Source organism: Culicoides brevitarsis, chromosome 2 (assembly GCF_036172545.1).
Source record: "Culicoides brevitarsis isolate CSIRO-B50_1 chromosome 2, AGI_CSIRO_Cbre_v1, whole genome shotgun sequence".
Taxonomy (NCBI): Eukaryota; Metazoa; Arthropoda; class Insecta; order Diptera; family Ceratopogonidae; genus Culicoides; species Culicoides brevitarsis.
Genome location: NC_087086.1, coordinates 16,216,919 through 16,361,097, shown reverse-complemented (window position 1 = coordinate 16,361,097; position 144,179 = coordinate 16,216,919). Strand labels below are relative to the sequence as shown.

General features: G+C 27.9%; 3 protein-coding genes across 3 annotated transcripts; 2 read left to right on the top strand and 1 right to left on the bottom strand.

The window, feature by feature from the left end:
• Positions 1-4,713: 4,713 nt before the first annotated feature.
• LOC134828592 (uncharacterized) lies at positions 4,714-17,023 on the bottom strand. The gene is made up of 6 exons (XM_063841571.1): positions 16,945-17,023; positions 13,500-13,636; positions 10,413-10,623; positions 9,695-9,806; positions 6,143-6,501; positions 4,714-4,883 (listed from the first exon to the last, which is right to left on the bottom strand). Exons 1-6 carry the CDS (start codon positions 17,021-17,023, stop codon positions 4,714-4,716), a joined length of 1,068 nt encoding a protein of 355 aa, XP_063697641.1.
• A 60,408-nt stretch (positions 17,024-77,431) lies between these two features.
• On the top strand, positions 77,432-78,630 carry LOC134828591 (uncharacterized). The gene is made up of 3 exons (XM_063841570.1): positions 77,432-77,741; positions 78,210-78,457; positions 78,514-78,630. The coding sequence occupies exons 1-3, from the start codon at positions 77,432-77,434 to the stop codon at positions 78,628-78,630; spliced, it is 675 nt and encodes a 224-aa protein (XP_063697640.1).
• Positions 78,631-88,675: 10,045 nt separating this feature from the next.
• LOC134828590 (protein sax-3) lies at positions 88,676-143,532 on the top strand. Its single transcript, XM_063841569.1, has 13 exons — positions 88,676-88,811; positions 127,928-128,121; positions 130,276-130,378; positions 136,663-136,816; positions 136,880-137,010; positions 137,430-137,528; positions 137,714-137,755; positions 138,045-138,176; positions 138,273-139,796; positions 140,595-140,685; positions 140,758-140,918; positions 141,086-141,263; positions 142,881-143,532. The coding sequence occupies exons 1-13, from the start codon at positions 88,754-88,756 to the stop codon at positions 143,530-143,532; spliced, it is 3,519 nt and encodes a 1,172-aa protein (XP_063697639.1). The 5' UTR covers positions 88,676-88,753.
• The last annotated feature ends 647 nt before the right edge of the window (positions 143,533-144,179 follow it).

Genomic DNA, 144,179 nt, shown 5'->3' with positions numbered 1-144,179 from the left:
GTAGCTACGGAAAGAGTGTGAGCGACAGAGGAAAAGAAGATAGAGTTGCCTGACAATGTTGGGCGTCATCACATCATTTAAATACGGGATGAAGTTAATTTGTTGGAAAATTATTGTGAACAGAGGGAAAATTTTTCACCCGCCGAGTGGGAATTTATCGTGGACAATTTAAATATCACTCGCAATTCTCACGACACTCTTCGAGAGTTGTTCTTTAATTTTTAACGCAAAAAAAGTCAAGCAAACGACATGCAAAGTAGCTGGCTTAGTTGAAAGTAAAAAAGCCAAAGAAGATTATAATTTAAAGAGATCAACAACTTTTCAAGGTTCAGCTTCGTCGTTGTCTTGCTACGAAAGGAGATCAGAAGGATTAAATAATAAATTATTCAAATGCAAGGAAGATATTCAACTTTCGCCCGTCAATCAGATTAAAGCTTTAGTTTGGTGTATAGTTGACTGTCGTGCAATTAAACACAATATTTATTCGTGGAATTTGATTTAATTTGTGTCAATTCGTGGAATCGTTGATGAAGTTTAATCTAGAATTAAACCATCATCTATCAGAGATCAAAAGCAAGTCTCGACAAACTCAATTACTATTTTATTTTTATTTTTATTATGATGATGATGATGGTAATGATGATATTTTAGGTATTTGTAGCAAATTGAAACAAAATTAAATACAACAAGATGGTTTTGATGAAAATTTATACGAAGAAGGACTTCAGTAGTTGGTAAGGAGTTCAATTATCGGGAGCTATTCAAAGTCCGGGATATCGTGTCAATTAATAATTTTAATTGAAATTTTTTTGCCGCTCAGAAAATTTCTTTTTCTTTAATTAAGTCAAAATTAAAAACTTAAATTTTCCAAAAATATTAATTTTTCATTAAAAATTTCATTTTTCATCGAAAATTAGTCTCGAGGACAATTCAAATTCTTTAACAATTTTCAAAAAAATTATTTATGATATTTTTCTTTAAATAAAGGTTTTAATTTAAGGCCACTCCAAATAAAAAATCAAATAAATTTCGATGTCCCATTTTAAAAGTCGAAAATAAAAAAATAAAATTAACGTTCATTAAAAATTAAAGTTTTTTGTCTATTTGCATAATTTTACAATAAATTTTTTAAAGAAATTTCAATTTTTAGTAATTGTTGCATTGAAAAACGCATTTTTACATGAATTTATTCTAAAAAAATGCATAAAATTACTGAACTTACTTCTCAAAATTTTTTGACAATTATTTTTTTTATGAAATTTTCAATTTTTAACTTGAAATGATTTGTAATCACTTTTAAATTTGCAAATTTCAAAGTAAATAATAAAAAAAACAACAAAATTGTTGAAATTTTGTCATTTTGTATGAAAAAAAGTATTTCAAAAACTTGTTAAAATTTAATGTTTTTCAACCCCAATATAATACTAACAGTTTAACTTTATTCTAAGCTTGTTCCTGTTAGCTTTATCCAGAATTGAGAAATTTGAGTCTTTTGAAACAGAAATGATCATCTGAAATGAATAAAATGTTGTCGTATTAGACAAAACATTCCCAATCAGATTTATCAGTATGAATACAAATTTTGAATTAAACAGTCTCAAACCTAGATATAATTAAAATGGCAGAAGTGAATAGAATATTTGACATATGAAAGGCACAAAATATTTTAAATTGATATTCGAAGGATCATATTTAATTACATGAAAATATTACATTTCTATCAGACCATTTCAATATTATTTTAACTTATTATTCACAAAAACTTTAAATCTTTAATCAAGATTCAAGACAAGTTTTAACAAGCTTTAACTTCGATACTTACCTCAAACTCCGACTACTCGAACTTTTAATATCCGTTTTTAAACTCTCTCGTAGTCACTGATTAGTCTATAATAAAATTAATTCTGACAAAGGAAAAATAACTTACCACCAGCCTTTGATCTTTTTTGCTCAACACTTTTCTCATTCAACTTTATCCTTTTACTGTTATTATTATTGTTGTCTATTTCGTTTCAAGGAATTTCTCTACCAATTAAAGACAACGAGTTCATCGAGAAATAAATTCTCTCTCATTAAATAATTTTGAATAAATTTATCATTTATCGCAAAGTTATTCGACCACAAAATCAGACAAAGAAGGGACCAAAATGATATTTCATTGACAATTTTAATACAAGAATTGTTTTATTTTATTATTATATTCTTATTATATTTCAGTTTTTTTTCTTACGTTTTCAGGTTTTTTTTATAATCATCGTAAAATAATAATATAATACAGAATATAACATTTAATCTATTTTCTTTTCTTCTTTTTTTATTATATACCTCTCTATGTTATAATAGATCTTTTTTACATTATTATTAACATTTTATTAGATTTTTTCTGTATTGTATGTTTTTAATATTTTTTTTATTATTATTATATGAATTTCTTTAAAATTTTCTTATTCTTTAACCATGATGATAATAATAATCATTATATGTATTAAGTATTATTACTTTTCGATTTTCTCCTGTTTTCTGGCTTCTCATTTTTGTAACAAAATTTATTTACTTCTTGTACTCTTTCTTTTCAATATTGTTTTGTTTTTTTTTGTTGTTTTTATTATTCACCGAATAAAAAGTCGTCAAAATTTGAAGAACGACCTTCATTTTTTTTATTTAAAAAACATTTATTTATATTTTTTTGTTTGGTTTCATTATTTATTTACTTATGATTTTTTTTAATGTTATTATTTTTATTATCAAATAAATTCTCCTATAATTTCTCAGGAAATCTCCTAGAGGTCGTTTAAAAAGAAGTTAAAATTAATTGAAAAAGAAAATCGTTTTGTGCAGATGTTGTTGACTTTCTTTTTATTATTATTTTTCTCTTTAATGCAAGATTTTGACTAATATTTATTTACAATTTCTGTACAAAAAATATAATTTTCTTTCGCTAAATCTTATTATATGTACAAAGAGTTTCTTACGTAAATTTTTTGAACAATTTAACGATATAAATGCAGATTCTGCAGATATACTTGAGAATGAAGATGAAGAAAAAAAAAGTAATAAAAATTGATGCGACAAATTTAATAACTAAGGAAGCACATTTTCTTTAATTTTTTCATGAATTTTATAAAAAAATATTTTTTTTTACCTTTTTGTATGTGAGACAAATTTTTGTCATTTAATGGAGACGCCTGGTACTTTTTTTCAACATTTGATGCAAATTCGAAGGAAATATTTGTTCAAGCAAGAAAAACATGATAATTGACCAGAATTCGTTGTAACCACAAAATTTTTGTTTCATTTCTTTTGTTCGAGAAATGTGGCTGTCATTAAAATGTTCAATATAAAAATTGGAAACTTAATTAAGAAAGTGTAACAAGAAGTTTAAAACAAAAAAAGGCATTGCCAAAAAAAAAAATCGCTTCCTATATATTAATGAAATTGGAACTTGTATGGCTTTAATTACTTTGCTCTTTTTGTTTTCTTTTGAATAAAACTTCTGTTTGTCATTTTTCTTTAAAATTGTAAAAAAATAAGTTTCGTTTCGATAGTTTTAAAATTTTTATTTAACAAATCGAAAATAATTAATTTTCCATAAAAAAATATTTTTCAAGTATTTTTAATGAATTTTAATTTTTTTATGAATATTTTTAAAAAAAATCTCAAATATTTTATAATTGCGAAACATTAATTTTTCACATTTTCCCAAATGAGTAAAAATCTAACGCGCGCGATGTTAACTTTTTCTCATATAAAGTTCGTCGAAGTAAAAACAATGAACGGAAAATGGAAGCAGATGCGTTGCTGTTTATTTCCTTTCTCGGTCCTATGTCTTGTTTTTTTGCTCCGCTAACAACATCTTTTGTTTTGTGCTAAATGAAAAAGTTTTTCGAGAAGACTTTTCGCACACATAAGACGAGCAAAAAAAAAAACTTTCGATACGCTAAGAATATTAAATTGAAACAAACAAAGCTTCGTTTTTATTTGTTTGTTTCGCAAATTTAATTTTTTTGACGCTTTTACGAGGAAAAAAAATCGCGGCGGGTCTGAAATATTCAAATGACACAGACAAAAAATCAAATAAAATTTTGCTCATCATCATTGTCAGCTAGCAGTCAAAAGCAGCGTGAATTTTGCTATAAACAAAAACATCGTCAGACATGCGTGTGATTCGCTGCATTTTACGCTGTGTGACAGAGAGCGAGTATATAAAGTAATTTAATGGCAAAAGTTTTTATTTGATTTGAAAACATTTTTTTAAAAAAATTTATTCTATTTTACCACAGCGATGAAATGATTTTTTTTTGTGCCTATTTGGAATTTGTGTGAATCAAACATATGTAGGAATGAAAACAATAAAATTTTTGTAACATCAACACTTAAATCGAGAGAGAGAGTGAATAATCTATTTTAAAATAAAGTATTTTGTGCAAAATAAACACTTTTTCCATTGAATTCATCGCCCTCGAGGACTTATTAACCCAGTTTATTTTTTAGTTTTATTTTTTTTAGCTAGCGACATTTTATTTTTTTTTTTGAACAAATATTTCCCGCTGTTTTCACGATTGTCAACCATGTTCGCACACAAAATAAAATAAAATTTAATTTAAATCCATGTGACATTTCTATTGTTTTTAGTTTAAAATCAGAGGTTTTAGCAAACACAAAATATTTTATCACTTACAATTACATTGTACAAATTATTTGTCAAAATTAATTTCATCTGCTCACATGACCTGCTATCGTTGTGTGGTGTACAAGTAGTACCGCTAACATTATTATCAAATTATAATTAATGATGTTTTTACAATTAATTGAGTTGGTATTTGATTTACTATCGTCATTGATTGAACTACGATTCGCATGTTGCATCGCTGCGGGCTTTTCACCTGTGAAATAGAAAATTAAGGGGATGGTATTACAAAATGTTAAACCAACAAATAATTTGTGTTGAGAGGGAAATTTTAGCTAAGAGCTTAATTTAATAGTTTGTTGATTTTAAATTAAATAATGAGAAATTTTGCACATTTAGACGAAAATTGAATTGAATTTATTTTTGCGTAACGTTATAACGTTTTCGATTTGAATATACATTTTAGGAAAATTTTTGATGATAGTTATCTACAAATTATTTTTGTGAAATAAAATATTTTAATGGATATGTTGAAAATTTTTTTTCTGCTTTAGTTTTTTTTTTCGTCTAATAAACACTAATTAAATTATAAAAGCAATTTAAATCTAAAAAGTCGAAAAATATTAAAATAATTAATTACTTTTCATTTATTTATTATTTAAAAATTTAAAAAAAAAATTAAATTAAAATAATATTTTTTTATTAATTATTAATGTAATTTAATTTTTTGAAATTAAAAATAATAAATTAATTTTATTTTTTTATAATTTTAAAAATTTTTCGGCCTTATTATTTTAATTTAATTTTTTGAAATTAAAAATAATAAATTAATTTTATTTTTTTATAATTTTAAAAATTTTTCTTAATTTTCCTAAAATGTTCCGTGCAGAAAAATTTCCATCAAATTAACTTTTTACATTAAACTTTGCGTAAACATTTTCTTCAACCAAAATTCGCGTTAAATGAAGAATGAGAATTTTCACCCTGAATTTAAAATAAAATTAATTTTATAACTTTTGTCTCGTACGTTTCCTCATCAAACAGAAAAAAAAATTAAGAGGAAAAATAAAATTAAGCCACGAAATTGCAAAATACAAAACACCTTGCATGCATACAGAACCCGTCTTCGACAAATATTTTGTGAATAAAATTCAATTAATTATGCTAATTAACCATAATTTAATATTCCTTCAACTTTCTATTAACTCTTCTTGGCGCGAAGCTTCCAAGCGTCGCCCTTAAAATACTTTGCGAGTATTTTTTATTTTAATATTTACTCGAAAAGTTGTGCAGACAGCACGAGAATGAGAAGAGATAAGATAATGTACTCATGGGCATTAAATGAAGCGAGTCTGCAATGGTAAGGTAAACTTTTTTTTTCTACTTGTAAATATTGCTAGTTTTCTTCGGTAAGAAGTTTCGATGCATTATCGTCGTTTGTCAAGTCGAAGCTTGGTTAAGAATGGGAGGAAGAAAAAAAAATATGAAGAAGGTAAATGAGCAAGTTAATATTACCTCTTAGCACATGAATTGTGATTGTCCCATTTCTTGCATTGGATGGTGAACAAGTGTAATTGCCGGCATGCTTAAAGTGAACTTCTCTAATTGACAGAATGCTCGTTGATGGCATAAGTAGACCGTTATTGTGATGTTGTTGCTGAACATTATTATGCTGTATCACAAAGTCTGCCGTTGGATGGTAGGACGATGGCAACAACTCAAGTGATGATGTTTCCTCAAGTGTTTCTAACGCATTTAACCTACTACTACTGCTAATTGAAGACTTGATTAACTCTTCGGGTAGCGGTGATTGAAATGACGTAACGGAATATCCGTCTTGCGTATCGTAGTTTACCATGCGGTCCTCGTGGTACCTGAAAAGAGTGCGGAAAAGAAGAAATTTATAGTAAAGTGGTTGAATGTAGAACGTGGAGTTTCATAATCAGTGATTTTTTCCACTTTACTACGGATTTTACGGTGCCTTATAGGTAAAAAAGAGGTCAGATTAACTCCTTAAGAGTGTTGATTCATTAATCACTCAAGAGGGTCAAATAGACCTCTTGGTCTGCGGATGACAAATTTTGTATGGAGTCAGATTTACCACTTTAAACTTTTACATGACCTCTATATGACCTTGAGAGATTATTTTAATCCCTTGAGAGGTTATTTCAATCTCTTTTGATATATCTCTTTAAGCAAAGGTATTAAAATAACCTCTCAATGAATAATAATAATCTCTCAAGGTCATATAGAGGTCGTGTTAAAACTTTGAAGCGGTTAATTTGAGTTAATTTTGAAGGGATAGGTTTAACTTCTCAAAGGACAAAACTAAACTCTTTAAGATGATAATTATCATCTCAAACCTCTTGAAGGATTACTTTTTAAGTCTGTAGATGAGAGTAGATGATCAAATCCAAAATTGATCCTTACAAGGTACTACATTAACGACTTAAGTGGTTAATATCACTCCTTTTTAATCCATTGGGCTGTTTTCTTCGTTTGCTCACACAATAAAAATCAACGAACGAGTGGTAATAAGAGTTAATCTAATTATCTTGTTAGAGAAATTGTTGAAACAAAGCCGACGACGATGAAGACAAAAAAAAAAGAAAAGGTAAATTGACATAATTTTTCATGTCCTTTTTGACTCCATTGTTCCGATGTCGTGCTCATTATCATTAAAATTTGATTAAGAAATTTCCTTCGTTTTTTTTTTGTTTTGTTATTTTTTTTTGCCATATGACAACTAACTAGAATTCCATGACTCACATCGATTTCCCGTCAATTTCTTTGTAAATATCCGACCCCTCAATTAGCTCCAGTGTCCTGTTGTGAACCCTTTTTATTGTCATGTGATTCCTTTGCTTGGTCATGGTTCCTGCAGAAAGGAACGGAAATTGTCCAGACCATAACAAAGGAACAAAAGGTTTCAATAACTCTAGTAATGTCACCATGGGGGATTGAATTTTTAAGAATTTCAATTCATTCATTGATATCCTTTTCATTCATCCATTCGATAATCAATCAAATCATATTTTCTCGAAAGAAACATATTTTATTTATTATTATTATTTTTTTACTCAAGTTTTTCCTTTGTGTTCTTTGAGCAGCCACATTAAAGTGAATGGACGGAGAAAAACACTCGTAATAGGCTCAGAAATGGTCACACAATGGACGAACAATAACAATATAAACTTGTAATGATAGGTTAAAGATTTTTTCTTTTCCTTTTTTTCTTCATCTCTCACTCTGTTTATATTGCAAGATGGCAAGGCACGAGTCGTAGTTCAGAAGAAAAACGTTCCTTTTCATTATTATTATTATTGCTTCTTTCATCTGTTATTCTAGGTCATATCAGGAGAAAATCATGAAATATGGATGTGTAAGCCTTTTTCGTCGTTCATTACGGGACAAATTTTTATACACGAGCACATGCGATATTAAGATCCAGCTGTGAACCAGCAGAGGTTGTGTCGGTAACTTTTTGTCGTCTGTGAAGATTGTTCTACGTTGATGGAAAATGACTTGTCTTTGGAAGATTTGGACAAAGAGATAAAAAGAAGTAAGAAGAAATGACATCTGTCATGAACAAGTGAATAGCCCGCATTTTGATTTTTTTTGTAAGAGTCTTTGAACTTTTAAACATCTTTACTTGAATTTAAAAATAATTGGAAAGTATTTGTTAAATTTTAATACATTTTTTTTACTTTTTAGAGCAAGTTTATTTTTTTTTATAATTAATAAATTTATGTAGCTTCAAAGAATTTTTTTTATATTTTTTAAAAAATTTTTTGATGAATTTCTTTATTTAATTTTGTCTTAATTTTTAACAATTTTTTTATAGTTTATATTTAATTTTTTTTTTTTTGAATTTTCAAATAGTTTTATAAAGCAAATAATTTTAAATTTAAAAAAATAAATAAAAATTTAAATTAAAAATAATTAATTTTAACCTATTTTTTTTTTTAATTTATTTTAATTCAATAATTTTTTTGAAATTAATATTTTTTAAACAATTTTTATATTTTTTTCTAAATATTGAACAAAAACTCTTACTGTAGCTCTTTTTCTATTTTTTTTTTATACTTACAGAGAGCATCAGATGAAAACTACTAAAACAAAATGTGAAACGTATCAAAAACTTTTTTTGTCTCGAGACTTTACCTAATAGTTATCTATCGTGATACATCAGAAAATGTTGTAAAGTCATCGACCATTCCCTTATCTTTTTTTTTTTGAACATTCCGTCTCCTCTTCTCAAACTTACAAAAAAAAACACAAAATTCTACAGAAAAAAAAAACAAATTACGTGACATTTCAAGAGTGAGAGCACACATACACCTATTTTATCAATTACACGAATCAATGAGACTGGATAAGCATTTCGACATATACGATGTTTGAAGAGCCCTTCAAGCAGTTCAAGAAATCGATATTTTTCATTCGAGTGTAAAGTGGACTTTTTTCCTCGGTTGTGCAAGCATGCTCGTGATTGACATGTGAGAGGTACATTGTAACATATTGTAGGACAACGTGATGGTTGGAAGGCTGTGTGAGTGAAAAAAGACGCAGAGGGAACCGAGATACATGACCAATGACACGGCACATTATTTAAAGGTAAATTTTTTTTTTCGTCTTTTCATGCGGGATTTTTTGGTGTGTTAGGTAACTTTTTTTTTGTCGAAAGTTGTTAGGTTGAAAAAAAAATTGAATGACGTTATAAAAAATTAAATTAAATTAATCTTCTTAGAAAATTTGGCAAATTATACTTTTTTCAATCAATTCAAAGGATTCGCTCTATTAGACGTTCAATGATGATTTTCAATTTTTTTTCATTTTTAACATGAAAAAGGAAAAATCAATGATTATCTAATTGCATGACATTGCTTGGTTTGGTTTTTATCACGAATTGTAAAGAATTTTCAATCAGTGTGAAAAATGTATATATTTTCGAGCCCATAAAAAATTTAAAGAAAAATAATTTTTTACAGTGAAAATTTTTTTTATTTGTTTAAAAAATTTTGAATGCAGAGAAAAAAAAATAAAAAATCAAATAAATTCACTTACCAGAAGACATACGTTGGATTTTCCGTTGCATGTTTCAGCTTGCACTCCAATCTTAATTGGGAACCTTCATCAATATGTAAATCGGGAGCACCCACAATTTCCGATATGGCCTCTGCATGGCGCAAATTCAAATAAATAAATAACAAATGTTAATAAAATTCAATAAAAAATTCAATTTATTTTTGTTGTTGTTGTTGTTGTGTTGAACAAACACACATAACGAAGCAAAAAAAAAGTTGTTCAGTTTTATTTTAATTGCACGACAAAAACATTGCAGAATTTATATTTTTAAAATGAAATTATTTTTGTTTTAAACGACAATCAATAAAAGCTGCATGGCGAAGAAATGTTTATTATTACCGAAGGGACACCTTTAAATGCGAGTCAAAAATAATTTTAATTTGATTTATTAATTTTAATTTCATGCAGCGGCTTTATGAATATGAATTTCTGGAATTTCAATAAATAAAAAAACATGATGAAAGCAGCGTTAAAACAAAGCACTCATTCTGCCTTTTGAAGTATTTAAAAAGCGTTAAAATTAAAATGCTCTTCTTGGGGTTTTATTGTAAGTAAAATTACATGAGATAACGCGTTTTTCCAAGAACACTCGAAAAAAAATTCAATTTTCATTCGTTGTTTTTTTTCTTTCTTTTTTTTGCCGTCGCGTAAAAAAAATGCAAAATACACCAAAAAAAAAATCCTGTCAATAACTCACCTACAACACTAAGCTGGACGAAAATTGATTGTACGGGATGCACGGATAACTGACACTCGTACCAACCTTCGTCATCCTGTCGGACATTCTTGATACGTAAAGCCCAGTGACCCATGTGTCGCGTATGCTCAACTAAAAATCGCTCATCGCTGCTGTACGTCGATAATCCAACTGTCAACAACTGATAATCCGTACGGCGAATCCATGACACCTGAAGATATATTAGCGAATGTGTGAGTGTGTGTTAAAAAAAAATTCTGTAGTTGGGATGTCGAACAACATGCAGATCAATAAATTTAAAACTCAACAACGGTACAAATTTATTTAAAATTAAAACTTTTTTTTTGTGTGTGTGACTTTCGTTTTGTTGCGGATTCGCTTTTTTTTGTTCGCGTGGTGCTGGTGGCATTTCCGATAAAAGTAAATGAAAAATTTTATTTTAATGATGAAATTGTCGTTCATCTTTCGAGTAGATAGCGAGGTAGAATATTTTTGGTAAAAATAGCTAACTTTGATATTTTAATTCTTTGGAATTTTATTTAAAAATTATTTAAAAAAATATTTATTAAAATTTTATTTATTTAAATATTTTATTTATGTTTTAAGACATTTAATTGTCATTTAAAAATTATTTTAAAATTAATTGAAAAATATTTTTAATTAAAATATTATTATTTAAATATTTTGTGAACAAAAGTTAGGTTTGAGAAATTTTTTTTTATTTTTATTAAAAATTATTTTTCTTAATTTTAATAAAGAATTTTTAATTTAATTTTTTATAAATATTATTTTAATTTAAAAATATTTTTTTTATCATTTTTTTTTATTTTATTAGGTAAAAGTTTTTAATTTACAATTTAAAAAAAAATAAATTAGTTAAATTAAATTTATAATTTAATAAATTAAATTTTATTTCAAGCAAATTTCACTATTTTTTTGTTTTAAATGAGTAAAAAAATATTTTTTAAAATATCTATAGTTTTTTTAAATAAAGCTCAATTAATTAAAAATAGTTCTTTCAAAAATTTCTTTTATTTTCTGTTTTCTTTGTTCAACAAAAATCCAGAAATTATAAATATTTTCATCGTTTCTTTTAAAAGAAAAATTTAAATTACGTGCAAAATTTTTTTGTCTCTTCACAATATATGAAAAATGAATTATTCATTTGCAATCTAAATTACATCTGAAAAATTTTTGCTGATAAAGTACGACACTTTTCTGTCATGTTTTTGGGAAATTAATGTCAGTTTGTCTTCTCCTGTCTTTGTTTTTTTTTGTCGTTATGCATGTGGCATACATTTGTAAGTCTAATGTAATTTTTCTGTCAGCCAACCTGGTGTGTGTTTGCGTATCCTGGGTCTGTCTCACCGTTAAAAAAAATCTCCGAAAAGAAGAGTTGAGACGAAGAAACATAAAATGTCAATCTAAAGTTTTAATAATGCGTCGTCAAATGCGAAAACTGATCCCGGGCAACTTTTAAATCTCCATCACTGACGAAAAAATAATAAAACGAGAATTTTATTATAAGAAATAAGTTTCTTTTTGTTTTACTTTTTTTTCTCTCTCTCTCTCCGGAAACATCGGCAAAAACTCTGTGACGTTACAGAATAAAGCTCATGTGGTAAAAATGTGATTTGTTAGAAAAAAAGTTTTTAGAATTTTATTTCCATTGCTTCACACGAGTTGTTATGCAATTTTACTAAAACCTAAAAATTTTTGCTGTTTATTCTCTGTGGACACCCGATGACAAGTAGACTGTGATTTTTTTTCCAAACGTAATCCTTTTTTTGTAGGTAAGTTTTATTAAAGAGAGTGCTGGAAAAACAGAGACAAAAGACTTTCTTTCCGGTTCCGTTCATAATTTTGAATAATTTTCTCCTCTCTAGGTCTTATTTTTATTATTTTAAAATAAATGTGTCTGGTGAGTTTTTTAAGTTTGAAGAAAAAAACAGCAATCTCTTACAAAACCTGAATAAAACAAAAGCACTGAAGGATGTCATGTTAAAGTAGAACAAAGTGTGTGATATAAAATAAAACCGGAAAAAGTTTGACTACCATACTTTTTTTTGCAGTTGAATGAAAAACGAGAAAAAAATGTAACAAATCAAATGGGAACAAATCTTTATCAACATCAACATGGTATCTGGTCTCGTTTTTTCTGCTGTAGTTTGGAAAAAAAAAGTTGATATAAAAAACTTGTTGAAAAATTGAACGTGGTTGGAAAAAGAAGTATTGAATTTGTAACGAAGATTTGTGGAAATTTTATTATCAAAATTTGCTTTTTTTTTGCTTTTTAATGGTATTTGGTTGTTGCTATGTAGCAATTTTGTTAAAATTTAACAAATCTTTCGACAATCAAAGTTGATGCAGAGATGTAACTGAATAAGTTTAAAATTTAAAAAAAATATTTTTTAATTACTAAATAAAAATAAAAAATTAAACAATTTAAAATAAAAAAGAATAGGCAAATGAATTAATTTTTTAAAGTTTTTTTTTTTAATTTTATTTTTAACTAATTTTATTAAATTTTTAAAATAAATAAAATTAAATTTAATTATTTTTAAATTTAAATTGTTTAATTTTTTATTTATAAATATTTAAAAAAAATCAAACTTTCTTAATTAAAAATTTCTCTTTAATATAAAAAAAAGAAAATATTTTTTTCTAAGAATTTTTTGTGACCTTGATAATTTTTTTGATTAACTTCTCCTACACCTCTGGTGAGAACTAAATCATTTAAATTTCTTTGACTTTTATCATCAACATCATCTTTTGATATCCAAATTTCTTTTTTTCTCTCCATATTTTATTTTTCTAAATTGAATTTCTTTGAAAACTAAATCCTTCGTTCTCTTACGTAACGACACAATTTTTTCCTTTTTCACCATTAATCTAATATTTTATTTATTTGTTTACCTTTAATTCGTTTTAGAGGAACGCCGTAATTATTTACCGGAGAAAAAAGCAAAATAATATTGACTTTTGTCAGACTTGCCACACCACACCACCATTCAAAACGATGATGGACAAAAATTTCCTCAAAAGAACGTAATTCAAAGTAAATATTATTAACGAGGCTTCTCTTACCGTCGCTGGCGATGTCAATCGAACGGTACACGGCAGAATTGCCATTCCTCCCATCTGGGCAGTGATTCGTGTGTTGTTACGCGTTATAAAAGTCTCATGATGTCCGCCAAAGTGATTTTCGTGGCTGTTGGATTTGTCTGAAAGGAAAAATAAAAGGTTAAAAGTTAAAAATTAATTGCATTTGCAGCAGGAAAAATTAAAAGTCTTGGAAGAAGTAAAAAACAAAGGAAAGTAATTATTTTTGTTCGCCTTGTTTTCCGTTACAGATACACGCATATTTATTATTAACCTACATTTTTCGTTATTTTTTACATTATCATCATTCATTTTCATTCATTTTTGTTGTAAAAACATCAGCTTGTGTGTGGGGGTCGAAGAGCACAAGACACATTACCACGATGAATTATTGCGATCTAGATTCCTGTGATTACTTATGAACATTTAATCACATGATTAATTACCTTAATTATGAGTTGCCCTATCGGCACGCTTATACGTTGAGAAAAATAACGAGAATTTTTCTTCATTGTCTGAAGTTTCTTTGTCATTCGAGCTGCTTTAGACAAAACGCTTCATTTTCCGATAAATTCCTGCTTTGTGTGATAATCTAGTTAATTCATTTTGTCCTATTATGAGGTAAACACAAGCAGGACATGTACACTTTGTCATCAATGAACTGAAGGTTTAATTTTATTATTTTATAAATAATAACAGACAAATTGGATTCATTATGTTTTTGTATACAGGGCAAGATAATGTCGTGCAGTGATACTGACGCGACATTTGTCTTGACACAATAATGGACCGCTTGACGTTTATAATTGATTTTTTGTGTAGGTCTTCGAATCCTAGGTCAACAAATTTTTACTTGAAAGGTCACAAATCAATCAATGTTAACTTTTTACGACATCATGACGTAGTTGAAGAAAGATTCTGAGAATTAAATTTCTTTAAATTATAGAAAATTGCAATGATTGGATTTCAACATAAATATGATCTTTTGAATCAGCTACAAGCTACAAAAAATCCAGCTTGAAAGGAAATTTCCGTGTTTCTCGCTTTGCTGACTCAGTAGCAAATAATCACATTTTACGATGATCGATCGATTAGATAAATATAAATTGGTAATTAAATGAGGATAAGGCTCTCTTCGTACAAAGCACAAACGATTTAGTACTAATATGCGGTTGATGAACAAAGTAGCCATGTCCGGGTAATTTAAGCATTTGAATAAAATCGGTAATTTTGTCATTACCTAACTTTTGTAATCATCTGTCGTAATGCGTGATTGATACAGTTAACTGCAGGAGTGAATGAAAAGAAGAACTAATCGTTATTCAATTGGAACATTTTTCTGCTCTAATTGCTGATATAGTACTAAACTGGAATGAAGATAGAAGGTAAAATTTTAATGATAGGGTTTTTTTTTGTAATGAAAAAAGTGATAAAAGTTTTATTTCCTTTTCCAAACTAGAAGCGGGCGGGAGGAGTTCCAACCATCAATGTGAAAAAAGAGAGTTCAATTAAATGAGGGTTTTAAAATTCCGGGTTTTCGGAATATTAATTAAAATTTACAGGTAAGATTTTTTTTTTAAATATTTTTCTTGTTGATCTTTATTAATTTCAGGTCAATGAAAAGCAATCTAATTTTTTTTCTGCAAGAAGCTTCAAGAAGAAAATCCGTCAAAAATTTGACATGAATAAAATTAGTAATAGTATACGAGCAAAGTCACAAAGCCGCCTATTTTTCTCAATTTTGTTAGGAACAAGCTAAGTCTATTTTTTACATGGCGAGTTTTCAGATGAGTTTTTAAATGAAACTCAAGGTGCACCACCGTCTTGTTCACTGTTTAGCTTATATGTTAACGAAATCGTGAAATTTGTGACTAAATGCAAGATAAATCTCTTTGCGGATGATACGCTTCTATGAACTAATTTTATGAAAGTGAAAAAATTCCTGGATATGTTTAAGTTAAAATTGAATGTCAGTAAAACAAAGTTTATGATTTTTGAAGATGAAAAAAACGAACCTACTGAATTGATTTTACACGATGAAGTAATTGAACGGATAAAGACCATCCAAAGACTCCTTGGGAATCATTATAGACGAAGAATTGAATATGAAAGAGAAATACTGGGATAAAAAAGACAACAAAGGTACTTTCTCGATAAAACTGTGACTCTTGTGTTCGTTAAATTCATTTCTACCGGAACAGATACTCTAACCATTTTGTTAAAAACATCAGCCATAATTGATTCCTCTAATCATTTGGATATCTGTTCGAAAACTATCTAAAACTGCTTAATAGAAAAATTTAAACTCACAATAATAAATAGGTTTTGTTGAAAAAAATAAATCAAATCAGTTCACCCGATATTTCGTTATCCGACACTAAACTCTCCATTTCATAGTAAAAGAGGAAAGGAAAGTTCGCCTTTCATTTTAAAGTTTTTAACATTTAAGAATTAATTGAAGGTGATTTTTATGCCAAACAGGGCGTCAGTACAACTTTCTTAAAAAATACAAAACTTTTACACACAGAAAAAGTTTGCGTCACGGCCTTGAGCCGCAACTCAAAAGTCCTTGAACCGTATACCTTTAAGTATTTAAAACATTCCTGATATTATATTATACATAATTAACACAGCGAAAAAAAAATGATGACCCATCATCATCAACGTAATCGCGCGCGGTATTACCAGTTGACTTGACACGGTTTGTTACGCGATGTGTCGACATCATGTTAAAATAATTATAATGATTATGAAAAATCTGCTAAACTATTCTCTCTTTTTCCCTAATTTTCTCCTCGTTGCATAACGAAGAAGGAGGCTCACGCGAAAAAAAAAATTGTAGTTAAAAAAAATTAGGTTGAGCACTGAAGATAAATTAATTATAAAACATGTCTGGCAGCCCGGCGGACCAGCGTGAGAAAGAAAGAGTCGTACATATTGTTGCGTGTTCAGCTATTTAAACATTTTGGTTGAAAGGGTTTTTTTGTTATATTTTTCGCGCGACGACGACGAGGATACGTGTAGAGTGGCTGGCACGCCAACGATGCGCTCTTTATGGTATTTTATATAAAATAAATGATTATGCCACGACTGCCGTCACCGCTACACTTGAATAATTATAATGAGTATTGCTTCAGCTCTGGTTTGGCATTCGCTCGCTTGCATGCCCGCTGCTTGCTTGGCACGACAAAAATTGAAAATGTTCATTTTTTTTCTGTGTGTGAAGAAACGCTGCGTTGTTAGAACAATTCACATAATTATTATTTATGTGTGACTCGGTGCTTTTAAAAAAACACAAAAACAGCGGAAAATGAAATAAGTTTTATGTAAATTATAGGTTTGGAGGTGATGGAATGTTTAGAAAAATTATTTTTCATAAAATTAATTGTAGCTTCGGGCGAAATAAGGTTTTTTTTTTATTTCAACTCACCTGAATAAGGATCTCCATCCGCACAAGTAATAACAATTAATATAACTGTCCAGATATTTATGTTATGATAGTACGCCATAATTTTACGCTATCTATGTTTTTTTTTTAAATTTCTATATTTTATGCAATAAAATTTTAGTCGCCTACACTTTTCCACTAAACCCGTAAAATTGTGAAAATTTCATCTTTCCTTTTGAACTTTATCGCTACGATAATTATTTCATTTTATTGGTTTCGTTTTCATCGTATCACATATCGGACTACCATCTGCTCTGATTTTAATTGTCTTTGCTGCTGTTGCCGCTGCTGCTGACAAAACACAATTCTACGAACGGTTTCGTATCAATTTTGAACTGTAATAAAAACCCAAAGCGAATTGCGAAACAAAAGGATATTCTTTTCAAAATGTTATTCCTTTTGTTTTCGGCTTCTGGTTTTTCTGTATAAACGCTCGTTTTCTGTTTTTGTCGTTGCGCTGATCCAATTTCACTCGTTTTTATGTATTTTGTGTAAATATTTTCCACTTTGACTGGTTTTCGGTTTTATAAAATTTTCCTTTGTCACAGAATTTTGTTTTGTTGTTAATTCCGAAAATTTCTAGCTTTTTGCCTTTTCATTCACGGTTTTCCTTGCGGATCAAAATTACAAATCCAAAGTGTGTATCAAATATTAAAATAACAATAATTTTGATTGCGAGATGCTACAGAGGAATTATGTTACGCGTTGTTCAACGGCACAGATAGGTAATTAAGGTAATGGAAGTGAGTCATTTTAATTTTTAAATTTTATGAATTAATGATAATCCTTTGAGTTTTTTTCCTTTTTTTTCTTTTGTTGCTTGTTTTAAATGTAATTCTTCATGACACGTTGGCACTTTTCACGGATTTGGCACAAATGTTACAACTTCCTGAAATGAAAAAAAAGAGAAAATAAAAGAATTATTACAAAAGTTTTAAATTCTTTTAGGAAGATGGTCCAGTTGAAGTATTATAAATAATGTAATGACCCAAATAATAATCTTGCAATCCATAAAAAAAGTCGTTAAAACGTTCTTTTTTAACTTTAGCTCTCGTCGTAATGCTCTCATCATCATCATGCTGGGTGTTAAATTTATTACAACATGAAATGGCTTGAGCACTCAGTGAAAGTACATTGCAATGAGAATTAAGCATAATTAAGAAATCACGGAAGAAAACACTTTTCCTTAAATATACTCACAAACAAACGAAATTACAAAAATAAAAACAATGGGTGAAAGTTGTCGTGTAAAAAAATTATTTGAGCGCATTTTTAATATTTTTATAAATTTTAAATAATTAAATTTATTCAACTTTAATTTAAAAATTTAATATTTAAAAATATATAAATATTTAATAAATACTTATTTTTTAATTAATGAAAATATATTAAATAATTATAATTTATGTTAAAATTGAAACCTTATTTAATATTATTTTTCTTAATTTTTTAAAATCTAAATAAATTAATTAATTTAAGTTAAAGTTTGAATAAAATTTAAATTTTTTTTTTAAATGTATTTAATTTAATTTTTTATTTAATTCAATATTTATTCAAAAATTAATTTATAATCATTTTCTTTTAAGTTTAAAAATATAATTATTTTATTAATATTTTTTTTCTAATTTTAATAAACAAATAATTTTTTTTATTTTATATGATTAAAATATTTATGATATTTTTTAAATCCAAAAAACAACTAAGTTAAGATATTTTGTATTTTTTAAATTATATAATTAATTTAAAAACGTAAAAAATTGTTTAATTAATTTTTTTGAAAATTTTTAAAGGCAGACAAAAACGTAAAATTTTTCTCAAAAACCCTTCAAAAAATATGTTGAAAAAAAATAAAAGCTGTTCGTGCTACTGCTGTTGCTGCTGTTTTTCCTTGCCACTCTTCATGCACCTTGTTACAAAAATATGTTATTCCAAAAAGTTTTATGATATATTTTTATTATTATTATGTTACATCTCCGTTTTTTCCGTCGACGTCGTCTTGTGTTGTTGCTGTTTTTATGAAAAAGGAACTTCACTACAAGCATCCTTTTTTTCTCATCCGCAAGGAAAAAAGCAGTGCGTGTTTTGCGAATCTCTATTTTTCTCTTCATGTTAGAATTCACGCAGTGGAAAGAATGTTGCTGGGAAATCATGTTGTTGTTGATATTAAAAAATAACCAACACGAAAAAGGGAAATCTTATAATTTAGACAGACAGTTGGCCGAGTTTTTATCTTTTTTTATATTCGTTTATTTTGCAAAATAAAGCAGTAGATTATCACTTTTTTATAGTGGCTTAGAAATTTAAGACACGTGCCACTAAATTTTGGTTGTTTTTAAACTTTTTGTAATTTTGCGAGAAATTCACTCTGATTGGTCTCAAGTGTTCATTTCTCTATTTTCGAAAAAATGCGTCGCATTAATGTTTCTGTCTAGTTTTTTCGATTTGTGTAATCTAGTGAATCATGTGCGTGTAAAACAACCTAATTTTATGTTATTTCGCCTAATTATTTGTGTTGTACATAAATGGACATAAAAGAATCCCCCAAGCACAAATAAACATTTTATTGCAGGTATTTGATACTCGCCTACTAACTAGTCCGGGAGCAGAAAAAAAAGTTTATTACTCTCGTTAACTAACTTGGCTTAGGTGCACAGTCACACACACACACCTTTGACACACGCAACCTTCGGCTAACAGACTGCGGCAATAAAATCATCAAAACAAATTCCTTTACTTCATTTTATTTTAACAATAAATGTTGTACATGCACACAGAAGAAAGCAGGTGCCTTCATCGTGATAAAATATAACAAAAGCGAATTTTTTTTTGAATCACACTCAATCTTTTGCGTTTATTTATGCCCTTTGCTCAGCAAACTGAGGAGAAAGCGGTGTGTATGAGATAGAGAATGGAACATTTTTCTTCACGACAATAAATTTTATTGCGCGCTAGCCCGAGTTTTGTAACATGACACGCCACTAATTTTTGTATTTTTTTTTTTTTGTTAAATCTTGATTGTCACCTTGCCGGAAAATCCGTGAAATTGCGTTTGTGTTTGTGATTTTGTTCAGTGGCGGATTTATGTTGAAATTTTTTTTTATGAAATTTTTTTTTTCTCAAAAAGTTTGAATTTTTAATTTAACAAAGTTTTTTGTTTAATTTGAATTTTCTTAAATTTTTATTATTTTTTATACATCTCATATTTTATGTGTTTCAAATTTTATTCATCCTTCAAAAAATTATTAAAATTTCCATTTAAATGTTAAAATGAATAAAATTAATGTAAATAAGAATAAATAAATTAAGAATGAATTGGAATTTTAAAATTAATAAAAACTTTGATTAATTTTTTTTATTTTTTTATTTTATTTTAAAGGAATTTAAAAAATTTATAGAATGAAATATTTTATAACATCAGAAAATATTTTTCAAATTTCTTAAAATATTTTTATTATTTAATTTTTTTTAAATTAAAAGTTTTTTCTATTTTTGCCATATATAATAAATTTTAACGAGGGCGCCCAAAAATTAATCAAAAAGTTTTTGCAACAAATATAAACGAAATGGCTTCCCGATAATCCAAATTTTTTTAAAATTTTTGTTAATCGCCTATGCATTTCAAAAGATGCAAAAATCCAATGACGCCGAGCAAAAAAAAAAGTTAATTTTTAATAAAAAATTAAAACCATTTTTTTGGTTTTTTAATAATTTTCAAAATATTGAAAATTTTTTATCTAAAAAAATTAATTTTTTAAAAAAATTTTTTAAAATTAAAAAAAAATATTTTTTGAAATTTAGGCCAAATGAAAATCAAAAATGAATTCTGCCCCATCATAAAAAAAATTTGGGGCAAAAAAAAAAAATTAAAAATTTTTGATACCGTTATTTTTAAGAAATTTTTTAAGAAGTTAAAATTTTCAATTTTACTGATTTTTGATAACAATGAAAAATATTTGAACTTGAAGATACAAATATTTTTTTTTTGAAATTATTTTTTTATTTTAAAACAGTTTTTTTATGAAATTTTTTTCTTTAAACTTTAATATCTATTTTCTATCTATTTTAAATCAGAAAATCCTTATGTATTTGACCTCAAAAAAAATAAAATAATATTAAACAATTTTTTTTTATAATTTCATTAATTCTTTTTCATAAGTTAAAGAAAAAAAAATTAAATTCCGCCTCTGTCTCTACCAAAAAATTTGACAACTTCATAAACCGCTTAGAAGCTCGTGTTTAGCGAGAAATAAGTAGGTTAAACCTCAAGTTTGCACTTGTTGATTCGCACTGTTTTTAATTTCATTCGCAGCAGAAAGTAATGAGAATTAAATGAGACATCGACGGGCGGTCTACCATTGTCTCGTCATTTCTATTCGCATAATAAAAAAACCACAGAAAAAATTATCAGAATTCCCGATGCTTAATGATTATTGTATTTATTTTTTTCACCGCATGAATTTCAAAATAATTCACCGGATCTCATTACGCGTCGCCCACAAAACTGAAAAAAAAAATTCAAACCGACATCATTAAAAACTTTGATGCGCATAAAATTTATTTGCAACGATAAAAGTTTGACACAATGAAATTATAGGAAACCAATAATGACAAACCTTTTTTCATTATTTTCATATCTGTGAAATGTAACCAACGACGTGCCACAAACTAGAATTGAATTACACACGAATGAGTGTCAAGCCGACTCTCCGCACTTTAGTTTCATAATGGTGTTATTTTATAATTAGGATGTGTCGCGTCGTTGCTTTGCATTTTACACCGAACGTAAATAAAAATGAAACGCGTTCAAGTATCGTTGTCGTGTGATGGAAAATGTGTAAACAGTAATTAGTTGGGTGAAAAGTGATGTGTTAGTAAATTTATTTATTTTTTTTGTTACTTTTTCATTAATTGTAAACCAACAAATGCCGCACATTTGTTGTTTGTGGTTTCGAAATAATTTAATAAAATTTTCGAACGAGTTAATTTACGCAGTGAATGAAGTGACGTCGTCGTTGTTGGAGGGTTCTCTGCAACACTTTAATTGATACTGTCATGGAGAAAACGTGTTTTTGAGTTATTTTAAGAAAACGTGTTTAGTCCCTTTCACATCGTCATCTTTGCCACCCAAAAGGTTGACAAGTCTCCTCCGAGACAAGTGTGCTTGCGTGTGTTCATGCCTTCAGTTCGTGTCAACATGGATATTATCTCGAAACATATCCCGTCACCTAATAAAGTTCTTACAGTGTGTGACAGTTATTTGCACAAGAAGTACGCACGAGAGCAGCAAACAGGAGGCAAAATATGATAAATTATTATCATGACATAACCTTTGGATGTTAGCATGTACGTCGATGACAAAATGTTCCGTTCTTGCTTCAATAAATATGTATTGAGGAAATTTGACAGCGAATGGGGGTTGGAGGTGATAGGGGTAAGAAATCTGTCAATATGGGAGAGTATTTACGGGAATTATTGGGGGAATTACAAGTTAAATTTTTGGTACTGAGTTACTTTAAGAAACTGTTTGTATTGGAACAACTTGTTGAACAAACTATTTAAATGTTTAAAATGTTATGTTACCGTAATTTAGATAATTCTAATAAAAAAAATCCGTTACAAATTCAAAAAATGCTAATAATTAATGGAACATCAATTTTGAAGTTAATAGAACAACAATTTTCCATTAATTTTTTGATTTTTTTAGCATTTTAGCAATAAATTAATAAAATAATTTTTTCTTAAAGTTTTTGTTAAAAATATTGAAAAATTTCGAAATTTCGTTAAAAATTCAAAAGTTTTTCGTAAAAATGTTAATAGAACGAATTTTAAAACCTATTTTCGTTAATAGAACGGATTATTTTTTTCCATAAGAATTATCTTATGAATAATTTAGAAGCAACCTCTAAAAATCACATTTTTGTTTTATTTTTTTTTTTAAACGATATTTTATAAATTTTAAAAATTTAAGTCGCTATTTGACTTTTTATAAAACATGAAATCAAAATTATTATACTCAAGCTTCATTTAAAGTCAAATTTTTCTCAAAAAAAATTTTTTATAACAATTTTTAAAAATAATAAAAAAAATATAATTAAAAAAAAAATAAATATTTCATTTTATTAAAAAAAATACTTAAAATGTTAAAAACTTATTCAGAAAAAAAAAAATATAAAAAATGATTTTAAAAAAGAAAAAAATAAATGAGTTCAAACCAAATTTTAAAATCTTAAAAATGATTTAAATTATTTTAGATTTTTATTTTCAAATTTAAGCATTATTAAAAAATTTTAGTCTTTAGCTTTTAGACAAATTTTTCATAATGAAAATTAATATACCAAATAAAATATAAGAAGCAAAAAATTCGATTGATATTATGGATTTAATGGATTTATGGATAAAATAAAATAAAAACAAATATTTAATTTAAAAAAAAAAATCAAACGAAAAATTAATATAAAAAAATGATAAAAAATGAATAAAAATTTCCGTGGCTAAAGAAGATAGTAAGTAAATATATTTTTCAAAAAAAAAAAAAAAAAAAAAAAAAAAAACAGTGAGAAAAATAAGAAATTTTAATAAAATTGAAGCTTTTTACATATTTTATTCTATTAAATTACCTCAATAATATTTTATGTAACATTTTTCTCATTTTTACGTCAAAAAATCGTAAAAATTCATATTCAAAATTGTATGACATTTATAAATGTAATTTCGTATTGACACCACCATCAACCTTACTTATTTCTATTTTTACACGAAAAAAAGTAAAATAAATCTCCACAGGACGTCAAAACTAAATATGTATAAAAATATATTGATCGTTCGTCTTTCATCGTCTAGCCATTTCCGCACTGCATGTCCATCGCACATTGCATGAATTTTTGCCGTGAAAAGAGGCCAATCACTTCCGTTCTCACACCGACACGTTGTTACAACTAAAAACGGAACCAAATTTGATTACAATCATCAATGAATGGCAAAATTCCGTTGTTTTGGTATCCGTATCGCGCGCGCGAGGTGCTGTGGCATGGCGCAAATAAAACACAGCAGGATCGCATATGTCTCGAAGTTTATAGTAGTTTCGGTGGTAGGCGATGCGGCGGTGGCTTCGATCCAAGTTACAACGTTAGTTAACTACATATGTTGTTGTATGTAATAATCATAACGTATGATAAATAAATAAAGGGAGGAAAACCTTCCTTCCGCAATTTTTCGGTAATCGTCTTACTACAACTATATACTCTTGGCATGGCACAACAAAATCTAACAGTATACGAATATTTTTCCGGCAAATATTTGTCTTGGTTAATATTTTCAGAATATTTGTATAGCTACATGAAATTTGCGTTTCGTACCAAAATAAAATAAAATAACTAGGTTTCTCTCTCTCTCGCTCTTTCTACTAAATATTATATTGCGAAATGTTTGCGAAACAAATTTTTTATCCATATATGCATATCAAATATTTACAACTAGCAACAACCACAAGTCTCATTTCTCTTTGGCAAATAATACATGTTTCTTTTGAGATGTAAACTTATTATAGGTTTTTTTTTCATCTCGGGATTAACATTTTTTTTCTTCGTCTTTGCCTGGTTTTCTAACCCAATTACCATGAAATCGTCAATATCGTTACGTAACAAGTTGCGAAAGTCGCCCACTGTAACACATATATTTTTTCTCGTACCTGTTTACACACGTGGAATGGTTTTTTTTTAGGTGAAAGTTCATAAAAATCGATCGTTTCAATGTGAATTGTTCCTTTTTTTCGCTCCAGCGCTACAACACATTTGTATGCGCAAAACAGACTTCAAGCGGGAAATACTTTAACATGAATTGTGCGAGGACTCCTAAGGTTATTTAGTTCATTTCATTGATGTTCTTCGTCGTTGTTGTTGTTGTTATTATGTTTCCGTAATAGATGCTCATGTTTCTCTTTTCCTTGCTTTTGTTTCAATGTCGATGATATTGCCATTAAAGGGTGAGGTAGGTCTACAAAAAATGTTGAAACGACTTTTTAAACTAAGTTTCGAAAGGAGATTTGAGTCTTTAAACTTCAATACCGCTGACACTCTTAACTTTCTTTGTGAAAAAGTGGAAAAAAAGAAATTTAGATCTTTTGTCGTACTTTTGCTGCGTCGATAAAAGGGAAACTTTTTGCTTAAACGAGTCTGTATGGGCACATTGATCTCTCAATCAAAGCGGTCTTATTTTTTAACCAACTAAAAAAGGAAAAAAAACTTCTATTTCGTCATAAATTTTCATTTTGCTCTCTCTGATACTTCAGAATTTTTATTTTATGTGTGGAGAATTTACGTTTTGCAGCATAAAAAATTTGTTGAGACACATTAGAATTTCATAGTTTAAAATTTTTAACAAATTTTGGAAAATATTCTAAAAATTTGATATTTCACCCGATATCAAAATTTCATCGAAAAATAAATGGCATGAGATTTGAACAAGAAATATCCGCTTAAAAATTTAAATTTTCCCTAGTAGCATTTAAAGAATTTTAATAATGTTAAAAAGTCACAATTTGAGCGAGAGTTCCTCACTTTGAGAGAAACTACAGACAAATCAAGACGTATTTTTTTCTATTTTTAATAATAGGTACATAAAAAGACAAGAAAATCTGTGACTTCAACATTAAATTCTAAAATTTCATCTACGTTTAATTCAGGTTTCATTTTGTTTTTTGGAATCATCACCCATTTTGTCATCCCCCATCTTATTCAAGATTTTTTGATGGTTTTGTATTAGTTAGGCCTAAAGTAGTCAAAAAAACCTAAATTAAAAATTCTAGAACGAACCTTTGAGATTTTAGATATTTTTTAGTGCATTTGGGTATATTCAAGTACCTCTTTGACATACCAGATCTCACTAAAAATGCATAGAAACACTTTGGTTCGTTCTAGAATGATGAAAATGCTATAATAAAAAATGTCCTTGAATTGACCTTGAGCAACAATTTCACTCAGCTACTCAACAATTGTGACTATGGGGCTAAAACATCAAGGTTAACTACTATGCAAGTCCTCCTACATCAGTAATCAACAAACGGCAATTTGGCGTTTGAATAAAACTTCATCAAAAGATGTTCAAATAATAATTGATAATGGAATTTTATGCTGAAAGAAAATAACAATTAAAGACATTTTTGACAAAAATCTTCGTTGCGAGACACTAACTTTTCACAATACTTACCAACAACTTTCCTTCATGCGGTAAGAATATTTCCTTTATCAAATTTCGCAAAAATATGTCTTACATCTTCGCAAAAGGAAAAGTTCAGGTACGTTTAGCAACACAATGTGTATTATGTCTTGTTTCTAAACTAACTTTAAGGAAAATAATAAAAAAAAGAAAGTTTATAACACATATACCATCACACACATTCTCACACAACATGTGGTTTATTTGATTTTGTAACTCACATATAGTTATTGCGGAAAGTGCACACAGTTTGCCAGGCAGTTAACTAAAACAAGATTCTTTGTATGCGATATCATAACGAGGCATGACGACGACGACGACGACGACGAAGATGCGAACAAGACGCTCATAAAAGTTGCTACAAGACATTTTGATGTTGTTTCAAACAAAAAACATCAGTTTCCTGCTTGCCTGCGAAAATATTTTTAATGAACATCTTTGTTGTTGCTTTCACATTTCTCGGTAAAATGACGACGACGATGTACTTTCAATCAAATATGGATTTAAAAAGATTTTTCTTTTAATTTCTCTTTGGTGTATAAAAATTAATTTCGAAGCAGTAGAGAATGAGAGAGATTGGACTACTTAGTTTTTCATCAGGGATGTTGACTGAAAAATTTCAAAACCAAAGTCCCAAACTCATCTGTTGCTAAAAGATTTCAACGTCCTTGTCCGTTATTATGTTACTTTAAACAAATCGAGATTCTCAGTATTTCTAAGCTCTCGTCATTTTTTGTTATGTCGGTGACTTCGACGATGCGGCAAATGAAAATCAATAGAGAGCATCCGGAAAGAAATTGAAGATTTTTGTTGGTCACGTACTGTCTTCGACGATTTCATTCTCATCCACTCCGAGGATCGGCTTATTGGTGACATTAATTTGGATTAATTTTGGGGACCGTAGTTTATTTATTTTCTTTATCCACTTTTTTGATTAGAATAAAATCGGATCGGCAACAAATGAAATTGGCGAGGATGGTAACACCTACGCAGAAAAAAATCAAAAATATTGTGGAAGTGTCTGGTTTTTTCTTTAAACTTATTGCAGCAATAAAAACAGCAACTTTCAAGGGGTTTCATTAACTCTTTATTATAAAATATATCGTTGCCTTTTTTGCAAGATTTTTTTTCTTTTTTTTTCAATGATGATTATAAATTCAATGAAGGTTTTCTCCTTTTTTTATATTTTTTAATAAAATAAAAAATTCTTTTTATTTTTTATTTAAAGGAAGGAAGAAGAAAGACATTTTTTAATTATTTTTCCATCTTAATAGGGACAAAGTACTTTTTACTTTGGCGGATAAAAAATGACGCGTCTATCAATGAGTGCGCACTGTCATTTACAATGATTCGCATCATAAACTCGCCGAGGAAATGCCAGAAAAAAACGAAGTATTTCCATCAACGATGCTGATGGAATATAAATGAGATGACTCAATGGGGAAATACTACAAAGACAAGGCAAATCTTTCTTTTTATTTTTGCTTTTTGCATAAAAAAGAATCTCTTAACGTGGGATAGAGTTGTCATTCACAAAAAAAGAGCTGTAAAATAATTAAATTTCATCCATCGTCGAGCCATCATGCCGTTGCGCAAGCAATATTGATGAGATGGTTGTAAAAAAAAAGTTTGCTGCAGGAAGCAATGAAGACGGTCGCGATTGAAAGGTGTGACGATAGATAAAGCATCATTTGGTGCGATGCGGAGTGGCAAGGAAGGAAGGGATTATTGCGAATGGACTGTATCGTATAATTGAGTCATTAACTTTATTAAAATCTACAAAAAAGGTTTACTTTTACTTCATTTTCTATAGCTTTTATTTTTGTGCGGAGGACCGTTTTTAATATTAATTGGCTATAAATCTAGCATTTGCATAGGGAGATGGATTTTGTCGCGAGTTTTTCTTAATTTATTGCATTAATTTAGGAGGGAAAAATCTCCGGGAGGTATCCGGGATGCTACGTTTGTGGAAATTTTTAATGATCAAATTAAAATTCCTCTTCGGATTTTAAAATTTTCATCTTGAGGTCTTAAGATTTTTTCTTGAAGTTCAAAAATTTCCTATGAGGTCTCAAAATTTCCTCTTGAGGTCTAAAAATTTCCTCTTGAGGTCTAAAAATTTCCTCTTGAGGTCTTAAAATTTCCTCTTGAGGTCTAAAAATTTCCTCTTGAGGTCTAAAAATTTCCTCTTGAGGTCTAAAAATTTCCTCTTGAGGTCTAAAAATTTCCTCTTGAGGTCTAAAAATTTCCTCTTGAGGTCTAAAAATTTTCTCTTGATTTTTCTCTTGAGGTCTAAAAATTTCCTCTTGAGGTCTAAAAATTTCCTCTTGAGGTCTAAAAATTTCCTCTTGAGGTCTAAAAATTTCCTCTTGAAGTCTAAAAATTTCCTCTTAAGGTCTAAAAATTTCCTCTTGAGGTCTTAAAATTTCCTCTTGAGGTCTAAAAATTTCCTCTTGAGGTCTAAAAATTTCCTCTTGAAGTCTAAAAATTTCCTCTTGAGGTCTAAAAATTTCCTCTTGAGTTCTAAATATTTCCTCTTGAAGCTTTAAAAATTTTTTCTTGAGGTCTTCAAATTTTCTCTTGAGGTCTTTTAATTTCCTTTTATAATTTAAAATTTCCTCTGATACTGAGAATAATTGCGAAATACAAATTTTTCGTAGTTAAAAGATCGCCAGAGGACAATATCCCACATAAAATTCAAATTAAAATCGTTGATGCTTGATACTATTACGTAGATAGTCATTCAGAGAATCCGGCAGTTAATACACATAAAACGATTGAGGCGTTAAAAACATTCGTTCCACCTGCCACAACAACGTCTCATAATTTTATTCCGTTCAGTGAATGTCCCAAAAATTCAGCATGTGCTGTCAAAACTGTGTCCAATTTTAACTTTTACTTGAGGCTAGTCGGTTGATTGCTACAAGTCGAAAAACTTTTACAAAATACATCGCATCATCACAAAAGTGGGTGCATATAAGCTGGGTTTGTTACAGATTAAAATTGTTTGCTGCAGCACGTCCAACATCCAGCTAAATTGATATAATTCTTGGGACCTTAATGAAAAGCCTCTTTTCCAATTAGAATTGCGTGTGTCTCGTTAGTCATCGTTGATGTTGTTGTTGTTGGATTTTGGGGAAAAACATATTTGTTATGCGGTGTACTTGTGGATGCATTATTATTAGTGGAATGGAAAACAAGCATACCGAACTAGAGAGAGAGAACAAATTATAAAATATTGATCCAAATGCTGCAAATTTGCGAAAGGAGTGTGCGAATGAAACATATTCGAGTAATAATATTGTGCAAGACAAGTTCTGTATATGGGCTACATATGTTTTCACTAATAGATATTATGCCTCGTGGGTATGGCTCGAATATTGTATGCGCCTCTTTTCTGACGTTGTTGTACTTTAATATGCATAACAGCATGCCTTAGCTTTTGTGGATCGATCCTCGACCCAATTTATGTTGTTTTTTTTTCACTCTACTTTCATAAAAGACGCTTCCTTGTCGGAGCTTTGTACTCGATTCGTGTCCATGCAAAAGTTTCCTTTTATGTGAGGGGCAACACACTGATATTTAAATTAAAGTTAATTTTATGAAAATCCCAGTTTCATTTTTAGATTAAATATAATTTTCGTGTCTTTTGTATGCCTTTTTTTGTTGAAAAAATTTTCCTTTTATATCCTTCCATTTTTAATATATAAACATGTGATGCGGAGGTTTGTTTGGAAAAAAGATCTACCGGTTTTTATCGAGGATTATTTTTAAGTATAGAAACGTGAGATTCAATTTTTATCGCACTTGGATTGAAAAAAAATCAATTTTTTCAAAGACAAAAGTTAAAGTTCAATTTTTTTTATTTTTAGAAAAAAAAACCGTTAAAACCGAACTGAATCTCATTTTGAAACCATCTTTTTTTTACTATAATTTTATATTTTTTGTGCTCTAATTTTCACTTTTTTTTGTCAAAATGTTTCCTTTCCTATGCCAAAAAATTATATAAAATATTATCAAGCATATGGCGTGCGTTCAAGCTATATTGTGCCTCACAGAATTTATGTATGGTACCATAAAGAGGAAACTTTCGAGCAAAAGTAAAGCAAACATAAACGAAATTAAATGAGGAAAAAAGCCGTAGATGTGTGTACTTTGTATATTAAAGTCAGGCACAAAAAATATAATGTCATGCCATTAATGCTTTATGTTGATCGTTTTATATTCAATACATTTACTTTTTTCTGTGTGTGTGTGTTCGTGTGTAGCAGCATTGTGTCTTTGACATTACTTGAACTGGAATATTTTTTGTTTTTGTTCGAGATCTCAAGGCTGGAAAATAGATTTCCGGGATCCGTTTTCTTTGTGTTGTTTTTTTTCTATTTTTTGTTCACTTATTCTCTTTTGCTTGCTTAGTAAAAAACAAAATGCTTAACAAATCATCTCTTTATATTCGAATGTTTAGCAACAACATGATGTATAGGTGTTTATTGTAGCGTCAATGTTTGATAAAAAAAATTATTGTGGGAGAAATATGTTTTGCATGAGGCTTTGTAAGAGCATCGAGAATTTTTTTCTGTATTTTAGTGACTTTAAAAATGTAAAGAAATTCTGTGGTCACGCTCTTAAATTATTTTTTATCGTTATCAAAACCCAAGTGTGAAAACAAATAATATTTATTTTTTGAGTAAATTATTTAATTATTTTTTGCAAGAAAAGTTTTTAATTGTGCTTCTAAGATAAAATTGAGTTCAAATAATTTAAAAATAAAAATATAAAAATTGATTTTTTTATTTATAAAATTATATTATTAATTAATTTTAAATTTTTCAAATTTATCAGGTAATTTATTTATTTAAAATAAATATTTGAAAAAATTAACTTAATACGAAAATGAATTAAATTAAATTAATCAGGAAATTTATTTTTTTAAATATTTATTTAATTTAATAATTTAAAATTATTTTAAAAAATAAATTTCCTGATTAATTTAATTTAATTCATTTTCATATTAATTTTTTTTTTCAAAAGTCTTGAATTTTTAAGACGAAAAATAAAAAAAAAAACAAATTATCAATAGAATTTTAAATAATTTTTTTAATAAATATTTTTTCACAATTTTCATGAAATATTATTCCTTTTTACAAAAAAAAACAAATTTTCAGTCAATATTTTTTTTTTCAAGTTTTATTTGAAGGTGTATCAATTTTGGCGATCATTCATTATATTCTTCCTTTTTATTCATTTATCTTTCCCAATTCAACGTATAAAACCCAAAGCTCTTTAAATCGATTGAATTATGTGTGACTTGCCATATTTGATCGTTTTTTCTATCCAGAAAAACCAAAGAAAACGTTTTAACGTGTATTTTTCATGGATTATCAATTCCAAAAGTGGTTCAAAAAGGATACAAAGGATTTTCTTACCTTTTCATGCGATGAGAGCTCGACACACAAACCGACCTCTGTCCTTTTTATTCGCTGCTTTAATGTTATTGTCACAACAAAATATGACTAAAACTGGCTTCTGAAACGAAAAAAAAACGGAAGACAAAATTAATATTGGTCATTTGGGACTTTCAGCAATCTATACAACATAATAAGGAAAAGACAAACAGCAACAATAATAAAATGGCGCTCTCTCTTTCAATTATTTGTAACGACACGTGTGGGCTTCGTTACAAAATTGGCAAAAAAATGAAAATTAATTGTTCTCAAGATAATTTTCGATGTTTTGAAGCTCGTACCGTATTAAATGCTTGAATTTCAATTTATTTTGATTAAAAATCAATTAAAGTTTTCATTTTTTATTTATTCAATTTTTTCTTGGATCTGTGGCGAACCAAATAATTGAATAAAAAAAATTAAATAAATATTTAAATAAAATAGCTCGCAGTAAATTAATCTTTTATGGAAAAAAAAGTAATGAAAAAAAAAAGTTTTTCAATATCGAACTTTTTCATAATGAATTAGCAATCAAATTGGATAGAGAGATGACACAACTGACGACCCAGTACAAATCTGTCTCTTTTGCTCTTCGATTTATTTTCATTGCATTTTAAAATTTCTTCATTCAAACTCAAATACCATGAAAATTTTTCTACGCAGAGAGAAGAAGTAGACACACTTGCAAGTGGGACAACACAAGCAAACACAAAACTTTGTCTATTTACTTTGGGATAACTAATGCAAAAATTTCATTCGAACTTATTCATTCATTCAGGTTCTCTTCATTCATTCGGCATTCTGCTAAATTGATTTCATTTTTTCTCTCCTTTTTTTTTGTAGGTTTTGCATTTCATTTATAATACATAAAATATTTCTTTGGTACACCTCAAGCAATTTATTCTTCATTCTCTCCATTTTTCGCTCGGAATTTGAAAGGCAGCTGATACACTTTTTGATTGGAATAATATTGGAATAATTGGCTTTGTATAAAAGTCCAGCATGATTCAATTCAGAGTCACTTGAATGGAAATAATGAAGTGTAAAATAATTTCCGACAAACGAGGTTAGCACAGAAAATTTGATTTCTCTCCTCAAATCAAAGCAAGAAAAAACTTTCCTACAAAAAAAAACATTCCAAGGTCACATTTCTTTTCTTTTTTCGCTGTAACTCATCAGCGCCTATCTCACAAAAATTTATTTTAGGTGTTTTATTATTCCGGAGTGTATCTCTGCAACAGAAAATATTTCCTGCGAAATTTTTCTTTCTTTTTATTTCGTTGCCTTTTTCCCTTGTATTATTTATGTTGTTTATATCTGCATACTAAGCACTTCGTGCTTTCGTATTCTTGGGCGAATTGTGTAAGTGAAACGTGATACAATTGCGCGCCGCTTGTATTTGAATTTTTTATGGTAATCTTGATAATAGTGCCAGAAAAGATAGTGTGAGAAATTCGCAGAGACATTTTGCGACACTTTATTAACGATAATTGATTAAAATTGAATTAAAGTTTAAATGGAAGGATTTGGGCTTGGCACGTTGAAATTAAATTTTATGCAAGGAGCGGAAAATTTTTACTGATAAGGGTTTCAGTAGAAAATTATTTTTTTAGATTTTAAAATAAGAAAGGGAGCTTTCGAGATTTTTAAAATTTATCAAATTTTATTAGTTTAAATTAAAATATTTAATTTATATTTAAATCTAAAAAAAAATTAAAGAGTACAAAAAAACAAAACGCAGTTAATTTTTTTTTAAATTGTTAAAAGTTTTTTGAAGTTTTAAAATTTTTAAAAAAATGTTTAAGTTTTTTTTTAAATTTAATTAATTTTTCTTCTAAAAAATAAAATAAATTAATTAATTGACTTAAAATTAAAAAAAAAAATCTGTCAATGTTTATTTTAAAATTTAATTTTTTATAATATCTAATTTATTTAATTTTATTTTTTTTTAAATCATTAAAAATCATTTATTTTCATTCATTAAAATTTAATTTTTGTAACAATTAATTTTTTATTTTTTTTTTTTTTTAATTTAATTCATGTTATTTTACTGATATTATGTTAAATTGTATTATATGTAATATTTTAAACTCATATGAACAGAAAATCATTATTTTTTTACTTTTTATTCTTTTTGCCTTTTTTAGACTCAAAAATTCCAAACATTCTTTAAAAACAAAACAAACCGCTAGTTTTCCCATTTGTGTGTTGAAAACTTTTCAAACATCTTATCTCATTTCAAAAAAAGGATTTGCCTTGTTCGAAGGCACAAAACAAAAGACAAGAAAAGGGAAATCAACCTTAAATCAACGCCAAAATCCAGTTTCCAATAATCTAATAATCTCCCATGTAATCCCCCGTGTAAGAACATGCAAAGGCATATCTCTTTTTAGTTACTACAAGTACATTTGTTTTCGTGTGTTTCTCCGATTTCCATGCATATCATGAATTCACACTAACATTTCTCCTTCCACGTCGACATCGTCCTCGTTGCTATCCGGTAAGCAGTTGGTAGCGAAAGATACTTTACGATTGTTATGCGTGTGGATAATAAAATAATGGTTGAACAAGCTGATTCTGAAACTGAGGTAGATTTATCTCTGAGAAATTACGACAATTGTGTGGAAAACAGATTCAAAATAGAGCAAAAAAAAATTCATTCGTTGGTGATCGTGATGGTGTAAAACTGGTTAAACACACACACACACAGGATTACAGCAAGAAAATACAATAATAATAAAGGTCATGGTAATAAATTATGTTGTGGCGGACTTCCGTTCAAACAATAATTTACTGAACTATAGTTTTAATCTCTTCATTGTGCGGTTTTGCTTTTGCGATGTGACGTAATATGGTCCGCCGCCATTCAAGATAAAAAAGCATCACTCTGCGGATGAAAAATTGGAGAGTTTGATCTATGAAAAGATCATACTGACACTTTAGGGGTCCAGTTGACTCCTTCATTGAATTATTTGGATCGCTTAAGTAGTTTAGTGGGTCTAAAAAATTCCTTAAGGGGTCTATTGAACTTTTAGGAGGTTGATTTTAACCCTTTTTGGAATATACCATCACCAGCCCCAACAAATCAATCCTTTTTAAAAAGTTTCTTAAGCATTAAGAGGTTAATTTAATCCTTTATAAGTCAACATGATCCTTTGAGGTCTTAAAACGTATAAGATTAACCTCTTGAGACTTAAAGGACATCTTAAGACCCTATAAAGATTGATTAGATTGATGCTTTAGTTTTGTGAAGGGGGTTCGAACTACGAAGCGGGTTATGTTGACCTCTCATGAGGTCAAATTGAATTATTAGAGGTCAATTTTATCTTATAGACTTCAGTTAAATCCTCTTAGACGTAAATTATATCCCATAAAGGTAAATTAAATCTCATCTTGACTAATTTATTCCCTTTAGAAGTAAATTTGATCCCTTTCGATCCCTTAAAGATCATTTTGACCTCTAGATGACCTTTAGAGGTCAATTAGACCCTTCTTAAGAGTTCAAAGGATAAAATGAACCTCTCAAGACTTAAGGAACCTCTTGAAACCTCTTAAAAAGTTCAACTTTTTAGTTCTGTGGTTGTCCAACTCCAAAGAGGGCTTTGTTGAGCTCTTAAGAGGTCAAATCAATTCCTCATAAAAGATAAAATTAATCCTTTAAGCTGTTAAAGGATTAATATCGCCCGTTTTTTGTTCATAAGGCATGAGAAAGGAGCGAACGATGTATAAAAAAAATCTCTTTCGCTTTTATCTTTTATCACACACACTCAGAGCTACCGACAAATGTTAACATGGAGTGAAGAGAAGCGAAGAAAAAAACATTTCTGACTGAGTGATGTACTTATTTAGTGTGGAAGTTGTTGTTGTTGTTGTAGTAAAATGCGTGCGATTTATTTTGTTTGAGGCTCTTTCTCGCTCCGGTAGATTAGAGAACGTCTTGTACTTTTATGGTAAACATGTATAAACAAGTAACGTGTGATGTTATGCGAAACCATAGAAAATAAAATAAAAACTTATACGAGGATTATCTACGGATTTCTTCTCTTTACTCTTTCTTCGCTGGCTCTGTGTCGTTCACTTTTTGAAATGGGTCACAAAAAGTTTCTACTTCTTCTACAATTTTTTTTTTCGGTTGTTGTCTTTCGCAAGTTTAAGCCCAGAGTTTTTGCCATAAAGTGCCATAAACCATTAGAAAAAGGGATGAATGACGTGGAAAATTTATTTTTACCAAAGAATGTCGACGTTTGTCGACGTCGTTGTCGTTACAGCTCGCTCATGCATGAGGACAAAAATTAATACGATAAATTAAAAGATGTGTTTCTTGCAGGGAAAATTTAATGAGAAATGTTTAGAAATGCGTAAAGAATGATGGTGTTAAAGGATAATCTTCACACCGCCGCTCGCACAAGCAAGAATCAAAGCTAGTGAGAGAGAAAGAGAGAAGAAGTCACTTTTTTGTCATTTATCATGAAAGTTGGACATTTTCAGCAAGAATTTCACTTGAGGCTCTTTTAATGTGCGTGTCGTGGTGACGTAATTCCCACAAAAACAGTAAATTTCATATATATTTTCACGCCATTCACCCTTATTAGATCAAATCTCGAGGAGAAGTAAATCTTTTCAGTCATGCGTTATTCTTTATTGCCAAAAACTCTGCGAGAAAATACAATTTATTAATCTGTTATTTATTCATACATTTCACAAGTCTTCAATCTATCTTATTTATTTTTTTTTTCTTTTCTCTTTTATATCATTCATTTTTAATACAAGCACAACTATTTTCGTTTGTTTCTGGTACGACATGGCACAAGTCTATGTTTGTGTATGATCAAAAAATGATCTGAAAATTTTCGTAAAAAAAACCTGATCGCATTTCTTTCTTGTGCATACCAAATGTAAGTTTTATTAAAATTCTTAGAGGATTTTAGTGATTTTTTTTTTTTCATATTTATGTTAACCTTTTGGAATTTAATTTAATTTAAATTTATTTTTATTTCAAAAATTTTTGTTAATTCTAAATTTTCAAGGATTTTTCGTTCTTTGATTTTTGAAATTTTTTAAAAACATCATCTTTAATTTTTTTTTTCATTTTTTGAACTTTAATTTATATTTTGGAAATTCTGTTATCAACTAATTTTATTTTTTTTTAATTTAAAATTATTTATTTACTTAAAATAATATTATTTTTTAAAAATTTTTTTAATTTAATTTTTTTTTAATAAAAAAATTATTAAAAATTATTTAAAAAATATTTAAAAAATTAAAATTATTTGAAAAAATTATTAATTTTATTTTTTTTTTTTATTTATATTTCAGAATAATACCAGATAATTATCCGCAATTTTTTAAAAATTAAAAAAAAATAACTTTTTAAACATTTTAGATATTTTGTAATGTTTTATGAATATTTTAAAATTTTTATAAAATTTCTAATATGTTTATTTTTTTTTAAATACAAATTAAATATCATTTTTTAATAAAAATATTAGAATTTTTACTGAAATTATTATTTTTTTTTTTATTTTTAATTATTTTAATATTTTTTTCTGCTAACAGACAGACAAAAAAATCCTTTATTTCACCAAAATCATCAAAAAAAACATACATATATGTTCAGAAAAGCGAAATTATTGATAAGACAGTCAAGTAAAAAAAAGAAGAGATAGAACGAGATGAAAATTGGCGCTTCAATCTTCCAAGAATGGCAAGAAAAATAAATAAAACAGATAACGTCAAATATCAAATGGGGTTCAACTTATTCATCTCCCACTTGGAATAAATTTTATTTTTATTATTTATTCATTTTTTTCCTGATTGTTGTACTTTAAAAGGCAACAATGCTCAAAATGATGATGATGATGAACGGTGGGCGTAATGCAACTTTAAAGTCACGACCATCCCCATCATCGCTGTCCTTCATCTCTATTCTATTATCATCATTATTACCACGATACAATGTTGGTTGCTCTGGAAAAAAAATAAAATAAACATTACCTTTTTTAAGTGGACCCAACACCTCCAACAGTGTCGACCAACAAAACTTTATATTTCATTTTTTTTTTCGCAGTGCACTTGCCTCGCACAACGACAACGACGAGAAAAACAATGTTCAGTCTTTTGTCTCATGCATAATTTGTGTCATTTTTCAATTTAGCCAAGTTATTCCTCTTGACTGCCTTTCTGATACAAACATGGCACACGGCAAACAAAAAAAGTAAATTTTATGAATATATAAACAACAACGTTCGCTGCGATGATAAATATACAATTTAAACTTGTTCGTGTACAAGCCCCGAGAAAAAATGTCTAACTAACTACTATCCATCGCTACATCATCATTATTATCGTTGTTGTTACTTGGTGCGAAAACAGTTCCGTTGCCTCTGTTGCAAGTTGGCAGAGCAAAAAAAAAGTACGAAACGGAGAAAATGGCAAATTGAAATGAATATTTCATGAAATTTTTCGTCCGTCTTTCCTTTTTTTCTTGCTCGTCTTCCTCTCTGTGCACTACTTAGTGCTGCTGGCACGCACATCACAACGATGAACGGTGCAAAATATAGTTTTTTGATGTTGTTAGCCATTACTTTAATGTTTCTTTTCGTACCATTACTGCGCTTTATTACCTCCCAAAGTAAGTTGTTCCCTTCTAACGACTAACAACATCATTTGTATTCATGTGAAAACCCGCTTGTCGATATTATCTCAGCGCGGACTTCCTTTCGCCGCTCAAAAATAGCAAAAATTATCTGCATAAATCATACAAACAACAAAAAAAAATCTGCACTTGAATTTCTCGAGTTCGTCCATCATCACAGAATATCACAGAACATCACAAGAGGGAAACAGGAAACGCAAATATTTGCTTTTATTTTTATTTTAATGATCATACAGCAAGAAATAAAGTTTTACAAACAACATATTTAATATCTCATTCATTCATAAATTCACTGCATACGAAAAATTTACAGAAAAATAAATTAATTATTCGTATGTTAAGTGACAGGTGCATGTCAAAATATCTTTTTTCACATGTACAGTTGGTAGAAAAAAAAATGTTTTGTAGAAACAGCGATTTGGAGTGGAAATGAATATGAAAGTCATGTTTTTAAATGTTTCACATTAATTTAATCTTTTTGCTGGCTTAAATCCGTCAATGGAAGTCGTTGTACAAATGGAAAAGTACTAATGATTTTTTCCGGGGGATTTAAATTTTAAGATGAGGATTAAAATTTTATTAAATAAGATGTAATAATTACTTCGAATATTAAGGCGGTGGATTTAGGATTTAAGATTTAAATAATAATTTGTCGAAATTTATTATTTTTTATCCAAATTTGAGTTTTTCTATAGTTTCCGCGGAAAAAAAAAATATTTTTCTTCATTTCTATTTTTTTAATTTTAGATTTTTTGTTTTAAAAAATATTTAAATATTAAAAAAAAAATAATTTTATCCGAAAGCAACATTATTAATGTTTTTTTTTATTTTTATTCGTAAGATTTATTCATTTATTTTTTTTTTATCTATATTTTATTTTGTATAAAAATTAAAAATATTAATATTTTTTATTTATAATAAACGAATAAATAAAGATATAAAAAATCGTTTTATTAAAACTAAATAAATAATTTATTAAAAAATTTTAAAGGTACCAAAACAATTTATTTAATCTTTCCTTATTATTTTTAAATTTTATTTTTTTTTTATTAATTTTAATCTATTTTTAATTATTTTTTTATTTTTTAAAATTATTGAATAATTTAAATATTGTGTATAATGTGAAAAATATAAAAAAATGAATAATTATAATTTTATTAAAACTAACAAAATATATTTATTTACTAAATAATCCAAAAGATCCCAAAACAAAATATTTTTTAAAAATTTTTTTTTAAATATTTTTTAATTTATTTAATTTGTAATTAAATATTTTTATATTTTTCGCAATTTATTTAATTTTTTTTTATTCAAAAATTCCAAAAAATCAGGATAAGGTTCAAAGTCAAAAAAAAATCAACTGCTTAAATTTATTTAAAATCCAAAATCTCTTGGAAACTCCCACGTTTTTCCTTCCACAAGTGTATGAAACTGCTTCTTTTTTTTCATTCGTCATCACATCATCGCTCAAAAAGACAAATTTAAAATTTGCTTTACATGTGACACAAAAAATTGCTGTATGAATTATAGACCATGAATTATGAAGCATCTGTTCCATTTCATTCATATGTGGAATGTTGAAAAAGATACCGAATGCTAATTTTTTTTTCTTTCTATGTCGTCACACGATTGCATGTCATCTATTAATAATAATATTTAATACCATGCGAACATAACACGATTACGTATTTTCAAATGGCAGAATTAGATGAAATGGGAAGAAGAAGTGTTAATGTTCCATTCATGTCTCGAGTAATAAAGCAATCACACTTGGATTGGCATTTTCATTCACGCAGCGAGGAACAACAAATTTTACAATGACGAACACTTTCCTCGCATGTAATGAATGAAATATTGCTTCGACATTGAATCGATTGAGTGGAAAAAGGCAAAATCGCGTTTATTATTTCAAATTGCCTTTTTGTGAAAAAAAAATTGCTATCGAGACAGCTCTCCAAGAGGGATAAAAAGCACTTCCGTGCTGTTAAAATTTTGCCTTTGTTGTCATTGCTCTGCTTTCCGTCGCTCTTTTTGCGAGAAAAAAAAAAAGAGTTTATAACACTCTGCGTCGGAAATTAATATATGACGCAAAAAATACAAAAATAAATGGATGATTGAACAAATAAACAGCTTTTTGTTTGCTTTTTTCGCCATTCGAGAGACGGCAGATATAAATATATGTGAGGCTATTTATTTTAAATTGCTCGCTGATGTGAAACCTTTTAAGATATTAGAAATATTTTCATTAATCTAATCGGTTTTTATAACATTTATTTTTTTATTTTTCGCCAATATTTACATTCCTCGTGTCAGACCTCGGTTACTTTGAACCCGATTAAATCCTATTTGCTTTGCTTTCAAATATCCGAGCTAAAAATAAAGCTGGAAAAAATTTTAACACCCATTTATTTGATATTTATGCCGCTTTTTTACGCTCTTCCTATAAATATGAGCACCAGTCAACTACAGAAAGCAGTTAACTGCAATGCTCGCATAAAACTTTCGATACTCGATATTTTTTTATTTGTAAACTTGTGTATGGATAAAATTTGTGTCAATTTATACGTGGAGAGGATTGTGTGTGAAAAATGATGAAAAACAGAGATAAATTTATTGTAGAGACGTGTTACTCGTTTTTTTTTGCGATGTAAATAAAACTCAACAACAACTTGGATCGGGGTTTTAAATGTTTTTTTTTTGTACATTTACTTGTTTGTATTTATAGCAAAAATAAAAGTTTGCGGTTTACGTGGGAAACAGATAAAAGTAAAATTATTTTTCAATCAATCTGTGATGTCGAGTTTTTATTTCGATTGCTGGAAATTTGTTGCGAAATTGTAAAAGTTGTTAAATTTTATTATGGAAAAGGTCAACATTTGCATTAGACTGTAGTTTTAATGTTTCCAGACAATTTTAATGCAATAATTCATCGAGTCGGAAAGTTTTCAGAAAAACTTTTGAAATTAGATGAACTTTTGTAAAAGGTCATGCATTAATTTTGTCTTTTATTGCTTAAATAATGTTGAATTTTCATCATGGAAAATTTTCACAAAAATTTTTTTATTTGTTATTTTACGCTTTTAATATTTGAAAACAATATTAAAATAAAATATAATTAATATTTTAAATATTTTTTTTAATAAAAAAAATAATTAAATTAAAATTAAAATTTAATAAAAAAAAAAAATAAAATATAAATAAAAAATAAATAAAAATAAATTTAAATAATAAAATTCAAATCAGTAGAAAAAATTTTCTTTTAATTTTTTTTAATATTTTTTCATAAAGTTTTAATTTTTTTATCTAGAATAAATATTGAATAAATTACAATATTTATGAAAAAATTAGAATAAAATAAAATACCTAATAAATGATTTAAAATTATTAAAATAAATTAAATTAAAATTGAATTAATTTTTTATTTGATCTAGAGTAAATATAGAATAAATTAAAATATTTATGAAAAAATAGAATAAAATAAAATACCTAATTAATAATTTAATATAAAAAAAGATAAATTAGGTATATTAAATTAAAATTAAAAACTATTTGACTAAAAACTCATTAAAATTTTTGTTTTAATTTTTTTTTTGAATTCGTGAATTTACTCAAAAACAATTTTTCTAAATTAAAACTAAAATTTAACTAGTGTCAATAGTTTTGACACGAGAACGAACAACAGTATCATTAACACAGAAGTAATGTCAAAACATGAAATTTAATTGACAGTCGCAATAGTTAGCTACAATTTCTCCGATTTCCGCAATTGAAACAATATCAAAACATGGATTTTACTGCGGTTTCAAAAATCATGTTGTTGACGTACATTTTGACAATTTACTGACAGATTTCTTTCCTCTCATTTCGTGTCGAGTCGCAAAGTGATGGATTGAGTAAGTCTCGAATTTCAGAGAGACGAATATCGATGAGTTCATCTGCCTCTTTTGCAAAAATGAGTATGAATGAAAACTATCGCAAGAAGAGGTTCTCTTGTTGACAAATGACTTCCAATATTCGTTCAAATGACAAAAAATGAACGTGTTTTGCATAATATGATTGTTATTGCCGTTATTTATTAAACTCATAACACATGTGTGACAATGTATGGAACGGATGGTACGCAAAAAAGGCGCACACACACGTACTGACACACATCATAAAAGTGACAAATGATGAACAGAAGAAAATATGATGCATATATAATGGAAATTTTATTGAAGATTATGTCGTCGGTCCTTCGTTTGGTTGCCTAAGCATCGTTCGAACGTTCGACAGACAGACAATGTTGCCAACAATTGTGTATCATATTTCACTCCGACCACTGGTTAGTCGTCTTTTATCATTTTGTTGCTGGTTTTGTTCTCTTTTGATGCATTTTGAATTTATTTTTTGTTGGTTTAAAGGTTTTGTCTTTTAAAAAATAAAAAAAAATATTATGAATAATTTTTAAAAATTATTTTTAAGTAAAAATTTAATTATTTTTTGTCAAAATAAATATTTTAATAATTTTTTTTATATTTATTTTTAAAATTATATTTTTAAACTTTTTTTTAATAATATTTATTAATTTATTTTTTTTAACTTTTTATCAAGTTTATTAATAAAAGTTAATTTTTTAAAATTATTTTTTTGTTTAACTATTTATTTAAAATTAAATTCAGAATTTTTATTTAAAAAATTTTTTAATTAAAAAAAATTAAAAAATAATTATAATAAATAAAGTATTTAAAAAATTAAAAATAAAATCAACTTTTTAATAAATATTATTAAAAAAATTAAAAATAAATAACTTTTTAATAATTCTAAAAAAAAATAAAATGCGAGTAAGTCTTCAAACAACCCTCATTCCTCTTGTTTTTCAGTCCAAAATGCTCACACATACAAAGAAATATGCGAAAATGTCAGATGAACCGAAAGATGATCGAAAAATATCGTATGAATGAGTAATGTAAGCGAAATAACAATAAAACAGAAAAAGTCTGTCCTTTATTTGTGTATTTTTTCCGTTTTTTTTTCTTCTTCCACTTTGTTCTCCTTCTGATTTATTTGCATTCCACTCCGTCGTCTTTTTAGTCAAGACACCCTTGCTTTTGTACCAATTGTGCCGCTGGTGCTTGTGTTTTATTAATAAATTTTCCTCTCTAGAACGAGAGTAAATATTGTCTCTGCCAAAAAAACAAAAAAAAAATACGAGAAAAAAACGATGGAAATGGTAAAATTATGATAAATTAATATTATTATCGGAAAAAAGGGAAAGATGACAAAAAAGGGCTGATGGGCTGTCTGATAATAATGGAGTCGGAGAGAACATTGAATGTAGCAACAAATGACAACTACGAACAATAATACATCGAACGAGGACAAATTGAACGGAATGTGTAAATGCGAAAGGAAATCGAAGGTTCCGATATTTTTATAGTGTTAATGACTTTCGGGCATGATAATGAAGTATTTTTTATTGTTTACAAATGGGACAATTTTCCATGATGGTGCAGTACACGTTCATCGATGATGATAACAATGATTGGAATAATTGATAAAATATTCGATGAAAATGTAATCAATTTTCGGGCTGAAGCTGAAATTGTATAATGAAGGTTTTTTATGCGTTTTTTTCTTTTAGGCGAGTTCATTTTATTTATTATTGCGGGAAATTGAGGAAAATTCGTTGGTTTACGCTTCACAGTAATTTGTTTCTTTCATCTTTAGATCTACGTTACAAATCATGTAAAGCAATAAATAATAACTAAATGCGGATAAAAATTAACACGAAAATTACAAACAAGCACTTAGTTAATTTTTCGTGTGAAGTAAATTATTTTTAAAAAATATTTCTTTTGATATATGAATTCATAAAAAAAATCTTTAAGTTAATGAGAAATGTGCATCAAAGATAGTAAGTGCACCAGCTGTACGTTTATGGTAAAAAAAAAGGTAAGACGATGATTAGGATGACTTTTTTTTTTATTTTTTTAGTACTCCAGGAAAAATCTTCAAAATCACTTAATTAACGTTTAGAAAATGTAAAAAATAAATTTTAACACTACATGGGTGTTAATTGCACTTAAAATGAATCTTTTCTCAATGGCAATCAAAATTAAGGTCATGAACATAAAAAAATGGATCTCACATCAAATGCACTACGTATTAAATTTCATCTTCAAAACCCATCAAGAACAAGAGTTAAGTGATGACTTGTAATTAGAGAAAATTTACATAATCTCATATTTCTTAGGAACATCAAAGTTTTGAATTATTAAAGGATTAAAAGCTGCACTATTTTTATTCACTTTAAAACTTAATTTTAATTGGTTTTTAAGTATTTTTTTTAAATTTCTTATAATTTATTTTTTTATTGAAAGTCTGAATTATTTATTGAAATTTTTCTGAGTTAAGGGGACATTTTAAAAAATTTCAGTATAAAATTACATTTTTTTTATTAAATTGAAATTTTTTATTTAATTTATTTTTTTTTTTCAAACAAAATTTTATTTAAAAAAAATTAATTAAACTAAAAATTAAATTAAATTAAATTTAAAAAAATAATTTCAAAAATATTTCAAAAATATAAAAATTGAATACAAAAAAAAATAATAATAAAATAAAAAAGAAATATTAATTTTAAACGTATTTTATATTAAGAAATTTGTTAACTTACTATAAAGCTATTTTTATTATTTTTTTAAATTAATTTTTTTTTTAATTTTTTTAAAAATAATATTTTTATTTTTTTTTTAAATTAAATTATTTTTTTATATTGATAAAATAATGATTTTTCATTCATTTTTCATATTAATTTTTATTTCCGCAAATAACTTCTAAAAATTAGTAAATATTTAAAAAATAAAAAAAAAAAGCGACACCCTATATACCAACACACTTCAACGAAGAAAAAAACTCAAACACGCGATAAAAATTTTCTTCGTCTTATTTTCATAAGTTGTTAATTTCCTCGTCATTTTCTCATCTCTTCATCATAATTTTTTATTTTTTCGTTATTACCATTTTTGATATATTTCCATATACTCAACATAAACATGAAAAGCATAAAAAACGAAATCTCTTTATACTTTTTTAAAATTTCCTATTAATTTTCCCCGCTGCTTTATTACAAACTCGACAAAAAAGAGACGTAAAGTAACAACAACAACTGTAAAATGTTTACCAAATCATTAAGTGAATGTTTTAATATGCGCCACACACATTTACGACGCAGGCACCTCCGTCTCGTTGTTTATATCATCGTCAAGTATGTAAAATTTATTATGTGTCATAATTTCCATAGAAAAAAAGATACGTTTTTTTTACTCTCGTGGTCAAAAGAAGCTGTTTGATGTTGTTTATGAAGAAGATACACGAAATAAAACATGAACATCGTTAAAATTAAGTATCTCTGGAAATAAACTGGAAAAAATTTTTGTAAATTTTTTTATTTTTATTTTGTGGAGTAAAATAGGACGTTCCAGTTTATATTTATAATAAATTACGGTTTATTTTTGGATTTTTTTTTATTGCGGTGTCCAAAATAGTTTCGACACACTTTATGGAACGGATAATCTTAAAATCTCACTCTCGACTGCTAATAATATCGCTTGAGTCCCTTTTAGGCCATAAAAGCAGAAATTGCATGCTAAATGAAATAATAGTAAAACGTAATTTATTATCTGCTCATAAAACATCAGGTATTTGGTGTGTGATTTAATTTTCTCTCTTTCTCTCCAACTGTGTGTTTGACCAACCTGATTCGCTCCGTAGCTGGTCAATAACACCTTTTTGCGTCGTGTATCGATGCTCGGTGTCTAAATTAATGTTTTATTTGTTTTTTTCCTGTCGTTCTGCATTATTTCGTCGATGCACGTGTACATTTATTTTTCAATTTAAAATTTTTTTTCCAATGAATTTCCCTCTAGAATTTCACTTTTTCATTCAATTTTTTTTTTATTTATTTGCGTTTTATTCGTACACAATAATGCCGAAGAAATGAAGCAACATAATAATAGAAATAATGGCGCTTCGTTGTATTTTTCAGAGCAAACGTGAAAAAGGAACAACAAACGTTTAAACCTGGAGATTAAATATATTTTATATAAATAACAAAACAACAGTCAGTGGTAACATTTTCAGTTTATGGTCCATGCAATGCCGACGAAGAATGGAGGAACGGGCACACAAAACAGTAAATAAATAAAGATGTTCACACTTCCGACAAATATAATTCATTTTAAAGTGTAATAGGAAACAGAAAATACGGAAAATTTTGTATTTATTGCAAGTTAGTTTGTTGTTGCTGTGGCTATTTTAGCACAAAAATAAACAAGAAAACTAAGACCGGAGGGATTAAAAATAAAAGACAAGGGAAAAATTAATTTTTAAAAATGGCATCCGAAAATGCCTTTCTTGGTAAGTAACCAAATATTGCAAAATTTTGGATCGAACACCTATTTTTGGTGATTTTCATGCAAAATTTTGGTATGAAAGAAAGAAACACAAACAAATAGCCTCGAGTCGATTCAATAACAAGAAAATTCTTATAAATCTCAAAGAAATTTCCTTTATTTTCCTTATTTTCTAAGTAAATGTTTCGGTATCAGCATAAATATTTTCCGAATGACTAGTTATTTTGAAGACGTAGGATAATCCCTTTCGAAAGTACTTAGCTTTTACTCGTTATGGCGGTTGTTCATGTCCCAGTCATACACAGAGAAAAAAAACTTTTATAGGTCATCATGAAAATATAAACAGAAATCTGTTCAATTCTGCACGTGCAATTTATCGTCATTTCATGTTTTTGTTTTGCAGAAAAAAAACACACTCAAAAAAATAATTGTTTTAATTTTTTCTTCCCTGATTTTTTTTTGTCGCTACTCAGTTGTGGTAGCATGACGTTTTACGCACAAAAAATTCCCATAACTCATGTTGTTTGGGTGAAACCATAAATTAAATGCTAATTAGAATCATTGTGTTAAATGTTTTATTTTTTATTGCACAGACGGAGAGGCAAAAAAAAAATAACATTCATAAAACATTTGTTATAAAAATAAAATAAAATATAAAATCAAAACAAAAACACAAAATGCGCAGATTTTAATTAGCATAAAAACTTTGTGATGCTCTTCTTCTATTGTTTGTCGTCGTCGTCATCTGTTCATGTTTTTATAGTTATTGTTTTTTTTTTGCATTTTTCTCATTGTCCTTTGTTTCGATTAAATTTTAAAAAGTTTTATCTTGATCAAAATAATAGCAGGTAAGCAATCTGAGGTAATGTTAAAAATTTTTTATTTTTGAATTTTTTTATGGTTTTTAAATTTTTCTAATAAACTTTTCATAAATTCTATGGTTTCTGATTTTTATTTTATTTTTTAAATATATAATTAAATCATATACATATTTTAATATTTTTTTTTTAAGTTTTTTTTAATATCTAAATTTGCTCAAAAATTATTTATTTTTTTTGTTTTGCTCTATAATAATTTTTTTCCTAAAAATTTCATGAATCTATAAAATTTTTTGATACTTCTACTATTTTTTCGTTTTTTTTTTTTTGATATATTTTTATTATTTTTATACAGTTTTTAAAAAATTATGAATTTTTTTCGAATTAAATAAATTTAGCAAATAATAAAGTTCATTATTCAAAAATTGAAAAAAAAATCAAAATTTTTAAAAATTATTTTAATAAATTATGTGTTTCCACAATTTTTAAATTTAAAAAAATATGAAAATGAAAATTTAAAAAAATTATAAAAGTTTCATAATTTTAATTTTTTTCTGCTCATGGATTTTTTATTTTCTTAAAAAATTTTCCATTAATGTTTATATGGAAATTTCTCTCATTTTTTTATTGACTTTTCCTCGCTTTTCCTTCGATTTTTTTCGCGAATAATACCCAGGAGTATTTTATTTTTCTTAGAATGCATTAGAAAAAAAGATAAAAATACACATGATTGGATGAACATTGTTCATTTATAAGCAAGCATCATCTATCAGATTGCCTTGATTGATGCTAACAAATGTAAAGTTTAATCCAATTACTTTTACATTTTTCCATGCAAACAAATAAAAAAATAAAATAAATTCTAGAGCAAGGAATTACTGCATTTTTTTTATTTTTGTTACAAAAGCGGAATTTTAATGAGAGTTGTTTTCTTTTTGCTACTTTTTTTCACTAAATTCTCGGAATTTGCTTCATCTGCTTCTCTTTTCTTTTATAGATTTTTCTCAAAAATAGACAAACCTCACTATTTCATCATTACGGAGCACATCATTAGTAAGGACAAAAAAAAAGTTGACGTAATTTCACGCAATTTGCGAGAAAATTTTCTACCAAGTCACTCACTAAAGACCGAAAAAAAAGCTTTGCAAAAAAGTGTCTAGTCATCATAATTCCATTTACATTACATTCGATTTATATTTACGATGAGCACGACCTTGTCGGATCCCCGTAAATGTAAAATATGCCGGAGAGGTGTGATCGTCTGTGTACTTTGGCTCGAAACTTAATTTCATTAAATTATTCATATTGAACTAATTGCTTTAGTATTTCATTATTTTGAGGTTTAAGTGGATCGTCGTGTCAATATGGGGTGTATGTCGTATGTGTGGCGTAGACAAAAGGTGGGTCTTTTTTTTAATTAAACTTATGCATTGTCCGTCCAACTCCCGCTCCCAGCACTTCACTCGACTTTCATCACATTAAAAAAGGGACTCTTATTAAGTTTAATTTACCCTCAAAAAAGGGTGTCTCACGTCATTCATTAAAGATTTTGCTTTTGTTTGTCTTTCGCATTTATCCCCACACGTTGCCCAAGCCACAAAGATCTCGTTTTGTACGAAAGAAAAAAAAAAGGTTTCGCAAGAATTTCATTAATAGACTTGCGTTTTGAATTGATTTCCCTTATAATGACCATCGGGCATCGCCGTAAGTGTCTCTTGTGAGCTCTTAAATTAATGTTCCCTATATTTTTTTCATCTCGTCTTTTCCTCTTTCTCGACAACTTCCTTCTCTCGTACTTTTTTTGTGGATCAAGTGGACCGACTTCATACAATAATCATTTTTTCCGCTCAAGGACCGATTTAGTACATCAAGTGAATACTAAATTTTTTGTTTTCTTTCGAAATACATTTCGAGGAAAAAATTTGATTTTCTTCTGAATGTGGCGTCTTCTACGGAAATCTTGAAGGAGTGATAAAATAAAAATAAATAAAAAATAAATAAATTTATAAAAATTAAAAAATTAAAATAAAGTTCTTTTGAATTTCTCGTAAGTAAAAAGGATGGAAAAAAACCCTGAAAATTTTGAAATAAATATTTTCTATGTTTTTAGTAAAATTTTAAAAGAATTTTCAATTTAATTATGTAAAATATTTTTTAAAAAATTAATTTAAAGTAATTTAGTTTTTATTTTAAAAATTATTTTATTTAAAATTTTACGTTTTATAAATTATTAATTAAAAAGTAAAATTATTGACTCAAAAAGCCTTTGACATAACTTTATATATAAAGTTGAGTTGATTTTCAAAATTTGCTATTTTTTGAAAAATAAATAATTGTTAAAAAATTTTAAAAATATTTTTCTAAATAAATTATTTTATTTTTTAAGTTTAAGTCAAAAATCAAAGGGTTTTAAATTTTTAGTAAATAAAAATAAAAAATTAAAATTAATTATGAAATTTAATAAAAATATTAAATTTAAAAAAATTAAGTTAATAAAAATTTAAGAAAATATTTAAATGCAAAAAAAAAATATTTTTTTTTTAAAAATCCGATGAAGTCGGTAACTTGTTCATGATCTACAAACAACCATTTTAACCTAATTTCTTGCTTTGTTGTTGTTGTTAAATATTATCTGCCGTTTTTCTGCCATGTTGCTAGAAAACAGACAAAACGTTATCGGTTTGAAAAAGTATTTTCAATTTAAGTGAATTATAAGCTTTTATATTCTCCCATTTTTCGTGTCTGTCTCGCTTTTCCTCCGGGGGTTTCTTTTACCTTTTTTTCTGTTGTTGAAAAAAAATTTTTTTTTTTTGAAAATGGCGCGCATCAACGATGTCAAATGCAAAAAGCATCTGACTTCGGAAATCATGCACCATTGTCTCCAAGGATGACATAAATTCCGACATAGGAGAAAAAATTTAAATTAAGGCTTATAAATAATGTAAAAGCACCGCCGACATGAATTATGTAACTTTTTCACCCAAACAAAAGAAAAAAAAATATAAAAAAATACAATAAAAGAAAATTTGAATTAAAAACTAAATAAATGTTTATCTACCTTGCAGGATGAACATGAAGCTGCATGTTTGCTTCGTTGAATCATTTATTTGTTTTTTTTTTCTCTCGTGTGTGTTTTTGTTTTATGAGCCACTTCTGCGATGCTCTTTGTCGCACACGAACATATGAGAAACGCTCCAAGGAAGGAATATTGGAACACAACAATAAATTATGAGGGTAATGAAAAGCATACAAAACAGATTTCCGTTTATATTTCATCCGCATATCACATTCGGCGAGAGCCATCCACGCGCCAGGGACACACAAAAGAAAAAAATTCACGTTTTATTTGCTTGTACGTTCTTTTTACTCCATTATGTGTTTCTTTCTTCTTTTGTTTCTCATTCCAGCGATGACACATTCGCCAACTAAAATAATAAAAATACTACAAGGTTCGAGTAAATTGGATTTTGACCAAATAAATTGTTTTTCATAGTGCAGAAAATAGCAGAGAATCCGAAAAAACCGAAAGAAATGAAAGAAAATAATAAATAAATACAAAACACGTACACATATACTTGCAGAAAACAACTAAAAGAACGACCGAAGAGAGTATCAAAATGGGAAATTGTAAAATGTTTGAAAGGGATTTTATTTCACATGCCATGACAACGATACACAACATGCGATGGAAATTAATTGAAATCTGCAAATAATCCGTTATAAGTCCAAATAAGTCGTCTCTATTATTTTTCTTTCATGGCTTCGATGTGTGGTGGCATCATGTGAGCAACTACGGACTTGACTACGAAACTTTTATTGTTTTTAGAAGAGTCTTGATGTTATTCGCAATGTTGAAGGCGTATAATCGGATTGATTGTTAATCCTTTTTTTATTCATGCCTGCACAGAAGCACACAAAAAACACACATGTATCGCCCAATCGTTGGACAAGAAACGAGTCAAGAGTGATATTTTAACGAGAGTTTATGTGGGGAAATTATTTTTTTGTATCTTTTTCGGTGACGAATCTTGATGTGGGGATTGTCTTACTAAATTTATGTGTTTTTTCTAATTTCGAAGAAAAATAATAAAGCTTTCGTCTGGGTTTTATTTTCTAATTAGCGATGGACATTCAACTTTTAGTTTTCATCCGATTTTTCATTATAAAATAAGTTTAAAAAATAATATTTTTTTTTAAAAATATTAAAAACTTTCAAAATTTTAATTATTTTTAATTAAATTTTTATTAAATTTTAATTTATTTTTTTTTAAATTTATTTTTTTAATGCTCAATTTAATTTTTTTTTTAATTTTAAATTTAAAAAAAAATATATTTTTAAGAGAATAATTATTATAAAATTTAAACCTTTATTTGTTCAGAATTTTTTTAGAATCAAATTAGTTAAAAAAATAATATTTATTTCAATTAATTTAATTTTTTTTTAATTAATTTAAAAATTTTAATTGATATTTTAAATTTTATAAAATCTAAAAGTTAGACAAAAAAAAATTGGAAAATACATTTTTTTTTATTTTTTAAGTCAAAATTTGATTTATGCTTAGCTCAACTAAATTCGCATAAAAATATAATTTTTTAAAATTAAAAATTTAAATTAAAAATTCAAATAATAAATTTTTAATAAATAAATAAATAAAATTTAGTAAATAAATTTTAATAAATTTTTAATTTAAATATTTTTTTTTTGTAAAAATTAAGTCGAAAACCCAAAAGCAATTTAACTTGTTGTTACATTTAAGATTTTAAGACAATTTTTTTTAATCCTTCTACTCAAGTTTCAGTTCAAGTCTCAAAAGTTTAAGAAAAATTATTTTACATTAATTAAAAAAAAGTAGAAAAAAAATATAAAAACAATCCCCAAACATTTTACAAAAAAAAATATTAACATCAAAATTTATGAATGAATATCGCAACAATTTTAATAAACTTCAAGAAAAAAAATTGTATACAACAAAAAAGCTAAAGGGCAAGAAAACAATTTTGTATCACAATAAATTACAGAAGAACGCCTTAACTAATTTCAGTTAAAACAAAAAAAAAATTAACTTTTCTATCTTTTTTCATCATTACACGAAAAATTACTTAGAAAAAGCACGAGTCATGCCGTCGACCACACCGACATGTCATCGTCCATAAAAACCCACAAAAATACTTAATTATCATCTAAACTACGCTTTAAATATGATAAATGTGCCGAAAAAACCCCATTTCATATTTATAATGAAGATTCATTCTCATGTGTTTTCTTTTTGCTCGTTCGTTTGTTTATTCTTTATATTTTTTTTGTGGCGCAGCTTGGCTGGCAGCGACGAAAATTGCACGTTTTTCTCACATAATTTTACTTTTTTTTTGCTCTATTATTGCTCGAAGACCAACTAAATATTAAGCGCAATAGAATAAAAGGATAGCTAATCACAAAAATATATCTGATGATGTTTATTTAGTAGAGAGAACGAGAGACAATTTTCCGCCTTCATCGTTATATTATTGCTCTCTTATCATTATTATCGCTTACACAACGCTTTGTTCACACACGTTTGCGATTTTTTTTTCGCATACGACAAATAAAAGCTAGATAAATGACATCTTTTTGAAAAGAAGAATGAAAAGACAGGCAAGATAACAGTTATAGAATTTTTTTTCGTGGAATCTCTTTTTATTTTGAGCCCATATTTTACGTTAAATTACACCACCTTTTATTCGCATGGCTTTCTTCTCGTTTTATTTTGAGCGAAATTGTCTCCAGGTTCCTTCCAAAAACGGTTCACCAGCAAAAAAAAACATAAAAGTAAGCCATATGTGTGCTACATATATATTTGTTTATTGTTTGTCTTTCAATTTTTTGTACTTTCTCTCAAATCTCTTGACTTGACAGGATTTTCTAAATGGCGCAAAAAGAATTTCGTCATAGAAACGACACACAAGCGACACAAAGTTACGTAATTTAAGCCTTCCTTTTATCGTTTCCGCTGTGTAGATGTGAAAGACATGCGATTTTTTCACATTTTTATCATTTTTTTTAGTTTATTTTTCTTCTGGTATCTCATCATTTGTAAATATGAAGCACCAAATAAATAAAACGAAAAGGATAAGCATTTTGGTTAAACGAACAACTTAATCGCATTTCAATTTTTTTTACAAGTTTACCCTACAATCCCTAAATTTTTTAATATTTTACCGAATTTCCGAGTTTTTCAAAAATTTTCACTTTTCACACATTTTTAAAATTTTTCAACGTATAAGTTTTTGAAAATATTGAAATCTCTTCATGAAAGCTGTCAAATTTGACATTTGAGAAGAATTTGCCAAACCTGCTAATTCATGTAAACAAAAAGAAAGTACACGGCGTTACGGACAGACGGACAGACGATGATCACTACACCGCATTTTTGTCAAAATAAATTCAAAATGCGGTAAATAAAAGAAGAGGAAAAATTTTTGGAGTGCTGCCTGCTTGATTGTGTGTACTCACTCGCTTCTTTGTAACCAAAAGTAATATAAAGTGATACAACGAATGCGATAAAGAACAAAGTAATTCGTGGAAAAGCAATTTTGTGACGTCACAGTGTCAAACGAAAACAAAAAAATAAGAGCATGTTAATTTTAGCAAACACTCGGATTTGAAAGTTTAAAAAGCAAGATCCTGTGACATTTGTAACAAAAGGCAAAAATAACGAAAAATTCCGAGAAAAAGTCAAAGTCACGATGAGATTTAAAATTTCTAAACAATTTGAATAAACAAATTGAGTTAGACTTTGATTCAGTTTGCCGCCTCAAATTGGCTACGAAAGTTTTTTCTTCTTTGTTTCAACCACCAACCACCACACGTTGAACGTCTGAATACTTAACCAAAAAATAAATATCTGAAAAACTTGGCATAACTCAATTTTTTCGCATCATGAGACTCACAAGAATTTATCAAAAGAGATCTTTTTTGCGTATTTGTCTGTGTTTGCGTTTTTTCTTCCTCTCTCGTCTCGAAAACATGAATGCTTAACCTAATTTAGATTTCTTCTCTTTGTATCTTTTCACTGAGTGGATTTTTTTTTTCAATTTTCATTCGATTCGCCCGAACGAATAACATTCGAAAATTTAAAGCTATTTGTTTATGTATTTTTGTATTTTATTTTCGTTTATTGTTTGTTGTTTGTTTGCGAAAGCTTTTCCATTTTTCTGTGCCATTGATTGCCTGTTTGACTTTAAATTGGCATGCCGCATGCCGAAATTGCGGGATTTTCGTGGAAAAATATAAATTGGGAGCAAGTGAGTGACGGCGTCTAGGGAGAAATTTCAATTTTCTTACGGTGATATTTCGTCGTTGTTGTTACCTTGCGCGGCATCGAGTGTGCTTAATGTCCCTAATTTCGCGGTGCACACACGAAAATGAACGAAAAGAAAGAGTCATAATTTACCTCTTCTCGTAAGAATTAACGTTGAACCGGAATGGCAACCACTTTTTTTCGCTGTTTTTGCGACAAAAGAGGTTGAATCGAGGATTTCTTGGAAGGAAGTCGTCGATGTTTTTCTCAAAAAAAAAATTTAAGTGACTTTTTTGTCTTGAGAGAAAAGTCTCTTGAATATATAGGTCATCCTGAAGTGTGTAAATTATTTAACGAGTGGAAACCAGCGACGAAATAAAGCAGGATAATTGTAACGAAACAACTACCGAAAGTAGCCTAATTATTTATTTATTGCACATGCAAAGCGTAGCGAGGCAAGGACAACACGACAAAAAACGCTTATCAATTATTCAGGTAATGTATTAGTTGTGTCAGGCATTCCTTGTTTGATTAAGCCATTATGTTTAGTGTTGCCATATATATATTGAGTAAGTATCACCTGACTTGTTATTTAGTTACAATTTGCTTGTAGTAATAAATTGTGAGGATTTTGTGTTTCGAAATTTGAAGTTTTATTTCGAAAATTATAATATTTTTTTCGAAATTTGAAATTCAATGTCAGATAAGAAACTTAAATTTACGAATAATTAAGTTACCCGTAGACTTCGTTCTACCCATAGCTTTTTTTCATATCAGAAATCTACTCTCGAAAGTATGCAATCAATTTAACTTTCAAAAATTAATTCTTGTAGCTCCTGAGTCACTCACAGGTATCTCAAAAGTCACTCAGTATAAACTTTTTCTTAATTTTTTCAAATTTTCATGCATTTCTACGTTTATTTCAATTCGAAAACCTTCTTCAGATGAAAATGAACAAATTCGATTTCTATGACTAAGGCGCTAACTTTGATAGTTTTTGAGTTATAACATGTCAAAAAATGTATGGAAATGAGTGTTCAGTTTTAAATATATAGATTTAACTTAAATATATTTTTTTTAATTAATTTTTTTAAATTAAATTCTGAAAATGAATTAATTTTTATAATTTTTTTTTCGCGATGTGATCAAACTTTGATCGTTTTTTATTCACAAGTAATTGTAATTAGCTTCTTTTCAATTTTCAATATTTTTATTTTCTCACCAATCTTCTCATTTATACGAAAAGTAGATGCATTTGAACCTGTATCTAACAAAATAATCAATTTTTGGTATTTTTTTTAAAACTTAAATTAAATTTATGTCAAAATTTTTTAACAGATTCTTTTTAATTTACGAAAAGTTTTTTAAAACTTCTGGTTAAAAAATTTTTTCGTAAAAATGTTACATTATTTTTTTCAAATTTTTCTTAGAAAAATATATTAAAAATCATATTCACTTAATGCGCTTTGTAGTTACGCCATTTTTTTTTGGCGCGAAACTTCAATTTCTTGCAATACGGAACAAAAATTGCTATATTAAAGCGGAAAAAAATTAGTCAACCTTTTTCCTGTTTTATTATAAATGCTCGCAAATGTCTTACTTTTACATTCCAATCTTGTTTTATTAGGTAGGCTTTCCTCCTTTATTATTCATCATCATACGTGGAACAAAAAAAAGCGGGAATTACTAAGGTTATGTCACATCCATTCTTCGAATTAACTATCTGGTCGTTCACAGCAAAAATTCTCGAGCTAGAGTTGTAATGTAATAAAAAGAGTCATTCATCACTTCCGAAGTTTTTCTTCTCCTCCAGACGTTGATTAGAATTTCTATTTTATTCTTATTTATCTCGAGCGAGAAATTCTCCCCCCGAAAAAAAAAGTTGTGGAAATTACGAGACGGAAGAATGATTAATGTCCTTCGTCGTTTTTTGTCTGGCGAAAAATGATGCGGTTTTCAAGGAATTGAAATTTCTCGGGAAAAGACGTTGTGGGAGTTTGGCTTGGGGTTCATCACCTTCATCAACGAGGTTCATTTGCCAGTGCTTGATTTATTTGCCAAAAGGACATGAAATTGTACAAACTGTGTGAAAATCACAAAGTAATCCTTTTATATTTGCTTTACATGAAGATTTTCCTTTTCTTCACCTGATCCCTTTTGCAAACAAAACGAGATTTTCTTCTCTCTATCGTCTTTGCCAAACAAGCTTAATGTACAAGATGACACGAACTCAGGGACCAATGTACGAATGAGGTCCGATGGAAATTTATCGATAACTCACTTTTTTTTTTGCAAAAAGGGCAAAGATACATGTCAACTCGTTTCTCTTCACATTTATCAACACAATTTGAATTGCAATGTTGTACAACGAGTTATTGGATATCTCGGCTTATTACATTTTCCATCGTAATTTTTTTTCTTTTGGTAATGCAAGAAACTGTCATCATCATCATCTCATCGCATTACAAAAGATTTCAAATCTGTTTTTGTTCATCCTTTCGTTTTGTTGTTATCGTAAAATGTAAAATTTATTCGTAAACGTTTCTTATCAAATTTTAAAGACAAAAATACGTCAACGACACGCTTGACGTAAAATTTTCGGAAAAGTTTCGACGTTTAATTGGACTTTAATTACCGCCCTCGGTCGTGCCATGACTCCTACTCTTTCGTTCAAAGCCATCAATTTTTAATCATTTACGAGTGGCGTTGCGTGAGTCCCAAAATAGACTTGTTTGTAAAGAAAATTCTCTTTTCCACACAAAAAAAAATTGTATTGAACACAAAACACCACGAGCAACGACAAGAAAAAAATGTTACAGATTTTTATTTGATTTAAATTGACAAGATTTTGTCGAAGAAGGGACACCAAGAACAAAATAGGATAGAAAAAAGGCATTTTTTCTTGCGCCTCATTCATGGCGTATACAAAACACGGCGAAAGTAGCGAACACGTGTCAAAAGCTAGTCAAAGTTAAATGAAATGAAAAGCGATGTTAATATAATTTTTCTATCACTTGAAGCGTGCTTTGATGGGAATAGGACTCATCGACAGTGGTTGTTGTATGTCAAAAAGAGACAGCAAAAGAAGTAGAAGAAAAGTATCTCTCCTAGCTGTTTGTCTCGGGGGATTAGATAATAATAAAACGAGAAGAGAAAAGTGTAAAAGAATTCCCCTTTCATTGTAAAAGACACTCTTTGAAGACAAGATTTGTGTAGGTACCAAAGTCTCTCATTTATTCATTACGTTTACTGAAATTTTTATTACATTTTTTGGAAAAATGCTCTTTTGAGGAAAATTTGTCCAGATGTTTAATGAAATTATTTTTTTTTTAGAAAAACTTTAAATTACCATTTAAAAAAAATTAATATAAAAATAAAAACTTAAAAAATTTTGGAAATATTAAAAAAAAATTTTTTATAATATTTAATTTTTTAATTATTTAAATCTAATTATTTTAATTAATTAAAATAAAATTTATTTTATACTCTTAACTTTTAAAAAGAATTTTTAAAATTATAAAATTAAAATTAAGAAAGGAAAGAATTAAAAATTTTTGATTTTTATTTAATGTGGGAAAAAAATTAAAAATTTTATAAATAATTTTTTTTTTTCGAATGAGAAAACTCAATTTTGTGTAGTTTTGTGTAGTAAAATTGATGAATAAATAAAAGGAAGTAGGGGAAAAATAAAAAATATCAATAAAAAAACATGCGAAAATTCATACGAATAAAATGTAAAAATATTAAATTTGCTTAGAATCCAGAAATATTTTAAAATTAAAAAAATTTAAATAAAATAGATTTTGATTTTAAAAAAATAAATAAAAATTTTAAATAAAAATTTTGGTAAAATGTAAAATAAAAATTAAAATTTTGATTCGTTAAAAATCCAGAAAAATCTTAAAATTTTTGAAAAATTAATAAAATAATTTTAAAACAATTAATAAAAAAAATAGAATTTTTATTAAAATAATTCGAAAATTTTCAGCAAATGTAAAAATGCGCTTAAAATAATTCCACGTGTACCATTTTATCTTAAGCTCTACATTTGCGTTTGATCGTTGTTCAAGGTGAATACGAAATTGGTTACGCGAGACATCACGATATGCTCGGCACGGCACATCGTAGCAAAACGAGACAGATTATTGAATACGACTCTTGAATGTCAATTTTCTCAAAGAAAGACTCCTTTGATTAATTCAAATTGATTAATGGTAGATGGGTTTAGCGTGCTCATCACATCTCCCTTTGATTAAAATTAACATAATTTAAGTAAAAGCCTGCACAAATGTAAATATCATCGATTTTTTTTTATTCGTTGCTCATTACTTCTTTTTAGGTAGATTTACTGAAAACACTTCCTTAGGTTAAATAAAAATTGTATCGCAAGTAAACAAAAAGATGTAAATAAATAAGAGACCAAGCCAAAACAAATCGAGGAGAGAGAAATTCACGAATAAATTATTCATTTAATATCCACAAACAAAAATTCTTCGAAAGTGAGATAGGAAATTGGAATAAAGCGGGAGAAAAATTTCCTTTTTCACATAATTTACAAACAAATTTCGAACCCGTAATGCACAGCTTTGGATAAAATGTTGATGATGATGCACGACACAAACCTCAATAAACAAATTTCGTTTGAAAATACAGAAAATTTTGCTGTCCTTCGTGGAAATCCACTCACATATCGCAATTTATTTAGATGAAAGCTTTGATATCATCAAAGGCCTTTTCTAGTTTCATTTGGTGTCCCCCTCGAGGCTCAACCATAAAAGGCTGTCTCGTCGACTTGTGTGGCTTTGGCGAGCGATGTCCTCCAAACAACCCGGCTAGAAATCGATTACCTACCGAAAAAAAAATTTTCCTCTAATATTTCACCTAAAATTTCAGGTCAGCAGCAGACATTTTGGAATAACAAACGACCCAAGAGAGTCATAAATTCGCCAAAAATACCAAAGCAAAAAAAAAACATGTCTCACAACCTAATTAAATTTTGTGTGCGGGATAAATGGAACGACACACACACACACAAAATCGCACCTGCACGACAAAATTATTAAAATCCGTCATAATCGCAGCCACATAGTGACATTTTACCTGTGAAATAATAATAATTAAGTCGGAGTGTTGGAGCGAGTAAGTTAAACAAAGTAAAAAAAAAATGTTATGTGTTCATTTTCCCTGAGGACGGATCCCAAGTCGTTCGTCCCACACAAACACGAAACCTGTTTATGTTTTTCGTTCTGTTCTGTACAAATAATTATCTTGCGTGTCGAATTATGTTGATTTGTTTGTAAATATTGGATTGCGGGGTACGAGGACGAGCATAACATAATGATTTGTTGTTTAATGACTATTAATATCAAGATTCGTAGCTGTATCAATTACCCTTTGATATCGCTGCCCGGATATGCATGCGGCGTAAATTAGAAGGTAAAGTTAATTATTGAAGTATTGATTGACCAAACATAAATTCGAAAGCTATATTTAACATTCTGTGGAATAACCGACAAGCAATTGACAAAGAAATAATTTTATTTATTGAATTAAATTTAAATCAACGTCACATATTGGGTAAAGTAGGACTAAAAATAGCCAGACATGGTTTTTTCTATTTTTATTTCAATTTTATTCTAAGTGGGTTGAAATTCTGATAAAAATGATTGAGTGTTAACAATGTTAAAGTTGATTTCTTAGAAAAGGACTCAAGTGTTATTTTTTGGGTTTGTATTCTATTTTTATTTGTTGCTTTTTTAAAAAAAAAAAAAGTGTTTGAATGACATTTTTTATAAGATTTTTTTATTCTTTTTTTTTATGAAATTTTAGTGAATTTTATTTTTGACATCTTTCTTGACGTGCCTATATAAAGGATTATTTTAATCTATAAAAGTTTTAAAAGACATTATTATTCAGAAAAAAATAATGAACTTTTATAAAATAAAACAATTCTTCGTAACTTCACAAACATTACCAACAATTATTTGGCTAAAGTACATAATTAGATTTTAACAAGTAAAAATCTTTATTTTAACAATTTTTTGCTATTAGAGCTCGATAAGTTTAATTATTTGAAGGGCTGAAAGGATAAATCGCACATAGCCATACAAACGGGTAAAAAGTCAAATTTTCAAATTGCTCCAAATTAATTTTTTTTTATTTAAGTTTTTTGTGTTTTTTATAGTTTTTTACACAATAAAAAGTCATTTTGAACCAAACATTTCACGAAAACATTGAAATTAGAAAACCTTAAAAATCTCATTTTGTTTGCTTCATATGTGCGATTAATCCTTTTTTTTCGATAAAACGCCCCCTTATTGTTGAGGTAGGAAATTTGTAAGCATAAAAATCGTTTTTATTGACCACTAATTAGTAAATATAAGCTCAAACATCAAGAAAATATGTAAAAAATCAAATTTTACAGCTCAAAAATAGATAACAACTTTAAATAGTTTTTTCTCAGTTTGTCAAAAAGTGGGTAAGTGCGATTTATCCTTTCAGTCCTTCAATTTTGAATAACAATATCTTATTAATTTCTCTTCTTTAAAAAAAAAGGTATTTTTACTGATAATATTCACAAATTTTTATTCATTAAAAAAAACTAAAATCTGGAGTAAACTGGATTCAAAAAAATTATTTCTCAATTGATTAGATTTTTTTTGACCAATTTTTTTTTATAAAAAATATTTTTATTTTTTTTTAGGCAAAAAAAATTATTTTAAATTATATTCCGATAATTTCACCAAAATAAAATAAAAATTAATGAAAGTTCGTTTACTTTTTCTTTTCAAACAACTGAGACTATTCACAAAAAAATAACACGAAAAACTTTTCGGTCTTTCATAGTTTTATTTTCTCTCCAACTTCTCCAGGCTAACTGTCACATGTTCGCTAACAACGTAAAAAAAGGACACAAAAATGTGTCTAAAAATGCCTTAAAAAAATTTGTCTTTCATGTCATTCATTGACACAATGCCTGATAACACAGAACACGCTAGAACAAAAAAAAACTTGAAAAAGGTTCAGGCGAAAATAGGAACAAGCGAAAAACGAGTGGAAATTGTGACACAATCATTGTTTGCTTAAAGTTTTGTTTTATACAGAACAATCCAGCACAATGAAAAGTAACGAAAGAAAATTCTCATTGAAACTCAATGAATTCTATTTTATTCCCCCCAAAAGTAGAAAGAAACCCAACTGGGCTCTTTTATTCACAGAATAACTTGATAAAGTAATTAAATCATTACTCCCTACTAGTCTTTGACACTTTACAATCGATCTTTCACTTTATTTGCAGTAATAATCGTAAAATGAAACACTCTTGATTGTTCTTAGATATGCACCTACTACCATACAATTCATTAAAATACAACGAAAAGTCATCTCGTTTGTGCTGTGAGAGAGCAAATTCAATCACAGCGGGGAAACCAAATTACGTTGGACGTCAAATGCAAAGCGACCAACGACGTGACGTTGCAGAAATTGTAATTTTTCGTTCTAGTTTTCGTGTTTGAGACAAATATTTTGAAAAATACTTACTTTATGCGTCTGACTTGTTAAGTTTTTTTTTTTCGAGACAACAATCAATCCATAAAATACGGCTGACAAGTAAATTTTACGAGACTTTTATCAATAAACGTCAATTCTCGAACAATGTTTCATAATCATCATCATCATTGTAATCGTCGTAATATCCATTTGTTATATTTTTTGTGTTGTTCCTTCCTCCTTTTTCGGTCTTTTAGATAGCGATCACTTTTCTTACACAACTTATATTTTTATATTATTTTTTTTTCTTTCTTCGTTAACAAGAACATGCCACAATTATTATTAAATTACTGACTTTATGCATGAACGGTTGCCATTCACTTTCTTCACCATCATTATTATTATTATTATTCAAATCAAACAAAACGAGGAAATATCATGTACCTTAAATATCGTGTATCGAAATTTTTTTCTGTTATTTTCACTCTATAATAAATAAATTTTGTTTAGTTGATTGTTCTGTGTGTGAGTAAATTTTTTGCGTATCGTATCGCTGTCGCCGTCGCACGTCCTCTAATTATTTATTAACATGCGAGTTCGAACTCTGATACTTTTTCTCTGATATTTCTTTTTTTTTGTATATTTACAAATAGGGACATTAACTATTTTCCTTTTTGTTTTTATTTTTTTTGCGCGATAGAACGTTTAATAACTGTCGTGTGCTTTCTTGCTTGGATTAACTTGAATTTTATTGCCCACTAAATAATTTCAATAATTCATGTGAACTTTGAGTAAATTGTATACACTTTATTAACTGTGGTAGATTGATGATGGCGTTTTGTTCTTACAACAAAAAAATATTTTTTTTTATTCGCGTCTTATTTTTATTTTCTTTTTATTTCTATCTCACTAGAGAAGATTTTTTTTGCTTTTAAAAAAAACTTTCAACTTAATATTTTAACCACTTTTTATGTAAATATCCTCTTTTTCCGTATTTGAGTTTTTATTCAAGTCCAACTACTGACACTGCTGTGAGAATTGTGACACAGCAAACTTTTGCATAATTTTTACACACTTTTTCCATTAGGGAACATTTTTTTTCCTGTGTCAGAAGTTTTTTTTTTCGTTGAAACTTTTTATTTTTAACTTCACTTCCAATAGTGACACTTTTTATCCTTCAATTAATATTTTTTGCACATGCTTACTGCAAGAATTACTTGCGTCCGTATCACACAAGGGATCGAGCTAAACTGACTTACACATCTGATGTTTCAAAATATAATTTTCCTTAACAACCGAAAATGTATCGGAGAGGGGAAAAAGTTAATTTTAACGAAAAACGCAAATAAAGGGGAATAAACATCTGTGCCACTTGCCGGTAAATGTGAATGGAATTCAATGAAATTTATGCTGGTTTAATTTATTTTTGTTTATTTTGGTTTCGTATAATTTTTTTTTTGTTGATGGAAAATAATTTATTTTTAATTTTTCCGTAAAAAAATATTTTTTTCTTGAATTTATTAAAAATAAATATTTTTATAAAATTTTTTGAAACATAAATATTTCATGAAACTGTCTCAAAAGAAAATTAAGGGGAAATTTTTACACTTCCACGATTCTCCTAAATTTATATGTGACATTGTCAACGTCCTTCGTTATCTTGTAATTCTTTTCCGTTTTTTGTTGGAAAAGCATGTAAATCTCATGCATTTTCGCTCCAATTATTTCATTCAAAAAATTTCCTCCCTACCTCGTTTGTCGGAATTCACATTGTAAAATTGCACCGTTTTTGAATTAAAAATTTTCAAGAATAGAGGTATTATCATATTTTGTGTACAATTACTACTGTGAGATGAGCCAATTATTCATTCCCCTTTTGTATAACAAAAAATTTTCCTATCTTTCTCACTTAAACGAAAATAACGTGAAAATTTGCTTTTGTTTTTGTCCATCAAAAAAATGTTTGCTTGACGATGCATAAGAATAAAAAATAAAATCATCTTAATGTCTTTCCATGTTCTTTTTTTCTATTGACAGCAAGAACGTCAATTTACAAATAATTGAGGAAACAAAAAAGAAATCACAAACAAAAATTCAGCGCGAGAGATGAAATAAAATCGTGTGCGTTCAAGAATTTATGAAAGTCATAATAAATTCAATGATCGACATTTATTTACGATTTCGTCCAACAAACGCAGAATTTTTCAAAGTATGGAGGAAAAAAAGGTACGTCACGATCGTAGATTTCATAAAATATTTAGGTCATCACTGTCGACATGGCATTTAAGCGCAACCTGTGCCAATAATTTTATTCATTACATTTTTATGTGCGCAATAATGGCAAATCAAAACGAAACGATGTCCCATTAAGAATACATCCAAGTCATGTGAATGTGTCAAATCAAGTCGTAACAAAAGGAAAAAATTGAGTTTTTTTTGTTTCCGTGTGTTTTTGTGCACACAGAAAAAAAGCATTGGAATTCATCATTTTTTCATCATCATCATCATTAATGTTTTGTCGTGTCACATGCCCTCGCACTGAATTATTTAGCGACGCGGGACAACTCAACTTTTGTTGATGTGTTTGGCTTCCTTTTTGTTCGACGAAATTGGATATCAGTCAAACTGAAGCGCGTGTCTTCCGTCTGCTTAGCAAATATCAACGTTGCTGATTGAATCTGTTTTTTTTTTCTAAAAAAAAAATTGAACAGAGATAGAATCTTGTATGCATAGAACAGACACTTAATCATGACAGGAAGGCAGATTCTCTCAATATTATGTCTTGTTATGATTGATTTTTATTATTTCTTTCTTTTCTGCGAAAGGTAAATTTTGCTGATGTTTGGTAATCTATAAGCTTATGAAATTGGCATCTATTCTACCTTCAAAAATGAAAACAAAAATCTCAGTTGGTTTTCGTTTTTTTATCGGAAGTTCATTTCGAAACTAATATATTTACAAAAAATCGCTTTTAGACGAAATTTTTGTCTGTGAATAAAAAAAATATGAGTTGACTTAGTTGGAATACTGCTTCATGATATGTCGACATTTTTAAAGAAATCACAACAAATTCTTATATTTTTCAGTCTCAATACTATAATCGTGATTTTGGACGACGTGAAAGGGTTCTTTGTAAGTAGAATCAAATGCTTTTTTAACTCTATCGTTTCTTGTTTTCAGAAAAAAAACTTGTTTTCAGTTTTTTTGCGAGACTCAGCTTCTATGGTACATTGAGCATATTTTTCGGAAGACATACTGAAATCTTTGGTATAATGTGGGCATGGGACCTACCTGACGGAAGGATAGCTCAAACAATAAATTCATTTGAAAAATATAATTTTTAGAAATCTGTAATTTAGAATCTACAGCCCATTTTAAGGAAGTTTTATTTCTTTATTTTGTGCTAAAGATGAACTAGATATGTCGACGGACGAAATATTCGAAATTGTTTCCCATAAGTCCTTGTGAAGTAGTAAGTTTTTCAGTGCAAACGCCTATGTGTTATAGTTCTATCGACTGGTTAGTTTTTCAACATTATAGTTTGTCGACGTGCGGCTCATTAACCTTTTGCAATAAAAGTTGACGAAAGAATTGACTTACATATGGCTTTTATATAAAATCATCTTGACATATAAAAGAAAGTCATCTTAAGTTTTCACACAAAATGCTTCACGTCTGGGTCATATGTTAGATTATAGTACTTAATAATCTAAAACAAAAAATACATCTATAGCTAAAACATAAAACTTAACAAAAATTTTTGTTAAACAAAGATTTTATCTTCATATTTATTATAAAAATACGCTTTTGTCTGAATAAAAACTTACCGCTTACTTTCTGCTCCAAATCTTTATTTACTATTTGGCATTCAACATTTTCCAACTGCAATATATCAAACGCACAAATTTTGAGATTTTTTCGTTTCACAAAAAAATAATAATAAAACTTACCTATTTATATTGGTAGCAGATTTTCCGCTTGATATATGGGCCACGCTTTCACCGCAATTCATATTTCAATATTCAATAAAAAAAATTCCATTATTTTATCTTTTTCCCTATTAAAACTGACACATCTGCGAATGTGGACGAATTCTCGGAAACTTGTTTGATTTGTCTTTCAAAAGAAAAATATTAAGACGAAACTCTTATATTTTTGTTACACGTGTCTTTGTTTCGCACACAGCCCGAGCCACAGATAGACACAAAACCATTTTCAAGATTAACCAACATGATTTATTGTGTTGTGTGTGTTAAACCTAAACTTGATTAGAAAATCAAATGAGTTTTATTGTATCGAGTGGAATTGTTGCTGTGTTGAGTTAAATCTACTTGAAACAATTGAAAATTGTCTATTCATCGAGTATTCTTCATTCTGTGGTACACCTTTTCAACATGCAAAGCAATTTATAACTACCCTGTGTGTCGAGAGTTGGTAGTACACGAGACACATTCTTCTTATCAAAACCGGAAAGAGTACAGACACTCACATGGAATATCATCATTCATCATGTAGCCTCTTCTTAATTAAACATTTTTGTGCAATTTCATGTATTCGTGTATCTCTCAAAGTAAGTAAAAGTTTTTGGGCAAAGTGGAATACAAAACCGAGGAATTTTCAGTGTCTTTGTACATTTTATATGTATTTGCATTTTATCCCACAATAAATCCACATGAACCACATTTATTTAAATATGAACTAAGAGGCACACACACCCGACAAGATATGATAAAGAAGTAATGAAAATAGTTTTGTCTTTTGTAGGATTTTTTGGACAACTGACGTTCTTATCGTATAGCTGGAGTTTACAAAGTACATGCGGGGGTTAGTTGAACAACCTCAAGACAAAAGCCAAGAACAAGCCTTAAAATTTTATCCAGCAAACATAAATTACGTAATTGCTTCTATCATTTTGTTGTCTTCTTGGCTTCTACGTCCTACGGCAGTATGCACATATTTTCTGGAGTTAAGTGGAAAGACACTCGTAAATTTGAAATTATTTTAATTCCATTCTTGTTTCGTATAAATTTTGTGTGTTCTTGCTTTATCTTTCCAAGTCCATTTTATTGTTCCACATAAAATATTTTCAAAGCAAAGTTAATCTCTCACAGCTTTGTTTTCTCGTTATTTGATGAACTTGACATTCTTTTTGGTTCTCTAGTTGGTTTTTTATTGTTTATGAAAAATTAACCAAATTTTAATTCTGCTCATTAAAAATGCTCTTATAAATTTTTATAAAATTTTGCAAAAATGTAAAAAATCATTTGATCTCCATAGTTTTTAAAACATAATTTTAATTTATCAAACGTATCAAAAATGATTAAATAAAATAAAATAAATTAATTTATGAAAAATATTAATATTATATTTTATTTAATTTAAATAAATAATTAAAATTATTAAAAAAAATTTAAATTAATTGATTTTTATTTTTCTAATAATTTTTGTAAATAATTCAATAAAATAAATAAATAGCTTATTATTTTTAAATCTGTAAAAAGTACTTCATTATTTTTTTCAATTTTACATCTAAAGCATTTTTAATTAAAATTCAAGATTTCTATTAGATGAAAGGAAAATTAGGAAAAGCAGATTAAAATGTGGTTCAGGTTTTTACTTCGTATGAGGTTTTTCTTACATCTTTTATTTTTTTTTACAACTAGACGACATTTCTAAATTTTAATTGGACTGAAAACAAAACCAAGTCTAAAAGAAAAAGACTTTCCACATTTAATTTAAGTAGGTACAAATACATAGCAAATGTCATAGAGCTTAGTTGTGAGCAAACAAAAGTTTTCTCTTTGTGACTAAATAAAATACGAGTGAAAAAAAAACTTTGCGCGCCTTGTAATAAACGATGTGACGATGCCGTCCTTGCTTTTATTTGTCATTTCTGCTCTAAAAAATTTACTTAGCACTTTGTAGACATCATTGTCAACATCTATCGTGTCGTTGTTTGGATGAAAGCTAAAGTCCTCTACTAGCAAAAAAAAATATCATGGAAAAAAAAGTAAAAGTTAATTTAATCTGTTGATGGAGTTAATTTACTCATTAAAATTTATGGAGTTGGAAAAGTTTTTTGTTTGCATAAACCCAAACCCCATTCACAGCACTTTTAAGTACGCAGCGCGTGGTCTCGGTCGCCTAAGATAGTTAGAGTGGAAGTTTATTACGCTTTTCTTGCAAAAAGATAAATTATAATAAATAATATGCCCGAAAACGGGGAGGGTGACGAGGCGCTGAAAGCACTAGATTAACATTAAACCGAAAAATGTAAATTTTATTATATCCACGAGTCGAACAAAAGTACAGTCATTAAAGGCATCGGAGTAGAAATTTGTTGTCATTAAATTCATTGATGAATAAAATATGATATTGTGTCCCTTTTATTACAACGCGCTTTTTCTCTCCATCTTCCAAGCATGGAAGTTTTTAAAATAAAAAGAATGATATCGAAAAACAGGAAAAGAAAGCGAGTCGTAACCAGAGATTTTTAATTTTTAAACATGTTTCGTACTTTCCATTTCCGTCAGTAAACGACCATTATTTTCAATTATTTTCTTGTTTCTTTCTATTTCGCATTAAATGTATTAATGAAAACATATCGCAGTGCCCACACTTTTTTAAAGTCACGGAGGAGATACGAGATGAGAAAAATTTAAAACACATACACAGGTAATTTTAATTTAAAAGATGAGCTTTTATTCTGTCATTTCAGGGAAATATTAAGTGACTGAAGTGCATTTTATAATGAAATTTTTAACAAAAAAAAATAATAAAAAATCAAAGTGACTATAAGTGTTTTTTTATTATGAAATTTTTTTTAACAATATTGATAAATTCTGAAAAAAATCCTTTAATTCAATATTTTTAATTATCAATTTTAAGGTTATATTTTTTTTAATATATTGATATTTATTATTGCTGTACGGTATATTTATTTTTGGCGGGAAAGAAAATTCATTGTAGTGACCGCCTTGGGTTAAGAGGTGTCATTTTAAAAAATGAACAATGTTTTTAAATTTTTTTTGATATGAAAACTGGGATTGTTTAAATCTGAAACCAGTTTTTATATTAGAAATTTTTTTTTGCATTGGGAATAAGTTTAAAATAAATATTTAGGAAAAAAATTTGCAACAGACTGACAAACCCCTCATTGACTAAATTTCTATAAAAATGAAAAGTTGTACTTGCTGCAATTTATTAGAAAAAATTTATTTTAAAAAATCAATAAATATCTAATTTATTCAAAAACCTTAAAAAAAAGTAAAACAAAATCCTCAAATTAAGAAAAACAATAAATCGTAAAGCAAACTGAAACTCATTACAAATAAAGTCATGAAAATACAAACAAAATTCGTAAAAATGGAAATTCCTCATTAAAAAATCCAATTTGGTCTGAAACGTTGAAATGACATAACGGAAGAAAACCAATCACACGAAACCTCATTTAAACTTCAGCTAAAATCCAACAAAAATTTTCGAATAAAATCCAACTAATTGCCTCCATAACTGACAAGCCCGCAAATTCACGTCGGAGCACCATTTTTTACGAAATAAAACGCAAAACAGGAAAAAAACAAAATTAAAGAAACGATACAAGGACAAATTCTCCATCATGCACGCACACAGCAGCGGCGGCGGCAGAAGTTTGTCATTTCAAATTAAAAATGATTATTTATGACAAAAAGTTTTTTCGTTATCAGCGATTCTAATATGCAATATAAATGATTAATGAAAAGTGCCAAGCGAGGCAAAGACAAAAAAAAAGAGACATTCTCTCTTCTCGGCACAAAAACACACAAAAAAGAAAGTTATATTTTGACACCAGGCAGTTTGCTTGACGTGTTTTATTATTATTATTTTATTTATTTCTGTCATAAGTTGAAACTTTCCCAAACTACTTTTCCCGTGCAGCAACGATGTAAATGGAAATTTTCTGCAGATTCTACTTGGAGATAAAAAAACGGCGTAATAAGGTTAGTTAGCAGCACAACAGAAACTCACTTGCACCACCTTTTTCATTTCGTTCATTATTTTAATGTTGATTAAAGTAAAAACACACACAACAACAGGTACAACGCAACGCACCTACCTGAGAATGCGAGCTACGGAAAGGGAGAGAGAGAGAAAAAAAATCTAAAGTCAAGTCAAAGTGATAATAAATCATAAAATGTGTATGTTGTTGTCGTTTTTGTGTAAATATATATATCTTGATGAACAATTTATTTGCTTTCGTGTGCATGGGAAAAATTGTCGAAGGAAATTAAAAAGGAAATTAGTTGAAAATTAGTTTGACCTTTTTTGATGCGAATCTATGTAAATATCTCTCGGATCTTTTTCCACGAAGGACTCAATTTTTACACCTCTTAAATTTATAAAAACAACAAAAAATTTGCCAGAATTTTCTTTGTAATCCATTAGTGTGAAAAATTACGTTTTGCGAATAAAAGTTGAAAAGTTCATGGTTTAAATTTTATTTTCCGCGAATAAAAATTTGTATGACATATTTTTAATTTTTGTTGATATTTTTATAGAAAAGTTAATTCAATCAAATTTTGCACAGCAAAAACATTTTTAACTAATTATTTTTTTTTGTGCTAGAATTAAGAAATTAAATTTAAATAAATCATATAATATTTTTTTTTAATTTTTTAAATAATTAATAAATAATAAATTTTTGATATTTAAAAAAAAAATTTTAAAATATTAATTTTGAGTAGTTTTAAAATATTTTTTTTTATTTTTTATTTAACAAATTAAATATTTTATGTTAAATATTAATTGAAAATTAAAAAAAAAATTAATAAATTTACAAAAAAAAATTAAAAAATTTAGTTAAGTAATCTTTCATTGTAAATAATATCTTTCTTTGTTAAAATCTGTGCCTTTGTAGAGTTCCTTTAAAAGTTTATAAAATTTTTGTATGTAACTTAAGTATTGTCATCTCATGTAAATTAATTCGATGGAATAAAACATTATTATATTGTAAAAATAAATAATAAAAAAAATAATTAAATTAATATTTAAATATTTTGAATCGATTTCAAAAAATTAAGTTTTTTATTTAAATTAATTTTTCATAAAATTATATCAAAAATTCTAATATTTATTTAATTTTAAAATGTGTCAAATCAAAAATTTATTTTAAAAAAATAATTTATCAAACATCAAAAACAATACATTTTTTATACATCTCGCTTCTAAAGTAAAATTTGTAAAATACCATAAATGACAAAATTTGATTACAATGACTCACTATCAGTGAAACAATTTCTATTGATACGCCTTTTATTATGAAATTTATTCATTTTTTGTCAAAAAAAAAAAAAAAAATATAAGAACTAATTATATCACAGCAGCAGCTGTTACATATTTTATGACGGGTCTCTCTTGTCACATTGTCAAAATCATTTCTCATCTCTAACTTGCACAAAAGCGAGAAAGCGAAATCTGTTGTTCCAAAATAAATTATTCAAAATAATATTATAATAAAAAAACATCAAAATTCCCTTTTTTTCTGTAGTCCGTTTTTCTCGCCTTTCTCGTCACGATGATATTTCAATTTTTTTTTGTTTTGTCACAACAATGATTTGAATGAAAAAGTATTTTTTTTAAAGCTGATTACTTCTTTAATCAAAAGAAAAAGCACAAACATATCAATGCTCGTTCTTTTTTTTAATAGAGAAACTCATTATCAAAGTCGTCCTTTTAAATTACTTGCAATCGTCCCGAAACCCAGAGAAAAAATATTATTTTTATGTAATGACAATATACACACTTTCTCATCATCATCGTATCTCGCTTATCACTCGTTCGCCAGACGACGACAAAATTATAGGATTCTAGTTGAGTCAGTTAGTAACTCGACTCAAAGCAATGAAGACAGTAAATTAAAAGAAAATCAACAATGACAAAAAAAATAACACATAAAAGAGTGGAGAAAATGGTAAATTAAACAAAAAAAGGGAAAATCTGTCACCATACCACGACGTTGTTTAATTCCCTGGACAGGATTCTTCGTTGCCAATGTTTATGTAACTTTTTGCTCTTTTTTCTTTCTTTTCATAAGACAAAAAAAAAACGCGCTCGTTTCTCTCACAAAAGTACAACTTTCTATGTTATTGTTACATTATTTTATCATTAAATAGCTCGTGTGAGAAAAAATTCTCATCTTTTTACCTTTATTTTGCCAACAGTTCTACCAACAAACACATTGACTTGTGATAGTGACTGAAACTCCTATGCGCATGCGCAATGGAAATTTTTCGTTAAAGAAAAGAAAGGGAAGGGGAAATGAAGTAAATTTTCATTCAGAAAAGGTTTTATTAAAAAATATTTATATGTACAAGGAGTGAAGTCATACATCAAAAGGTATCATCTATTCTTGGCACGTTTGATATTTTTTTTCTGCGTTATCCTGTGCATGGACCAGAACACATGTGTTAGTGCGAATGGATGCGTTACGGGAGTATAACGAGCACTTTGGGTGATAGTTGCCAAGTAATTTGAGAGAGATTTCGTGGGTGGATTTTAAGTTTGGGGGACATTGATCGGAGTTGTGCGTCATCATAACTTTGAAATATGTTGAGGTAAGTTTTTAATTAACTTGATTGCCACAGGTGACAATTTGTATTACAGCTCATCATTTGTGTTTTTTTTACAAAAATTTTAGCATACTATAACAAATATTTGACAAATTTTGTGAAATTTTTAAAAACCTCTTGATTTCTTTAAAAAATGTTATTATATGCATATAAAATAAATTCGTATATTAATGCATATACCGTATATAAGTATATTACCGTATGCATATTATGTATATAATATGCGTCGAATTTTATAAAAATTTTTTTCATTCTAAAAATTGAAAATTTTAATTAATCTTGAAGTTCAATAAGAGTGAATGTTTAATTATGAATTTAAACTTCAAGTGAGCTCAAATTTTTGAAATTTTCCGCCATAAAAACCGTAATATAAATTATACTTATTTATGCATATTATACGCATTACTATACTAATATACAAAATATACAAATAATCGAATTATATACATATCATGTTATATGCATATAATATACATATAATATAGAAAAAATTAATTTTGTCCGCAGCTTTTAAAATTTAAAAATAAAATAAATTTACTTAAATTACCATAGTTAACCATAGGCTTCGTTCTACATATCCGTCGAATTTCGTTTTGTTTTTCAAACCCTTGAAGTTATGGAATGAATTCGACTTTTAAAAGTAGTAGAAGCGTCGCCAGTAATGTTTCTTGGGCGACCTCTTCAGAAGATTCGGCTTCCTCATGTTGGTTGTAAGCAAAGAATTGTCGCCATCTGATCGTCGATTAGTTAGTGTGCCCGATCCAAACGAATTTTCTCCTGAGTTTGTCCATATTTATGTTTGTCATGTTGGCTCTTCTCAGCATATCTTGATTGGGGATCCGGTTTGGCCAGAAAATACGCATGATTCGTCGTAGAAACGGTTGACAAAAGTCTGTAGTCTCCTTTTGATGTTCTCCGTAACGAGCCAGGTTTCACAGCCGTAGGTATTATAAGTTTAAATCAAAGTTCAAAAATCGATTTTTCCAAAATATTTAGGATTTTTTCTGAAAATTTAATCAATAAATTAAAGGGCTAAAAGGATAATTCGCGAAACTACAATTTTTGTCAAAATTAAGTTAATAATGAGAACATATGCGTAAAGACAATTATTTTCAGATACATTGAAACGTTTTCAAATTTTTTTAAAAAAAATATGAATTATATTGGAAAATTCGTCTGATTGCAGAATTGCAAAAATTTATAAAAAACGCTCATAGCCATTCAAATTGCTCACGAGCCAAAATTCAAAATTTCTTCATTTAATGAGAGTAAAGAGTTTATGTTTAAGCTCTGTCATAAAAAATCAATTTTAACAAAAAAAAAAAATTGGAAAAATTTCAGACGATTATAGAAAACTCACTTTTATACGAAATTTGGTCTGGTATAAAAAATTTAAGAGATTCAACATAATTTTAACTAATGTTGATTTCGTATGAATCAAAACAAAAATGTCACTCAAAACTTATAAATTTATCCGTTACTCACTCTTCTGACCTTCAAAATCAACACAAATCTTCATTAATTGACTTCCAAATAAGTCCATCAACTAATGATGAAGAAACAACTTCCCCGAAAACTTTCACCTGTTCTCATTTCCGCATTGTCCTCGTAGCTGTAGCTCTAATTAATGAATGGGCTTAGTTAACATCTGATTTCATTCTCGAGACATTTGTATCAATTACCTTGATTACGGTCATATCTTATCTCTGCTTCAGTTCATTTTGATTGTTGATGGCTTACGGGTGTGAATGGCGACAGAAGAGCACAAATTCCCCAATAAACAATCAAAAAGTGTAAACAAATTGTTCAATTTTGTACCAAATTAGGGACCAGTGACAGAAAAGAAAAATAATGCAAGGCACGTTTTACAATTCATCATATTTCTTTTTTCATCTTCCTTCCTTCTTTTGTGTCGTATTGATGGTTGTTTGTCCCCCTTTGGAGTATCTTTATTTGGTATTTTATGAAATTATTGAGTCTGAAAAAAAGGGACTGGACTCATAAATATGACGTCCGTCGATTGACCTGTTTTCGACAGAAAAGCAAGTGCAAAAAAAAATATCGCAAACGGAGACAATCGATGGAGCGTTAAATGTTTAGTGAACCAGTTAATTATGTTTAACTTTTGCTTACGATGAAAAATGGATTTTTTTACTTCTTTTGCTTCAATATCGTCAAAATGGCATCAATCCAAGCGCGTTCTTCTCCATAAATTGTGTGATATGAGAATTTTTTCCTTTTTTTTCACTTTCAATAACTATAAGTTTGGGCCCGAGATGATCGTAGCTCCGTGCACGAAACGTTAACCCATAAAAAACTGTTCGATTTATAAGTGTGCCGCCATATTTAACTAATGGCTTTCCATTGAGGAGATATTGCTTCCCGAAAATGTTGCGTAGATTTTTAGATCGTACCGAAACAGCCACTTTACTTTTATTGCAATTGATTATTGCCACACTCGCAATCACAGGATCGTCGTCGTGCGCCGTGCAAAAGAAGGCACAACAATATTATTATTATTAGTATTCGGATTATCTAAACAGCTTTTCATTTTGATATTTATTGCCGGTTCGTTCATTACGACGACGACGCCGATACGGAGGCAAAAAGAGAAAATAAAGCAACGGACAAGTGTGTGCCAAATTGATATTCATGTTTCTTTTTTGTCAAGTGATAACCATAAATATGCGGAAGGATAAATTAAGCAGTTCATTAGCTGCTGCGTGGAAATTAGCGAAGTTATTAGTTTTTTCGGTAAATTAGTGCGAAATGTGGGCTGATGAGGTTAATCGAAGATGATTGCGGGCAAACCGCATCTCACCTGTTACAAATTTAATTAGGTTACTTATTGGAAATTCGGTTTAATTAAAGAAAATTTGATAATTATTTAACAAGTTTATGCAAGACACGTGGATTCATTGTTGGCAGAGTTATTTAGAATTCAATAAATAAATTCAAGGAAAAAATCAATAAATTGATAAAATATTTAGAAATGTGTGGAGATTTTCTAAGAAAAAATTAATTAATCGATGAGTTCTTATCCAATTTATTTAATGAAAAATATATTTGATTAAATTAAATTGATTATCATTTAAAATGGACAGTGAATTGTTTTTAATTATCATTGAATTAAAATTTTAACATTTTATTATATTTTAATTAGCAAACAATTATTTTAATCAATTTTAATCTTATGTTTTAAATTTATTGATTTCACTCAATTATTTTTAAAAATTTTTATTTTTTTTCAATTTTTTAAAAATTAGAAATTTTTATAATTTTTTAATCAATTTATTAAAAAGTTTTAAAAAAGCTTTAATGGTTTTGAAATCACTCATTTTTAAATTATTTTAAAGAATTTGCAAAAAAATATATTTAAAATTAATTTTTTTAAAATTTAATTTTTTTTTAAATTAAAAAAAATATTAATTTAAAATAAATTTTTAAAATTTTATTTTAAATTTTTTTAATAAAAAAAAATTTTCAAAACTTTGTCAAAAGACAAAAAAAAAACATTTAGAATAAAAAAAACAAAATGGAAAAATTTTAAAAAATTAAATTAATAATTAAATAAATTAAAAAATATTAAATCACATTGAAATAATTTAAATTTTATTAATTTTAATATTATTAATTAAAATAAAAATATTTTTCTAAAATATTTATTGGCCAAAAGACAAAAATAAAAAAACTAAAAAAACCAAATTTTAATTGACTTTCAAAGTAATCTAAAGATTAACAAACTTAAATCAATATTTCACAATAATTAACTCAAGTATAAGCTTGATTTTTATTTTAAATTAATTTTAAGGAATTAATATTTTCAGCTTTTAAAATTTATATTATTTAAATTTTTTGAAAAATAAAAAAAAAAATAATTTAACCGAACAAATTTAATTAAAAAATTAAAATTCAATTTATTTGATTAAAAAAAAAATTAAAATTTTTAGACTCTATAAAATTTAAATGACATAAAAAATTATTTTGCTAAAACAAAAAATATAATTAAAAATTTTATAAACTTACAGTTCACGTCTCAACGAAAATGCAATTCACATTTTATTTAAATTTTGATCATGCGCACAAATAATTTCCATTTAAATAGAATTTTTCCCGAAGTCCGTTAATTTTTCTTCAATTTTCCTTTCACAATTTTTTCAAAGATGTCGCTCTATACTTCCCCCGAAATTTAAAACTTTAAAAATTTCTTCCATCGTTTAGCTGCAACGAAATTTCACACGCAAAAAAAAAGAATTTCTTTTACATAACTGCGCCTTATTTTGGACATCATTACAACACACTCGCGACATGCACTTTTGCATATAATTAACATTATCAGTCATGAATTGAATGCAAATGCATCGGTTCCACGCAATTTAACGACTGTCTGTGTCCACTTTAAACCACACACCATTAATTTGGTTTATAAATTTGCGTGTTGGTGTGTGTCTGGCGGCGATATAGACGTGAAGCAAATGTTAATCAGGTTCACCCGCAAAAATCATAAAAAGCAATGAAAAGTGCAAGTTCAGTGTCAATTTTGCGTTTAACGTGGTTAGATAAACAAACACATGAAATTTTTGTTGATTTTTGTTGCTGTCGTCGTCGGTTCGTCAGCACTTTTGATGGTTGATGAGGACACGATGCGACTTTTGAAGACTTTTCCGGAAATCGTTATTTATGATTTGAAGACGAATAAAACGATGGGACCGCCATATGTGGAGTATCCGGTGATAAAAGCAGATGAAGCAGCAACAGAGGAGGGAGGTCAGGAGGGAGAAATGCAAGAAGAAGAGAGCGGTTGGCCTTGTCAGTGTCAAGACAGGACGTGTGGATGTTGTTTCGGGATGAATATCGACAGATTTAACTTCAGTCAAGAAAGTAAGTTTTTAAAAAAATTAAAAAATATGGAAATAAACTTAAAATTTTTAACTAAACTTAAGCTTAAAGACATAAAAAAGTAAAGTTAACTTAAGTTAAAAATAAAAATAATATTTTGAGCTTAAGTCAATACCTAAGTTTTTAGCTTTTAAACTAAATTTTAGCCAAAAAAATCCTTTTAAACAAATTTTAAAAAATCTTAGTAAATTAAGTCAATTAATTTGATTTAAGTCATCATTAAGTCATTTTAACTTAAGATAAAGTCGAATGTTTTTAAAACTTAAATTTAAGCTTAAGTAAAAAAAACAATGGGTTTTCGATTTTCAGACCAAATTTTAAGGAAAAATTAAGTCGATTAAGTTACTTTAAGTCGCCTTAAGTGACTTTTACGTAAGCTTAAGTCGAATAATTTTGACTTAACAAGTTATATACAATTGAAGTTGAATTTTTGTATTATTTTTTTTTTAGTGTGTGGCAACATGATATACGATCCACTGGAATTTTCCATGACATTTAACATGCTAATGAACGGCAACAATATCTACACAAACACTCAATCTGGTAAAAATCCGCCTCCAATGTGCATGCCGATGCCTGTTCCTTACATCCCGATCCGAATGGAAATGTGCATGGTTTTGTCTAATGTGATGCAACCCGGAAACAACCTTCACGCCTGCATGGATCTAGAATTTAAGATGCAAAAAATTAAAATGCTGGTAAGTCAAAAAATTTTTTATCAAATTATCTGAAATTTTTACGTTTTTTTTTTTAGATAATCCACTTTGATTGCTTCCGCATGGGACAAAACATGGCCTGGTTGAAGCCCGAAGACAATGGCGGCGTCGACGAATTCGGGCAGATTATACAAAACAATAGACTGAAGCAATAAATTTTGATTTTCAGCGTGTGTCTCTGAGTGCGAAAAGTAAAGCTAGAGGACTAAACAGACGTAATTTATCAACGTGCAAACAATCAGAGTCGTTCGTGCTTGTCATTCGTTCAATACCTACCGAAAATAATAAAAAAAATAGAAGCGAGAAAGAAGAAAGTCATAAAAAATCCAACAAAATTCTTTCATTCACAAAAAAAAAGGAGTGTAGAGAAATTTTTTTCTGCATCCATTTTTTGTGTCTGTGACAATTGTTTTGCATGTTTTATGTTTCTGTCACGTAACTAATAACATTTTCACTTGACATTGTTGTTGCCTCGCTGTGTCGATGGACTTCCACACGAATGATGAAAGTGAGATGAATGTGCCGAGTGAAAGTGAAAAAAAAAATTCATAGAATTGTAAGTGATTTGTAGAAGATTTTTCTTTTTTATTTAAAGGGGTTGAGAAAGTTTTAAAAAATTCAAACATTTTTTTTATTAAAATTATTTAGAAAAATATTTATTGCGTCTTAATTTTAAAATAATTTTTTGAAAAATAACAATAAATATTTGAAATATTTAATAAAATTATCAATGAACTTTGAGGAACTGATAAGAGAAACACGTAATTAAGTTGTAAACATGGAAATTAAAGTTTATTAAATTAAAATTAAAATTTCTCTAATCAAATATTTATTTCCTTTATATTTTTCACACAAAATAATAAATAATAAAATTGAAATGCGGTAAAAATAATTTTAGAAAATTAATTTAAATTAAATTTTAAATATTTAATTAATAATAAAAATAAATAAATTATTTTTAAATATTTTTTTTTAATTTAAAATAAAATTATTTTTTTCAACATTTTATTATTTTTTTTATTAAATTTTTAAAAATTAAAATTAAGTTATATTAATTTTTCTTAGATTTTTTTTATAATTTTGCGTTAATTTTCACTTAAATATTCAATTAATTAATTTTTGACAATATTGAATAATATTGAAAAATTGTAAATTTTTGTTAATTTATTTACAGAATTTTTAGACTCGTCTGAGACTAAATTTGTTTATTCATTCAAGTGTCAAATCTCGCAAATGTCCTTGTAGTGCATCTGATAAGAGAGAAGATGCGAGATCAATAATTTTATGAAGGTGTGATTATAGTAATAAAATAACACATAATTTCTAATCGACGTAAAATTCTTAGTAAATCATCAATGAATGGAATTACGTAACAAAAAACGTGATGTGAAATGAAATTTTTTTCAAAAATCAATTATTTTATTTAAATTAATATTAATTTATTTTAATTAAAATACATTTTAAGTTAAATTTATTTAATTAATCAACATAATTATCATAAAAAGCTAATTTTTGATCATTTTTCTGAGTAACTTTTTCTCTTGTTTCTTTGGAATTTTTAAACATTTGCACTTCAAACTTTGATTTTTCCTCCTCTTCTGCACTAATTTCGCCATTCCAGCACATAACGTAGTCATCGTCATTGAATTTCACTTCTGGGTCAACTTTTTTAGAATATTTCCATGGATCAATTGGATTGTCCGTTTCCAATAAAGGTTTGAATTCTTTCACTTTTTTATTTGAAGGTGAATGATCATTAAATAAGATCATTAATAATTTTTCTGGATATATTTCATTAGATGTTTCGAAACTTTTTTCGTTAAATATTAGAGAATTTTCCTGTTCATTCACTGGATTAAATTTTTCATCCATCAAGAAACCAATAAAAGGACTGCCATTAATGGCGCAAAAATTCAAAGTTAAAAATAGAAAAATGCAAAATTTATTCATTTTTTGCGACTGACTTTAATGAAAGTTTAGAAATAACTGATTGAACATTCGGCTTGCGAATTAATATGTAAACTTGCATCATGATAATTGTAAGAATTTCTCGGAATAATTGATAAGAGAGATGTGAACTTGATAAAGTGAAGTTCGGTGAAATATATTCAGCAGTACATCGTAATAAATTTATTTTTTGTACCTAATTTAAAAAAAATTTAAGTTATTAGAAAATATTAATTTTTTTGTGAATTAAAATTTAAAAAAAACAAAATAATAGGTATTTAATCGAATTTTTTAATTTTTGTAAAAAAAAAAAATATTCAAAATTTATAAATAAAATTTAATTTTTAATAGTTTAATAATTGTTAATTTAATTTAAATTTAAAATAATAATTTTTAAACTAATAAAAAATTATTAACTCTAAATTTTTAATTTAATTAAAATAAATAATTAATAAATTTTTAATCAGAAAGAAAAATAATATTTTTAAATTTTATTTATTTTTTAATTATTTTTTTTTTATTTTTTAAAGAAATTTTTTAAATTATTATAAATGATACGATTTTTTTAATATTTACCTACTATTTCATGTCATCTAACTCTATTAAAAGTCATACCGCCTTTTTTACTATCTAACCATCTTCGCAAGTCCCTGTCGAATGTGACGAATGTTTTAAAGGTCATTAATATTCCAATCACAGATGTTCGTTCTGGCTATCATAATTCCGATGTCTGTCCATTCCGCTGTTGTTGGTCGCCTGATATGATGATTTAATTACATTTTATTTCACTTTTTTCCATCCATTCTCTTTTTGTTATTTTTTCATTAAATTTTTTGCTATTGCCACTATTTTTTTTATGGTTTTTGCTTTGTTTATTTATTCATTTCCACACATTCCCAAAGAGCGAAATTCCATCAAATATTTTTTTTTCGCTGGAAAAAACAGATATGACAAGAGAAATATCGTCATATCATTTTCGTAATTGAGATCTAATTGAGATGGCACGTGTTTTGGATGGCAGTTGAAGCGAAACGAAGGGAAAGCAGTGTTAGATTGTTTTGTTTAAAGAACGTATGCGCGTCATTAGCAGTTGTTCAAACTTATGACAGACATCTGACGGCAAATCTGGCGGATTTTTACAACAATTTCATCGTTTTTTTCGTGAATTTTATGAATTTCTCTCAAAAATCCCATTCCACGAGTCGAGTAATGAAATATTTTTTCATTATTTTTCGTTTTTATTGAACTCAAGTGAGTATTATTCTGATGAGAATGCGTCCCGTTCTCCCATTTTGCCAAGAGTAACTGTTGAAAAGAACGAAATTGATGCTTAAATATGAGTGATTTACTTTATAATTTATTTATATGGGGAATTTTAATTAGAAATAGGGATCAAATTTGTTCGAATCCTCTAATTATGACGTTGATGAACGTCGTTGTATCTGTCGGATGTTTGCATGCGAATGGGGATGCATCGAATTTTCGTGCAAATAACGATGAAACAAAAGTAAAAGAACAAATAAGGGGAATAAATATATCAAATTTAAGTTTGCTTTAGTAATTATTTGTTTAGAATTGTAGAAAATTGATTATCTTGCATGTTTAGCTGCCTTCAAAGAGAATGAGGATGTCTGGAAATCCCGAGTTACCAAGCAACAAACCAAAAAAAATATCCAAGTCATTTCCATTAAAAATGTGAATAATTCCACTTGATCCAATTTCCTGACCCACCGACGACGACTTGTCAATCCAATTTTGTTAATCCTGTCCTGATTATTATTACAATAACTTACAAATTGGCCTTATTTGTTGCATACTGATTTATGGTTTGTGGTCAAGCGACATGCCACGAAAAAACTTTTATAAATGTAGGTGATGATAAACATAAAAATTAGTTACCGGCGGCACCATATTGTTTCTTTTCCTTGATTTTTGCGTAAGTTTTTCCTTTAGTCACACACAAAAATTATCACGTTACGAAAAAAAACAACAAAAAAAAAGTCTTAAAAAGAACAATGGAATTTTTGTAAAGGTAAAACTAAAGTCTGGTTGTCACGCACAAAACTTTTATTTTTTTTTTTTTTGAATATTCGAATTTTTCGTGCTAAATGTTCTGTTCTCTCTGTGTGATTGGCAAAAGATGTTGTTGTTCGATGTCGTGTTCAATGCCGAGAAAATCAAATGTCACCATTCGAGCTGCACAAAATATTTAAGTTGTCAATTTTCATTTAATGGTCGATGGTTTGCAGGTTGCTGCTGTTGGTTTAGAGGACAACTGACAGGCAGAGGAGTAGAGAGTGTCTGACAAGTGAAAGTCATCTAGTTGCAAATCACAGACATTTTAGTGTTAAGTAGTTTTGTTTTATTTCATTTTATTTTTTTAAGGGAAAGAGATTTATCAAGGACTGCGTGCTAAATGCTTCTTATGTTTTTGATGAGACATCAAATAATTTTTTTTAGAAAAGTACATAAAAATATTAAAAATTAAATAAATCAAAAAATTAAAAAAAAAAACGTAAATTTCTTAAAAATATGATATGCGAAAAAATTAAAATAAATAAATTTAATTAAATTAAATAAGAAAAATAATTTAAATTTTTAATTAAATTAATTTAAATTATTATAATTAAAATAAAAGTTAAAAAATTCAACAAATTATCTTAAAATAAGTTTGAAAATCGTTAAAATGTTACTTTCTCAAAAAATTTGTTAAACAAAAATCTATTTATTTAACTTTGAAAGGTACAGATTATAATTTAAATTAAAAAAAAAATATAAAAAAATAATAAAAAAAAAAATTTAAAAAAATATTTAAAAAAAATATGGTGCATTCCATTCTAAAAAATACCAAAATCACGGTTTTGATTTTTACCGATTTCTTCATAAAACAGTTATAGAAATGAAAAACTGAATAGTTTATCGTGATGTCCATCAAAAAAGAAGAAATTTTTGCTTTGGCGATATTTTTTTACCCTTATTTTTAAAAATTTTATGATAGTTTTAAAAAATTTTTATCGAAAAATCCGTGTAGCGAAAAAAAGGTCAAAATTTCAACTTTATTATTTTAAAATTTTTGTTCACCAGGATTGTTTGTCATCTCGAGTACATAAATTTTTGCCATGGAACATATGGTTGGAAACGAACTGTTTGGTCAGAAAAGCCAAAAATGTGATATTTTTGCGTTTTTAAAAAATTTTGAACCATTGATAAAAATTTTTAAAATAAGTCGAAAATAAATGTTGTCTTAGCAAAAGTTTCTTATTTTTGGATGGACATCACGATAAGATAATAAGATGTGTACTTTTATAGGTAAATTTAAAATCCGGGATTTCGGTATTTTTTAGAATGGAATGCACCATATATAATATATTTAAAAAAATATATTAAAAAATATATTACAAAAATATATTAAAAAAATATATTAAAAAATATATTTAAAAAAATTATTAAAAACTGAATATAAAGGATCTATAAAAATTAAATTTATTTTTTTAATTTTATTAAAATGGTAAATTAAATAATTTGTTAAACATTTAAATTTTCAATTTAAAAAAAATAATTTTAAATTTAATTTTGTTTTAAATTTATTTTTAAACTATAAATTGATTTTTTAAATTAATACTCAATTTTTATTATTATCATCTACTAAGCACTAATAAAAAAAATTTAAAAAAATTAGTAAGTTTATCATCTAATAATTTTAATTTAATTTAATTTAATTTAATTTAATTCAATTAATTAATTTAATTTAATTTTTATTTTTATTTTTATTTTTATTTTATTTTTTTTGAATTAATAAAAAAAAAAATTTTTTTTTCAGAAAACCTCCTAAAAATGTTTCATCGAAAACATTTCAATCCACTTATTGATCCTTGTTTTAAACTTATTGGTCATATAACTTTTTTTTTTGTTGAACAACTCTCCAACAAACGCACACACACACAACTTCTATTCAATTAAATAAATCACATCATCCACAAAAATGTATATTGCCGACACTCAGTTACGTTTCAGACAGGTAGACAATCAAAATATATCCACGTAAATTTTTATTGTTCACCATTTGAATGCGTCTAAAAATCCACTATACCTTTTAACCAAATAACGTTCGACATTCGAGATTTCTGAACAATGTTCATCGGCTTAACTTCTAGAGCGTCGTCGTGCAGCATTCCGACATTAGCATGAAAATTACCTTTAAAATGCTGCTTTATTGCCGGCTTTGTTCGTTTTTCGATCCCATTTTGCATCGATTGGCATCTCATTCCATCCCCGAATTCGTCGTGATTCGATTGAATTTTAAAGTTGGACCATTTAAAGTCGTTTCAGGGAAATTCTCGTTTGATGTTTGACCATCGTCTTAATTGAAATTTGATATATTTTGCTGGGAAATCGACAACGTTGCATTTGTTTATGATGCGTTAAACCTCATTATTTCCATCATGACAACAATAAAACGCTGCCAAGCAGGACAAATGAGGTAATCATGTGAAAGGAACTAATGCCATTCCCTAACAACAGTCGCAATTTCGCAAAACTAATCACATGAACGCCACACCGACGACGAGGACGACATGAAGGCAATTCTGGGAAAACAAAGGACAGAGGGAAATAATATGATGATAATAAAACAATTTTGTATTTCAATTGCAATATTTAAAGTTTTTAATTGGAATTCATTCCGACGTGCATTGTCTGTGTCGGACGATGATGACGGCAATAAATGTTCCCGTTATTGTGTTGATGCTTTTTTGATGGGTAATATGTGTTCACTGAGTCGCTCGCTTGCTCCGTCGCTCGGTGACTAAACGAGCGTTTTATATAAATATATATAAAACAAATTAAAATGGCATCAAAATTAAATGAGGCATGGATATCATCATGTTTGTGTCGTCGTTCTGTGTGTCAGTCAGGCGCTTTTGTATGATGGTGCGATAATAATTAAATGGCATTAGGAGAAAAAGTTAACACGATTAGGACTGACTCAATGTCAATCCAGGGAAAAGTGACACCTGAGGAAATGTTTTTGACCTTTTTGTTTTTAATAATTTTTTAATGATAATTAAATATTTTTTAAATTAAATATTTTTTAGTATTCTTATATATATGAAATTATTATGAAAAATATTTAAATTTTTTTTAAATTAAAATTAAAAAAAAATTTAAAAAAATTATAAATAAAAATTTAAAAAATATTATAAATAAAAATATTAAATATTATTTGAGAGCACAATATTTACAGAAAAAGAAAATTTAAAATTAAATTAAATTTTTTTTAACGATTTTAATTTTTTTACCAAAAAAATATTTCTTTTAAAATTAAATTAAAATAAAATAAATATTAAAAAGAAAATCAGATGAATATGACAGTAATCAACATTTTTAGATCCCAAAATAAATAAAATAAATTTTAAAGTCGCAATTCCTATCAAAAATTAAATAACTTATCTTTTCAAAATTAAAAAAATAATTAATTTAGTTTCATATTTTCTCTTTGCCTTTAATTTTGATTTATTTGATTTAATATTATTAATTTAAATTATTTTTAAATTATTTATTATTTTGATTTAAATTTAATTTATTTTTAAAGTGTCAGTTAATTTTTTAATTAATTTTTTTTTTATTTATTAAATTCAATTTATTGAATTATTTATTTAATTTTTTAATAAAAATTATTTTTTTTTTAATTAAAGTGTAACTTTAATTTGATTTTTAATTATTTTTTAAGTTTTAAATATTCAGAAATTAAATTATAAATTAAAAAATTATTTTTATTTAAAAAAATTATCCTTTTTTTCAAAACTAAAAATTGCCACCTGCCGAAAATCATCACAACTAATTTCCTACAATATCCTCGCAATCAAATTCAAATCACGTCTTGTTTATCACCTCTCACCAATTAAACGTGAAAAATACCGACATTAAATTTGCAATAAACTTTTTTTTTTCTTTTTCATTTTATGTGTTGTCTCTAACGTGTCCTTTAAATGATCAATTCGCCTCTCGATAAAAAGCTCGAAATGAAACGATTGTATGTGTCTCGAATGACAAGGCAAGGAAAATTCCTCTCCGCCATAGTCAACAACGAGACAAGACGAAGTCTTATTAATTACAATTCAGGTAACGTAAAAAGTTGTAAGATATTGTCCTTGAGTGCAAGACGATGATGGCAAGTTATTATTACTTGGGATGGATGGAAGAGAAAAAAAAACTATAATGAGTATAATTTTTACTGTTTTTCCTTGGCATTTACTGCCATTTTTATGGGTCGTATACTTTTGTAATTAGTAACGTTTCATTTTTTTTATATTTTTATTTATAGGATCTCGTTCGCTGTAATAAAAAAAAGTCGCAAGAAATGAACAAGATTGAGGATAATTTTATTAGTGGGACGTTTTGAGCACTTAATTATATCTTGACTTTATTTTTTGCTGAGGAAAATGAAAAAAAAAATAAAACTGGGTTAACCCATTTTTCACACACACTTCAATTAAGGACAAAAAAGACAAAAGCTGTGTCTGTGTCGCTCTAATGACGGACATAATTGTGTGATTGTTTGATCCAAACTAGTTATCAAATAAAGTAATCTAATAATAGTATGCCATGTAGCATCATATATCACGACAAAAATGCCACAGACACACACAATACGTGAACAAAGCGACCAGATAAATGTACTAGATATGTGATCATGAATTTCCCGGTGACTACATTACTAAAATTTTTCGAGGTGGCAAATAAGGGATTTTTACCCTCAACCGAATGAACGAACGAACGAACGAGAGAGTAGACATGCAATGCAATATTAATAAAAATACTTCCTCCAGTGAATAGAGAGTCTGATGCTCTTCTATTCTGTGTCGGTGTTGGAGCGGTTATAGAGGAGCAGTAACTTAGGAAGAAGGATGAAATAAAATAAAATATAAATGTACACAGAGACAGCGACAACAACAAAAAAAAAATAATAAACATTAACTACGAAGTGCCGCCGACTGGAATGCGCATGCTTCCGATTCCGAACGACACGGAAGTAAAATGACGAGAGCAAGAGAGAGACTGGAAACGTAGGAAGTAACTTTTATGGCAACGTGCTATAAATTGCAATACACATTGTTGATGTTTCGCAAACCATTTGGTAGAAATTCATGTGTAAAAGGCCGCATATTGAATGAATAAATTTTGTGCGGAGAGACAGGAGAGAGTGGGAGAGAGAGGTTGGAAAAATTTCCGATTTTTAAAATAATTTGCTTGGTTTGGATTAATTAATATATTGAATATATTGAATTCCTAAAATTATAAAAAAAATATTAATTTTTTATAAAATTTAAAAAAAAAAATTCAACCTACCTTTAAATATCAGCTATAAATTTTCTCCATAGACACACTGGAACACTGGAAGCCACAGAGCGCGAAATCCAAAACACTATACGTACGAGACATCCTTTCTGCCAAACAGCATAAAAATAACAGTCGTTGCGCTACGTTACGAGCGAATTTTCCAAAATATGATATGAATGAGGTGAAAAATCGGGACTCCGTACAGCCAGCTTCGTACACTATCAAAAATGTGCAAAGTCTAACAACATTCTTCTTTCAATGCGTTCAGTTGAGGTTGGTTACTCGGCGCGGTCGTTTATCCTTCGCTTATATCCTGTTGTTTTTGTAACAAAAAAATAATAAAATAATTTTTTGTTGTGAATGAAAAAAGTAACAAAAACCGCTTTTTCATAGACGACGAAAAAAAAATTATAAAAATTATTTTTCAGTGCAAAGGAAGAAAAAATCGAAAAAAATAATAATAAATAATGTAATTGAAGTGTCTAATGATGAATAGAAAAATAAAATTTATGAATTTCTATCCGTTTACTGATAACGATGAATAAAGAAGAAGCAACAATGAATCGACAGAGATAAATCTGAAGAAATTTTTATTATAGAAAAAGTGCTAAAATTATGTGAAAAGTCAGACGTCGTGTTGTTGCTTAAATTGCCATTTTTATTGTTAACGCAAAAAATAAGAGAAAATATTAAAAAAGTGAAGTCAAGTGTGAAATAACACACAATACGTCCGTTTATTTTTTGTTATAATTTCGAACTCTTATATGGGGAAAATTTTTTTTGCATTGGAATGGCTATAAATAGGTGTCATTTGTATGGGAGGATTTTAGAGAACCACAAAAGTGATGTATGGCAATGTTGTGCGTCTCGGAGATCTATTTTGCACTGGGACTCGGTCACGGAATTGTCATCGTTGCCTTCGAGGCAAAATATTTATAAATACACAAAAAAAAAGAGACGTGAAAGGAAAAAATCTACAGAACCAATAAAATAATGGATAAAATTACACTTTTTATTGTTGCAACTTTAATGCTTTTTAATGGAATTCAAGGTAATAATAAACGTAATAAAATGCACTTGAGATTGTTGTTATTTGTGCTTAGTTACCTGGAAAACATTTTATTATAGGAACGTGCGTTTAACTTTATTTTTTGTGTTTGTGTGACGTCTGACAGTGCAAAAAATAACAAAAGAGGAAAAGTTTAATGACTTTATATGGAAGAAAAAAAAATGAGTGGGAGTAATACTTTTTAAATAATATTAATTAACTTGAACGTCAATTAATTTTCTCTCGATCAAAACGACGATTTGTGTCTTCTTTAATGATAAAATGATAAGATATCGCCACAAGTTTTGTTTTTCTTCTCTTTTAATCTCTTTCCTCTGCTTGGAAAGTATCAATGGCAATTAATTCTGATACCGTCTAATTAAGCCGCTTACGGAGATTATTACATCAAAGTATCAAATTCCAACTAAATTATTATTTTTTTCTATAAAATTCTTTTAACGAAAAAAAGGACGAGTTGGTAGACATGAAAAAAAAATTCTAAAGTAAAAATAAAATCAATCTAGACCTACATCACTGCCTACGTTTCAGCGAGCAAGTCAAGAGTGAAGAGACACCCCCTTTCAATTACGAGCAGAAAAAAATTAATTCCTTTCAATGATGTTGACATGTTTGGAATCCATCATCATAATTAAAAGCAACAACTGACATCAAAGAAAAAATTCTTTGCTTTCGCATTGCTTTGGTGTGTTTTGTAATAAAAAAAATATATTTAAATGTAGAGAAGGAGAAAAAATTATGTATTATGGAAAAATTCCGCCACACACCCATGCTAATAATATTTCTTTTAAATCTTTATTTTGTTTGGAATTTGCCGGCAGAGTTATTTTATTAATCAGTTGATTATTCTAATTAAATGTATGTTTACCGCATTTTGAAGAGTTTTGGAAAAATTAATGTTTTTTGTGTTTTTTGTCTTTTTAACGTATTGAAAAAATTCAAATTATATAAAAAGTTTTAATTCAAATTAATTATTAAATAAATGACCTTCAAAAATTTTTGAAAAAAAATAATTGAAATAATTATAAAATTAGTGAAGAATTTTAAATTAATTGAAAAAAATTGTAAAAAAGTTAAAATAAAATTAAATTGTGACGAAATTCGTACAAAATATAATGTGAAATATTTAAAAAAAAAATTTTTAAATTAAAGAAATAAAAATATTTTTTTTTAAAGGAAAAATTAAAATTACCTGTTAAATAAAAATAAAAATCAAAAACTCTAAATGTTAAAAAAAAATAAATTTAAAATGTTTTTCATAAAGAAATTTTTAAAATATGAAAAATAAATTTTACTTACCTATTAAAATAAAATTTGAAAAATTTGGAAAATATTCTGATTAATTGTTTTAAATAAATTTAACTAAGTAATAAAAATTTAAAGAAATATTTTAAAATTAAAATATTAAATTCCATCTAAATGAATCAAAATGCGATAAAATTCCTCCTTTCACTAAAACTTTTATACCTTATTTGCTTTTTATGTTGGTTTACGACTAACTTGCAAAGTAAAATATTTTCATTACACAAAAGTGAAAGAGAAATATCCGTCTTTTTACCAAACTTCCATTAATAAATGTTTAATTCGTTTTGCCTCTTTTTTCGTGAGTCAATGATTCACGAAATTAATTTCATGCTAGAAAGAGGAAAATTTTTGACGTTTTCTTTTTGTACTTTCTCTCCGTTCCTTTTTTCATAAAACGGACTTTATAATTTAATTAGGTCCCTTTCCCGGAATGTTTTTTTGTTTGGTAAACAACTCAAGACGTTTGATCTTCATTTTCTTATAATTTTAAATATTTAATTTAAATTAAATATAATCGTCAAAATTTACACAAAAACCAGATAGAAAAGCGATAGACAAGATAAATTAATTTCCCTCGAATATTTACTGTTTTTGTGTGTGTTTGTGTAAAAGTGGTGATGGTAGTTAATGTTTAAATAATGGCTCCAATAAACGCATCAATTTATTTAATTCCATCACTCCATCGATAAAGTTAATTTAAAACCAATAAATTTTAGTTATTTATTCAACAAGCACGGAAAAAAAGTTATGCCACTGATGAGCAAGTCATCAAATCGGAAATAGTGTCAGACAAAAATATCCCGTCGACCGTTGTATAAATAAATAATTCGAATAAAAAAATTTACATGTTTTTGTCTAGCGGCGCAACGTTACTCTATTATATTATTAGCTGGACCCCCCAATAAATCGACACGCAATAATTTATGAATAATATTGGAGCAGCAATGAACGAACATGGTTCACTTAACAATTTTATTTACTCTAATTATTATTTATTTAAGCGCCTTCGCCTCGAATATCCTCGTTAAGTGAACATTGAACGAGTTAATAATAATCAAAGAGTAACAAAAACCAATTTTTGTCATTAAAACAAGGAATATTATTTTACGTTGTCTTTTTTTTGCTGTTTGGTCACTCAGTAAATAAATATTGTGACTGATGTGGTTACTGGCAATAATTGAGGTAATATAACAATAAAATTATAAAAAAAATATAATAAAACAGTAACAAGCTTAAATTTATGTGTTGGAGAGGGAAATTGCTCTTTTGTAAATATTTGTCAGGATTCGTTGTAAAATACACATTTTTTGATAATAAATATTATAAAATAATAATAGTTAAAATGACAAACAAACATAATTTGATAAAATTAATTTTACAGGTGTTTGAGGGTAACAAAAATTATGCGGCATTAATTCATCGTATTTTTTCAATAGAAAAAAAAATACAAACTTGAATGTCGATTTTAATCATAAAAATAATAAATTCCTGTATAAAAACGGAAAATGAATAAAATATTATTTTTTCAACTACATTATATATAAAATCGCATTAAGTCCTATTTATGTAATAATAATAATCATTATTGTGCTTCAATAGGATTATGATTGTATGAATGAAAACATTCAAGTTCCATATTTTTTTTTTATTTCGAAAGGATGATGAAAAATAATTATAGAGGACAGTAAGAGGATCTAAGTACTCTTGTGTAGTTCTTTAGTCCTTGCATTAGTCATAACGAGATACTGGGCTTTTGTTTTATGATGATAATTTTTTTTTCATCTGTTTCTCTATTTTTTGTCAAGGATCTTCAACTTTAATTTTTTTTATTTTATATTTATTAATTTTTTATAGTTTTCTTAAGATTTAGATATTTTTTTAAAAAAAAAATAAATAATTAAAATTTTATCAAAATTATAAATTTTATATTTTAAATTTAAACAAAAGTAATATTTTTAAACAATTTTATTAACCGGACTCTTTAAAAAAATTAGAAAAATTAAAATGAAATAAAAATAAAAAAAAATATATTTAATAAAATAAATTAAATTAAAATATTTTAAAATAAAATTAAATTAAATTAAAAAACAAATGATTTAATTTATTTTTTTTTCCTAAAATTTTTCAAATCATTTAAAGTTTTTGATTTTCTAATTAATTAACTACTTAATTAATTATTATTTAATTTACCAATTTTTTAATTCAAAAAAAACAAACTCGATTTTCTGCTGAATAACTGAATATTTATTTTTCAACCAAAGACCAAAATAATTTAAAATTTAATTTAATTAAAATATTCGATTTAAATAAAATTATAATTCAAAATTTTATTATAAAAAAATATAAATCAATTTTTATTAATCTTGGATAAAATAAAAAAGGATTTAATTTTTTGTCATTAAAAAAAAAATCTTAAAATTCGAAATTGAATTAAAATTTATTTAAAGCTCTAAATCTAAAATTTAATAAAATTTTACAAAATAAATCTTATTAATGCTCTTTTTTGATAAATTTAATTAAAAATTATTTTTCGTAACAATTAAATTTTTGTTGAAACTCTCTGTTCCACAATATTTTATATTTATTTCCGTGAAACACGAGAACTGCCCGTTCGTTGTCTCACAAGCACTGTGTAAATAGTTTTAATTATCATCATTTTTCTCATTTCACAGTTGTATGATTTTAGTATGCTCTTAGTCTGTTGACGCTAACAACAACGACAAAAGCAAAAAAAAAAAATATACAATAACACTATCAGTAGAAAATGGAGAAGAAGAAGAAAAAAACACTCCACTCAGGTTAAATAATTCAACCTTTTCTCCATTTCCTCACATGACACGCCTCGAGGACACAGTAGCAGCTAAAGCAACATCATGTGAAAATGAATAAAATTTCTCGAGTGTTTAGTCAGTTAAAGATGAGCCCATTTGTATTTCTTCTCTACAATTTTTTAAACATTTTTCATGCACACGTCTGCTCGAACTACGACACATTTAATAGCTTCAAGCAGTTTGTGCAATTTATGTTTTAATAATAATATAACATTCTTAGACCCAGACGACCGACATGCATTATTATTATTATAACTGCGAGTGAGTGTGTGCTGTTCCTCGTATTTATTACGTAAAATGTTGTGAGCAGACAGTTTTTTTTTTCAATTGTGTCACGAAGAAAACTTAATGGCTCTTACCTGGAGGAGGAAAATGTTTTTTTTTATAAAATAACAACGCAACTTATTGTCGTCGTCCGAGGCAATTAATGTTAGCAAAGGCGTAATTACATTAGTTATATGTATTTATTTATAAAAAGTGGACTGCGAACCGAGTCAAAGCTGGAAAATGAGAAATTCTTTGTAAAAAAAATCTCTCAAAAGTTTCGCAAACAGCTAAAAAAAACTTACAAGTAATGATAAATCCATTAAAAAATTTTGTACACGTTCCAGCCATTATTTTAATACTTTTAGCAAAAGACTAAAAATTACTTGCACCTGTTCGTTGTTCTCGCAAAAGACGGTACTATAGGATAACATTAACATTTTAAGCATTTTGCCATTTTTCCCCGGCAATACGTGTGTGTTTAAAAGTTGAGCCTAACTTTCAACAATAATTTTTTATCTTTTCTTGTTTCGAAATTTTCTTCTTTCTTTCGACGTTTCGTTCAATCGGCATGGACTCGACTGCGGCGCGCGTTAAATCGAAACACGAACACAAAGTTATCTGCGGGGAATTGTGATTACAAGTGCTTTAAATTTGCAATACTTGGGCGTCAAATAAAATGTACCTACTATTTGAATTTAATTTTTTTTATTGTTGAATCTGACCTGAATGCAAATATTTTGTTGGACTTTCGTGTTTTAATTTAAATTTAATTAAAATTTGAATTAAAAATCAATAAAAATTTAAAATTTTTGAAAAAAAAATCTAAGCTAATTAAAATTAGGCTCAGAATTTAAGGTTTAAAATTTTAAGTTAAAAAATTTTTAACAAAAAGACTTATTTAATTTGAGCATTCTAATTAAAATTTATTTTTAAAAATATGATTTTTTTTAATATTTAACCTTGATTTATTAAATAGAAAAAAAAAACTAAAATAAATTTTAAAATAAAAAAAATAAAGAAAATAAATTTTATAAAAATTAAAAAATCTTTCATTTTTTTTTATTTTAAAACAAATTTAATTTTTTTTTAATTTAAAATTTTAAAAATTAGATAGGTACTTAAAATATTTAAAAAATATTTCTAAAATTAAATTAAAATGTAAAATTTAAAAAATTGAAAATGTTCAAAATTTTAAAATTTTAAATTAAATAAAAATTAATTAATATTTTAATAATAATTAATAATTAAATTATTTAAAAAAATTATTTTTTTTTACCAATCGGGCTTTGAAAAAATAAATGTTTATTGTTAAAATTTTTTAAGCTTTTTTTTTGTTCTGAATTTCACAAGAAATTCTTTTCTCGTTAAGTCTCCTTCACCTTCATTTCCATTTCCTGCGAAACGATAACACAAAGAAAATAAAATAAACTTAAAAAAAATAATAAACGTTGCTTTGAATTCTAATTTCCTACTTTTTTCACAATTTCATAGCAACAGCCGATGAATAGAAAATTTTGCAAAAAAAAAAAATCTTCACAATATGAAATTACAACAAAAAGCGGGTGCAATGAATAAAAAGTAGCAAATTTAATGCAATATTCTCCATGCAGCGAGTACATATTTCCAGAAGATCCAGGATTATTGTTATTATTGTTATTTGCATACTATAATTGTGTAATTTCCACTTCCACTCTCACACACACACACACTCACACACGGGGGAGACGAGGCACCGTGTAACGATACGATAATAAAATAACACAGCAAATAACTATGAAAATGTTGAGAAAATGTGTGCTAAGTGGTGAGTGCACAAATGTTTATATAATCTGGTTCTTTCTGCTATATTTGTTCAAAGTGTGCAGCAGTGTGCAACGCATATACTCAGCATGGACGATCAGAGTAATATAAAATCATAAAATTTTATGTAACAACATGTTTTTCTTTCTGTCTGCCGATTCCGATTCAGCTCTCTCGACATGAACTTTTTCTCGGCTTTTTTTTTGCTTTCTTGAAAATTGTATTATTTTTGTTCTTCTTCGTTTTGCTAGTTTTCCCGAGTGTAGGGACTTGACTAAAAGACAGAGGCGGAGAAAAATTTTAAAAATTAAAAAAAAAATTTAAATTTAAAAAATTATTTTTCGACTAAAAAATATTTATTACGTAAAAAAAATAATTTTAAATTTTTAATGAAAATTTATAAATTTTTGAAGATTAAATTTTGAATAATTTTTACTTCAGCCAATTGAATAAAAATTATTAGCTAAAATGATAGCTTTTAAAGACACGACTGCAATTTTTTTAAAATAAACATTAATTAAAAAATAATAATTTAAAAATTTAATTTTTTTATTAAAATTTTTTAAAAGTTTTCAAACTTAAAGTTAATTTTCTAAACTTTAACTCAAAAAATTTAAATTATTTTTTTTTTTTTATTAATTTAAGTCAAGAATAATTTTACGTCTTAATTTATTTTTTTTTTATTTTCAAAATTACCATGTATAAAACCATATATAAAAACATATTTTAATACATTTATTAATTTAATTATAAATTTTAAATCTTAAAAATATTATTTTTTTTAAATTTTTTAAATTAAAATTTAAAATTTAATTTTTAAAAAAATAAATTTTTAAAGTTAACTCTTTTTTAGATATTTTTTTAAATTTTTTCATTGAAAACTTACCCAAATTTATGAATTCTGTTACATCTCTGTTAAAACAACAAAACATGCCAGAGCCGCAACTGCAATTGGAAACATTTAAAAATCATCTTCCGTTCCGTCCCTGCCAACAACTCGCAACTTTATATTACACCCGAACCAAACCAATGCAAGAGCGAGAAAAGCAAGAAGAGAAAGATACAAATTTTCCACATGAAAGAAATTCTATATAAGATTATTGTTATAAATCATCCAAGTTGTTGGTTAAAAATATTATTACTTTCCCATAGGTGCATTTGATACTCTTCTCGCTACAAGCAAGCTAGCATTCCGTCTCATCCTCTTTCTTTTCTCCATGGATCGCATGCAACTTGGGTTTATGCAAAACTTGTTATACTATTACAACAGTATGGCGATAATAAAATAATAATAAAACGAAATGAACAAAAAAAAGCGAGCGAGAATGGAGTGCGGTGCATGAATGAACTGCTCCGGGGCTAAAAGTTATTATCGCAATTTTTACACTTGTTATTGCTCGTGGATGCGTCTGGTCATTTCGCTAAACGAAATTAAATTTTTTTCTCAAAAAATAAATAAACATTCGAGGAATGTGTTTTCATCACAAGCCTTGTAATTTTGCGAAATATTTTTTGAATAAACAGAGACAGGATAAAAACAACAAACAAAGACTAAAAAGTTACGACGCACAGGTAACAAAAGTATGTAAAAAGATATTTCATCATCATTTTTGTTTTTTTTATTACATTTTGTTTACGTCGAGCCGCATGGAAAGGAAGGTAGACAGGACTTTTTGCTTTTATACTAAAACGTTGTTGATTATTCAAGAACAACATTATTATTATGGTAGACCATGTACATAGCTTTGTGTAGCTTTTATCATTTTATGATGTTTTTGTGTGTGAAACAAAAGCGAACGGTGTTAATTTGAGGATTTTAACAATGTTTTAGTTGTTCCTTTGATGAACTTGTTTCGAGCGTGATTTAGTGCCATTTTGTGGAGAAAATTTTGCACTCTTAGCAAGCCACTTTTTGGTACACTTTTGGAAATTGATATGCAAAAATTGCTATTTTTCAGCTTGAGTAACGATATTTTTTGTTTAAATTTAAAAAAACATTTTAAAAAATTAAAAAAAATTAAAAAATTAAATAAAAAAAAAATAAAATTTTATTTTAAAAGACGAATACCTTTCTTAATAGCAAAATTTGTATAAAATATAATTTATATTAATTATTTATAACAATTTTTAGCAAAATAAGTCAAAATAATTTATTTTTTATTTATTTTATTTAAATTAATAAATATATTTAAATTTTTAAATATTACAATTTTTTTATTTTTTCAATTTTAAAATTAAAATGTTTTATTTAATAATTATTTCTTTTATTTTTAAAATTTACTTATTTTATTTTTCTTATAATATTCATCCATATTATTAATTCTAATGTAAAAATAAAATTTTTATTTATTTAAATTAAACAGTTAATTAATGAGAAAATATATAAGTTATAATTAAATAAGCTAATTAATAAAAATAATTACTTTTTATTTTTTTTTTTCAAAACTAACAAAAAAAAATGACAAAATTATGTTAAAGACATTTTAAATAAAATTTAATTTTTTACAATTTTTTTATGAGTTTAAAAAAAGGTAAAATTTTTTATTTATTAAAATCATCTTATTTTTAAAAAAAATTATTTTTTATTTAGACATTAAGAAAAAATTAATTAATAAAAAAATTTACTTTTTTTAAAAATTAACAAAAAATGTTTAAAATTTAATTTCATTTTGACAGAAAATCGTTGAAGGTATTTTCAAATAAAATAAGATGCGGTTCACCAACCTTCACAATTGATTTCCTGACTGCCGCAAAAGTTCCTTCCATCCAACAAACAAAGAAAAAACCAAACTTTGTGAAATTTCAAAAATTTTCCAACCAAGTTGATAAATAAATAAATCAATTCATCTGCCAATAACTGCCAGACAAAATTTAATTTTAATATTTAACATGCAATCAGACGATTTCCATTTTTGCCGCAAATAAAAAGAAAAAAAAATAATGTAAAAACTCCACACTTGAGAAACAAAATCAAATAGATATCATATTCATGTCATAAGCAGTTAATATCGCAGCAACACTTCATGTCTTCATGCACACAACCCCCTTTGGCCAAAACCGAAAAAAAAACATGAGATGAGAAAAGTTGAATAATAAAACCACCTAAATTTCGAGGCGGATACGAGGTTGATGATGAGAGACACAAAAAATAAAATTTATAAATATAAAATAAAAAACATATTTTTTGGCATACTCGACTTTTTTCTAAAAAAAAAAAAATAAATTTTATATATGAAAATTTGTGAAAAATGCATTTTATGAGATAAGGGAAAGATATTATAAAATTATATGTAGAAACTTTTTCTTGTAGTGTTCTGTTTTCGGTTTCTGGGTTGTTTCTGGTTCAAGCAGCAACGAAGCAAAAACTACTTTTACTCAAGAGTATACTTTAAGGATGTACGGCAAAATGTATTTGAACTCATTTTTATGATATTTTATTAAAGAGGAAATGAACCAAGCAACATTTTTCTCAACTTAAAGTTTTTTTTTGTTTGTATTTTATTGCATTACTCTACTAGTCGAGTTCTCCACACTAAAAGAATGAGGCAATATTGCATTTTTGCCTAGCTTGAATTTTTGCGGTTTTATTTTAATATTGCTAAAAGCAGAGTTGCGCCGAGTGGGATGAAGGGAATTTGTGGTTGTTGTTGAAGTTCATTATTTTAGTTTAAATACATTATTTTTTTTTTTCGTTCAAAAATCGTGCGCGGCTTTTTGTTTATGCCAGCAGGAAGAAATGTGTGCGTTTGAGAGATTATAATTTTAATTAGCAAGCAACTTGATGTGGAATTAATACTATTGAAACCGCAAAATTAACTTTTCAGTCACGTGTCGTCTGGCAGCGACGAACAAGGAAGCACTCATAATCGCGCAGATCAGTCATTCAATCTAATAATGACATCCATCCGAGATATTCGTGTACGGAACACGGCACGACTCGTACAAAAAGGGATTACCGTTTTCGTCTTCTCCAATCATTCATTCGCTCAGAGACTTTTTCAATTTGCGATTAGAGTCGTGTAATGCAAATTCAGAGATAAATTTTCCATACATATGGGTGTTCGTCACATAAAGAGGCGCATTACTGAGGGATCATTAATGCTTATTGATTTTCATTCAATTTTGCTCCTTTTCTGCGGCGTCGGATGATACTGATGACATTATAGACGACGATGCTGAAGGGAAGTGAGGGAAATTTGATCAATATTCACTCATCTGTGTGCTCGAGTATTATTTAACATACAAAATAAGCCTGAAGACGTGAAATATTCACAAGAAAGGTTTAAGAGAAGGTGTGAAAAATGAACAATTTAAGCGTATTTTATGGAAAATTTTCCATATTTTTGAGTTTTTTGCTATATTTTTAATATTTAAGACATTTTTTAAAATAAAAAATCTAAAGTTGTAATTTGCTTTTATGAATTTTTGAGTTTCTGAATTTCAAAAAAATATTAAAATGTTTTTTGATTAAAAAAATAAATTATTTTAAAATAAAAAAAAAATCAGAAACTCAAAGGTTCATAAAAAATCTACAAATTCTAAATAATTTATTTTTCTAAATCTAAAAATTTGTATCTAAATATTTTTTTTTTTTTTAAATCAGATTTTTAAAATTTTCAAAAATTTTCAGTTTTTTTTATGAATCTTTGATTTTTTGTTTTTTTTTTTAATTTTTAAATTATTTAATCTAAAAATAATTAATTTATTTTGAATCAAAAAATTATAATAAATATTTAAAAAATCATTCATCGATTTTTATCATTCAAAATTCAAATAAAATTTTAAAAGACATTTAATTTTTTATTATTTATTTTTATTTTTTTTAATTTGAAAATCAAGTTAAAAAATGAAGCATTCTAATGAAAATAGGATGAATAAAATTAAAAATTAATTTTTTTTAACTATACTTTGTTAAAAATTATCAGATTTTTAAGAATTTTGAATTTTAAGAGGTTTTTTTTAAAATAAGGCTCCAAATAAAAATCAAAAATAAAGTCCGTAGCCTTATTTTAAAAGTCGAAAATCCAATGGGGCAAATTTCATCAAAAATTTCCTTTGTTTTTACCGTTTTTCAATATTTTTCAGAAAATTACTCAAAAAAAGAAAAAAAATTTTTCCTTAAAAGTTATTTTTTAAAGTGTAGTTTTTTGAAGTTATTTTTTATCAATTTTTGAAAAATGAAAACAAAAAAATACCGTTTTTCAATTTTTTCTATAAATATTTTTCAGAAAATTACTGAATTTATTTTTCTAAATTTTTTGACAGTTATTTTTTATGAATTTTTATTCTTTAAATTTTAATATGAAATATTCTGAAATCTATTTTATACAATAAGCAAATTAAATAGTAAAAAAATAAAAAAAAATATGTAACGCTGAAAAATTGTTAAAAGTCTGTCATTTTGAATGAAAATAGTATTTCAAAACTTTTTTTTTTATTTTGCCCTCCCATTTTATTTTCAATAATTTTGGACTTTATTTTTGATTTTCATTTGGAGCGGCCTAAATTAAAATTTAAAATTGTCACACCCTTGAATGCAAAAAAAAACTCCGTTAGTCAGAAAATAACTAAACAACAAAAGGTGTCGGATGGTATGTCGAACAAAAGTTTTAATCAAACTTTTCAATTACCTTCGTCGTTCGATCATCTTTCAGTCTCTCTCTCGTTCCAGCATGCCTCGTTACCGAGACCTGTATTTAGAAAACAATTAAACGGCGCAGATGATGACAAAGATACGACAAAATTATATTAGATGACTTTATAATCAAGTTTAAACATCTCTCCTCGACTGACTATGCAAACAATGAACAAACACACGCGCCCGAGTCGATAGACCAGTAAAATGTTTCCTTTTTGCTCTTGTTCACTTCTCACAACTATATAATGATGATTAGCAATATTAACTAGCAAATGAAAGGGTATCACTTGTTCCCTTTTGTCATCTCTGGCACACACAGACAATAATGTTGTCATGCGACGTGTCAATATAGGAAACGAACATTAAACACGAGAGAAAGGAGAAATATGAGCCAAGACTTTATTGTTATTGTTATAAATACAATATATTGAATTTACTGCTTGAATTAATTTATTTTAGATACAATAACATTCTGTCTGTCATTGAACTCTACGTTGGCTGTTGTTATAATATTATCATAGTTTGTCGTGCCTTCGTTACATATTTAAGATGTCGAAGCACCGAACGAGATGAAGGAGAGTGAGAGAGAGAAAGTCACAAAAGATGGAATATAATCTTCTGTTTGTTATCTCGACGCAAAATATATATCTATATTTTAATAATAAACAAACTGCTGCCATGCCACAATATTGTTTGTATGCAAATTATGTTAAAGGGAATGCTTAGAGATAGTTAAGGCGCACGTGAATATTTACGGATATCTGTAAATAATGTTGCGGGGTGCGAGATATTTTCAGTCTGTGTGTGACTTGCTGAGTTAAAGTGTGATGAACCGTTTCTTGTCAAAATTAGATCTCTGTGTTTTTTGGAGACGTGATAAAATTTTTCCCTGTGGAAGAATTTTTATCAAAAAATCCATTTTTCATCTGATAAATTGTAAAAATTTTAGAGCAATTTAACTAAATATCGAAAAAAATATATTAAAATTATAATTTCTTTTTTTAATTCATAATATTTTTATCAAAATTTTGTACTTTTTGTCCCTTGAGCAATACAAAAAGTCAATATAAAAAATTTCTAAATAAATTTAAATCTCCAAATTTGTTTAAAATATTTTAAATTTATTTAATCAATTTAAATCAATTAAGTTAATTTAATTAATTTCGTCAAAATAAATCATTTTTTCGTATTTTTTTTAAATTTCATATAAAATAATTTTATAATTATTATTTATTATAAATAATATTATACCTAATTTTTTATTATAATTATTGTTATTTTTTTATAATTTAAAATTATTTTTTGAACATGAATCAGAATTTTACAGAATTTAACATTTTTAATTTTTTAAAAATTTTTTATTTTTGTTTCTGGTTTTTCCTTTATTTTTTAAAATTTTAAATCAATTTTTTAAAATTTGAACCTCTATTAAATGATTTTTCGAACAATAAAAAAAAATTATCAAATAATCGAAAAAATTTAATTTAAATTATTTTTTTTTATTTTATTAAATTTTATTATTTATTTATTTTATTTATTTTTGTGAAAATTTTTTTAAGATAAAAAATATTTAAATAAATTATAACCGATTAATTTCTAAAAAAAAATATAAGAAAAAATCTATAAAACCAAGGAAGAAAATATCTCGACTCCATAAAAGTCTCATTAAAATGCCAAGCAATTGCAAAAATATTGCACTTTAAAAAGCCATTTCAAAAGATATTTCAACAAGCATAATCCCCTACAAAAGACATTCAGCCAGAAAATTTGCTTTTCATTATCTTGTTTTTCCATTTGAGCAGCAGCGACAGAATTTAAACAAGAAAGGAAAAAAAACTAACCAAGCACACTTTTTCATTTTGTTTGAACGACAAAAAAAATAAAATCTGAAAAGCATTTTTAAATCCCTTTTTTAATCCAACAGGATAATTAGGCAGACTAAAGTCTTTGTTTGGAACGGGATAACGACGGACGACGAAAGCTTGAGCAATTTAATTCTATCGTTAACATTTTTTACTGTTTTTTATTTGTTTGTTCTCTAAACTTGAATAAATCCAGCGGTGTGGCAAGAGGCATTGAGAGTGAGAAGAGTCAACAATAAATTTGTTGTCTGTTTCGTTAATACAACATTTATCTCGAGCAATTTATCAGTAGACCAAATTTAGCTCACAACAACAAAAAAAAAGTTTTCGGTCTCTCTCTATAAATAAATTATTTGAGTAACTAACTAATTAAGACGAGGTCCCAGGTTTGCATGGAAAAATAACAAAAAATAACAGGAAAAAAGGTAAATTTTTTATCTTTCAATTTTTCATCCAACAGCGTCGGCGGTAAGACAGGAAGCAGAGAAAAAATTACCTAAGACATAAATTAAGAGCGTAGGAAAATAAATTGTAAAAGATGCGATTTTTATTACCGTCCATTATTCTTTACACCCAGCAGCCAACGCCGACTCGTCGTGGGTATGAAAGTTGAGATAAATGGTCGTTGTTGTGCTAAGACTGAATTCTCGATGGTTCAATGTGTTGCGATAATAATATTAATAATGGTTGGCAAGACAAAAAAAAAACAAAAAACGACGAAGAAAAAAAAATCTGTTCGCTTATTTTTCCACCCAAGCTGAGCTGATTAATGAATTTCGAGTCAACTACAACAACGAAGGCTAAACAATAGGCCAAGAACGTATTCATTGTGAAAGTTTTTTGTTTTTGCTGGATATTTCCTCATTACTTACAATATTGAGTAAGCTGATAATAGAAAGAAAACTCAAGTTTTCAAACAGTTTAATTAGGCTTTTGTTATCTCTTAAACACTTTGCATTGTTTTTTTCCTCGACGACAGAAGACAATGGACTGCGACAGACAAATAACTCGAGGAAGTCGATTGTGTTTCCAATTTCCTTTTATTTTTTTTTATGAATGGATTTTGTAAGGATTCGTTTTTTATAATTTTTTTTTTTCAAGAAAAAAATTTCAAAAGAATTTAAAAAAATAAATTTTCATTCAATAAATTTCCATTCAAACCAATAATTTGAATGAACAACTCACATAAATCGAGTTGTGTTAATTAATATTTAAAAAATTTAAAACTCGATAATATGATTGGAAACATAATAATTTACGGAAAATTCAACAACAAAAAAAAATTGTTCATATTTTATGAAAACATGATTTATTCACACACATAAACAAATTCCTTTTTTGTGTGCAATCATGCAGCAACAGCAGCAGCAGCAGCCGAAAAATAATAAAAAAAAAGCGAATGAATTGTATTTTATTTATTAATAATTTAAAAAATTGCAAACCATTTCCTCTTTACTTTTGCGAAATGTTGCAATTGCATTCGAGACAGACAACAACAAAAAAATGTTCGGGCAGAAAATATGAATGAATAATGGCGTTTAAAATGTTGAGAATTGAAATGCGATTTATTTTAAATTGGTTATAAATTCATGCAATTTCAGGTAAAATAGAGAGAAAAAATTCGACAAATGCATTTTTTTCAAAAGTAAATCAATATTTTATTAGGTTGACATACTAAACGATTTGTCTGACGTGAAAAAAAAGTTAGCTGAGTTTTTTTAACCAGTTTTTACCTAAAAATCGAGTTTAAGCTTTTTAGAAAAAAAAATAATAATTTTTACTCATTTTTCGCAATTATAAAAAATATTTTTATAAAAATTTTAATGAAATTCTATTTTAAAAAATTTCTCATTTTATATCAAAAATTTTTTTAAAAAATCTAAGAAAAAAAAATTTATGAAAAAATAAAGCTTTCTAAAAAAATCATCCACAATAATTTAAAAAAAAAATATTTTTAAAAGTTTTAAAATAAAATTAAAAAAAAATAATCAAAATTTAAAAAATTAAAATCATTAAATTAAAATTATTAAATTAAATATTTTTTTTTCATGTTTTAATTTAAAAAGTAGTAAAAATTAGATTTATTTAATTACTCAAATTAAACTAATTAAAAAATTCAAATTTCCTCATGTAGCATGACTTACAAAAGAAAAATAAAATTACATAATGACTAATCGTTATTAAAATGTGCAAAAGCACTCACGATTTATTTTTTTAATTTATATAAAATAAATCCAAGCAATTTTTCAAGAAACAACAAAGCACATCAAATCTAATAAAAATCAATACTTTCAACTAGATTGACACACTTAAAAAAACAAAAACTTTTCGTTTCCTTGTCTTAAACTTTCCTTGATTGACGTTTGCGCTCAAATGTGCTAAAAAGGCGCTTTCGTCCTTCAAACAAAGTCCGTTTTCTTTCCTACTTCTATTCTAAAAATAATTATTCGCATGTTAACCGCAAATAAAATAACATTTAAGACGAGTACATGCGGTGCACAAAAGCCCATCGTCGACGAGACGTTGCGTCGTTCCATACCCGAATTCCGTGCTTTATTGTAATTTATTTGAGAGGCATTGTTAAGCTTTCACATGTAACTCACACCTAACAATGGCTCGGCAACCGCTTTATAATGGGCAGTTTTTTTTTGTGGCGCGCATTGACATGTAATTATAATAATAATATTTTATAAATAAATGGGAAGTTTTTTGTGGTTAAACGAGGAATTAAAGTTAACAAGGAATGGAGACGCCTTTGACCTAGTAGTAGAAATTAAAAGTTAACCTCATAGTTTTCTGTAAAAAATAAAAACAAATTGAAAGACATGAAAAACTTTGGCTTAAAAAGAGAAAACTTTATCTTTTGTAATTTCTTTGAAAGTCATTGTGAATAAGACAAAAGAGAGAAAAAGCAAGCCACCATCTGTAACTTTAATGGACAATGGACATATCTTGTCATTTGCGTTACAAAAGCATGTTCTTGGGTCATTTCTCACACAACATACAATAAACAAGGAAAAAACGAAGAAAATAAGGAAGAAAAACAATGGGCTGCTTTGAAATATGATCTCTACATTAAGATGATAAACGACACATATTTCAGAGTGATTGTACAGACAAAAGCCATGCTGCCAAGACACAAGGGATCCTGCATTCCAGCACCAAATATGGGCTAATAGCTTTGTTTTGTGCCATCACATTACAAATTACCAGGCGTTTTATTTCTCATTTGTCCAAACTACTCCCGTCACTTATTATTATCAATAACAGGGGAAACAAGAGAAATGTGAGCCTTTTCATTATATCGTCATTTGTTATTATCATCATCATAAAATTTCGGCATGACAGACAAATATTTGCCCGGAATTAAAAGGAAAACATTTAAGTGGAATGAGTGTATCTAATTACTTTGTCAAAAGTGACCCGAAATATTTTCAATTTTCTATTTACTCCGGTTTTATTCAATTCATTACAGCCCCGCAAGCGATCCACGAATTTTCACAACTCGCAATTATTGTTTGCCTTTTTCATTCATTTTCAGAATAAAAAAATTTAACTTGCCTCGAATAAAAATAACAAACTCACAAAATCGCATACAACCGGCTCATAAAACGTAATTGAGTTTCATGTTGTTGTTGTGTGCTGGAGGTTCTCTGTTGTTAACTCGAAAAAAAAAATTGCGAAAAAAATTGCATCAACCACTCACGTTTGCATTTAAGTTGATCCAGTTATCTAGATCAAAAGCAACGAAGCGGTGTGCATACGAAAAATAAAAATAAAAGATATCTGGGAAATGTGATGAGAATTAATGACTTGACTGTATTTTGGTTTTTAAATTTAAAAAAATTAAAATTTTTTTTAAAAAAAAAATATTTAAAAAATTTTTTTTTAAGTTTATTTTAAAAATTTGTAATTAAAAATTATTATTTAATTTTTTTGAGAAAAATCTTGCTAGTTTAAAATTTTTAATCTGTTAAGTTCTTTAATTTAATTTTTTTTAGAGAATTTTATTAAATTATCAATTTAATTAATTTTTAATTTAATTAATTTAAAATTAAAAAAAATTAATTAATTAAAATAAAATTTTAAAATTTTAATAATTTTATAGAAATTATTAAAATATTAAATATTTATTTAATTTCAATCCTTGTTACTTTAATTTTAAAGCTAATTATAAAATGGCTCGGGCAAAGCCAAATATTATTTTAATTTACGCATAAAATTATTTTATTAATTTTAATTATTCAACTTTATTATTTTAATTAAGAATTTAAATAATTAAATTAAAATTCTCTAAATATTTAAAAAAATGAATTTTCTTATAAAAAATGTGAATTTCTGATTTTTTACAATTTTTTCGTATAAAATTTATAAAAATTAGAAGGACAGACAATTTTTTTCTTAAATATATTCAAAATGCGACAAAAAATGCAAAACGAAAATTAAACTAGACCCAACTAAACTAGGTAGTCTACCTTTCCATCGTACCTTGGCATGTACTGAACTCTATTGCTCTCTGTTTTTTTCCTGAATTGAAATTGAAAAATTAAATTAAAAAAATTTATGTTGCTGCATCAAGTGACCGACGACTGTTCAACTAGAGACTAGTTAGACTGTTTTTTTATGCTTGTAAGTCTTGTCAAAAGAGAAAGAGAGGAAAACTCTAGCTGACCTGCGATAAAAAAAAAGTAGAATAAAATGTAAATTTTGTTAAATAATACGAAACGAGGACACTCGAGCGAGTAAAAGTTTTATTTATATCTTTTTGCATGAGAACGAGATAGGAGGACATTGCTATGCTCAAGTGTCTGTGAAATAATGCCTCGGGTTATAATTTAAAAGGATTAGTTTAAATCAGAATTAGAATAAATAACTCTTCTCGTTACCTTACCTGATACCTTACCTCATAAAATAAACTTTTCACATTTATTATCACTTAATTTTGTTTCTCGGAAATGGATCTAATAATAATGATTATATTATCTCGACAGACGAAACTTTTTTGCCTATAAATGTATTTCCATATCGTTATTATTATCTGTTAGACACAAACTCATGTTGAACTCTCAAACTTGTTGTGTGATGTTGTTTTAGGCGAAATCTTAGGTTAAATTTTATTTCAATTTTGAGAATGTTTGTGATAAGTTTTTATGGACAGAAAAATTTGTAGAATGGAATATTTTATTAAAAAAATTTTTATTTAGAAAAATTTTTGAAAAATTACATAAATTGTAAATTTAAAAATTAAATTAATAAATTAAATTAAAAATTTAAATTAAAAAAAAATGAGAAAAAAATTACGAAATGTTATGAAAAAAAATTAAAAAATCTTGTTATCATTTTATAGAACAAAAGGTTCAAAAAATATGCAACAACTTTAAAAAAGAATATTTTTGTTTCCAATTCGATAGCCTGATGCTCTTTGGATGATTCGTGAATCCTCTGCTTATTACCACTGAGATACAGGTGATTTTCCATATTATTGGAATTGATGAATGTACTTGACCAAATATCAAAAAGCTTTTCTGAGTTTGATAGAGCCTCACGAAATAAAAATGAACTGCCTCCAAGTGTAAATGAAAAGGATTGAAAATATTCCGGAACCGATTCTGCCGTGAAATCATTTTTATAGTTTTTCTTTGTAACACTCGGCGAACACCAGACGTATTTTTGACTTCTGCACCAAGAGTAGATGATATTAACAAAATGCTTATTAAAGCAGCACAATATTGAAATTTAATCATTTTCACGATAAACTAAAAATGTCTTTGCTGAACGAAAGTTGAGAGCAAACTAATAATTTAAAAAGTCTAATTTTCGATGAAATTGTCAAAGGAAAAAAATAAACAATTCGATATCTTAGGATTCAAAAGACATGGACCAGATATTAATTATCGTAATTTTTTCTTAGATAAGTTTTGCATAAATAAACAAATTTTATCTAAAGTCATAAAATCATTTCGTCTTAGTGTAAGACATTTTTATTTAAACTTTAAATTTTTATTTATTTTATTTTCATTAAAATATTTTATTTAAAAAAAATTAATTCTAAATTGGTAAAAAATTAGTTTTTATTTTATTTAAAAATTTTATAAATTTAAAAAATATTTTTTATTAAAAAATTATTAAAAATATTTATTAAAATTTTTTAAAAAATATAAATGTGATAAAAAAAAAATATTTTTTATATTTAAGTTTATATTTTGATAATTTTTAAAAAAATGTAAATTTAAAAAAATTGATAAAATTTCATAAAAAATTTTTAAAGAAATTATGAAAAAAAAGTTTTAAAAATTATAAGAGAATACAAAAAAATCTCATTGGACATTTTTGTGAAAAAAAAAAATGTAAAAAAATTTTAAAATAATTTGAAATAAGCTTTTTGATTAACAATTTTCTTCTCCAAAGAGACCAATTTTTGATTAATAGTTGCTTGATAATTTTCAAACGAAGTCAACAAATCCTTAATGACATTTTTCACTACAACCAGCTCCTTCTCGATGGGTTTCAGTTCTCCAGCAGTCGTATCATGGTTAAGAGTTTTTCCTTGAAATTCTTGTGACTCCTTTGACAATTCATGAATCCACTGTTTTTCGGACAAGCACATAATCCCGTTGACTTCATCAGGAGTGTAATCTCTTACTCTGCATTTGGTGCAACCTTTGAAAAGTTGAATATTTTTTTCGTCACAAAAAGATGAAATTTCCTTCAATCGACTGCATTTGATGTTATTGTCATCCAAATTAACTCCTCTCAGATGCGGAATATTTTCAAGAATTCCAGCGATGTCCAAGTCAAACAAATTATTAGAAGACATGTGTAAATTTTTCAATTTTTTTAATCCTTGGAACGATTCCGGCTTCAATTCCCGCAACTTGTTACGACTGATATCCAAATGATTTTCCAAATTATTGCACTTGCGGAAGGCGTTTTCTTCAATTTCTTCAATGGCACTTGAAGACACATCCATGAACATGTTTAAATTTGGGAGAGCTTCACAAATGCCAGATGACAAAATTGGCGCCTGAACTCCAGATTCAAATAAAAGAGCAATGATATTTTTCGGCTCAGATACTTTCAACTCGATTTCATAATTTTCTCTTGTTAGATTTAGAGACTTAATTACACACGCATTATGATTATTTTCACATTGGACTTCGACACCAAAAGTAGTTGAAATCAGCAAAGTGCTTATTAAAACGGCACAAAATTGAAATTTAATCATTTTTTAGAATAAATGAACTTGAAACGTCTTTACTGAACGAAAGTTTAGGATGGACTGAAATTTCAAGCGTTCTAAATCGCATAAGTAATTTGAGCGAACAAAGAAATTTAAAAAAAATAAACAATTTAAGATGTTATTTGTTTAGGCTAAGAAACCGAAAGATTAAGGGCAGGAAATCACACTTAGATAAGTTTTGCATAAAATAAACAAATTTTGTATGAAATCATAAAATGATGTCTCTAACAAATTTATTTATTTATTTTGAACAAGAAAAGAAACATAAATATGCTAAAATATTAAAATTGTTTATTTAAACTTATTTTTCGAGATGATTAGATAAATTAAATAAAATGGACTGAATATGAAAATTTTTGATGATTTTAAGTCAATTTTGTATGGAAAGCCGGCTCAAAGTAATTTTACAGGTAAAGAAAAAATTCGCTAGAACAAAAAGTTCTTATTTTTGCATGATAAAGATGAACATCTAGTACCCATTTTGAAATTATATACTTTGTGATTTCGTCTCCGTTTAGAATGGAATGAACCATAAATGTGCTAAAATATTAAGTTTATTTATTTAACTTTATTTTTCAAGATGATTAGATAAATAAAATAAAATGGACTGAATTTTAGAAATACGAAATATTTTTTTAATGCGAAATATTTCTCTAGAGATTTTCTCAAATTTTTTCCACAAAACTTAACATTTTCTATTTTTTATCCCAAAATAGAGACAAAAGCTTATCTATTCCTTTTCATGTTCCTATTTTTTTTTTGTACACAAAAACTTTCATATTTGATAATCCTTTGTTACATTTTCATTATCCCTTTTTCAAATAATCTCTTTTTACCAAAATTTATCCTTTTTTCTCTGGATTTTCACACACTATATATTTTTTAATTTAATATTTTTTCTTGCTAAAAGCAAGCTAAAAGCTTTTTTTACATAAATATTTTTTTTATTCAAAGGCCTTAAGGCATTAAAGCAAAAAATATCAAAAAATCTGGAAAATTCAAGGAAAATTACTTTGCAAGTCGTAAACAATTTTCGTTAATTTCATGATATTTTTTATTGATGCCTGTTGATTAACACTCCCACATCCCCCTAAAATCCTGCCGCAATCAAAAAAGTATAATTTTCAATCAAACTTTTGAAAATTTTTTCACAAAAGATGAACAAAAGACGAATATTTTTAAAAATTAACATTTTTCCTGTCGCATAGTCAACAAACAAAACGCGAAAATAAACAGAGGTGAATTTGAAAAAAAAAATAAAATATTTTTCACATGGCTGAATTTAATCCTCTTGATTGATTGAGAACAATAACAGCGCGCAAATTCAAATAGAATTCCGAAAAAAAAAGTGAGGGAACGCAAAATTTTGATGACATGACTTTGAAATTGAATCTGCCATATTATGATGATGATTGTTATTAAGCTTACATCATTCATTATTTTCTCTCTCTCTCTCTGTCTTTCTGTTAATATCGATTGTTTGCTAAATGTGAGTTGAATGTTTATTAATGGTGTGCACGAAACAAAGATTCTCGTCTATCATCGCTGCTCGTTATCGTCATCGCCGAGATATTGAATGACGAAAAACAAGGAAGAAGACGAAAAAAAAAACAAAAATCTCAAGAAATAATGATTTGTAATAAGAGATGCTAAGACGATGGTACACCAAGCCAGCTCGAAAGTGATTATATTCCAGTCAGGTAATCATTTTCGTGAACGTCGACAATGATGATGGGAAGATGATGATGACGATGAATGAACGAAAATTTCTTTTGTGATTTGGGGAATTTTGCTCGAATTTCGTGTTTTTGCGAAGCAGATGCGAAGATACGAGTTGGAAGACAGATACAATTGGGGATAATTATTACGCGTTATTTTCTCTTTTGTTGTGTGCTGCACGAAAATTCTCTCATAGATTAAGGTTCAAAGCCTTTTACTAAACGAAATTTTTCTTTTCTTCTCATTCCAGGTAATTTTTCAATGGAAATTTTCAACAAAAATCAAATCTCGCATGGTCTATTGAATTAAATTAACTCCATTCTTCGAACGGTTATTCACAAAAATCAATTCAATGAGGGATCATTAAAAACTTTGCGCACAGCATGCCTTTTCTATTCATGGTCCGTGCAAAGAAGAATGCAAAAAAAGCAAAGTAATTTAATGAAATAACGAATAAAATGAAAAATCAATAATATAAATGAGCTAAGAAGCTATTCATGAGAGAACGAACGGGCAACATAATGAGCAAATGTTCCTTTCAACCGATTTTTGCCGTGCCTACATCACTAAAACTATATACTACTAACTTTCGGTATTTAACGCATGAATGGCGCAAAAAAAAGCAAGCCGGGAAAAAAGAATGGTAAAAAGGGAAAAATATAATAAAACATGATAAAGGAAAAAAGGAAAACTGCCTACCATAGTGATTTGTTATCAGAAAAATACTGCCAAGGCAGGCAAATAAATTTTTTCTCGCAATGCAAAATGTAGCCGAGACTTTTGTACAAATGTGGATAAGAAGAAGCATGATATATGCAAAATTCCATAGATCATAATGAATTGTGATTCCGTTTTCATATTTTTTTGTGTGCAGCTAACTCGTTTCTTTCTTATTTTATCATGTTTTTGGTGCCAGGTTATCTCTTTCTTGCACCAGAATGAATGCAAGGCTTGCGTTATTGATTAAAAAATATGTGGAAAAAAGTGCAGGTGCGGCAGTATGTTTAAAATTGAATTAACTGGACATTGCTCGGTAAGAGTGTTGAAGTTGCAATTTGTGATTTTAAGACTTAATTCGGGCAATTTTTGATTTTAACGGAAATTTTTAAATTTTTGTCCATTTTAACAGAAAAGCTTTCAAAAAATCGAATAATTCAAAAAAAAAAAATTATTAATTTATCGTGAACTGAAAATTTTTTTTAGTTCCCAATGCAGAGTCCTGAATAAAACAAATCTTATTTTTTTTTTAAATAAAATCTTTAAAATATTCTTTTAAAAATAATTTTCAGATAAATAAAATTTTTGTTTATTAATAAAAAAAAAATAATAAAAATTCTAAAAGGAAAATTGTTTAATTATTTTTATAAAAAAATTAACATCGATTTTTATTTATTTTTTCGAAAATTAGAGAAAAATGTGTAAGTAATTTGTGAAAATAAGCGAAAAAAAATCGTGAAAAAAATTTAATTGCGAATTAATTAAATGAAAAATAATTAAATAAAATAATAAAATAAATAAAAATAAATAAATAATAAATAAAATAATAATAAAATAAAATAAAAATAATTAAATTAAATGATAAAAAAAATATTAAATATTACAATTTTTTTTATTAATTATAAAATGTTAAAAATTATAATTATAAAAAGTTTCTTGAAATTTTTAATTAATTTAAAGTATCACTAAAGAAATAATAAAAATGAGTCAAACGAACTTGTCAAAATAAAATGCGTACGTTCCGGAAAAATTAAAGAGATTTAATTTAAAAAATTTATTTTAAAGATTTTTATTTTAATTTAAAAATCATTTACAAATTTTTTAAAAAATTTCACAAAAAACTAATAAAAATCGATATTTGAAAACTAGTTTTTATTTTGAAAGAAAAAAAACCTCACAAAAAAATTAAATCAAAACCTCTTCAAAAACACCTCAAAAATTAAATCCACAATACGTTCACAAAGTCAATGCTAAACTGCGTCATTTCACACATTTATGGGCCACCCATGTCCTCTTCGCATAATCAACGATGACATTGCTCCAAACAAGTGTAATAAACTTTTATTTCGTCTCGTGCCCATAAAAATGACTTGTGCACCAAATGATGTTCGAACAAGCACTATTCATTTATTTCATTTCGCATTTATGCAAAAAAAAAAACGCTTGAAAAAGAAGAAAAGCAAAGCGAAGAAAAAACAGACCACTTCAAGAACGATGATGATGATTGCCTTATAAATGAAAATAACCCAAGTTTTCTATTAAATAATAATAAAAACGAAGAGAGAACGTTTCTATGCATTTTTCTGATCGACACGCCGCCGTTTGTTCTTGTTTTTTCCCGGATAAAAGAGAACAGAAAATGAGAAAAATATTTCTAAAATAAAGAAAAATGTTGTTTTTGTCGTTTTTCTGCGGTTCGGCTTCTGCTCGAAGAGAAGGAAAAATATTATTATGATTATTATTGGCGATTGCTTTTATTATTATTTTTATGGTCACTGCGAGAATTGTTCAGGAGCGAAAATACAAACAAAAAATCTATCATGGAAGCAGCCGTTTTAGCGATTATGTGCGAAATTGGCAATAACGAAATAAATAAATATTTTTTTCGGTTTTATGAATGTTGTGAGAAACGATTTCCATTAACGACTTTGCTCCACTTTTGTTTTCGATCAGAATTATAATTGATTTTTGTGTTATTTGTGACATGGGGAGACATTTCCAAAATGACCCATAAACGAACGCCATTTAAATCACACAAGTAATTAATGGAATTTCTTCCATTTTTGCCCTGTTAAAGGCACAAAAAACGGCGGAAAAAGTCATCCATCCATCTACTGAGTGAGTGATAATGTTTTAATGATGATGAGGATCTATGATAGTTTTAACGTGTTACTTTTTTCGTGCTGCTGCCGGGTCGAAATAATCATCAATAAAGCACGTTGTCTGACTGGCATGCGAGAAATGTAGCTGCTATGTAATTAATTTGTTATATTTGAGCAGCGCGCGAGTGCACACACACATTCATTATTATTACAACAACAACTGTTTCATTATTGCGCGACGGAGAGAGATGGCGGAGACGAGCAGATTCGTTCACAAAGTGATTTATGGCTGGAAAATAACAACATAACGAACATGAACATTTGAACACCTTGTCTTCTTGCATTTGTTGTTGTTGTTGTTGCCCTAAATGGTGGCATGCAACTAAATATATTGATTTTGCGCTTACATCCGCAATCGCACGAAGGAATCCAGAAACAAGAGAAAATCACTGTAAATTGTTTCGCAAAATCCTCTTACACACAGAACGGACATAATTGGCATGTGTATGCTGCTCCGACGTGGATTTGAGCCAAACAGCAACCAAACTGTAATTAATTGTTCTGGATTTTCATGGTGTTTTTCCTAGTTTTTTCTCCCATTCTTTATTGTTTTGCGTTGTTAGCTACATATTTTTTTTTATGTAGCTGATGAATCTTTTTTTCATGTTGTTGTTTAAAACAGTAAAAAAACCCATGTACAGCATGAAAAATTACTCGGTCATTAACTCATGAATGGCGTATGTGTTTCGGAGAATGGGATGAGGCACCCCAATGAGGCTTTTGGCATGAATCGATATAAGGTCATTGTTTGAACAATGATGCAACCATATTTCAATATTTTACATTTAATTTTAAAAAATTAACCTTATTTCAAAAACTTTGAAGTATGGAATTTTAAATGTGCATTGGGGTAAAAATATAAAATGCAACCTTTATTTTTAAAAGATTTCAAAATCTCATATAAATATACAAAATTTAATCAATTTCTAACAATTTTAAATTTTTGGTCAAATACACATTTTAAATTTTTATCCCAATGTACATTTACAAATTTTTGTCTTACTTCATACATAATTTCAAATTTTTGACCCAGCTCATATTTTGAATTTTCGAATACATTTTCAAAATTTTTATCAAGTAAATAAAATAACTTTTTCAAAAAACGCAAAAAATTGAAAATAATTAAAAGAAAATTACAAAATCTAAATTTAAAATTTTTAAATATCAAAAAAAAAATAATTATATTCTTTTAATTTCAAATTCAGATTGTACCTCCAATTTTCATCTAACTATTATATTAAATATTTTGTCTTTTTTTTTTGAAATTTGGTAAAAATTTTAAATATGTATTCAAAATTTCAAAATATAAACTGGGTCAAAAAATTTGAATTTGTATGAAGTAAGACACAAAAATGTATATTAGGATTAAAATATAAAATGTGTATTGGGCCAAAAAATTTTTTTCTAGATATTGATGATATTTTGAATTTTTATATGTGGTTTCAAACAGATTTTTGAAAAAATATAAAGATTTTGAATGAAAGTTAATTTTTTTTTATAAATTTAAAATTAACATTATTTTCTTTAATTTATATATTTTTATTTTTTTAATGTCAAAAACAACTTAAAGGATTTTTTTCTCAATTAATTTAAAACTCTTATTCAAAAAAACTTAAAACTTAGTTAAAGTTATAAACTTTTAAACTTATTTAAAATTTCTCAAAAATTAAAAACTTTAAAAAAAACCTAAAAAAAAGAATTAAATCTAAATTAATTGAAACATAAATTATTTTATTCAATAATTAATCTGTCTGTTTTTGAAAAACAAAAGCACTTTAAATATTCCTGCCAAATTCACGTTCGCCGCCCTTCCCACAAAATCCAACTTTAATAACTCACACAGACATGCTCGTATCATTCACAAGCATTTTGCTATGATTTTGCCACTTTGCTACTTATTAATCGCATATTTTGCACAAGCATGACCAACTTGATGTTTTTTTCCCGTTAAATTATATCATTATTTTTGGTGTAGCACGCCGCATCGCTGTATTATCGCTGCGATATACTGAAAACAAAGCAAAGTTGTTGTTGTTGCTGTTGCTGTTTTTCTGCTAATATTGTACACTTTGTTGCCAGCAACATTGAAATACTTGCCAAGCTTAAAAACATGTTGTTTTGTATTTATATATATCGTGTGAAATTGAACAGATGCCATCGGCGTGCCAGAGAGTTCTTCCTCCTCTTTCGTTTTGTTTTTTCAGTGATTATATTTTATTTTTTTTAGACATTCGCTCATGTTGCGTCTGAAACGAAAGTTTAGTATACGGAAATTTTTCCGACAGTAAATCTTTTTCTCGTCTCACAGCGCAACTTTAGACGTAATAATTTAATAAGACTTTATTGACATCGGTCGTTTAGTATCATTTCCGTCGTTTTCAACGTCATCAGACGCGCATTAACACCCAACCAACATCATCCATTGATACATGCCTTCACAGACACACAAACGATATATTTTATTTAAAAACTTTTGTTGCCTTTTTTTTCTTTAAAGAAAGTTTTGAGAAAGCCGCATGTTTCGTATAGGAGAAAACGACGTCAAGCCGCTATGGGAGAAGGAGTCGTTTCAGTAAGCCACAAAGCAAAAAAGTGAAAATATCGACTGTGTGGTGAAACTTTTATCAAAATGTCTGGAAAATCGTCAGAAACTTTTATTATTTTTTTTTCAGAGTTGATGGCGTGAAAATCTCGCTCATGGCAAAATTTTATATCGATCTGAATTTTCGCCATTAAAATCCAGAAAACGATTAAAATCTTGCGAAAATAGAACGAACGAATTTCTTGACACATCTTACATGCCATTTTCGGGCTCAAGTGTTCCCAGTTATACAATTTCATTATTTACAACACCCTTGACAATACTGTTTACTTTACTTTTTGCTTTATTTCTTGCGAAGAAATTTTATTTGATACAAAATCGCTACATTTTTGCTCTTACGCTCAGACTCAACAACAACACGAGACGAAAAGTTTTAAATCTCAAAAGGCTCAACGGTATCATAAATTAAAGATTTTGCATTCATGAAATGTGTGTGTGTGTCTTTCATATTTTTTTTGTCGTTTTATTTTTTTCGCACTAACTAGCCTACTTAACAGATGATGGCTTTTTGTACAGTTGTCGTTTTGGAGCATGAGGCAAAAATGGGAAAAATATATTCTCTGATGAAGGAAGAAAAGGAAAGCAAAAAAAGGCACCAGAAACGTGTTTTGAATATAAATTTCAGTCCTGAGTTTGTGGTTGACTGAGCTTTCGCATTTTTTTTCCTTTTTCGATTCGGGATTTTTGTTTGATGTTTTCTTTCCTCGGGATTCGATTTTTTTATTGCAATCAAATAATTGTTTTGAGAGGAGGAACTTTTATCGATGAGTTATAGCAAAAGTTGGGAAATTAGCGTGTCTGGCTGGATTTCAGATTCAAAGGAATTATTTATTAGTGAAAGTGGGGCGTCGCGTTATTGATGCTTATCGATTTTTCTGAAATATCAAAAAATTTAAATTTTTATGGAGATTTTTTTTTAATTTTCAAACATTTTTTCAAATTAAATTAGGTTTGTCAAAAAGTCACAAATAAATTAAGCTTTAAAGTGACTTTGAAGTAAAGCAAAAAATTAAAAACAAATTTAATTTTTTTTTCCAATTTTCCACAAAAATTTTTAAAAGTTTTTCTTTTTTTTATTAAGCTCCAAATTGAAAATCAAAAATAAATCTGGGGCAAAATCCGAAATCAAAGTTTTTTTTTTTTCAAAAATATTTTATTTAAAAATCTGAAAAAATCTTAAATTTTCTAATTAGTGAAAATCACGTATTTAGGCTTTCTTAAAAAAAATCTGTGAAAAAAATTCCAGCAAAAAATTTTTGATAAATACAGATTTAATGAAAAAAATTTTTGAGAGGAGATATTTTATTTAAAATTATTAAATTTAATTTTAAAATAAAAATTAAAAAATTTTTTAAAAAATTTACAATTAAATTTCTTAAAATGAATCCAAAAAAAATAAAATAAAATTATTCATTGAAATGGGGCATCGGACTTTATTTTTAATTTAATTTAAAATAAATTTAAATTTATTTAAATAAATTTATTTTAATTTAAATTTTTAATCAAAATTATATTTTTCTAAAGACTTTAACCTAAAAACAGCTTGTTCATTAATAAAATTTGTAAAATTTTGTCTCTCGTCTATTTTATGGTTTTTTAAATAGAAAAATCGATGAAAATCTTCTTCATTCAAATTCTCAGTTTCTAAAAAAATATAAAAAAAATCCCAGTCATTTCTTCACTTTTATGATAAAATAATTTGTTTCCAACTTTAACGATACACAATAAATATGCCTTAAATTTCCATTTTCACGCAGTGTCCTCGTGATTGTTCATTTTACTTTTAAAACAATCCATTTATCATCACAGAGAAAGTCAAACAATAAAAATTAATATAGCGCATAAATGATTTCTTTTCTTTCTTTCTTGTCTACTTGTCTTGCGAAAATATTATAAAATTTTATGTCATAATGGAATAATAATAAAGCAGCGTTAATAAAATGTCAAGAGATTTTTCCTCCGTCTTCGTTTTCTTCATCGTTTACGACTTAATAATGTGTTTTAAAATGTAATAATGGTTGGTCGATTCCTTCATTTATATTTTAATTTTTATTGGACGCGACGTTTAATAACAAAAAAATAATAATAATAATCGATGATAACGTCACAGAGATTTCATTTTTAATTGAAAATCTATCTTGATTTTGCTTTTGTGCTTATCTTCCGACAACGTGTCCCGGTTTTACTCTCATCATCTGTTTTTGTTTCCATTAAGTGATTATTAATGTTTTTGAAACGTGCGTGCCCGAGCAGTTAATAAAAGTCTCGAAGGGGACCTCCTTCCAGCTAGTTTCATACGTGTCAAAAAAAAACAAGAAAATCGATTAAATTATTAATTATTGAAAATTGCTCCATTTTGTATTTTGTAAGTAAAAATAAACTTACGTGAAATGAAAACATAAAGGGGAACCTTGTCTTTAATGACACGATGACGTTGTTAAAATTTGAAATTAACAAAAAGGTGAATGAAGGCGGAATATCCGGCCGAATTAATGAATGATTCATCAAAATTTGGGTGAGCCGCCTAATTTGCGCAATGTTATTTCTTAATTTACGGATGAATCATCAACTGAAATCTGCAAAACGAATCGTACCGTAAATGAAGAAACAAAAATCAAGTGCATTGATAATTAAATTAAGCTTATTTTCGTCCCTTTTTTGTGTGCCATTCTGCAACATGCCATTGTTTGATATCATAATGCAGACAAATTTGAGGTAGATTTTCTCGTTATTCGCACGTTCTCGTTTTCATCGTCGTCGTCGTTGTCCTTTTATTCACATAGCACGGCAAGTAGTGGACGAGAAAACTTTTCCGGTATCGTAATTCAATTTACCAAAAGTACATAAAGAGAATTTTATTGTAAACACAATTCCCTCCATTCGAGACGAGTCGTTGTTAGTCGCTGTAAAAAGAACTGTTTGTTTGATATTTTTCGACTGTCTGTCACGTATCCAAAATTTACTTTTGCCGGCACACTCTAATAAATTATTTATCAAACGATGTCGATGCCTGACTTTTGATTCTCCAGTCCATCATTATTCAAATCGATTTATGTGTGTGTGTGTATCGAAAACCACCAATCTCCCCTTTATTTTGCATAAATAATAATATTTTCCATTTTTTTTTCGGGTGTAATAAAATTCATAATAATAAGTTTTCGTTCGTCGTCGTCGTCGCCTTATATAAATCATAAAAAATTTAGTTTCGTACCAGTCACTTATTTGATAAATATAAAAAAAGAGAGAGTAATTTTTTTCCAATTTTATTTCTTGCATAATAAGGAAACCATCAAAACAAACAACAACAACAACATAATGACATCGTAAAAATATTAACATTCCTCGCAACAAACAACAACGAAAAAAAAGGAAAGACGATGATTCCCTTATGAGTACCCATTATTTTGAATATTATTGTGGCAACGTATGTAACTCAAATAGTTCCTTTCCGGTTTAGTCGTAAACATTATTCAATATTGCGGTCGACACACGATGGAGAAAAGTAATAAAAATTGGAAGGAAATATGGAAAGCATGCGATGATTGCTTAATGTTGGCTCGTAAGAAGGAAATTTTTACTAATAAGTCACTTAAATGGGCAAATTAGTTAAGGTTTCGCGCCGCCCAACTGCTTCATTTTTTTCGAAGATACAAGTGGAATAATTTTACTTGTCGCACAGGCTATTTACACTCTGTAACGTTTCAACTGGGAAGTGTGAAAAATAAATGTTTCGCAGAAGAAGTGATTAAATAGACAACTTACAAAATCTAGTATTAGATGACGGGAAGTAATGCTATGAAGAAAAACTTTTCTAACTCCAATCGTGCTCAAAATTTACTCAGATCTTTTTGAACCCTTTGGGACCTTCTAAGAGAGCTGAACAGTTAAAAAGCTAAGACCCATTCCCGGCGTTTAGTAAGAAAACTTAGGATTTCACAGAATGAAGTACAATAGGACTCCTGTCCATTACTTTAGAGAAATTTAACTAAAGGCACCAATAATTTTATTTTATAAATTAAAAGTGCTTTCAATAACTTTTCTTTCAATACGAGGTTATATCGGTCTCCCATAACATTATGAGTAACTTTATGAGTAAAAAAAAAACAGTTTGGACATTCGAATTTGCAACTGTTTATCATCTAGAAAGCTCATTTCCTCCAGGAGGTGGTAATTCAAAATTTCTTCTTCGTTAAAGTTTTCTGTAATTTTTGTTTGCAGAATGATCTCGTTTTACACTTGGTCTAGTGTACCTAAACCCAGCAAACTCCAAGATATTCCCACCTCTTGTGCTTGGAACTAAGCGAGCAGAATGATTTTGCAAACTTTGCATATCCCATTCCTTAATTTGAGCTATGAACTCTTCTTCTTCATCTCAGGTATAACTTCAAGCGGCACTCATTTTCTTCTCAATTTTGTATTTTCCTTGTATGAAGACTTTTTAACAATTATAAAATCATGGTAGTTGTGACACTTTTATTCATGGCAGACTTAGTTACGACTTAACCATAATATTGAATAACCATTGATATAAAGTGGTAGAAAGTTTTTTAGTATAATTTCTATATTTCATATCTATTAGATATATCAATTTAATATGAAAAACTATTTGGTTTGCATTTTCAACAGTATAACGAGGGTGAAAAAATTGTAGCCATATCTTTATATTCTAATAAAATCTTAAAATTTCTTAAAAATTATGTAAAGAAAAATTTTGACTTAAGATTACTCATCTTTTGTAAATTAATTTTTAAAATATTATCGCACTTCGTCTTGCCAAAATTTTTTATTGCGAAACTTCAAGTTTTCACAGTTTCATGTAGTTTATGACACACTTTTACCACAACAACTACAACAACAACTGTAATTGTTCATAAAATTTCTGTAATTACCCGACTTGGGCTTGCTTGCCTTTATTGTTAGTTTTATGTCACATTTCTTCATCTACACACTAACACATACACACCTCAAGTAACGTAATTATTGTTTATTTCATTTTCTCGCAAGCACTGACTCGACAAACGATAACATCGCAGTAAATTGAAAAACAAGTCACTGAGCCAAATGAGTTTTCTCGTATGTTACTTTGCGGAATGTTTTCAGATGCGAACGAGGGAAAGTGTCACAACAACAAGAACATAAAAAAATCTACATAATTTTTGGAAATTGAATTGAAGTACAGCAGCGAGAGAACGCTATCAACGACGACAAAAGCATTTACTGCCATTTAGATTTTTTGGCTAAATTCGATTAAAATGAGACATATAACGTGCAAAAAAGCGTATAAAAGGCGACATTTTATTGCAAATACATTAACTTTTTTTCTTCTTCGTTTTCTGAATTTTCTAACATGCGAGTTAACTCATACCCTCTTAAAAATGAGATCGCATCTGATGAAAACGAAGAAAAAAGAGTAAAGAACCCTTATTTTTTTTGGGTGATGCGTATCAGTGATGTTGATTTTTACTCTGTCGACATAATAACGTTAAAAATCTCGAGAATCACTCACTCTCGTTCTTTAAAAGGCGCGCCGTTAAAACGATGAGTTTTTGTGCTGTTTAACATTCATCGAAGACACTTTGAGACGTTTTATTTGCTAAACATACGTAAAAAGCAGACTGTTTATTTGGATCACAGGCTTCACGAGAGCGCTGATGGATGTCGACGATGCCTTTTAAATGGAAACGATACGATTGACAAACCAACCACGACTCCACGAGTCAAAATCTCTGAAAAAACAACAAAAATCTTCCAACAAAAATAAAACGGAAAGAAATATATTTGTGTTACGTGACGACAACGATTGCTATGTTTGAACACCGAATGTAAAGACAGGAAAAAGTTAAATTTGCAAATAGCTCGAAGGCGTGTGTGTGTGTGTGTTGTTGATTCGGTTGCGTGTAGGTGGCGGTTAAAAGATGGCAAAGTCAGATTTGATGTAAAAAGTAGGCAGATAAGAGGTTTTACATGTAATTTTTAAAATGGAAAGCATTTTATAGATTGACAGGTGTCCTTATTATTTATCACTCACTTGAATAAAATGTAAAATTTATCGGGGAAATTGAATGACGAGAGATTCAAAAAAGGCTTCAACATGATGCTTCGTCACAAAAAAAATTTCATCATTTTAATGTTTAATAAATGGAAAGTAAGCTCCGGTTTTTCATTTCATGTAAAATGAAAAAACTTTTTCTACTGCATATACCTGCAAAATAAATCCTTAGTTACCATTACTTACCAGCTTATTCCTGCTTGCTTGCCTGCCTGGAGTAAGTTTAGAAAATACTTTGTCGAAAAGTGTGTTTGCCATAAAATATTCATGAAAATGTTGTGTTCCTGTGCCTCATATGTGTGTCATGCGTGAGCAATTGTATGCTTTTAAAGAAATTAAATTTATGAAAACTTTTGTTAATGTGTGAATTTAATTATCAACATTGAATTATTCATTACACTACCTGCCGCCTTTGTGCACAAAAAGCAAAGTAAGATTCACATAAACTCATATTTTATCGCTTTTGAAACTTTTTTCTTTGTACAAAAGTTGGTTAAGGAAGTGATGAAAAGCTCGTAATGCGTTTCTTCCTTTGAACAATTAAAGAGCTTTTGTTCTTTTGAATTAACTTTTTAACTGTTGCTTAATTTAAAATTGTAAAAAGTTATTTTTTCTGGATTTCAAGCAGTTTTCATTTCTTCAAACCTTAAAAATATTTTTTTTATTAAATATTTAAAACGAACGAAAATAGTCCCAAAAATTAAATTTTTATATGAAATTATTGGACCCGTAGATTTCGTTCTACCCGTGAACATTTTTTTTAAGTTTCCACGAATAACCTAAACCAAAACCTTCTTGAAGCTGAACCTGACAAAGAACAAAAATCTCAAAATAGATTCTTGAAGCAAAACTTGAGTTATGGCGTTACAAAATTCAGATAGATTTCGAGTTTTAATTTTTTATAAAGCTTTGTTTGAAAAAAAAAAACTTGAAAAACGAGAAAAGGAACATGTTTATTTCGTGTCATTTCATTCCGTTTCACATAAAACACATGGCAACATCAAATATCGAATAAAAAATGTTAACAACAAAGCCTTTCCTTTCAGTTTAGTATGATTAATGGCTGCAATTTAAGCAACATATTTCTCCAAAGTACACAAAAAAAATCGTAAACAACTGATACGAGTGTCAAAATAGTTTCATTTTCCTTATGTGTCTTATTACGAACTTAAAAACTACTATCCGTTCTTTGTTTTCTTCGTTATATATTTATCCAAACAATCAGAGACACGTAATAAAAATATTTACAACGATTTTGTAGACGACAACGTCCTTATTTATTTCCGTGCCTCAAACACCATTCATCATCTTTTTTTGTGTGTTCGTTTTTTTGCAGCCAAAACGGTTCTTATAGTGCAATAAATAAGACACACGAAAAGAATATTTTAACTAAAAATGAAAAGAAAAACTTCCTGCGAAACTTATTCCTTTTGGATTTACAGTTTTGAACAACGAAGAAGGATAAGTCCTAATGAAAAAAACTACAAAACTTAGACGACGACGACGTAGACAAGCAAGAACGAATCCACGACATGTTGTTTTTAACTTTAATTTTATTGTTTCTTCTTATTATTAAACTATACAAAATATGCAAGAAATGAGACACCAAGCAAATATTTGGCTGAATTTCAACATTCACAAAGTTCCTGAAGTGCGTTCGTTCCCTCCACACATATTGAAAATAGTTACGCGTCGTCACCGCCATACTAGACAAAAGCATGCAAAACACCACACGATGCATAATAATAAAATAGTTAAAAGCATTTTCATGGCTTATTTGGAAACACATTAGTGTTCCCCTGCATGTCGCTCCTTCTCACTCTATGCGACTCTCTCGCCATGCAACGTATATAATGCAATGTTGTTGAAAGTGGCGAAAGTTTTGAAATTAATTTGTGCTAATTTAGAGTTCTTTTGTATACGGTTGCAAAAGTTGCTGTGAAAATGTTTTCATTAAAACAAATGTTTGGAGAAAGGGCTTTCGTGTTGCTGTTGGAAACTGTTTGAGTGTAAAAATTACATCACACAAGGACATGGCGCACACGGAAAATGAATTTTGATGGTTTTATTATCATCGTTTAGGATCATTTAGGAACTCTTTTTAGCAGGAAATCGTTCAAAATGAACAGAATTTGTTTGACAACATCTAAAAATATGTCCAAATTTTCACTCAAGTGAACTTTTGTTAGCTAACATTTGTACTATGTAATATTGTAAAATATGTCTTGCAACCCTAAAAATCAGCGATACATGGACATTATTGATTACATTAAATAATTCCATAAATTTAGTATGTTTTTTTTTGTTTGAATTTTGTCCGATCAGTGGCGTAGCTAAAATTTATTTTCGTGGGAACAGTGATATCAAGAAAAGTATTCTATTTCTCACTGGGTAAGAGTTAAATTTTTTATAGTTTTTCTAGATAAATGATATAAACAATAAGTTAACTTTGAGTTTAAGATAGTTTAAATCGACCAAAACATGTTTTTACATTTTTTCTACTACAACACTTTGGTACCTTTGCAATTGGTATATCGATAATATTCGTAACAGCTCATAAAATGGAATTGAATATTCGATTGGCTAAGAATTTTTGATTTGGAGCTCGAGAAATCGTTAATTATGATTATTTTAAATTAAACACCTTTTTAATTTCTCTTATTTTTTGTTAAAAACACATTATTTTTACTTTTTACTACTAGTTTCGGTCTTTATTCGTAACCATCATCAGGTAAATAGTAAACTGAGAGTGAAGTAAATCATCTTATCTCTATAGACGTCAAGTCGTAGAGATAAGAATCAATTGACGGCGGATCGTGATTCATTAGAGGCTTGTCGGAACATCTAATGAGAAATCAGGCTGTTCTTATAAATATGGTAAAAATTGATACAGGCATCAAAGTGATATATTTTTTTTATCAAGTGTTTTTAATTAGAGATTGTAAAGTTCCAATGCTGTTTTTTAAGATGTTATTAGCGAGCTATGGCAACAAGATTTATAGATTTGTTTCTGAATCTTATTTTTTTTATATTTGGCTATTGTTCTTCTTTAGTTTTACAGGACAGCTGCTGACTCAATCAAAAAATTTCTCTCACAACTGACTTATGAACCTATAATGTGGGTTTCGCCGAATCTTTATTTGATTAAATTTCATCCACATTGTCCAATAAATGAACAGATTCGTAATTCCTTTGATTTTTATGAGCACGATTTCGCCTGTAAAAAACATAAAAAATATTTATTTTAAATAAAGTAATTTTAATAAAAATAATAATTATAAATTTATTACTTTTTTTACTTACCTAAAAAATTTTACTTTATAATAAAAAACTTACTACTTTAAGAGATTTTCCCCGTTTGATTTTTGGGGATGTCTACGTCTCTGCTTCACTAAAAGGCATTTTTTCTGCAAACTCTCATAAACAATTTTCCCTAATGACACTGGACAACAGTTATTATCGTTGTTTTACACATAAATACCATTGTAAAATATTAATTTCACATAATTTTGAACACACACAAACACCGAAAATCCTCCCAAACTTCATCCGAAATACTTTTCAAGTTGGTTAACTAAATGATATCTGTTTATTGTTAAAAGTATTACTGCTATCGAGAAAGGGAGCATCAGTGTGTGTGTGTATCGAGAGCAATATTGCGGTTCAGCAACACATTCAAACCCGAAACCGATATCAACTAGGAGAAAAGAGGTTTTATTATTTCTATTCTGCTTAAATTTATTACTGTCTGTGGATTGTTTTAGAATTCATACACAAAAAATTTATGGGATCCACAAATCTATACAGAGTGCTCTCGCATTATTTTGCTGCTCTACCGAACATTTCGTGTGGTTTTAAATATTACTTGATATCCAACTGTTTTCCGTCTGGGCTTTAGTCTCTTTTTTTTTCATCGTTTTATCATTTGCACGAGACGAGCTACTTTAATTCAATTAAAATGAAATTTACTTGAAAAAAATCAGAAACATTTGTCACACTGCCAGTCCTTTTAATGAATCTCGTTAAAGGCATATCTTTTAATGGCACTACACTTAAATTTATAAATGACTGAAAAGTTTTTTTCTTCTGTTTCTCCGCAGAAACAATCACAGGTCTGTCATGAATGAAGAAAATATTTCAAAAAAAAGGGGGGAAATGAAACGATTTGCGTATATACAAAAACTTTTTTTTATCTATTTAATCATCACTTATTGTTTTATTATGGCTCGTCGTTTTTCACGAAATGACTGCATTTGAATTAATGTGAAAAAGTATTTCTGTACCGTATACTAAAATACGGCACCATAATAATTTTTAATCACAAAAATATGTTGCTCTTCATTTATTCGTTTAACTTAAATTACTATTTGTTTGAGCAAAACTTTTTCGGTTGCTCGGTTTTTAGTGTTTTTTCAAGCACATTAAGGATAAAACTCAATGGAAATGTCGAAGGAAAAGACAGAAACGATGGAGTTTCGGTAAATTTTCCGTTTTAAATGGAAAAACATCCCACAGAGCGCGTTCAAACTCGTAACAGTTCCCCAAAAAATTAATTAATGTCACAAATAATCATATTTTGTGCCACTTTCTAAAAAACAAAAACAAAACAGTTTGACTAGAAAACATTAGGAAACCGAATGGAAGTGGTACGAAAACCGCACGCACCTACGCCCACCCTTTCGTCTATTATTTTTAAACATACATACACAGTCTTTAATTGCCTTGTGGTTGAAATTGGTTAAAATTGTTTGCGTTCGCCTTCATGCCTGAGTGATCCCGTAGCTGTTGTTATAATTTTTTTTTTGTATGTGTCATCATTTGCCCGAAAAATGCCTTTTGAACACGAGAAATTTTAAATTAAGTGTAAAATTAACCCTAATTTTTCCGTGTTTTCTAATTTTCTTTCTAGCTTCGTATGCGCCCAAAATAATGGAACATCCGATAGACACAATTGTGGCACGACACGAACCTGTGACGTTAAATTGCAAAGCAGATGCAGACCCGCCGCCTACTCTCACGTGGTACAAAGATGGACAGCCCATTGATCTCACTTCAACCTCACATCGCATCTTGCAGCTGGCTGAGGGATTATTTTTTCTACGGGTAAGTTTTTGTTTTTACTCTTTTTTTTTAATCTAAAAATAACAACAAGGATCGCACGATGATGCCGAGGGAATTTCTTCGTTTATTTCTGGACACTCATGAATTTATTTATTATCACTGAGATTATTTCCCATTCACGTAATTTTTTGTCTGTTTTTTTTTTCGGACAATAGTAAACCCCAAAAAGTTTTTGTCGACCTTTTTCTTCTATTTTTGTGTTTTTTTTTGCCTTTAGCACACGCAGTGGCTAACTGTCAACCCTCTCGAAATGTCTGGTCATAAAAGATTAATGTTTCGTATGGCGTTTGTGACAAGTAAAGGTGTGAGATTAATTCGAGAGAGTGACGAGTATGGATGGATAAAAATTATGGAATAATGAAGCGCATTGCTCGGTTCATCATTTTTCTAGTTTTTCATCATGTTTCGTCACGATTTTTCATCTTTTCATGACGGAATATGAAAAATGATGAAAAAAAATAAATAAGTGGGGAATAAAAATTAAAGTCTTAGTCACAGTAAATTTGGAGACAAAATTAAATAACAGAGAGGATTTTTTAAGGTTTCTTATCCTCTTTTTTATATTGAAAATTTTTAAAGGGATTCGTTTTGTTTAATTAAAACCACAATTTAATCCAGTTTTTGATCATTTAAGGCTTTAAAAAATATTTTTGAAAATAAAAAATTATTAAAAAAATATTTAATAAATATTTTGTCTCAAAATTCAAAGATTTAAAAAAAATGTTTCATCTAAATAAAAATTTTAAGATTAAAAAATTTTTTTTTAAATCTTTAAATTTTAAATTGAAACTAAAATTTCGTTCATAAAAATATCAAATTTTTCAAAAAAAAAATATTTTTAGTGAAAATTTGTCAATTTTTTGTCAAACTCTTCTAAAGGCTTACCTGGATATAGATTTTGGGGATAAAAATAGGAAAATTTTGATTCCAATTCCCTCCAGATTTCTGTCTTCAATTTCACGTTTGCTTCCAACTCAACTTTAACCCCTTTTTGCTGTTCGAGCATCAACTGATTTCTGATATTTCCGCCCCTTTTTCCTCCGCGTTTGACATGTAACATCAAGAATTAATGTTCAATGGTGCGCATTTTGTCAGGTACAAGCCATGAATCAAATTGAGTTAAAGTTATAATTTCCCCTCGTTACTCGATGTAATTTCGGTTATTGTTCCTCCTTATTATTCCTGACGTCCGACGTTTTACATATTTAATCCATGTGCAATGTCTTCCACGCGCCACAGCAGATTGTTTCCGTTTCTTACATTATTTTGTTTTATTTTTTTGTCGGCGTGGCGCGCATTATCATAAATAAATCCCCTTCATAAATGTTTTTCTGTGATGGAGAAAAGTAAAAGAAACCTAATTATTTGAACACCTTAATCTTCCATCGTCGTCGTCGTTCCGCATGTACTTCGCTCCGCTATTGTCTATTTATCATTTGGCGTTTGTATCATTTCCCCGGATAAACTCCCTTGTGTCTTTGTTTTTCCTCCGGTTTTCCTCCAAACGCAACTAAATTCGAACATAATCACGCTTCAGATCACATGAAGTGCCTTTTTTACGTACGCACCTGCTTTTTGTTCCTTGCCAGAGGATGCTCTTTAACCACTTATGTTGTTGTTGTTGTTATTTCTGTTGTTGCTTCAGTCAGTGAGACAAGTCACACCATTAGAGAATCAAAAATGTTACGCTAACAAAATTAATCCAATCTAAAAAATATATTAAATTTGTCGTCCTCTTCCCTTCGTCGCATTTTTCCTCCTCGTTTGTTTCCTTTATTCATCTTCATGATTTTTTGTCGTCGACGTCGTCGTTATTTCTCTTGAAAAAAAGGTTTGAAGGTGTAAATACAATAGAAAAGTGTTTGAAGCACTTTAATTTTACACATTTTTAACAATTTTCTCTCTACCTTCGCTCTTGAACGAAGAGTTGACGATGAGGGAAAAAATGTTAAAACAGAATTGGAAATACGAGCGCATTAAAAATAGTAAAAAAAAGTCCTTGTTTGTAAAGTGTTAGACGAGGAAAATTTTTTATTTTAACTTGTCGCGTTTTCCTCTTTAAAAAGCATCATCTTCACGAAATAATTCCAGCAACACCTCATCTAAAAATTTTTTTTTCATTCATATAAATTACAGGTCGTAAATTCTAGACGAGAAAACGACAGCGGGGTTTATGTCTGCGAAGCAAAGAACGAACTAGGGGTGGTACGAAGTAATAATGCCACTTTACAAGTAGCAGGTGAGTGTTGAAAATTTTTCCTTGCTCTTCACGAAGAAGCAAATTTTTAACTATCCTCTTTTCGTGCTTTTCTCTAAAAAAAAACAAAGCAACAAAAAAATAAAATAATAATAAAAAATGAAAGAAGAAAAGTTTTCCTTCAAGCATCAAAAAATATCTGCAAACTCAGTTAGAAATGTAGCGTTGCTATCTTCAAAACAAAAATTATACGGCCTCTTGCAAATTTAGACACGAAGAGAACGGAAAAAATGAATAAAAATAACAAAAATATTGTTCTTCTTGTTTTTTTGTGTGTTGTTTTGTGTTTTTGTGCTATGTGTGGTTCAGGCAAAATCGGAACGACGAGAAAAGAAAAAGGCTCTTGTACATCTTGAAAATATAACCTAACATGAACTGAACAGAACACACGTCAAGTGCTTCTCTCGTTTTCTCTCTTCGGGCTGAGACGAAGAGAAATCATTGTTATTATGTGGTAAATTTTCAAGTGCTTTCATTTTTAATGAAGCTCTTACACTTACGGCTCTTTGTTGCAAGAAAAAACGATCCCAAGACTTCAATAAAAATATGATATAAAACAACTTTTCCTCAAGCACGGAAAAATTTGTTCGAAGGATTGAGGTAATTTCTTGTTCAACTTTTAAAACCATGTGTGTAAATCAAAGAGTATTTAACGTCTAATTATAAAAAGCGAAGAATGGAATCCATTGCACCTTTTAAACACCTCCAGATGTGTTACACACACAAAGGCAATAAATACAAATGAAATGAAATAAAGGTGAAAAGTAATTTATGTTTGACTTGAGCATGCTCTTGTTTAACATGCTGCTTTTATTTTAGACACGAAGAGAACGGAAAAAATGAATAAAAATAACAAAAATATTGTTCTTCTTGTTTTTTTGTGTGTTGTTTTGTGTTTTTGTGCTATGTGTGGTTCAGGCATCACAAAAGGTGTACCGACGACGACGAGAAAAGAAACGACTTGAGCATGCTCTTGCTTTTATTATTATTACTACTTCTTCTTTTTGCTACATCTTGAAAATATAACCTAACATGAACTGAACAGAACACACGTCAAGTGCTTCTCTCGTTTTCTCTCTTCGGGCTGAGACGAAGAGAAATCATTGTTATTATGTGGTAAATTTTCAAGTGCTTTCATTTTTAATGAAGCTCTTACACTTACGGCTCTTTGTTGCAAGAAAAAACGATCCCAAGACTTCAACTACATAATATGATATAAAACAATGGCTTTTCCTCAAGCACGGAGCGGTAACATAGAATTTCTCGAAGGATTGAGGTAATTGAACCTTCCGTTCAACTCGCGCCAGAGTAGCAATTAAAACCATTATCGTAAATCAAAGAGTATTTAACGTCTAATTATAAAAAGCGAAGAATGGAATCCATTGCACCTTTTAAACACCTCCAGATGTGTAACACACACAAAGGCAATAAATACAAATGAAATGAAATAAAGGTGATTATTTTAAGTAATTTATGTTTATTGCATCATCGTCCGAAACACACGTAATGAGTTTTCCCTTTTCCACATTTCATGATTAAAAGCAAAATATTTACAACAAATTGATCAAACACACAGCATCATTTGTCACAAACAAAAAAGAGAACAAAAAAAAATAATAATCAACTACCTGTTTACTACTATAAATAAACTCTTGACAAACTAAACTAAAATAAAGCCTTGGCAACCAAATGCCATTTCAAACAACAATGCGAAATATTATTGTTACAATAACAATAAATGCCATGTAGCCGCCTCTCTATATCTTTATAGGAAAAGGTTTTTCCATTATTATTATAGAGATTGTTTAACATGCTGCTTATGAGAGGAAATATGTGTAAATATGAAAAAAAAAGAAATACAAAAAATAAGTTGAAATGAAAATATAGATGAAAAAACGGTCAACTATTGTTACTGATGTTGAATGAGCAGTAAAAAGTTAAAGGATTGTAGATGATTTTTTTAGATATTGACTTGAGCGCTTTTTGAAGACTTAAAGTTATATAAACACAAAGATTCTCAAATGATATTGAGTACCTTGCATTTAAAAAAATATGAAATCCTAATATATCTTTACCTACTTAAGCCTTTTCGTTTTATTACAAAAATCAAAATAAGCCCCAGCAGAAATTTAGGTTGGACTCATTTCTAGACTCGTTTAAAAATTAACAGAACAAATATTTTTATATTTTCGCTCTAATTTTTGAGAGCTGCGATCTTAGAGTGATGTATCAAAGTAACCTATTGGTAAAAAAAAATGCCAGTCCGATTTCAAAGCAGTTTATAAAACAGAAAAAGTCTTGAACGGATATGATGAGTCAACCGTGATGTCTCATTGTTTGACTTTCTTTCTTTTCTTATTTTTTTTTTCTAATGGCTAATTGATTCGTACTTATTATGTACACTAAAACTATTTTAACAGCTTCAAGATTTTTGAGTTTACATGTATGCAATTCGATGTATTTTGTATTCGAAATTTTTAAAAGGTATCGACCCAAGTACTGGCAAGAGGTTTTAATCAATTGTACTTACGAAAATAAAATTTAGCTTTGATTTGGCTTTGATAGACTTATCTTTGCATTTGGTCTCTTAAGTTTGGCCTCCTATATTTTTATTTTGGAAAGGTTCTTACCTTACTCAACTTCAAAACCAAATATAATCATCGACTTGATTTTACTTTGAAATTACCTGAAAATAAAGAAAAATCATATAATATAAATTAAATAGGTTTGACAGACAGACAAATGTTTATTCAATTTCATATTTTTAAAAAAGTAACACCTTAGAAAAAAATAATACTAAAATACAACATGAAACGTTTTCTCTTAATATTTGTTTGTATCCTAACTAGATGTCATTCAACTTTAACAACAGCTGCTTTTCATAAAGACGATAAATTTATTGCTTTCCAATATTTGTCAAAAAGCTTTAGAAGTTGTCACTTGACCCTGAATTCAACAAGTCTACATTAAAATACCATAATTGCCATTCCCATTCAAATATCATATAAACTCATAGAGACGAGACAATCATTTATTTTGCAATAAAAAAAAATAGTCAGTCATCACATAAAAAATAACCAATAAATCTCATTTTACAACTCGCAACACGAGTAGGCAGGATCAAATGCGACGCAATCAATAATATGATTTACATAAAAATAAAAAAATGCCAGAACGCATCATGTGCAGATCCAAATCTGGCTGAAATGTTTATGAGTAACAATAAAAAATCATTTCAATACTCATAAATTTGATCTTTTTTGATACATCGCTCGTATCCTCATTGCAGTTTTGCCTTTAATGGTAAAAATCGCCTGAAATTTATATCTATCTGTCTGCGATATTAAAGCGGCAAGTTATTATTATGAATTTTGATGTGGTATCGCAATGCAATAAAATTTATTGAAAATATCAATGGGAACTCGCGCATTTGCCTAAGGTTCGGTTGTAACATCGAAAATGTTGCAAAATTTGAACGACAAGCCCCTTTCATAACACACACACACATTTTTGAACAAACAACGAAAAGCGGGAATGCTTTTAGCAGATGATATCAATTTACATTTTTCACAAAAAAAAAACAATAAATAAACAAAAATATATATAGGAATTGAATAAAAACAATAACAAACATATATGAATATTTTATATGTAAAAGCACTCTGAAAGCTTTAAAATAATCAAATTGTATCTGATGCTAGATTCAATTCAATTGAAAAATTGAATTTTTTGTTAACTTTTAAAGCTTTTGACTTTCACAAAAAAAAAATAAATCCCAAGTCCAACAATAACTTGTTGTTGCGTTTTTTTCCTATTAAATCCAGATTATTCCTTCTTTAGCTTTTTGTTCATTTTTTGCTTTTTCATGTTTATTTATCCTTACATAAGGCAGCAAAATTTCTCCTTCAATATAATAAAAATAAAAATTGAAGCAAGACAGGCATAATCTAGACGGAGATAAGTCAAAAAGGAAAAAAATCGATAAACTCGCTACTGCTGCTCCTTTTTATCTCGAAAAACTGATAAGAATTGAATCTCCCTTTGCCACGTAGTATTATCATTGTGTGCGATGGCTCCTAACGATAACAGAGTAACGATGATGATGATGATGAAGAAAAATAACGGGAGCAAAGTAAATATTTACATTGTAACAATCTTTCATTATATTAAGCGATGTGTAATGCGAGAGACTCTCCTCCAATGCAAATTTAAACAGTGTGCCGTTGTGGCTGACGATCATCACATTTTGTTTATTTTTTTGAGGAATTTGAATTTTGCAGTGTTATGACAGCTCACATGTCTATCGGCAGTTTTAGCCTCGATGAAATTCGTAAAAAATAAAAAATTGGGAAAAATTTGTTCAATAAATTCCGATAAATTCACTAAAAAATTAAAGATTTTTTAAAAAAATTTCAAATTTATTCTTTTCAGAAAAATTTGTATGAAAAATTGTTTCACGAGATTAAAAAAATATTAAAAATGATTAAAAAAAATAAAATTAAATAAGAAATAAAATAAAATAAATTATTTATTAAACTCAAAATTATTATTTAATTATTTGTTTGATGGAATAAATTTCTTTACAAATTTATAAAATTTTCAAAATTCAATCTTCAATATTTTTATCTTTTATATATTAAAAAAGTATTAAGTATTTAATAAAAACTCGAAATATATAATAATTATAAATATTTAATATTTTTTAATAAAAAAGATGAAAATTTTGAAAATTGAATTTTAAAAATTTTATACCTAAATTCATATATAAATTTATTCAAACAAATTTTTAATATAATAATTTAATTTAATTTTATATTTTTTAAAAAGAAAGACAAAAAAACTTTAGAAAATTTGAAAAAAAAATAAAAAAAATGCGATAAAATCTCCTACCTCACGTCAACTTTTGTATATCACTTTTTATCTGCAACGTGGCCTACTTTTCATCGCCAAACATCACAAAAAATTCCCTTTGAAGCTCACTCACGCATAAACGGAATGAATAATGACCGTTGTTGGTGTTCGTTTGGTCACCGCTTGTCAAAACAAATAAATCTCAGCAAAAAATTTTTCATTCAAAGTCAAATTGAAATTGAATCCGGAACGAAAAAAAAACATTCCTTTAATATAAATTACAATCCATTAACTCCTTTTGACCTTTTTTCCCCGTATCTCGCATCTCTCGCTTCATTTATAACGACAATGATCTACTTTATGATACTTGATGCTTGACGCCGTGCTTCAATATTTTCCATTCAGAGAGAAAAAAATTTTGAAATAAATGTGGAGGCTTTATGCTTGACTGAATACCGACACATACCCACACAAAAAATGGATAACCCTTCAATTGTGATTTGACGTCGAAAAATCATTTAATTATCCCTATTTGACATAATCCATTTGTTTGGATCCTTAAAAAAAATCTCGTGTGCATTGGAATTTTTGAAAATCGGATAATATTTTAGGGGCGCTGAGTGTTTTTTCACGTGTTATTGGGGAAATCTCGCCTCGTCTATCACAGCGAGGGAATATTTACGACAAGCCATTATAACGGAATATTGATGAATGACTGTAAAAAATCGTATTGAGATGTTAAAATGGGTGAAAAGGAAACAAGTGAAGGATTGTAAGAGTGGATTAAGGTGTTAATATCCTGATGCCGTTATTATTTTCAATGCGAAAATATGAAAGAAAAACGGAACCTCACAGAAAACGAGGGAAAATATTTTTCCTCTAACAATTTTTTACTTTTTAAAAGTTGCTACTACTTGAAATAAAGCAAGAAAAAAAGGCAACGGGATTATTTTATTGTTGAAGGAGCAGCAGAAGAAAACTTTTTGAATACACTTAAATTATTTCCTGTGTAAGAAAAAAAGTCTTTCTCGCACACTTGACTGACACATTATTTTATTGGCAATAATTTCTTTTGGTGTTTTGAACAAATAAAAAACTTTTGCCATAAATCTCCGGTACATCAATAAATTTTACTCTGCCGACCTCTGGCATGTACCTGGTTCGATATTTTTGCATAGAAAAAATTGAAGAATTATAATTTGACCTACTTTGAATGAATTTATCGATATTTTTTATATAGAGACGTCTCCCCTTTTCTTAAAAATTTTGTCTATATTTCTTGCGAAGAAGAGATAAATAAATCGCTTTGGCAATAAAACTTTTTTTTTCTTGCTTTTTTTTAAATTTAAAGCACTTCAGTCCGTCACGGATTTTGATTTTTTTTATTAACAAAATTTTTATTTTTCTTTTTAAAGTTCTTCGAGACGAGTTCAAAGCAGAGCCACAACACACAAGAGTAGCTCAAGGCGAGACTGCTATTTTGGAGTGCTCTCCGCCGAAAGGCACGCCAGAACCAGTCGTTTTTTGGAGGAAGAATGGACAGAAATTGGAAGTGGATCAAAATAGGCGGTGAGTGTTTTCCGGAATTAAATTGGAAAAATTGATCAAAGAATTATTTTTTAATTTTTTTAGCATTCGAGTGATTGACGGAGGAAATTTGGCTATCCAAGAAGCAAGACAGTCGGATGAGGGACAATATCAATGTGTGGCGAAAAATGCTGTTGGAACGCGAGAATCGTCAATGGCGTATTTGGAAGTTCATAGTAAGTTTATTTTATTTTTTATTGTCACTTTTATAATAAAATAAAAATATTTAAATATTAATTTTAAATTAAATAATTTAATAAATATTTAATTAATTTTAATTTACCCAATTTAATTAAATTTTTAATATTTTAGTTTTTAATAAAAATTTAATTTGTAAAATAATAATTAAAGTAAAAATAAATATTTTAATTTTTAATAAAAATCTAATTTGTAAAATAATTACAGTAAAAATTCTTAATAATATCAAAATTATTTTAAAGTAAAAATTAAAAAAAAACTTTTTATAACATTTAAAAAAAAATTAATTTTAATTTATTTTGTTAAAAATTATTATTAAATTATTGTTAAATTGTATTTTTTTTAAATAAATATTTTTAAAAAGACTCAATTCGATATTAAATTTATTTTTTTTCAGTCAAACCATTCTTAATCCGCGGTCCTCACGATCAAACCGTCATCGAGGGACATTCCGTGACATTTCAATGCCGAGTGGGAGGCGATCCCATGCCTGACGGTAAGTAATTGCAAAAAAATCGCAATATTTCATTTTCTATAAAAAAAAAATAATTTTTTTCTCTCTCTTTGTTTATTTATTTATTTGTTTCTGCCTCCCTTGAACATTGGATTCTCCTTTGTCACACAACAACAACGCAAAAATTGAATGCTTAAAAAAACATTCAAACAAAAAAATAACAACAGTACTGTGGAGGCGGTCTGCATCAGGCGGAAATATGCCCTTAGGTAATTTCATACACATTTCATTTAATTTCAACGAAAATGTTGATATTTTTTTGTGTTCGTTTATTGAACTTCGTTCAAACTGTTGCGCATTTTTTTGTGCTTTTGAATTAAATTTATTTATTTTTCGGGGGAATTCCATTATCGTGATTAAAAGCGATTTTTCGAGTATTTTTTGTGGAATTTCCCTCGCATCTCTCATTACAAATGAAAATCATGTCTTCTAATTTCGTTTCTTCTTCTTATTTCTCATGACAACAACCGAAAATTGAATAAATAAAACAACAAACAGATCGTGTTCATATTTTGGAAGATCGTAGCTTGCGGCTAGAAAACGTAATCTTAGATGATGAAGGCGAATACAGTTGTGAGGCAGACAATTCTGTGGGCTCCGTATCTGCTACCGGCATGTTGAGTGTCTTAAGTAAGTTAATTTCCCGTTTTTCCCATTTTTTATTTCGTTTCGTAGTAGACGCGCCACAATTGAAGCGTGAAATTAAAAATTCCTCCCTATCTTTAGTGCCGCCCGTGCTTACGATACGTCCCGTACCTCAAATTGTCGAATTACCGTCAGACATCACGTTCGAGTGCAAGGCTTTCGGTCGTCCCGAACCGATTTTAATGTGGTCGATTGAGGGAAATAACAGTTTACTCTTTCCCGGCAACAAATACGGGCGCATCGAAGTGACGAATAACATCGATGGCCTTTCGACATTGAATGTCATTGAGCCGACAAAGATGGACAATGGCTTAATTGTCATCTGTAACGCCATTAACGAGGTTGGTTCGATAAGTGTGCGTGCGAGAGTCGCTATTTCATCGCATGATCATCGACCGCCACCAATTATCATCTTTGGGCCTTATAATCAAACGTTGCCACAAAAGTCGACGGTAAATATGAATTGTAAAGCAAGTGGAAGTCCCACGCCAACTGTAACATGGTTCTTGGATGGACGAGAAATCGCCTTGTCTGAAAGGAAAAACGTTAGTGAGATAGGAACATTGACAATTTCTGACATTGACCGAAAAGAGGATCAAGGATTGTATACTTGCGTTGCCAGTAACAAGCATGGAAAGTACAAATGGAGCGGATATTTGAAAGTTGAGTCCCCAACAAATCCGAATATTCAATTTTTTCGCGCTTATGAGAGTTCCTCGTATCCAAGTTCGCCCACAGAGCCTCAAGTCTCGAATGCCACAAAAGATTCTGTCACACTTTCATGGCTTCCCGGGGTCAAACGGGGCGATTCTGACTTGGTTGGTTATATTATTGAGATGTACAGTGATGACGAGTCTAAGGGATGGGAAACAATCGCCACACGAGTAAAAGATACAGTTTATACAGTAACAGGTCTCTTGTATGGGTACACTTACAATTTTATTGTCAGAGCTGAAAATTCTCACGGCATCTCTGCACCAAGCCCAATTTCTCAAGCTCATACCGCTGGAAAGGCTTTCAATCCGGATGAAGACATTACGTTGAGTGAAGCTCAAGCTGCTCTTTCCTCCGACAACATCGTAAGATTAGTTGATGCCAATGCCACAGACGCTGTTAGTATTCGTCTGTACTGGGAAGTGCTCGATGCCCAATTTGTCGAAGGATTTTACATTTATTCGTACAAAAAAGACAATAACGGAACTTATAAAGTACTTACGGTGCTTCATCGGGGCGGAACAGCTTCAAGTACAATCACAGGACTGGAAAGATACGCCGATTATTATTTCTTCTTAATTCCGTTCTACAAAACGATCGAAGGACGTCCCTCAAATCTCAAGGAAGCTCGCACCTTGGAGGATGTTCCGACGGGACAAATTACGGACATGGAAGCTGCGTTACTCAATGCAAGTGCGGTTTACTTGAAATGGCAACCGCCGCCCGAGGAAACGTTAAATGGCATTTTGACAGAGTATCATGTCGTTATTCGAGGTCATGACAACCATAATTTCTCGAAAATATTGACAAACATGACGGTAGCTGGGGATAGTGCGAAACTGTTGTTGGCCAATCTCACAGCTGGTGTTACGTATTCCGTTAGTGTGGCTGGTAAGTTTTTCTCTTCGGTTTGAGGGGGATACAAAAATTAAAAGTGTTTTCGAATTCATAGACAATAAACATTAAAAAAATTTTCAATTTTCTTAAAAATTTATATTTGAATACATTTAACAATTTTTAAACTTTAAATTTGAAAATTGAGAAATTATTTTTAAAAAAATTCTATATAATTTTATTTTTTTTATTAAAAATTTTTAAATAAAAACGTTTGAACTAATTTAATAAAAAATTAAATCTTTTTCAGAAAAAAAAATCTTTAAAGTAATTTTTTTTTTTTAATTTAAAAATGACTAAAAATGACTTTTGAACTTCTTTTTCATACTTCATTTTAAAATATTTTGATCAAATATCGAACCTTAAAATTATGTTGTTACAGATTTCCAATTAACCATGAATATTCGCATGATATATTGACCGAAACGTGGTTCATTATCTTGCTGGGATCGATAAGGTTCTTAAAACAAAGAAAAAGTTGAATTTTGAACTAATTTTAACGAAATATTTGACTTTAAAAAAATGGTCAATAAAGTACCAAAAGTTGAAAATCTTTCTTTGAAAAATTCAATTAATTTCTCTTAAAAATTTTAAAATGAAAGAAAATTTTATATTTTTGGCAAAATTTTACGAAAAATACTTTTTTTTAAATTTTAGGAATTATTGTAAAATCTTCTCTTGAAATTTTTGATAAAAAAAAATCAGTAGGTCTCAATCGAAAACACCTTTGATAATTGTTTTTCCTAACTTTTTTCGAAAAAGAGCACCATTTAATAGAAAATTTATTGATTTCAGCTGCAAATCGTGCTGGCATAGGACCATTTAGCTCACCATCGATGTTGCGACTTGACCCTCATACAAAACGCTTAGATCACGGCTACACGAGGTACGTTTTATCAAAATTAATCAATCAAAAAGGATTTTTTTTTTTGTGATACAATAAATTATGTTGTTACAGATTTCCAATTAACCATGAATATTCGCATGATATATTGACCGAAACGTGGTTCATTATCTTGCTGGGATCGATAATTGCCATCATTGTTTTTCTATTTGGGGCCACGGTGCTCTTTAGACGAATTCAATTTATGAAACACAGTTCACTGTCAAATATGCACGGTAAGTGAAAGATGTTCGGTGATAAATTGTCTTTTTAATGAGGGCATCTCACTCTCTCGGTGCGAGGGTATTTAAATTAATTACGTGATTTATTTGTTTTTGTCTTCGACGAGAGAGAGAAGATGATGAATTATCTGGAAAATTTATCATGTTTCAAAAAATTGCAGGAAATCACGCCATTGGCACCGTTCGGAAGTTTCCCACACTGCCACTCAACCAAAATGGCGTCTGGATTGATCCGGGCGGCGGTGTTTGGCGCCAAGCATCGGACTTGCACAAAGATGTCCTCACCGATTACGCGCAAGTAGCACAGGCGAATCAACTTCCGCTTCCTGATTACGAAAGGTAAGAGTCCCCTCACTTTTTTTTGCTTCTCTTGTAATAATTACGAGTAAAAATATATTTCATAATCACTGTCATCAACACACTTTTTTCTCCGTTGGTCGTCAGCATCACTGAAAAACACGAAAAAAAATATAAAAATGAAGAAAGTGGTTAATGATGATGATGAAGATGATATAAACGTGATTTTTTTCCTTGTCGTTTTCCTTCGTCTCTACCATAATTTTTCGTGCAACACAAGCACAGCATGTTAACAACATTACGTGATATAATTAAAAATTGTGTGACAAACAACTTGCGACGTTCAAACCACTGCCAACACGAGCTATCATGATGAAATTTTATCCCCGAAAAAAAAAATCGTAGAGAAAAAGAAGTAAAACGAAGTTTAGTCTTCTGATGCAACCAGAATAAAATTTTGTGTGTTGTTTAAATTTGTAATTAAGGACGGAGACGACGACGTGCATTTTGCTGTGAAGTGTGTAATCTGTTAAATTAATTAGACACATTTAAGATTGTGTGGAAAACTGTGCGACACGGAAAACGTAGAGGAAGGGGGAAAACTTGCCCACACAAATGCAACAATACTTAATAATAATGAATGTTGGTTTGAATGGAGGAATAATTAAAGTGAACAGTGAACTGATTATATGCAGTAGTCACGCATGTTTCGGGGATTGTTTGTTTAAATCACAAAAAAAAAGTTTTTGGGTTGGTTGGAAAGTTTTTCTACTTTTTTTTTAAATAATGAGCGATTTAAAAAACTTACTAATTCATTTAATTTTGTCTTTAAAGTTTCATAATTAAATTTAATTTTTTTTTTGAAAAATTAATAGAAAATTAATTTAAAAAAAAAATTAAAATCATCTACAAATTGGTAAAAATTAAAAATTTTCATTAATTTCAACGAAATTTAAAAAAAAATATATATAATTTAAAATGTTAATAATTAAATAAAATAATAAATTATTAATTAAAAATAAATTTTAATTAATAATTTTTAAAAATAAAATATTTAAAAAAATATTAAGTTTTGAAAGAAATATTTAATTTTTAATTTAAAAAAAAAACAATAATATTTATTTAAAAAAAGTGAACTCAATAGAATTCATTAAAAAATTTCAAAAGTTTCTTAGAAATTTTGCTTTTTTTTTAATAATTTAAAAAAATTAATTTCAAAAAAAAAATATATATAATAATTTTAGAATAAAAAAAAATTAATTTGACTTCAATGATTTTTTAATTTAATTTTTTTCAAAGATTTTTTTGTAATTTTATTTTGATTTTTGAAATTATTTATTTTTTTCATTTTTTCATTAAAATACTTGACAAAAAAAATTATTTAAAAAGAATTAAATTAAAAAATCACCAAGGTAAAAAAATGATGTGAACGTGTCAAATGACCCCTTTTAATATGAAAAGTTTATGTGTGTTGAGTTTCCTAATCTGGTTAAGATATTGGTCTTAATCCCGTTTAATGTTAAATTAACATGTCGTTCGACACGCCAATAGAATTAATGATGTCCCATGTGTTTTTCATTCGTTATCAACAACTTTAGTAATTAACTTTTGTTTATTTTTCCTCAATTTACGTTTTTTTTTTAATTTTTTCTTCAACAGACTGAGTCCCACACTTACCAACATGCCAGATTATGCGGAAGTAGCTGGTTGCTCGACATACCAAAATCCCCATTCACCGACTTACAACAGCAGCTTCGGCGCGTATGCCACAACAACTCTCGTCGGTCAATACAACCCAAAGCCCTTCCAATACGACAGTGCCAGCAAAACAGGAACCAGCTCCTTTGGCTCCATGGGAACTTCGCCATCGCCTAGCACGATGTACAACAATTTCATCAATTCGGAGGCATCGACACTGGCATCCCCCAACAAAATGAACATTATCGAGAATCGCATGAACAAACTAAACCATAAATCATCGTCAACATCACCCCCATTACCGACGACACAACCTCCGCCGCCACCGCCATCGTCTGCTGGCAGCATCATTCCGCTGCACATTAACAACGATCAGTATTTGGGGTCGCAGCACCAGCAACTACATCAATCGCCCGTTAAGCATATTGTTAGCAATAGTGATAAAAGTATAGCGAATTATCCGCCGCCATCGCCGCATAACAGCGCCTCAAATGCCACCATCAAGTCAAGGAGTCGTCTCAATAATCGATTTGGCGATGTCAACGGTAAGTCGGAACAACCGCTATTTATCAAGTCGAAATACGATGGCAGTTGGTCATCCATCAACAACTAAGCCACTTTTAGGCCATCAAATTTGTTTTTAAAGTCTTACATATCCTTCGAACCCGAAAATAAAACGAATTCCTATAAAAAAAAATAAAATATTGAATTAAATCTGGACGGTCTATGAAATATCTGTACACTGTAAATATATATATTGAACATAAATATTAATGAATTTGTAAATTTTTGTAAATTAATGACCAAAAATTAGTCAAGGCGATAATTAAATTGAGATTTATGCGATGTTGTCACATCATCAGCGGATGGTGTTGGACGAACTTTTCCTCTCATTCAGCAGATGTCTCCTTCTCCTACTTATGTACGTTTAAGGTAATTTAAGATTTTAACACGAAAAAATAATAAATTACTATAATCAACAAGACAAAGTGATATTTTAAATGTCTATTGAAAGAAAATAATGATGAAGCAAAAATACAGTAAATTAAAAAATAATAAAAATAAATTAAATAAAATTAATCAAACTAGTCAAGAAAAATAAAAAATAGTAATTAAAAAAATTATAATTATGAAAAAATCGAAGCAGCTCAAAAATCATTGTGAATTAAAGTAGAAATTAACCAACTATTTGAAGTTCTATAAAAATAATAATTTATGAGAAGATGTAGAAAGTTATCACTTTACCCCCAAAAAATTTTA

What these genes read in the sequence shown, in the direction of transcription:
- LOC134828592 (XM_063841571.1), bottom strand. Translation starts at nt 17,023, where the DNA reads ATGGCGTACTATCATAACATAAATATCTGGACAGTTATATTAATTGTT. An exon ending in GATTGACATCGCCAGCGACG is followed by an intron (nt 10,624 to 13,499) that starts GTAAGAGAAGCC and finishes ATATATCTTCAG; the next exon opens with GTGTCATGGATTCGCCGTAC. An exon ending in CACAATTCATGTGCTAAGAG is followed by an intron (nt 4,884 to 6,142) that starts GTAATATTAACT and finishes TCTATTTCACAG; the next exon opens with GTGAAAAGCCCGCAGCGATG.
- LOC134828591 (XM_063841570.1), top strand. Translation starts at nt 77,432, where the DNA reads ATGAAATTTTTGTTGATTTTTGTTGCTGTCGTCGTCGGTTCGTCAGCA. An exon ending in ATTTAACTTCAGTCAAGAAA is followed by an intron (nt 77,742 to 78,209) that starts GTAAGTTTTTAA and finishes TTTTTTTTTTAG; the next exon opens with TGTGTGGCAACATGATATAC. An exon ending in TGCAAAAAATTAAAATGCTG is followed by an intron (nt 78,458 to 78,513) that starts GTAAGTCAAAAA and finishes TTTTTTTTTTAG; the next exon opens with ATAATCCACTTTGATTGCTT.
- LOC134828590 (XM_063841569.1), top strand. Translation starts at nt 88,754, where the DNA reads ATGGATAAAATTACACTTTTTATTGTTGCAACTTTAATGCTTTTTAAT. An exon ending in CGGCATGTTGAGTGTCTTAA is followed by an intron (nt 138,177 to 138,272) that starts GTAAGTTAATTT and finishes CCCTATCTTTAG; the next exon opens with TGCCGCCCGTGCTTACGATA. An exon ending in TTCACTGTCAAATATGCACG is followed by an intron (nt 140,919 to 141,085) that starts GTAAGTGAAAGA and finishes AAAAAATTGCAG; the next exon opens with GAAATCACGCCATTGGCACC.